Raw genomic sequence first — 144,179 nt, 5'->3', positions numbered from 1 at the left:
TTAATTAATTTTTTTAAAAGTTATATTTTAGGTGTGTTTGTATTTTATGCGTTATGTGTGTGTTTTTTTCTCTTTTTTATTTTTTAAAATTTTTTAATGATTAAAATAGGATATATGATACATGAATATGTTGTGAAGTGTAAGAGTGGGATTTCAACAATCCAACAAGTGTCAACAATGTGTTGTAATTTATCCATGATTTTCCAGCTGATTTTTGGAATTTAAAATGAATTTTCATGAGGTGAAGGATTAAAACTTAGAATTTTGGCTTCAAATAATACTTTAGCCATTTAGGGAAGCATTTCTAATTGAGACATTATTGGCAAAAAGGGCAAGGGGATTTATAAAAAAAATTTAAATTTTTCTAAAAATATTTTTGAATTTTTACCAAATTCTAATGAATTTTGCTCATTTTGCATGTATTTTTTAAAGAAATTTGAAGTTTTGAATTTTTTGCAATTTATTTTCTTGAATTTCCACTTTTGAAAATATTTCAAATGATTTCAACAATGTTGGAAAATTTTAAGGAATTTTTTTGTAATTTTTTTGAATTTTAAATGAATTTTAAAAGTTTATAGGTGTTTTATGTGTATTTTTATGTGTTTTTTATATATTTTTCGGGTGTGAAAATTAAAAGGCGGTACTCGAGCTACGTGTGAATAGCGGAGGATGACTGCGTGTGAACGGCTGACTGCAACACACCACCGCATGAACAAACTAGAAGCACGTCCTCGTGTGTGAACGCCCGTTGCGACCCACACCGGAACACGTGTGCGCGCGACGGAGGAACAAAGGAGGAAGAGGGGCAAAGGGATAGAAACATGGGCTAACATGGGAAAACGATGGTTAGAAAAAGGAAATTAGGTTAAGGTAGTAACCTAAGGTAATTAGGTTAGTGGAGTAACCTAAAGGAATTAGGATAAGGTAGTAAGTTAAGTCAAGTAGATTAAGTTAGTAAGTTAAGTCAATTAGGTTAAGTTAGTAAGTTAAGTCGATTAGGTTAAGTTAGTAAACTAAGTCAATTAGGTTAAGTTAGTAAACTAAGTGAATTAGGTTAAGTTAGTAAACCAAGTCAATTAGGTTAAGTTAGTAAACTAAGTCAGGTAGGTTAGTAGACTAACCTAAGGGAGGAGAAGAGGAGATTTGGTGGTGGTGGAAGTGGAAGAGGAGAGGAGGCGAGGTGTGGGAAGAAGGGTGGCGGACGCGAAAGGGGAGAGGAGCCGAGGCAGTGGCATGGAGAAGGCTCGCCCGAGGAGGGAAGGCGGGAGGTTGGCGGGGAGGAGGACGGCGTTGGAGAAGGGGAGGAGAGGTGGAGGAAAGAGGCGGCGGTTGTTGGCAGTGAGGGGAGGCAGTGGAAGGCTGGTGGGAAGGAGGACGGCGTTGGAGAAGGGGAGGAGAGGTGGAGGAAAGAGGCAGCGGTTGTCGGTAGCGAGAGGAGGAGGTGGAAGGCTGGTAGGGAGGAGGACGACGTTGGAGAAGGAGAGGAGAGGTGGAGGGAAGAGAGGTGGCGGTTGTCGGTAGCGAGGGGAGGAGGCGGGAGGCTGGCGGGGAGGAGGACGGTGTTGGAGAAGGGGAGGAGATGTGGAGGGAAGAGGTGGCGGTTGTCGCTGAGGATAAGCAAAGGGGCGAGGAAGAGGAGAAGGCGAAGAGAGAAGAAAGAGGAGATTGGAGGGAGAGCAGGTTGCAAGAGGTGCGATGGTAGAAGCTGCGAGCGAACGACATGTAAAGTAGTGATTTTTTTAAAATGATTTTGTTTTTATTTAATGTGTGTGGTTTTTCGTTGTTTTTTTTCCTTTTTTTTTGGTTTTTTGTTTGTGTGTTTTTTTTTGGATTTAATGAATGTTGAATTTCTATTTTGTGGGGTTGGGCTTTGTGTTTTTGCCCATCTCTTTTTTTCGGTCGGCTTGGGGTTGTTTTGCTTGTTTTTGTTGTTTTGTAGTTTTTTTAAAGTTGTTTTTTTTCTTCTTGTTTTTTTCTTTTTCTTTCGTGTGTATTATATTGTTTTTGTTAGTTGTAAGTGTTTATGTTTGTGGTTTTTCTTTTTTAATTTTTGTTTTTTGTTGTTGTTAATTTTGTTGTGGTTGTTTCGGTTGTTGGGGTTTTTGTGTTTGTTTGTTGGGTTTTTTTTTTTTTGGTAAATTCATGTTTGTGTGTGTTTGTTTTCTATTCGGTTTGTTCCTATTTGTGTTGTTTGGTTTTCGGTGGTGTTTGTACTTTGCGAAATCCAGTAAAAAGTGAGATGCGCACAGGACAGGAGTAAAAAAAAAAGCATTAGTGGGATCAAACAGGGCGGGGACGGCGACACGTGAGGCACAGAGGCCACGGGGGCATCCCGAGGTGCGTAAAACCAAAAATAGACACGTTCACGTGCGATACAAGAAACACGGGCACACGACAAAAATGAAGAAAAATTAATAAAACCCAAACCGTACGTCGGATCGAAAAACCGCAAAAAGGAAAAATATGTCGGGAGACGAGGGGAAGATGATATAAAAATGTGACACGGGTTCCGGGGAAAAATCTGGATTTTCACATGAAAAAAACACAAGAAATAAGCTCGAAAACACATATGGGTATTAATATTAGAAAATCTGCACATCGGAAAGAAGTGCGAAAAGAAGGAAAAAATGTGCAGAATAATGTGTCCAACAACCCTATCATGGCAAAACACAGTTTCGAGCAAGATAGGACGCATTCACATGGGAAAAACCCCAAATAGAGACTCGAAAATGGACTCGAAAATTAATATGGGAAGAATCGTGCGTCGGAATAGAGGACAGTAAAAAGGAAAAAGGTCCAAAAGAAAGGGATTCACAGGGATAGCACATCAAGGCTCAGTTTGAGGTTAATTAGGAGGGGTTCACATGGAAAAAACACAAAAAAAACCCGAAAACACTCGAAAAAATTAATAACTAAAAATCTGGCATTCGGAAGAGGGGGGAGAAAAAAAGAAAAAGTGGGGAAAATACTGGCATGACATGCTTGTCAAGTTAAACTGGAAGTCTGATAAAAATATGATAGGGTCACATGGAAAAATGTGAAAATAGGCACGAAAAAGGCCCAAAAACCCGCAAAATTTAATAACAGACCCATCATGCATCGGAATGACACGGAGTAAAAAGGAAAAATGTTAGGGGGAATGGGTAGGACAGGGTTGGCACATCATATTAGGGTTCCGAAAACATAAGGATGCATGCACATGGAAAACCATCCATTTTACGGAAATTATTTCAAAAATAATAACTTGAAAACCGTCTATCAGAATAGGGATTGGTAAAAAGGAAAAATGGACAGTTCAAAGGGACAAACATGGCTATAAGGTTGGACGTGATTGTCAGTAAACATAGGGTGTGTTCGTATAAAAGAGCGTAAAAATAAAGGACAAAAGGAAATAGAGAAGGAGCGACCCCAAGGGAGGGGGAAAAGTAGACGGAGGGTGGGTAAGGGACCCCATCAAGGTAAAATGAAGTCATGGCAGAGATGCATGATCGTAACAGGGTATAGGCATGGGAGTATGCAACATAAACGTGCAGGGACGCGTCCCCACACTTAAAACCTTAGCAGGAAGGGTAAACTGAATATCAAGGACCGAATACTACACATCAGACCAACCACGAACGTCCCCACACTTAAGACATGACCGTCACTGAGAAACAGAAGGTGTAGGGTTAGAAAAACTTGGCCCAAATTGCCGAGGAGTAATGTCGACTATTGAGGTTGCGTCTTGTATCGTTGTCGGTTGTAGGAGGTGCCAAGGTGTCTTCACAACTCACGTCCTTCGTGGCAGGGACCATGCGACAGCTCCTAGGGAGGTAGCTGATTCAAGGAATCGCAGGAAATTCGTGGATGATGAGGGATATCTCACTCAACTCACGAGCACTCAAATGGATGAAAGAACAATCACTTGCCCCATTACTAACATCACTCAAGGAAATAATAATGAAACACAGAGCTCAACCCAATTTAGGAATTGACAAGGGGATGGTGTAGAGGGAGTATGCTAGGGTGCACAATGAATGGTGCATCAGTGCGTCCAACCTCGTCTTGTATAAGTGCAAGGAGAAAGGCCAAGGAGCCTTGCAGTGCAGTGTACAAAACAGAGTGACGTATCATGTGCTGATGGTAGAGACCCATCCCGTGGGTGCAGAGGGAAACGGGAACGTACCTGACTCCAATTGTTGTAATGTCCCTCAATCCTCACCTCTCGATCAGTCACACTCAGCCCACCCTCTGTCTCACGCTCTATTGATAGATACAGAGGGCAGCCCATTCCTAAAACCCATTGATGTAATCCTTGCTGTCACTTGTATAGAGGTTGTATGCCTTGTGCGCTTTTAATGGTGCAACTGTGCATCCCACCGTGTGCCGGCATACAGTGCAAGAAAGAAGGCCAATGAGCCTTATGGCGCAGTGCACAGGAACAGATCGTGTGTTGTGCATTGAGAGGCCCACCTGTGTGTACAACACTCCGTTTACACATCGCACCTCTCATTTGATTTGAAGGAAAAGATTGGTCACTCACCCCACCCCCTGTCTCACTCTCTGATAGATACAGAGGGCAGCCCATACTCACATCCCCATCCTGTTAGGATGAAAGCTCACATCACTCAAGGGGTTGGTGATGAAGATCATGTCGGCTGTTGTCATTAGGATCTTGAAGACGAGGCATGCCTAGGGAGGCAGCCTACAAATCTCATACTTCAATGATTGGTAAGAAAGATCGTCTGTTAAGAATGGTAGTGCGCCAAGGGAGGTGGCTTCAAATTACTTGCTGAAAAGGTTCGCTGCTGATGAGTCAGCTATCCTGAACTGCAAGGTGTTACCACCTTTTCCACAATCAACTTCTCGCCCAAGGGTGTTCCCACCTTTTCTTGGAACGAGGCCTGTCATGACAGGGAATTTCTTACTTTTCTTCCATAACAGTTTTATTTTTTTTAAAAAAATATTTATTTATTTTATTTTATTTTATTTATTTTTCTTTGTGAAGAAAGAGAATGGTAGAAATACCATGTGTCAAGACCAACCTCGCCATCATTGTTAGATCAGACGAGAAGAGAACAAGGTCGGGTTGAGATGTTTCTGTGAAGGGTTAGCAGAACGAGACCGCCTCATCAGGAGAATCATAAGGGCTATCAGAAGCACGACGAGAATGACAGTGCGATACCCAAAAGGGGCAGGGTAGGTCGACTGTGATTGTCAAGATTCCCAAGGAGGGAAGTACTTCTTCAGGCGATAGCCATTGATAGGGAAAGGATCATCAGAGGCATCAATGGTCTGCACCTGAACAGAGCCGTTAGGATTGACAGCAAGTACCTTGTACGGGCCCATCCACCGTTGTTGAAGCTTGCCAGGAAACTTGTTAAATCTCGAATCATAGGCCAGAACAAGATCACCTTCTTTGAACTCCTTGTGCTTGATGAAACTATCATGATAGGCTTTGTGTCGCACTTGAGTGGTTTCCATACACTGTAGAGCCATCCGCCGTATCTCATCCAAGCATTCCAAGTGTAGGAGACGGCCTTGTAGTGACTCATCATCTCCCAAGAATTCTTTAACTGCCACTCGCAAAGGGAGGGTAATTCCAGCTCAACAGGGAAGACGGCTTCTGTACCATACACTAGCTGGAAAGGGATCTCTCCTGTAGTTGCCTTATAGGAGGTTCTGTATGCCCAAAGGGCCTCTGTAAGTTTATCGTCCCAGTCGCGACAATGTGCGGCAATCGTTCTTGTCAAGATCGAGCAGAGGATGCGATTGGTGACTTCAACTTGGCCACCATTGGCTTTGGGATAATAGTGAGTGGACTTACGATGGCGGATCTTATACAGCTCTATCAGCTCCTCCATAATTTTGTTAAGGAAATGAGTACCTCGGTCACTTACCAGCTCGAGGGGACTGCCAAAACAGGTGATAATATTCTCGTACATGAATAGGGCTATGCTGTTACCATCGTCCCGCTTCAGGGATTTAGCTTCACACCACTTTGTGACATAATCCGTACATACTAAGATGTATATGTTCTGCTTCCATCTGGTAGGTGGATCAATGGGATCCACAAAATCAATCCCCCACTTCTCGAACGGCTTTAGGAAAAAAATGGGTTGCAGTGGCATGGCACTTGTTTTGGTGGGTTTTTCCATTCGATGACAAGCATCATATCTCTTGCAGCAATCATATGCATCCTTGTGGAGGGTCGACCACCAGTATCCTGCTAACAGAGCCTTCCTGGCTGTCACTTCCCCTGCGAAGTGTCCATCACATGGTTCATCATGGCATGCTTTCAATACTATGCCGATTTCATCCCCTGCAACACATCTCTGCAATACTTCATCTTTGCCTCTCTTGTACAGTGCACCGCCTAGCAAAGTGTAGGGGGCTGATTCTAACAGAAGCTTCTTCTTCTCACGGCTTGAGATGCCAGGAGAATACTGTTGAGTTGCCAAGAGGTTGGCTATGTCTGCATACCAGGGAGTAACTATTTCAACTAGAAATAAGGAAGCATCATGAAGGTCTGGATCATCCTGTTCCTCTGCTTCTGTTTGAGGGATCCGTGATAGATGATCAACTAGGACATGGGAACGACCAAGCTTAGTGACTACTTCAAAGTCGAACTCCTGGAATAGGAGTAACCATCTCATCAATCGTCCTTTAACATCTGCTTTGTTCATTGGGAAGGACAGGGCTTCGTGATCCACGTAGAATTTAAAATGCGTTGACAGTAGATAGTGTCGAAACTTCTCTAGTGCAAACACCATTGCCAAGCACTCAAGCTCTGTCACTGTGTAGTTTTGTTCCCTATCAGTGACCTTTTTTTGCTTGCATAATAAATGGATTAATCTAATTTAGAGGGGCCCTTTTGACATAGGACAGCCCCTAGCCCTTCAACTGATGCATCTGTGTGCATATGGAACTCCTTCGTCCAATCAGGAGGTTGTAAAATAGGTGCTTGGATAAGGCATTGCTTTAGGGTATTAAAGGCCTCTTCACAGTCATTAGTCCAAAGGAAATCTGCATCTTTCCTTAGGAGCTTGTGCAGAGGGGCTATCTTGGTTACAAAATGTGCAATAAATCTTCTGTAGGAGCCCACATGGCCAAGAAATCCTCTCAATTGCTTGAGGTTTGTTGGTGCTGTTAAAGCGGTAGTTTTCTCAATCTTTGCCAGGTCTATTGCAATCCCTTGTGCCGAGACAATATGGCCCAAGAGAACTCCTAAGGAGATGCCAAATACACATTTGTTGGGGTTGAGAAAAATCACGTACTCTCGGCATCTGTCAAAACATTGTTCTAGGTGTCCCCAGTGCTCACAGATTAAGCTATAGACACAAAAGTCATCAAGATACACCTCAACGTAATCATGCAAATGATTCTGAAAGGTAGCCATCATTACTTGTTGGAAGGTGGCAGGAGCATTACAAAGCCCAAATGGCATCACTCTATAGGCATAGGTCCCCCATTCTGTGGTGAAGGTTGTTTTGGATTGGTCCACTTCTGCGATTTGGATTTGGTTATATCCGCTGAATCCATCTAAGAGGGAATAAAGCTCATGGCCTGCCTTGTGTCCAACAGTTGGTCTGTAAAAGGGATAGGAAAATGATCCTTCTTCATCATCGAATTGAGCTTGCGAAAGTCCACACATATTCGAAGTTTCCCGTTCTTCTTGGGTACTACCACAATGGGCGAAACCCATTCACTATTAGCCACAGGATAAATGTTCACCTTCCACTTTGCGGATAAATGTCCCACAGATGGCTTCTAGATAAAGGTCCGACTCTTTCAAGAGAGTAGTGTCCTCGTCTGATGTTCCACTAGAACCAATGTCCTCCTTCTGAACAGATGACTCATTTGCCTGTTGAGATTGCTGAAAGGGTATCAGAGCTTTGCTTGCTTTTGTGTGAGTGGTAATTTCTTCTAGACTTAGGTATTCATCTTCAGAGGATGTGTCCAGGAATGTCACATAGCAGGGACCTTCTAGTAGCTGTGGCTCTGAGGGCTTTGGCTTCTGTTGACAAGGGGCATCATCATCATCCTTTCTCTGGACTGAACGGTCACGGCGATAAGAGCCACTGGTGAACTTAATTTTTATGCTTTTAATCCATTGCTTATACAGATTCTGCATACTTTGTGGTCCATTGGCCAACCCAAATGGAACCATGGTCATTCCATCCAGCATCCTGAGATCTTCGTCTCTGAGGTCTCCGTAAGGACATCAACAAGATCATCCGCTATTAGAGAAAATTCTTCATCTGCACTTTCATAACTTGCTTCGTTTTCTTCCTCATCATTTTCATCATCTTCCTCTGGAGGCTCTGTCTCTACTTTAGTAGAGGCTCTGTAGGAGAAGAACAGATCTTCTGCCTCTGCATCTGCTTCTACTTCTGCTTCTATTTCTGTTACAGTCACTATCTCTATGACTGACTCTGCTTCTGCCTCTGTCTCTGCTCCTACTCTGTCTCTGTCTCTGTGACTGTCTCTGTATCTATGACTGTCTCTATTCTGTCTCTGCGATTATCATGTAACAGGGAGAATAGTACATCCATGCTTCTATTTCACTGTCAGAGGTGATTTCAGAAGTTCATTCTAGTTAAGGCATGAGGTATTCTCCCATGGATAAGGATTTTGCTTTCCTTGGTAGTTGGCTTACAGTGCCCACTGTTAGGGACTGTGCCTCAGTTTTCTTAGGAAAGATCCGTTCGACAACCTCTTCGTCTCCTTATGTACCATCTATTACCTCATTGGAGGAGTCAATTATGACTTCAATGGATGTGGATCCATTGCCTTTTTGCGATCCATACAACTTTAACACCACTTTGTTGGGTCCTCTGCCTAGGGTTAGGGTCCCTTTGAACCAGTCCGTCTTGGCTCTTGCTTCAAAAAGCCAAGGTCTTCCCAACAGCAGAGGGTATGAGATCCCATAAGAATTCGGTTTAACCACCAAATATGTCAGCCAATAATCTTTTCCTGCAAGGGTTCTGATAAGCCACTGTGTAGGTTGAATTCCTTGCAACCCTAAGTCCTTCATTGTCACATCTATCATTATGTTTACTGATGAGCCTCCATCAATCAATGCATCTGAGATGAAGCATCCTTCTATCCACACACTAATCTCTGGGGTTCCAAGATCTAGGAAGGCGTTAGCCACATCTACTTCCTTTACATGCTTCGAGGCCTTATTGGTCTTGGTCGCGCTGTTGAAGGAACAATCCTTAGTCCACGTCTTCTTGTCAAGATGCTTTTGAATTTCTTTCGATAGCTAGAAGACAGCATCAACAACTATCAGAATGTTAAGTTTGGTTTAAAAGTGTCTAGGTCTTTGACCAAGTCATAATCTTTGATAGGATCCACAGGCTTCTCCAGCCTACTGGGAAGTGGGGCTACACCCATTTTCATCTTTCATTTTTCTTCTAATAATGGTAGCATCGGCATTTCCTCTATTTTTGGAAGTGCTTCTGCATCGTCTATCTCCTTGACCTGTGGTCCTATTCCTAGGACTGTCTCTATAACTCTCTGTGGCACTACAGTGCTCTGTACTACACTGTTCTGTTTTGTACTGCTCTGTCCCTTTGTTGGTAGGTTGAACTTCACAGTCTTGGTAGGAGAATTATTTTCATTCCGAACAAATGATTCCTTCTTCTTGGTACGTGTAACAGTGGAAATTTCCAATTCTACCAAATTGGAGGTATGCTCTTGTACCTTTTGTTGGCTATCAGTGCCATTGGCCTTTACAGGGGCTGGGCTTGGACAGTCCTTTGTAGTGTGGCTTTCTCCTTTGCATCGGCTGCATAAGGGTTTGTAATCCACAGATCGTCTAAGGTTTGGACAATTTGGGGAGATATGACCCTTTTCTCCACACCTCTAACATTCCACCTCTGATCTCTGACCACCGCTATACTATTGTCCTCTATAACTTTGAGAGGGAAACTTCCTTGGACCAAAATTAGGACCAAATTCTCTAGGCTTTGGTCCAATATCATGTGTTATCATTTTGGATTCTAGCAAGTTGAATCTTTCATTTTCATCCTTTTGTCTTCGTTCATGCATCTATCCTCTGTATGGTTCTTCCACAAATAGTAGAAACAGAAGGCTCTAGGAATGGTTGGTTTTCGGGTACATTCAGTGGTTAAATGTCCCGCTTGATGACACTTTCCGCACCATGTATTAGAGCACATCACATCTCTTCCAACTCCTACAGGAGTGGATATATTGGCGGTATTTACCTTTAGCGTCTGTAGCTGCTCTGTAATCACATCCATAAGCTCTTTCTTGATACTTGCAACTGAGTTGGATAAGTAGTCCTTCAGATTTTTACCTCCTGAAGTGCTTGTAGTAGGGTTTTGGGAGGCTTCTGTAATTACTGCATACACTGGTTGGGTTGATCCAAAAGGTCCTCTGTTCTGGTTCTAGTTCTGATTCAGAGCTCCTGCTAAGACTTCGGTTATTGATTCTAGTTGGTAGGGTTCCACTGTTGTTGAGTCGCCATTGGAGGAACTGTTTGAGGCCACTGTTGTTGTGGTTAAACCATCATTTGAGGCACTGTCGTCTGTGGCGACCACATTGGATTAGGTGCATTATACTACAGCATTGTTTGCATCTGGGAATAGGGGTAGGGAACTATTCCTGGGACTGCATTTGGTGGGCATACCATTCCTGGCATGGGAGGAGGTAAGACTCCTCTTTCTGAAGTCATTGACAGTCTTGCTTCAACCTCGTCATACAAACTTGCACCTTCCACTGCAACTTGCAAATTGACTAGTCTTCTCAATTCCAACTTCTGGTTGTAGGCCTCTGAGAAACACTCCTTTCTGAATGCCTTCGTCCAAATGATGGTTAGTCCATCTCTTCAGGATGGATTCCATTCGCGAGACATAAGCTTCTACTCTTTCTCCAGAGGACTGACTTAGGTTCATGAACTCCTCTTGTATCCGCTCTTCAAAACCTTCATGCCTGAATTTAGTGAGGAAGGCCAACTTCAAATCATTCCAAGTACCAAAAGTTCATGTTGCTTGTCTCTCATACCACTGAAACGCCGCGCCCTTGAAAGTGGCGAGGAATATTGCTAACCAATGCTTAGGGGTTCTGGCATTGTTAGCCACACATGCTACCATAAATTCTGCTACATGAAGATCATAGTTTTCATTGTACTCTCCCTTAAAAACTAGCAATGGAACTACATTTGATGGCATGTCATCAATATTTCTAGGATGAATCTGACTAGGAAGGGGACCTTGAGCTACCATGGGGACTTCTGTAAAGAGTTCTTTTAGGGCGTCAAAGGAGGCTTCTGCTGCGAGCTCATTCTTAGCTTTGATTTTTGCCTTCTCCCTTCTCACGTACCTCTGGACTCGTTCTAACGCTTGCCTCTTGATTGTGTCATTCATCAGGGAGTTGGCTCCAACTAGTTAGTCTGTACTCAATAAATAGAATCAGAGAGGACTTCAGTCTCTAAGGGATTCGCTGGCTAACTTGCCTCTCGATTGCGTCATTCATCAGGGAGTTGGCTCCAACTAGTTAGTCTATACTTAACAAATAGAATCAGAGAGGGCTTCAGTCTCTAAGGGATTCTCTGGCCAACATCTCTTCTACTTCCTTCTTTTCAACATCTCTGAATTCGGCTTTCAAACCACTACAAAGGGGGAGATATCCCATTCTGAAAGTCTCAAAACTCATTCTTCTTAGAATCATTGTTGTGTCATTATAATAATGCCATCTTCTAAGGGTTTCAACAGTGTATGTTGTGAAAAACACTCCGTCTACCAACTTCCAATGGGTTGCTAATTGAATAAACAGGAGATTGTTAGTGCACCAAGCAACCCACGTATCTTGTTGTTGAGCATCCACGAACAAAGTCCAACTCTTTTCCTTCTTGTTTTTGTGAACCTCCACAGACCATGACTCCTGAAGCTTCTTCATGATCTCCCACTTGATGATGTCTGGAAACTTCTCAATGAATGCCAAATCTTCCATGGATGGTCATTCTCTCTGTTTCTGCTCTTTAGTTTATTTTCAAATAATTTTTCACCAAGTTGCAAGTTTTTGTTGTTTCAACAAGAAGAGGAAACAATCCACCGCATAGAGCTTGCATCATGATGGTAATATGTTTCCGCCATTGTGAGATGAACTTCTTGTGGAAAATGGCTTTGATAATTAGAATCTCCAACTCTTCAGTGGAAGAAGAAACTTTGCAAATATCCATTGAATTCTTCTCTTCTTGGCAATGCAATTTCCTTCATTTTCAACCTCTTTTGATGCTTGTTGATGGAAAGTTTCCCCGGCTGCGCACCAAAAACGTGGAGCCCCAAGAGGAACACCAAGGAAAAAGAGATTCTACTGTAAGAAAATCTATCTTGTAACATCAACAAGCTTTTATTTCATTCTTTTGCTAACCAAAACAAAGAAAATAACAAATCTTCACGCAACATCATAGTAGGTATCTCCCACGGATTTGATAGAATCAATCTTTAACATCTTCATAGAATCCTTCAATAGAATAATAAACATAAAGGAATACACCATTTTTGAATGGAAATCAATCACATAATATTTATATTCAATGTCTTCATAGTTTTCTCTCTCAATCTCTCATATACAGTTACACTGTTGTGATAGAATTGACTATCTTTGGCTCTCTCTCTCTCTCAATAGTACATCATCTTCTCACTATAATACTCTCATAATGACTCTCAATAATTCTTCTTAGGTCATGGATGCACCTCCCAAGAGGTATGTCTGATGTGAAGAGGCACCAAAGCCACTGCAGTATCTCTTCATAGCTCACTACTGTCACTGTCACTCCAGTCTTCTTTTCAGTCTTCAGCACAGCTGCTTCTTCCATTTGTTTTAGCTCTTTTGAACTTAGATTCATCCTTTCCAAAAGCTAGAAAACTTTTCCAAAGTTACACATACATTCTACATAACACTTACAAAATATCTACAGAACAGTATAATACAGGGCCAGAGCAGATACAGAACAATTACAGAGCAGAGACAGAGGCTCTACAGAAGGTTTACAAAGGGTTAAGGTCATCAAAACCTCATAAGTCATACTCAAACCATTCCAAACTATCAAAAACTATTCAATAAGCTTCCAAAATATTTCAACCTTCATCAATCATCAATCCATGCTTCATACAAAAGAAAATCAAAACAAAACAGGAGCTATACAAAAGGTATACAAAACCAATCAGGATCTCAACAGAACCTATAAGAACATTACAGAGCTTCATATCTCCACTAAAAATCATCATGAACTTCCAAAATGTAATCAATATTATCCAAAAAACTCTCAAATACTTCCATTAACAACCATACATCACTCTAAATCCATCAAAAATCAATCATCCAGTCAGCAAAAACAACAAAAATCAGACAAAATTTCAGTCTTTTTCCACTCTCAACACTTCTCCTGCATGAGTAGCTAGGATCTGGAGGTACTCAACAGTAGGAAGGCCTCGATCATTTGTTGCGACGAAGTGCAAGTCTGATGAAAAATGAAGCATCGTGTTTGGCCTATTCGAGTGACGGAAATTCTGGGCCGACTCCCAAAATTGGCCCTCGGTCCACTTGACTTTGACCACCTGACCACTTGGACCACCTGACCACTTAGCCCACTTGACTCGAACGCCCACCCCTCGGCCCGTCCGAATCGACCATTTGAATCAACTTGATATTCAACCCTCAGCCCTGCTGACTCAGCCCAACCCCGCTCAGACAAGTTGACATTCAATCTGATCGAATTCACCATTCGGACTAACCATCTGATCAGATACCCAACTGTCCAATCGGACAACCTTTCCCAACCAGACCACCCATCCAATTGGACACCCCATTTGTCCAGCGTCGGATGTGCACAACAATCGAATCCAGCCCAGTTGGGACCATGCGACTCTAAAAGTTGGACCACCCAGAATCAGACCAACAAATCAGAACAAGATAATACAAATCCAGAGACCATATAGAGCCAAAAGCACATCATAGATCTATCACTAGATTGAAATCCAAAACAAGTAGTTCAAAAATTGGCTACGAACAGTCCTTCAAAATTAGATCCTAGTGTAGTAATGGCTCTACACAAGCATAGACTCTCAATTGTAAAACAACAAACGAAAGCCCATACCCAAACAAAGACAAACACAGACCCTAAAACCTCAATGGGCCAATCTAGCCAACAAGGGCAAAAAGGCCACACCACATGTTGTATTTGACCTACATCTAGTCAAAGCGGAATGCAACAACATTAATGGAGAATCCTCGCGATAGATGCACCTTGAACGACACTGCACAGATAATCTAAGACATCAATGGAGAATCCACATCACGTCGGAGACTCAAAGACATGTATCAGAAGGCTTGAATTTACAAGCCAAGACCCAAAAGATGAAGACATAGTACCGCCTCCTTATCTTAGGGTCAAACTCTCCGCGAAAAGAGAGCACACTGTCAATGCTCTCATTGATGAAGGAGCTGATTTTAATATCTTGACCTATGAAGCATGGACTCTACTAGGCTAACCAGAGCTCATACCGACTAATGCAACTCTTAGTCCTTACAGGGGACACTTGCAAGCACTTATAGGGAAGTGCAAAATCGTTGTAACTATTGAAACGGAAAGCTTACCTATCCTCTTCCATGTTCCTCCAAAAACTACTAATTGTGGAAAAGAAACCCTCTTAGGAAAACCCTTCAAAAGGGCGACAAAGTATGAGGTTGATTACATAGCACAAAGGATACACTTGACACTACCGGGTATGAGGATAATCACAACCTTTGGTAAGGGCGACCTCATCAAACCTTGAGGGAAGGACAAGAAACATTCTAGCATACCAGACAAGTCTAGTGATGAGAGCAAGGACTTGTTAAAAGAGTTGATACAATGGATAGAGAGAACCAGTGAATGAGGCCATGCTTGAAACAAAAAGGTTAGGAGACAATGCCAAGGATAAGCTTTGGACTTACAAATATCATAGAAGACCACAAAAGAAGCCCAAGCCTTATAGACGAAGGTATCGATGGAGAGCCAACATAATGCCGCGATGGATATCCAAAGCATTGCTACATGCTCAAGAGTATTACGCAAGTAACCAATGAATTTGGGTACCAAAACTATAATGCTTAACAAGCAGATATCAAATGTAATCGTTGAGGGTACACAAAAGCCACTGGTGCCCAAGGAGCCATTGATTTCCCAAGAGGATAACGAGCACCACAGGCACAATGTTGCTCATGATAAGCCTATTTGCTGAATAAAGAAAATGGTAGAGTTGTCTAATAGCCATGAGCAAATCTTTCGGCTAGTGCCAAGTCCACCTAGGAGCCCTAGATCTCCTACACCCTCTTTTCCTAAATGGACACAGGAAGCACAACAGCAGCCGTCAAGTGCAGCTGCTCAATCCCAATCTCTAAGGTTCCAAATATCCAAGAAGTGGGACATGACATCACTCGTGGCTCTCAACCTAAGGATATACCTATGCACTCCATTTTGACTAGCTCAACTGATACTCGATCTGCACAAGTAACTGTGCAAAGGAAAATGAAAGACACGGCCACTTTTGATCTACTTAAGGACTTGACACCGCAATCTACTACAGTAGCCAATCCACTGTACTAGTTGCTACTATTTCCAATCAAGAATCACAGCAGTCATAGTAGCCTTTGGCCGTGACGATGCCCCTTGTAGAATGTGTCCTTAACAATTCGCCTGCAGAAGGGATGTCATAACCAACATCCTTGACACCTTTAGCACTTTCGAAGCACCTAAAGCCTAGGCATGAGGAGAATTCCCTCGAAGATTTGGACAAGGAGATGGTGCATCTGACCAATGAACCAAAGATGAAGTGCCTGATGAAGCTTGATCACAAGCTGACAACCATCACACGTGCGTATGTCCATGTGGACATGGGAAGGCCAACACTAGAGCACATGAAGCTCATAGTCAAACCACTGACTTGGGGTGAGCAACAACATGTTTGCTCCTACTATGGAGCTATTACTAAGGAAGTCATAAAGGACATTCCAAAGGCAACAGCTAGAGAATTACACTTGATACTCTCACTCTATATTGCCCAATGTGAGATAAACAAGGAAAAGCTCAAAGCAATCAAGCAAAAAGGGACAGGACAAGGCAACTTTGCGCAAAAAGCGCAAAAATGGTGCTCTAATCAAAGTTTGGCAGCCAAAATTGGCCACTGACTAATGACACTCGCTAAGCAAAGGAAAGCCCTTTGGACATCAATACATGATCCCATGTACATTGCCCCAACCTCATTAAGAGTGTTGGCAATGGTCCATGAGGTCCAGCTTTCTACCATTGTCCAAAAACATCCCTTGTACGATAAATTGCTTCTAGAAGAAGATCTACACGTGGTTAACAGGCTAGGAGTAGGGAGCATGGTACTTGATATTAGCACATATGTCTTCTGTCTCACTCAAAACCCTACAATCCTAGATCTCTATGCTTCCCATCAATACAACCCTGACTTCTTTAGCTGGTTTCGTCCATGCTTACATGACAGGAATCCTAAACTTTCTCCTGGTTCTACACTAGAGTCACCCAGACCTCCTGCAGCAAGCGAAAAATAGCTCTAAACACAACACCTACACTGATAAGAAGCAATGGAGGCATGTTCCAATGGGTAAGGACAAGAGTCTAGAGCAATCACCTGACCAAGAGCAACTGCCAATGCAATCGGATGAGAAGCTAAACGTAGGGGAATTAACTAAAGAGCTAGACTCTCCAAAAAGAGAGATAGTTGTACCCTCACAACCTAATGAGGCTATGTCCCATTAAGCATGTCAACATCTGACCTAGTTTAGGGTCTTGAGTCTTTAAAGGATACACCTCATTTGAGGCCCAATTAAGAATGTTGAGGCCCAGAAACAGAGAATGTTGAGGCCCAATTAAGGATGTCAACATCTGACCTAGTTTAGGGTTTTGAGTCTTTAAAGGATACACCTCATTTACCCAAGAAAAAGAGGAGCAAACAACGAAAACAATGGCAGTTGCTAGTGGATGTAGATACCAAGAAAATTGAGATCAAGAGCGCTGAAGAGCTTAGGAATAAAGCATCGAATCCATCCACCAATGAATCCATTTCCATCTCTCCTAATAGCGATGAAACCTTAGACACATCCGTGTGTTCTGAAAAATCAACGCAACCATTACCATCAATGGTTGCTTGCAACACCCAATCCACCGACCAACAAAGCTCGCATTGACTAACTAAGAGTGGATACAACACTATCACAACAAGGTGACAAGACTATACCAGTCACATCTGAGGAGAACCATGACACTATAGTAGCAAAGCCTTAGGAGAAACATGAAAATCCCAAGGGTATAAGTAATCCTAGAATTGACCAATCTTGCTCATCTAGGCCTGAACCCCCAGCTATGCTAAAGCCTAGAGAAACTCCTAGAACCTTGCATGAGATAGCAACCAAGCAAGCCATTATAGAATATAGAAGTGTCACAGAGTGCTTGACTGAGTTGGACGCTAAACTCAAACTATTCACACATGTCTACGTCCTTGCAGACATGGGCACATTCACTAGGGAGCAACTTGAAGAATACTTGTCGTGTCCCCTATTCTGGAAAGAGCAAGAATATCTTAATGACCACTATGACACACTCCTACATAAGTGCATGCAACTCATCTCTAACGAGGAGGCCGACAAACTACGCTTAATTGTGACATTCAACAAATGCTTTGGCAACTAAATCTCTTAGAGATAGAGCAACTAAAGCGACAATTAGAGGGTTGAAGCCAATTTGAAAAACGTTGGTTTGAAAATTGTGTTACAATGGCCGAACTAGGAGCCCAGATTATGATAGTCTCAAAGGAATGGTTGGCCAAATGGTGGTCTCAAGGAGACCCAACCTATGTGGCACTAACTTTCCTTCGAAAACTAACCACCATTCGGCGCATGGACTTAGCCAGAACTAGCCAAGAAAACTCTATGGTTGATAAGATTCTCACTGAGGAGGAGCTACATGTTGCGAGTAGACTTGGACAAGGTACCATGCTACTCGATGTGGAAAAATATATGTTGTTATTGAGTAAGCTGCCACAAATACTGGATGCGTGCGTCACACTCTAGTACAATCCCGAATTCTACAATTGGTTCTTATCCTCATGAAGTGACATGGGTTCATAAATATGTGCATAAATAAACAATGAATTTTGTAACTATGTATAGATAATGCCAACACACAAGCAATGATAGTCAAGCGCATGGAGAAAAGTTTGGGTTCAACAGGCTGAGCTCCTAGGGTCCTCCTCTCACCACACGTCTAGAAGTCGTGTGATTGTTCCCGTCTCCAGGTAGAAGGCATGTAGTTGTCATGGCCACCATGGGAAGCCTTGACGAACACCTCTGAGGGTGTACATGGGGGACTGTCCCCTTCTACATGCTTTCCCACATTTTCGATCCATCCTTCTAGGGACGAGCCCTGCCACATTTCATTACAACCAGTCTGTGCAACTTGATGTGAGCGAAGATCTGCTACTAGCTAGAATAGGCCCCACAGTCGAGGCAGGATGAACATCATCATGGGGATCATCCCTCTATAACAAACATTGTATGCCTCACCTCACCTCTTCTCGTCATATGCGCTTGATAATCCACTATTTAATCCCTTTCATGCCAATAGTTCTATCCTGCTTCAGGGCCTAACCCTTGGTTCACATTTTGCAGGTTCCCCCACAATAGCCATCATGGAGCACACAATGCAACTAGCCTGCAAGGAGGCTCTCTGTCGTCGAAGGGAGCATACGGCACAAGCTCCTCCACCAAAATGCTACATGCCTACCCTAAAGAGGTATACGCCGAGACAAGGCCCAAAGTGACACCATCTGAGATACAAACCGCAAACTCCCCAGGCCAAGAAGAGGAAGGCTCAAGGGAACACCCTAGGGGTAGTGACCCCTGCCTATGCTGCAGGCCTCCCCAAACGCTCGAGCACCAAGTACTCAAAAGAAGAGAAGGAAGCTAGAAACAAGAGGGAATTTGCTGAATTATTTAAAAGCATTCTTGATACGGCAGTGGCCAGGGACTACACCATTTGGGTCCCAGCCAATATCTCCATTGCCCAGCTTGATAGGAGCCCCCCCACCAGCAATGCCCCCGTCGTCTCACCACTCGGACTCACCCCACTTCATACAAATAGAATAGCCCCTATGTTGTATAAAATGCTTACCAAGTGCTACCTGGCCATGACTTTTTGTCTTTTGATGGTTAAAAGGGGGTAGGTTTCCCAACCATACAAACCTTCCATGTCTATTTTTAATATATTTCACGCCTCTAGCAAAAGAAAAAGATAATCAAGCACATGTGATATGTATCTAAGTCAACAACATGGGATTTAGATAAGTGATGTCTCTGCGTTGCACCTGTTCATTATAGTTGAATCATATGACTTGCATGTACTCTCACAAGTTGTCAAGTGGATACACGACGACACATGTCTCTATGCAAAAGCGTTCAATGTCCAAGTTGCCACAAGACCACCAACCCCACAAAAAGCCATCACAAAAAAAGAAATAGAAATACCAAGAACAAAGAGCCATGACAGAAGCCTCATTGCCGAAAGCAAAAATCACCATTGCAAACTATCCACATCGCATGGCCCAAAGCGTAGTCATTGGCTACTCTCTCTTTTTGGGTCAAACTCTACATTTGGCTCACGACAGTTGTTACCTCAATTGTATGACATTGCATGTCACAAAGACGTTTTGTAAAATCTCAAGTGTATCTCCCCATCTTCACAACTATTCCCCCAGCAACAAGGCTAATAACACAATTATCATTGTAATATCCATTTTCATAGCCTTTGACTCTCTACATTTCCCAGTTGTCCAAATGAAAGGCCGATGGCCTCAACGTATTACAATGGTTGTATTTCCCAAAAACAAAAGGAGAGAGAGAAGTAGAAGAAGAAAAAAGAAAAAGAAAAAACAAAAAGAAAGGACAATAAAAGAAAAGAAAGAAACAACGAAAAAAAAGAAGAAAAAAGCACTCATAATCATAGCACAACACCTAGGGGTCCTCAAATTAGGTGCGTCCAGTGACCTTGGTCGGTTGGCTCCATCCCTAGTCCCCTAACCCTTTTCACATCCCCCACATTTGTTCAGGGCACATCAAGGGAAGGACATACCTAGGGAGCTTGTCTCGCCTATGGTTAGACTTATCACCCTGACCCATTTGCACGGTTCCTTTTTTGCAGTCCTTTTCACTACCATTGCAATCGATCGTGGTAAGCAGCGCACGAACAACCATGGAAAGTACACCGTACTTGTCAAGCAATACAAGTAGCTACCAGCTACCAAAGCTAAGGTGTCGATGAGTTCAATTCTGCTACATTATGTTGCACAGCACAAATGATGTCTCATCCAACTTCATGTGTACTTCTCCTCAACCACATATTGCTATGCAGCACCAGACCAGCAGTCTTCTAACTATGTAATATCTAAGTATGCACAAGCACTTACATACTATCTAAACCACACTCTATACACAATTGGGATCCTCAAGTGCAGGCATTACTCTTGGCTCGCCTAGAGTTCATTGACCTATCTCCCAAACTCATTAAACTATGTCTTGTGCACTATAAGAAGATTAGCACAATCCCCCCCCCCAAGGAGAGACCACATCTGCGAGGTTTCCAATTGCAAGTATTGAAGACTCCAACAAAAGTGTCATAAACTCTTCATCAACACCCAACTCTGAACTCTTGTTCATTTTTCATCATGCAAGCCCACCAAAGAATTGTCCTGTGCAGAATTCCCACACACACACCACCTCTGCCAGCCACCAATGCAATTCCCAATATTGAACATCCCTATCCCCAGCTCCAACAACCCTACCACCAGCCACCCATGCCAACAACGTGCCTCCACCGATCTTCATCCCCACCACCACTATAACTCCTCCAATGCAAACCACCACTGTCCCTTTCACCCACGTCTTCGGTGCATGCCAAAGCTTGCTACCTACGACGGTGAGTGCCATGGGACTGGCACTCATCTAGGAGGGGGGTAATGTTAACTCTCAAATGAACAAGCTGAAAAATCTGGAAAATCTAAAGCACAGGACAAGGCCAAGGCAAAAGTGGAACGGAAGACAAAGGTGTACCAAGAAAAATATGGAAACACAAAAAGTGCAGAAAAGTCCTAAATCAAGGAAAAATGTGCATGGAGGTAAGCTCACTACACTTGTAGAGATGGATAGTGTGTCTGCTATGTGAGAGGTAGTTATTAGTGCTCGGCCTGGAATGCTTGAAGCAATAAGCGGTCCGTGGGTCTTGGCAGTTTATCACCTCTACAGCCACCCGCACCTATTCTAATGAGCCAGGATAGTTTCCCAATGAGCTTCCACGTTGATTTGGCAATCTGGGAACAATAGGAAACTTCAAGAAACCCCTTCGATCTAAGCTTCCAATTCCCCACCAATTTGCACAAGGTTCTATTGATCAAGGTAGTGGAAGAAGTGATCAACATTAGAAGCAAGCTCGGGGAAAAATGGCTAGCGGAGAGAGAGAAAAACCCCACACTCTAGGGCACAGAGGATATAGAATTTTGGTAAAACAATGTTTTTGAGGTCCTGAGATCAGTGCTGAGGTATGAGTGCGAGCCTACATGGAGAAGGCATCTATTAACGTACAAATGGAGGCTTGGGTGGCTTTCTGCAACACCCTTCCATTTGAACGCAACAACTTGACCTTCATGCCCTACCCTCGAAAAATGGGAGTGGATTTTGACCCCAATGTCCACAGCCGGTATGACTTCTCCATAATCTACAATGGGAACTATACTAATCCTGAAGAGGCCCTTATCTTCACCCCAAAAAATCTATATGACTCTACAATCCATTTTGTAGATGAATTCTCCTCGTGCCGCGACTCTGCATTCATTACTACCTATAATTATCTTAGGCTACTTAGAATAGTACTTAGGAAAAATTTCACTCTACAAGAACACAACAACCTTCTGCCCCTCTACCTTGATCCCAATGCCATGGACAGATGCATCATGGCTCGGTTGATAATGTGCACTGCTATTCTCCCTTTGTTTTAGTTATCCCTCCTAGAAGATATGAATGATAGATGTTTTATGTGTTGCAATCATCCATTTCTCTCTGCTACCACTCTACAAGTCTGCTTAAACCTCAAAGGGTACTTGTAGAGTTGGCAATTCCTGAATAAGTCTCTTAGGCCCCCTTCTCCGCCCCACTCAGATGACCAAGCTTAGCTCTCGTCCTACCTATGTAATTAGAAAGAGAAAGAAAAAAAGGCAAAAAGAAAAGAAAAGAAAATGAACAAGAAAGAAAAAGAAAAAAGGAAAGAAAGAAGAAAGTAAAGATGAAAAGAGAAGAAATCACAACGAACAACAATTTACCCCACATAGGCCACAGTCATCTCATCTAGGGGTTTTAAAGTTAGGTGCATCCGATGGCTTCGATTGGTTGGCTCCATCTCTAACCCCCTAGCCTCATTTTGATTCCCCACTTCACACTTAGGGCACATCAAGAATAGGACATACCTAGAGAGGTAACACTCGCATATGGTTAGACCTATCACCCTAAGCTATATGCACCACTGCACCTCCCTTCTCAAGTGGGGGACAACACCCAGGCTTGCCTATGGTTCGACCCAACTCCATGTTGCACTAGCACAAGCACAATGCACCACACGGCAAAGCACACACACCTCTAAGTAGTGTATCTTCTTTTCTTTTCAGGTACAAACAAAGGCTCCAACCCCCCAATGTCGAAGCCCCATCATCCATGCAATGTGCTCCCAGCCTCCACCACCTTAAATGGTTAATTAGCTTCTTCCCAAGACCAATTCCCTCGAGATGCCATCATCATTGATTCACATGACTACCCTTTTAAATCACCAAATCTTCATCAACTCAAAACCACAAGTGTCCTAGAACTAGCACCCATCTAGGAGGGGGACCATCTTATATGATGTGTCACCATGTAGACGAAACAAAGTAGAGACAAACCAAGGCATCCCCAGTCAAAAAGTGAATGAAGAAGCTCATTTGGAACAGTGCAGGAGAAAGCAAGCTCAGAAAAATAGGGAGCTCCAACTACTTTGGCGAGCTCCTCTCAAGGATGAGGGAGGCCATATCAAGGAAAAAGGATCTTCTCTCAAGGACAACAAAAATCACCAACGATTCTAGCAACGTGCTTAGAAAGGATGGAGATAAGCACCAAATATTCTAGCAAGGCTCTCTCAAGGATGAGGGAGAACCCCTGAATGCTATCGTAGGAAAAAGCGCGAGGCCCAATGCAATTCATTTTATAAGGCACGTATGTTTCCTCCGATGCAAGTGGTGAACTCTACACGGATATAGATGAAGGGATAAGGAAACTTGAAGGGAATAGAAGAATACCATCTTAAGATCGCATCATAGCAACTGTGAAGGGAAAGAGAACAAATCTATCCAATATGATATTCAATTTCAAGGACAGATCTGCCCATTAGCCTCTCTCCAAGCAGGGATCCATCCATCCAACATGATATTCAATTTCAAAGGACAGATCCACTCAAGGATAGTGTCAAAAAGGGACCCACCCCAAGTAGATCTTCAAGTTCAAGGGCTTGTATACAAACTCAAAAAATCCATCTGGCTACGCCCACCCTACCTTCCAACTACTACACATCAATGCCATGGGACTGTCACTAAGCTAGGAGGGGGTAATGTTAACCTCAGCATAAGAAGAAAGCGAAAAAAGTGGAAAAGCGTAAGTAGGGACCTAAAAGAGGTGGCCTGGAAGGAAATTAGACACAACGAAAGAGGCAGGATGGAGGATGACTAAAAGCACAAGGATAGCCTCTAAAATCGAGTCAAATGCAAAAGCACATTTTTAAATGCAAGGTGCCACTAAAATTGTTGTAAAAGAGCACCAACCTCCCTCTTGTGCAAATTGTAAAAGGTAGGTGGGCATAAGTAAGAGAGAAAGCAAATAGAATACACTTAGAAGGAAATGGAAAAAAGACCTTGCCACAATGGCTGGTTATGTAAAAAAAAGGGGTGACTACCTAAAAGGGGATTTAGGGTTATAAAAGCCAAAAAGTGAATGGAAAGCTCATTCTTTGGTATGTGTCAAAAGTGGACTCTTCTTCTTCTCTCCTTCTTCTCTTCTCTTTGCTTTCTTGTGAGTGCTTGAGGGAGGAGGGATTGTGAGTGAGTGAGGGAGTGAGCATGTGAGGGTGAGGGATCTTGAAGGTGGACCTCTCCATCATTTACTTTCTTCTTCTTCTCTTCTTTTCTCTTCTCTCGTCTCGCACGTGGCTATGAAGGATGGAGTTTGGAGGAAGAGGCTTGAGGTTGCTTGAGCTTGCATCATGAATCATGGAGCTACCGAAGTGGTTAAGAGGAGGCAACTAATTTGGGCATCAAGGTAAGCTCACTACATCCCGGTAGGATCGAAAAGGAGTGTCGTCTAGGTGAGAGACAACCATAGGTGCTTGCTTGAAATGCTCGAAAGAATAAGTGGTCTGTGGGTCTTGGCAGTTGAGCATGAGCTCCTAATACACCTTCCATGTTGGCCTTGACATATCATGCATTTTGTACTATTGACAAGACATGTGTTGAAGCAAGGAGGAGCTATTTCTCACTTGAGTGTGGCTCAAGGTTGAAGCCTTGGTATAGAGCTTTTGGGTAGTCCTCCAGAGATGGCATCGCACTTGCCACTTTGCACTTCAGATTCTAGAGGAGTTCCAATTTTCGACTCTTGACCACCTGGCACTCTTGACCACTTGGCATTTTTGACTAGTCCGCATCCCCAATGAGTCCACATTTCCAACTAGTCTACCTTCTGGACTAGTATACACTCTCAAGAAGTTTGCACTTGTTTTTTGGTTTTCCCTCCACTCCTCAACATCTACCATGGCATAACTCCACTCTTTTTGGTTAATGTTCTTAGATTCATGAATTCATCAAGATGAAAACATGCGGTGGTTGATGTGTGGCCGATGATTCAAGAGCACATAGGACCAATGGGTGTACAAGGACGTGAAGGCCAATAGATGCTAAAGGGGAGTGACCTTAGCCAATAACACGCCCATGGATCAAGGGTTATACCGGTGCCAAGCTATTGTTCACATTCTTTACCTTTATCTATTTGGGACATTGTACCTAAACATTATATTTGGCTCATTGATGCAGTGTAACTCACTATAAATTTTCATGCACTTGGGGTTTGCACTATAAAATGGATAAGGCATTTGACCTCTATTAAGGGATACCATTGTGAGATTCAAATCCTCCATGCATGCCATGTGTATGAGGCAATGTGAGAATCCCTAATAATTAGGGGTGTGGAATTAGGGTTTTGTGGCTATAAAATGTAAGGTATGGAAAACCCTAAGAATACACATGAATCATCTTTTGTTTTGAGTCTCTTCATGTACTCTCTCTTGCACTTGAGCCCCTCTTTTTGTATTTCCATGTTTGGGCATGGGGAAGGGTAAACCTTCCCTCACCCCTAAATAGAAATGTAGGGACCTTGAGTTGAGGATTTAATGAAGAGGTCATGGATGGGAGAAGAAGCAACAAATGAGATAAGTTTTGTTCATGGTCATAGTCAACAACTTTTCAAACCATTCAACCCATACTACAAGCAAAAGTGTGGTGACTAAGTTTGTGCCTAAGTTGGTTATGTAGCGAGAGTAGGTGAGTGTGTGATTGGGAGATGGGTCTAACACTAGGAAAGTTGAAACTTCCTAAGTATATCTAACATTTGAGGACCCAATCAATGCAAGGGGTTGGTGTAGTGCAATGAGTTCTAGAGTGGCAAGTATATCAAGCAAGCTTGAGATTTCCTGCCCTAAATCTACCTAAATTTGTAAAATGGGGGAAGCCCCCCCCAGGGGGTTAGAGCAAGCCAATGAGGGAACTATGCATCTTTAGTTTGAGTACTTCTAAGCTAACTTGAAATGGAAACCATTTGGAAGGATTTCATTCTTTCATGCAATGTTAGTCAAAACTCACAATCACATTGATCTTGGAGTTTGTGGAAAAATGAATGAGAGCAACATGTAAAGACACTCTTACTCATGTTCACAAAAAAAATCTAGCTAATATATAGGCATAAATGTTATTTTAGAATGAGCTAAGCCATGGAGCTATGGTGAACTCCAACATTGATGTTAAAGAACAACGATAGTAATCTATCTTTGTATAGAGTCTTCTATTTACAAAGCAAGAGAAGAAACAATCTTAGATAGTTACAAGTGGTGATAAACAATTGATTTGGATAACCAATAAAGGATTTAGAAAAATCATTCAATAATGCCAATTAGTTTGGAGGTTGGAACAAGTTATGCTCTTCAAATTCTTGGCATTGAGATTCTAAATTGTTGGGAAATTAACCCTCCCATACTTTTCTAGATCATATGAAAGTCCATGCAACCTTGGGTAGGGTCATCGTGATGGATCCACCCTCTCTTCAATTGAAGTCCTACCTTATACATGTATGGCCATTGGTATTAAGGATGTTATGTTGTTGTGCTAGTTTCTGTTTGCATGCTTCCTTTGGCTTCAATGTATATTTATCTTTCATGCCATCCTATCTTTGTAAGAAGGGGTAAAAGCTCTTTTATCAACTAATCTAACCATCTTGTAGTAGTGGGTATACATGTTTTTGATGAGGCAATTGATAGTAGATCTTGAGAGCACCCTTTGAAGTCTTGGTGGAATCATAAAGTCAATGATACGAATTCGAGGATTTAGCTTGTGAAGCTGCAAACTTGTCAATAAGTAGTTCCAGTCCTTTTTTCTTCTTTTGTTCTAGGTGAATTTACATGGAATCTCAAGAACATGCTTGATGGCCAACTAAAAATCTTGATTTGGTTGACTTTCTCAATGTCTGATTAGGGAAGTGATAATGGTGCTTTTGATGAGGGAGGTTTTTTTCAAGTTGATATTTTAGGCTACTCAAGGGCTTGTATTGTTGGTGGCTCTTTTCCAATGAGAGTCATTGGTGGCTTATCCTCTTGAGTATAATCATAAATAAATTGTGACGAGGCCATTCTTGTGGTACTTTTGCTACTTTCAAGGTTTGCTTAACAAGGTCAGTCGTGTAGAGGAGACCAAAAGTATCAATCCCATCCTCTAATCTCCTAATTGTTGTGGCCTACCTCTTTGTGCATTTGAACTAGATCTTCCTTCAAAGGGTCATAATATAAACTTAAAGATCCATGCCAAAGTTGTAGTTGAGAGGTACCCATATCGTGTAGATGAGACCAAAAGTACTAGTCCCATCCTCTAATCTCCTAATTGTTGTGACCTACCTCTTTGTGCATTTGAACTAGATCTTCCTTCAAAGGGTCATAATATAGACTTAAAGCTCCATGCCAAAGTTGTAGTTGAGAGCTACCTATATCATGTAGATGAGACCAAAAGTATCAGTCCCATCCTCTAATCTCCTAATGGTTGTGACCTACCTCTTTGTGCATTTGAACTAGGTCTTGCTTCAAAGGGTCATAATACAAAATTAGAAGCTCCATGCCAAAGTTGTAGTTGAGAGCTACCTATATGGTGGATAACTTGGTCTCTAGGCTCTCAACGTCTTTCATCTTTCACTAGTTTTGTGACAATTTTTATAACTTTAAATAATCTCTATAGGATTTTTTCTATCTCATCATTCTCTATCTCTATAGGCTTAGCAATCTAGGAATTTTTTATGATAACTAAAAGTCCTTTTGAACTCTAATTCTACTTTTTCTTATGATTGTTATTTTTATGAGTCATGTATGTAGTAGAGTAGTCTTTTATTGATCTTGTGGAAGTAATACATAAACTGTTGCTACTCGCTTGTTAAGGGTGCTTTTGTTTTTATAGAGCTGTGTTGGGGATCCTTATCTATTGTGTTCCTTCCATTAGCCCCTTGGTTGCTTCCTTCTTTCTTACTTGGTGATGTATGTGTCTTTGTCTTCACCTGGAAGCCTTTGAGTTTCTTAGCCTTCCTTAACTGCCTTCTTCTTATCTGATTGAAGCTCTTGGAAGAGGTTTTCATCAATATATGCACTTTCATGTGTTCTACTTAGCTTGTATATGTGGAATTTAGTCTCAACTTCAAGTTTAGATTATTGGTTTATTAGATCTTGGCCAACTCTATTATGAGTTCCTTTGATGTTCTCATCCCTACCTTCTTTATTCTTTTGGACAACTTCTTTACACTTGTTGCTTGATCTTTAAGGAGGGTAAGGACTATAGGTGACAAGTTATAGGTAAGAGATGTCACTACTTTGGGTTCTTTTTCTTTACTTGAGCTATTTTTGTTGCTCTTCAGCAAGTTCTAGCTTTTCTTCAACAATTTCATGCGTGGTTTCCTTCTTTCTCATTTTTTCTTCATAACATAGCCTAACTATTCTCCTATAGGCCTCTCTATTGAACATTATACATCTTGCCATTTTCTCAACATTTCTAGGGCTTCTTAAATCTTTGCCTTAGTTTGGTGGTCAACTCTTTCTTGCTTCTCTATAGATTTTCTAGACTCATGATCTCATTCATTGTACCAATGTTACTTAATTACATTTGCATCCCTTATCATCTGCTGAGCCTCATTGACTCATTCAAAGTCACTTGGTAGATATCCTCTATAGTGGACCCCTCATTCTGGTATCATTTATTTATTTATTCTCCTCATGTTGTGCCTTCTAGGTATCTGTCTCATCATGCTATGTGTTTGAAACAATGTATGGGGATCACTGGGATATCCCTAATAATCATGGTAAGTTCTATGCCGAAGTTGATCATGGTCACTTTTATTTTCGCACCTTTTTTCCTTTAGGGAGATGAGCCGTGTAGATTCTTATGGTAGCTCTTTGCATCATCCTTGATTCTAGAGATTAGTGTTTAATGGAATTTTGCATGCAAGATCTAGAACTCCAAGGGATATTGGTGTTGTAGATTGAATCATATTCAAAGGTTTTGATGGTGCTTTGTTTTTTGTATTGGTCATTACTCAACTTCCAATATGTTCAAGTGAATCTCTAAGAATCTATAACATCCTGAAGAATACGACATATGCATTAGCTTTCTTTTCTAACCCCTAAATCTTCTCTTTACTAGGGTGAATAAGGTTAGTTTTATAGGAGCATGCAAGTCTAGCATTATTAGTTGAAGATTTCAATAGATTTAGACTAAGGTTTAGATAGATTTTGGCTACTCCTCCATTACTATGGGATGGCTACTAAAGATATGTTCTTGTTCTTCCAAAGTCATTAGTATTGTAGCTAGGACTTCATCATTATCCTCTTCTTGCATTCCTATTGTTGGATTTAGGTTTGAAAGAATGCAAATGCATAGCTTAAATAAGAAGAAGCTTCAGAGTTCACAACACAAACAATATTGAGAAGTATCAATGTTGAATATCTACATGGCCAAGATGATAATATAAGGTTTACTTTCAAAGAACTTGCATGGATTATTTTTGTATCAGTGCCATAGGTTATGCAAACGAACCTTGTCTCCTAAAAGGCTTAATTAAGGAAGCTATTTTTAAATGTCATGCATAAATGTGATAGGACCTAATTAGGTAACTAAAGAACACCCATTGAGTGAAGCGGGTGGATGGAACCCCGACGGATCCGTCCTACAGCAGGGTGGCCCTAGAGAATTGGGAGGCTTCTCACAGGTTGTGGCATTTTCAAATACTATTCTAACATATTTGGTAAATCTTCTTCCTAATCTCATGTCATGTAGTAGAGTGAGCATGCATATATTCAAGGATGGGGGAAGAATTCTAGTGAGGAAAGAAAGTGCCCTAGTAGTCTTAATTGTCTTCACACACATCATTACCAAAATATGATAACAAATCAATAAGACCAAAGATTTATTAAAGGCTTTGACCTTATCAGATTGTGAAAAGAGCTGCAAGAGGGTTCTCTTGTGTTGGCATATATTCCAAGCCGATGTTTCTTGCAAAGAGTCTCTCCTTAATATAATCATACTACAGCTCAAAGATCGCAATGTAGATATGGAGCGTTGGGTTGCATGCAAGTGCCAATGGCTCTAACTACCAAAATAAAGGTGATAGTGGAAAATATATATTGAACACCCAAATCATCCAAAAGGTGTTTGAGCCAAAGACACCAACTATAGCTATGAAACACATCCTATACTCAATGTCACACCTAGAAGCATCCATATTGGGTTACTTCTTCCTGACAATACACATGAATTGTCAAGCATGAAGGAAAGACCAAATTTGGATGTATGTGTCTCATAATAAATAGCCTAGCGAGAATTCAGAAAAGCATATAGGTCTAGCAGTAATGGTCCCCCTTTAAGATAAGACAATACAAGGTGTTGAGTAATTCTCAAATAACGAAAGATACTCTACAATAATTACCAATAATTAGTGCCTAGGCCATGCATAAACATGCTCATCTACAAGACCACAAACTAAATGTTAGGCCTCGTAACACATCCCTAAATCAAGCATCCAACACCATTTTGTAGAGAAACACATCAAAGCTATCTCTAGCAGCATGAAGACTAAACTTTAAACATGTCTCCATAGGAGTAGTAATAGGCTTGCAATCCTCAAGGCCAAATCTCTAGAACAATGTTTGAGCATACTTGCTTTGGCACAAGCCAATGCATCTACTATGGTTTTACATTAATTGTGCAAATAATGATGAAATAGGCCCAAATCTCACATGCCAATAGTTGAATTCAAATTAGCCTTAATATCAACAATATGTGTTTCATTAGAACCAACCAATAGCATGTCATCAACGTGAAACCACAATCAATAGAGGTAGATCACCCTCAATTGATAATTATGCACCCTCAAGGTGCTCTCAATTGATAATTATGCATTCTCATACCAAGTGTGAGGTGCTTGCTTTATACCATACCACACCATGAGATTGAAATATAGATGATTTGTTGTGAAAATCATATTTTCTACCTTGCTCTTTCTAAACAAAACCATGAGATTGAAATATACACGATTCATTGTGAAAATCACCATTAAAAATTGTAATTCTAATGTCCAACTAATGTACATTTCAACCATTGTGAGGTGGTAATGCACAAATGTTACAAATAGTTGTCACAAAAAGTCAAAGAAAATTTCTCATCAAAGTTATGGCCTTGTCATGCAAATCTTTATAATATCACACAGGTACTAGGACGTAAGTTAGTCAACCAAAAATTCAAAATTCAATAAGTGTTGCTTTTTGCCATGTCAAGACTCTTGTGGAGTGATAGATCACAATGCTTTGGTGGGATACATGTTTACTACATAAGCTACACGTATAATATCAAGTAAAACACCATGAGGTAAGGCTTGACTTGTGATCTCATATATCATGCCATCTCCAAACCACCAAAATTAGATTCTTAGCTAATGATATGCTAGACATAAGAGAAATTCAAATTATGGATACTAGATCTATATTTTCTCTTAGGCAAACCATTTTGTTGTGGTTTACATGACACCATACATTGGTGATTTATCCCATATTTAGCCAAAAATGCATTTAGATCTCAAACATATACTCCCCCCTTGATCAAAACCAAGGGTGCCCACTTTCGATCATGACAAATTTTCTACCATATATAAAAATTGTTTGGAGCATAACAATAATTTAGACACAGCTTTTAAAGAATACACCCATGCATGCTTGGAGTAATTGTCAATAAATGTCACAAAATATAGGTAATTTCCATAATATGGTGTTTCCATCGAACCATGAACACCAATGATTGAATACAAGTTGTAATTTACAAATAGCTCTCTTTGAACCATCTTTTGGAAAGAAAGTGTGTTGCATTTCACCCAATATTCATCCCTCACCAATGTATTAAGAGTTGTCTCAAGAGTAAGCGATGAAGATACTAAGGAAATTTCTATAGATGTAGCAAACTAGCAATACTCAGATGATGCCAAAGTTTACATTTGAAACAATCCATAAATCTACAATTATACATACCATATCTTCCATACAACCATCTCCCATAATTATTGAGTGTATAACCCATGATATAGTGAGCCCAATGATATAATTATATCATCACATGAAAGATTATGAACAATATATTTGTAATCCACAAATGCACAATCATGTCAATCTTGGCAATTCTACGAACTCTTAACATGTCCTTTCATCTAAAAGTGTGAATATATTACCACTAACAATAATCAACAACATTTTAACATGTCCTATTACAAGATAAGAGGACTTATTTACACATATGATAGTATTGTCCTTAGGGTAGACTCAAGAGAAGTGAACTAGCTATCTTGTGAAGTATTATGCTTAGTCATGTTCTTGTCAAAATACCATGCATCTTAATCCACAATAGACATACAAGAATCATGTAGAAAAGGGCCATAAATAAATTGCATACTAAATGCCTACACTTTATCTTACACAACATTTGCAAATCCTAAATTAGAAGAACCATACTAGTCTATTTTTCCTTAGTATGTTTGATAGCTAGTCTAGGGTAATCCTTAATGGCATGATCTCTTGTCTTATAATGTTACTCTCATTTTTCTTCTCATCCTTAACATTCTTCTTTTTCGGAACAATATTTGCGAATTTCTACCTACTAATAAAACATGTAGCTTTTCCTTTACCTTTTTGAGTACCCATAAAAATTTGATCTATAACATGCATAATGGACTATTATTTTCAGAGTAATCTTTGTACAACAGGAAAAAAATGACTTCTCAAATGACAAAGCACTAGGGTTGCCTTTCATAATCTGGCAAAATCCCACTTGGAGCAATTAACTGCTCTTTCAGATATTTAATCATTGTTAAAGGGCTACCCATAGAGTCACTCTGATCCATTGGTTCATTATTTAATTGCTTAAGTAAGAAAGCAATATGGACCTTATTTCTTCCTTGATATAGATGTGCAAGTGTATGGATACCAAGCCTCTCTACCCATATCTTACATGAATGAATGTGTGGGATCTTAGTAAATTTCATAGATAATGCAATCAAGACATGACCCTCTAGATCTCTGCCATCCTAGAACATCTACTCAGCAATGAGTGGTGGTGCTCTAGGATTGACTCAACATAGTTTTGTCCTCTAACATCCTCAAGAACACATGTTTTTACTATGCTTATGGCTTCTAGAGCCAAAATAGCATGTAAAAAATTCCCATTGACAATGTTGTAGAATCCTTTTTCAATTCATACATAACACATATATAAGCCTAGTAGTATATAGTTTGTTCCATCCAACTTGTTCTCAATAGCCAATGTATAAGCAAAAGTTTCCTTCATAGAGGAAAATCTACCCAAAACCAACATGTGCTATATAATACATCACAAAGTAAACTGTAAAAGTCCTTACTCATAAGAATGATGTAACATACCCGCCTTGATTATGTGATAGATAACATTTTAGTAGTTGCCCAGAGTTTACCTTCCAGCCGTTGCCATCCGTACTCTAACCAGAATGATCGGCATCTAGTTACCCCGCAGGGAAAGCGTCTTGCCATTACCCATAGAGGACAGACCATGAAGGTTCCTAATTGACCTAACAGTCACCTATCAACAACTAGCTCACATCTAGAGGTGTCCCTTGAGAGGCTTCTTGTCCGGAAGGAGAAACTACCATTACCCTTGGTTCATGCAGTACAATGCTTTTTTCAAGTAGCAAACTAAGGATTTATGAAATCCCTCGCAGTGCTCTACGTAGAATCACCATACCTTTTCTCGAAGATAATTTACAGTTCGGGTTCTGAGACCAAATCCTAGGTAAGTCATCGATTCGGTCCTTCTTAGAGTTTCTTCCTAGCGTTTATTTTTAGGGAAACCTCTCGGCTAACCGAGACCACCCTGCTATAGGACTGGATTCGTCGGGAATCCATCCACCCACTTCCCTCTATGGAAGTTCTTAGTTATCTAATTGCCTACCACATTATGTGAAACATATAAAAACAGCTTCATTAATTTAAAAATCCTTTTATGCACAATTGTTCGTTTGCATAATTTACTCACTGACATACAATCATAATAAAACAAATTCATTGATTCTGTTTCATAATGTGTGTTCTCCCACCCATACAGGATAAAAATTACAATGTCATGTGATGCCTCATCCAGCGCATCTGCATGTCACCAAGATCAAATCCACCTATAGCTAGCGTTTTTAGATGTCCTAGGTAGAACTTGGGCCATACAACAAGGGACCAAGTAGTTCCTAGATGCGTAAAGAATTTACTAGCCAAAGCCCCCCTTGGCACCCTAACCACCTCCTACTTAATGCGATCCCTGTTGGGAGACCTCTCGCCATCAGAGTTGGTCCATGCTTCCGCGACAAAAAAAACATCCCCTCTTTGTATGGGGATTCAACACCTATCCTTGGGGGGGTAATGGGGCTCCTCAATTTTTATATGTTCCAATACTTAATTCAATTAGGATCTAATCTAAAAAATCACAAATAAGATTGATGTCTTCAAGTAGTTATGACTTCAATCAATCGTGCAACTTTCACACTTGAATTTCATATAATGAACTCTTCCCCTTGGAATTTAACTAAGGGTATCTAGATTTTGGGGTCTTCAACTTTCCGATTTAAGGTTTATTCTTGTAACCAAGTTTCTTGACCTTAAGTCAATTTTCTTTAACTTAAGAGTTATTTTCGTTTTTTAAAATCTTCTATCAAAGCTTCTAGATTAAAACTATATCTTTGGCTAGTTTCTTCAAGGTTTCATTCTTAGTAAATTCGTCTTGAATTCACTTGTCCTCTTTTCTATGGGGTTAACAATAAAATTCCTCATGATTTCTCTTGGGTTCTAGAATTTTGTAGTTTTCCTAACAGTTTCTAGCCTATAAGATGTTCTAATAATTAACCAAGTGAATACTCTAAGATTGTAGTATTTCTTAAGAGACTTATCTTATTTCTATTAAATTTTGGATAGAAATTTTTAGAATCACATGTGGCATCGAAATTGGTAAAGGGTAGTTATCCGCGCCCATGATTATGTTAGTGACTTCCATGCTCGCAACTCCAATTGTTGCTTCCACATTAGTAGGTCATTTGGGGTTACCCCTTTTGAATTCTTTTTCTTTGGGGCCATGATGGAAATATGATTCGTAGAAGAAGAAGGACATGGTAGTAATACTGGCTAGCAAAGGTGCAAGACTCACAATGATGATGATAATGGTTATTGCGGGATTCGATGACATAGGCCTCACGGATGGTTCTTCTTGCTTCATGAAGAGCAATACTTCTCTCTCTCTCACCTTAGCAAGCAAGGGTAAGAACAAGAGTAGCTCTTTCTCTAGTATAGAGCAAGAGCGAGAGAATTGGTATGATCTCTCTCTCTCTAGGCGACGGAATAGGGACGAGAGTAGAGGTATAACTTCTAACCGGATTGATAGAATACGATAAAATTCTTTAGTGTCTCCTCTCCTCGAATTAGAGTAGAAGAGGATGAGAGACCTTCAGTGTAATCCCTCCTTGGGTTGAATGGAATGATGTCTCCTCATCTTGCGGAATAGAGTCTCCTTCTTCTCGATCGGCATCTCGTCCTCGTCAAGATTGCTCTTGTCTTTACCCCCTGGTCATCCCCAAGCCCTCAAGTTATAGTTTTGCAAGGGGGGGGGGGGGTAAAAGAGAGGACACTTTTTAGCATTTTTTGATGACATCATCGATGTGACAAAGAGAGAACGCTTTCTTTTAGCGCTTCTAATGACATCATTGATAACCTCAGAGAGGAAGATCCATTTTTGTAGCATGAAGATAAAAATTTACCCTGATATCTTGGCCTTGGCATACTTGGCAACAACGGGCTACGAAGGCTTCATTGGCACCGTTGGCTGCGCGTGAGAAGCTCCCACTAGCTTGTAGGAAAATCTTCCCGAGAGGTCACCCATCCCGGCAATGTCATCACCCAAGTACACTTAATTGCCAAGTGATCCATTAGGCTAGTTCTTTTTGTTGTTCTATACTACAAACATTGTTTTAATAAGCTAGTCTTGGGAGGGTCTCCCAAGTCTTTCGTCCATGAATTGACATATAATACCTCATTAATAATTATAATTATCTTCATAATGAGAGTCAATTTCATAACTAGAGCTAGTTTTTTTTTAAATGTGCAACATAAATCAAATTTCTTTGGAATGTTTATGCACATTAAAATAAACTAAGTAATGGGAACATTACACATGAATCTTATCAATTTCACGAAAAAATGCAATATAGCCTACATAGTACTATGTGAAGTCCTATAGCCTATCCCACAATATTTGTTGACCTACGGATGCTCTTCAAATCTCATCTCAATCAAACAAGATGAAGTAGAGGGTGTTGAAAACTCTCTCTAAGAGGTGAAAACCCACTCTAATACCAAATGTTGGATTTAGGGTCGCAAGAATACACACATATAACTTGAAGAACATAAAGCTTGAGAGCTCATAACATAAATTGTATAAAGAAGTATCACAAAGAATATTTATAAGAAATAATTTATCCTAGAGAGAATGGGCATATATAAGGAAAAACAAAAAAGACCTAATGAGAAAAAACATTTTCCCACCAAGAGGTCCTAAGTTTCACAAATATTACTGTCAAAATATGGTAGTACATATGTTTGGTAATTTAGAAAATGGGCACTTGAAAATACCCTTTTGTAAAAGCTACATGATATTGTTGATCCAATAGATGATAATGTCATTTATGGATATTGCATCTTGGCTAATGTGAAGAAAGTCAACATTTAAAAGATCATCCATATTTCATATTGTTGTGATTTGCTCAATTGCAATCCTTGGGCTATGTAACACTGTTTTTCTCTGTGCATGATCCTAGAGAAATCAAATTCAAGCAACGAGATGTATCTATTGCATATGGCTTATTCACTAGATAAGCAAAGTTGGATACTCTACACCCAATGTAAATGGGGTTGCATGCAAATAATCCTAAGACTTTTTGTATTGTTTTCAATCCTTTCCCATTTTCAATCATTCCCTTTCTGTATATATAAAAATTATAACTCAAAGAGGGGTCCCAATGTCCTCTGTATGCAACCCCTTGCTCAACAAATAAAAATATGTGTTATTATCAAATCCTTTTTAATAGTCTCATAAGCATATATTCATTTCTCAATCCATTCAAATATCACAAGCAACATCCAAATAGATGTAGCATTAATTGTATAGAGCAAAACAAGTTTTCTAAAATATCATATATATCCAAGGAAGCATTGAATTTTCTTTAAGTTGGTGTGAGGTGGAAGATTAATAATAGCCTTAATGTGAAAACACTATTACGATTCTAGTCCTCGACACAACATGCCATAGAATACAACCATCTTCAATCCAAGACTAGCATTTGAGGGGATTCAAAGAGAGTCTTTACTATGGCCATATTTGAAAGACTTGCCAGAATTTGTCAAGGCATTTGTCCTAGCTAGATTCTACACTTGAATGTATCCTAAGATTTTTCTATAAGCCTCCTTGCTTACCACGCATTCAAGTATATGCTTTTTGTATGGGAGCGGGTGGTTATCTTCCCTTTGTAGAGGCATTTACTTTTCTATATTTGACACATGGTTGGAATTGCCATTCTTCTTTGAGTAGTTCTACATGTGGGTGATACATGTTTGAGTTCTCAATTTCATATATACACCCTACTTTGAGAAGCCTACCTAGTTCTTCCATAATTACAATTGCAAACCTTAGGTTCACTACAGTATGACCTTTGTTTTACTAGTTTGATGCCATGTACCATTAGTATTGTATGAGTATGGTATGCATTTTCAAATTTGACTATGCCAACACAAAAGCATCATTCAACTCTTATTCCTCCCATCTTGATTGACCAATCCAACACTCGAAAAAATTTAAATTTAGAACCATTAACTAAAATAAGATAAAATACACATTCTCAACAGTCAATTGATACTTCTCAATTCACAATGCTCAATTCTAGTTACATAAGTTTGGTATTAGCAAAACAATGTGCCTTTTAGCTCCTTCACAAAAGATATTCTCACCTAAGGCTCCTAGCGTCTTGTTAGGTGTTAAGTCAGGGATATGCTTGGTTAGAATAGGCTTCTATAAGTTTTTCTTTACAGCTACTTCTCAAGTTCCTACTACCCTTGCCTTAAAGATCTGGAAAATAGCATATTTTTCCAATTAGCATTTGAACATTAGTGGAGGCTTGTGTAGATTTCATTCTTAAGTCCCTCTTCTTGAATCTAATCATCTTGGCACTTTGAGTTAGATACCTTTGTCCTTAATAAGGCATTATAGAGAACTCTTCTTTCATAAGAGGGTGAGATATAGATATTTGAAAATTTCCTCAACCTAATGGTTTTGATAGGGGTGTGATGCTTGATATTCCTAAGCACACTACTCTAACATTGTCCATTAGTCTTGTAACTCCAAAGCACATTGAGATCCAGTATCACTTCATTCGGGAGAAGCTTCTGGATGGGACCATTGATGTGGCGTACTGCAACAATACGGCAGGATGCCACGTGGCACTGGTACAATCGGCCAGATTTACTGCAGTCGACTGCATTTAATGCAGCCGATATCCCCCTTGATCCCATCATTAAAATTTTCAGTTAATTTTAGTTTATGCTTTGGGTCAACATATCCCCAATTTTAGTGCTCTCTAGCTTCTCAACTTTAGGTACTAATGTAGAACTCTCTAGGCTAGACACTAACTTTGCCTAAAGGTATGTTGCCACACTTTCCTTTTTTAAGGTGATTCTTTTGGTTTGCCTCTTTTTCTACTTTCTAGCTTATTTTGTTTCGAATTTGTTACATCCATCATCAAGGTTCCATATTTACCCGACCTTGTTGTCGTTACTTTCATCTCACTTTACACATCTCACTCCTACGTGCGCAAGCTATCTATGATGACAATGAAATCTCTTCTTTTGGTTGAATCATGCCTCCTCCCTAGCCCTTTCCTAACACGATCAACTAAATTTGTATGTCATCCATTAGGAATTTGTTTTCCTCTTCATCTAACTACTGTAAGGATTTATGTACATTTCTTCCCAATGCTTCCACCATGTAGGGGTAAAACATCACTCAATGAGTGACAAATTATCTAGTTAAGCAACCTTAGGATTGTTGTGGGGTTGATCTCTACCTTGGACATTGGAAATGTTTGATCGTTCTATGCATGTAAGCATTGTTGGCAATACAATTTGGTTATGAAAATGTCATTGGAGATCATTGCCATAACAGATCCAATTGTTGTAGATTCTGATCCTAGACTTGAGACATTCTTACAACAAGGTAACAGGACCATGGTGGAAGTATTGAACATTGGTCATATAGGTCTTAGGCTTTAAGCTCTCCTTGATCTTCATCATTCCTTAATATAGATCCACTAATCTTTCACCTTAACTTTACATGTTTCAAGTGTCATGATACCAAAAGTTTGAGCTTTGTCTTCCTTTCTATATTTTAGAAACTCAGGTATTCTTATGGCTTTCTCATCTATACTAAAGTTTTTACCAAGGCTCCATACAACTCATTCTTGATGCAATAAATGATTACCAATGATGCAACCTTCCTTCTTGCTCTTTTTGCAACTAGGATTCTCTTATAAAAGCCTCATATGTTAGTGGCACAAGCTCCAATTGTCTCATTTTCCTTTTCACTTATATTCAAGAGATTTTTGCATAACTCTCACCTTAGAGAATCATTTTATGAACTGGTCTACGGACCATGTTAGCCTTGCCTACATCTAGGCATGTGAACGGAATTTGTCCTTTCCCACATAGCCATAGCTCAAAAGATAATACTTTTTGCGCACACCTCTCAAAGATGTTGGCCTCACAATACAACACAAAGCTACAAGGTCATCACCCAACCTAATTTTTGAGTTGCATGGCCATTATAGCAAATGCGTTCCTTAGTCCCTAAACCTAGTCCTAGGCCACTTAGAAATTGGTTTGCAAGCAATATATTATATTGACTAACTATTGAGTTACTCAAATTTTTTAGGTCTCGTATATTAATTTATGAGTCTCGTACAACTCAAGCAATGCCTATAATCTTCCCAATGACTTCCATCTCGTTATTGACCTTACTTTTGATTGCTTGTTATTGTAAGGTTCACTGTAATGTACCTATAATAAGACTCTCTATTGCTTGCAAACTCCGTATTGGTTGTTACTTAACTTTTCTTTCACCAATCTATCTTAAAAGAGCTACTAACTCCTTAAGCTAAAAGTTTATCAATAATTTCTTTTACTAAAACATAATTTGATTTTTTTAGCTCTCACTTGATAAACCTTTCATATTCTCACTACAAGGTTTATTTCTACCTTTTTTATTCTTGCTATAACATTGATTTCTCTTCAATATTCTTCCTCTAAATAATTTATAAATAATTACATCACCTTGAATTAAAGATGAATAGCAAGGATCTTTGATCTTACGATGTAAGTCACTTCTCTTTTAATAGTTTGCACCTTAGAATTAATGATTATTTTCAAATTTCACCCAAGTAGCTTAAGTTGTAAAGCAAGTGCAATGCTCAAATTTCATTTAGTAAGCAACTCACTGACATTATATATGAAGTAAAGGCATCAATCAATCTTCTCATGTTTACATAGGAAATCTATTAGTTAACACTTCAACTTCATTTACAACAGGTATTCATGTTCTTTTATCTAAATGAAATTAAGACATTGAGATTCACTTATCCTACATTCTCTAAATAACATTGCCACGAAAAAGTGAACTCACAATTTTGTTGCGAAAGATCTCTTATTTTATAAGAAAAACAATACCCAATTACATGAAAATTATACATTATAATTATCAAGGACCAATGCTTTATTAAATTAAGCATAAATACAAACTCATATTTTCATAAGCTTAAAGTAATAATGGTACCTATTAACACTTTAAAGTTTATTAAAGAGCAACATTAAGATGGCAAGTTCATTATGCATCTATGGATTAATTATGCCATAAAGAATCACCCACAAACATAGCTTGGATCATATAAAAGTAAGATTATGGCTCTTATATCTCAAGAACGCATGAATGTCAAGAAAAGTGCAAGCAAGAACCTAACAAAATGCATACAACAATTATTAGAGCAATCACCCTTTGATTTGAAGTATGAATTGAATGTTTATTTATTGTTATTTGTAGTCAAGGTCTGAATTCTCAATTTGATAATGAATTGAACATGTGAATATTAAGATGCAGCACTCGAGCAATGCATGAATAAGACTCAATCCTGCGATAGGAATCTAAAACAATTCGAAAGTAAATTTGCATGTATTACACATTGTTTACACTATACAACATTGTAAAACCAACTTTACACCTCTAATCTCACTTTTGCAAGTCAATTGGACTGAACTTTTATATGTATTATGCAACCTTTTGTAAAAGCCAATGCTTAAAATAATAAAAACAATGAGAACCATAACCTTCGATAGATTTCATGAAACATATAGCCACCACTCTTATAACCTATATTAAGTATTCAAATGAGGGGTGTTTACAATTAATACACACTATATTACAATCAACTTCTCTTGCTTTTTCTATTTTTCTTAAGCACTAAAAAGCATAAGATGAAATCTGATGTAGTCCATCTCTAGTTGACTCATTTTTCTCTACTCGTAATGTTCCATCAAATCAATTGCTTTCAATTTGACCTTTAACCTAACTGTACATGTGTTTTGAAATAGCTATGCCTTCTCAAAGTAAAGAAATCGATCACTCTTCTCATAGTCAAGGAAGTAATCATGGCTTGCTATTCCTACACACAAGTAAAAATACAAGTAGCTAGAAAGTAGAACCCATCTTTGTCTTGATAATGAAACTCAAATTTTGGCATCTACCCAACCTTAACGACTGATACGACTAAAGAGAACAATTGTTCTTTACCCAATGCTTTGAACCAACTAGTGTAACTCCAACTTTCATTTGAGCCATGAAAGCACACAAAAATCGCTCAAAGAGCAAAGATATAATAGACTTGTCCTTTCCTTATTTTATTATAGTCAAGCATCCGAGAGAGAGTAAGGAACGGCTTCCCAAGCTCATCAATAACCGTAGCCTCTTTGATAGCACTAGCATCACCATCACCACCACAAGCAAACAACAATAATAATAACATAACCAAGAAGGGAAGGAAGCTTCTTCAAGGCTCTCTCTCTCTCTCTCTCTCTCTCTCTCTCTAGCATCACCATCACCACCACAAGCAAACAACAACAATAATAACATATCCAAGAAGGGAAGGAAGCTTCTTCAAGGCTCTCTCTCTCTCTCTCTCTCTCTCTCTCTCTCTCTCTCTCTCTCTCTCAATTTCCACCACTAGGGCGAGTGTTATATTTAATTTATTAAACCCTAACAAATAATCCCAATTAACCTCCATTAAGATCCTCTTGAACTCAACCTATAAAATCTGATTTGCACATTATTCCAACAAAAAAAAAGTTGGCGGTACATGTACTGCCGCACCATAGTAATGATTGTTGATGGTTGATTTTCCACCCTCACGTGTCGAAATGGACCGACACAGAGAACTAGTAAAGAGTTCTAGTTTGTGTGTGTGTGTGTGTGTGAGAGAGAGAGAGAGAGAGAGAGAGAGAGAGAGAGAGAGATTCGTCTCTGTTCTAGTTTTTGTCTCTGTGTGTGCGCGCGCATGCGTCTGTGTGTGTGAGACTCTGCAACAGAAGCTGATATAGGAAAGATAAAGGGACACTGTAGTGATGTGCGATAAAGTAAGACATTCTTTAGGGCATGTCAAATGTCAATCTTGGATGAATTTTATACATGGCTCTGATACAATGTCACTGTGATCACAATATTTGATATTTGCCCAGAAACGACCATGAGCTACAACAGAGGAACACAATTTTCTCCCTCTTACTGGGCTCCATGATCAAAATGGGTTTTAGAGGCTACAGAAGTATAGGGAGCTCCTTGGCTTGATCAACACTGCTTGAATTCTTACCAGTCTTAAAGCACTCTCATGAAAGTTTGAAGCGAAAATCACCAATTTTGCCTATTTGTCGTCTGTGGCAGTCTCTGACTTGTTTGCACCTGTAGTTGATTGAGCCCTACTACTAGCACCAGCAGCAGCTTCATCTGCTCCACCTATTTAAATAGAGTAAGTACATCTGAATGTTGCAAAGACAGACTCTATCATCAAAACAATAAACATGAAATATTTAACCTTGTGACTCCCCCTCATTGGGTGTGGCCCGCCCTCGTAATCCTAAAGTTTTCTGGAAGTGGAATAAAAAGGACAAGATTCAGTTGTACACCTGCAATCAATTATGTTTTCAACCAAATAATGGAAATAACAGATATCATACCTTCAGATTTCTAAGGTTCCGTCTGCCAGGTGAAGTGGGTGGAATCCCACTTCTCCTAATTGCACCTCTTTCTATCGCCCTCTCTGACAGATGTATTGTTCTACTCTTACCAGACTGACGAGTATTGGCCTGAGGGCGCAAGCTTCCACCTTGATCTGGTTCAACTTTGGGCTGTGATGGAGAACCTTCTGAGCCACTGGTTTCTTTTGGTTTCTCAGAAGATTCCCCACTTGGAGGAATCTTCTCATCACTCTGAGGTTCTTCAGACTGCTGCAGCTCCACCTCTAGATTCAAAAGGGAGGAGCTTTTAACTTTCACATCCTCATCTGGAATGTCTGCAGAATTCTGCTGAGACATGCTACCCATATTACTGTTCTCTGGCTCCTCAGATTCAATCTCTCCATCTTCAACATCTATCCTCTCACCAAGAAGTCCTTCATTTGCCATACCAGGATCTGTATCTTTCAACACAGGGTCTCCCATAGTTTCAACCACCTCTATCGGTTCTACATCCACTGATAAACCAGATGGAAGACCTGTTTCCACTTGACTTGAAGTTAGCAAATCACCTGAAGCTACAAAACGCTCAGTAGTGTCATTCAGGTCAATAAGTAAGTTGTCGGCTCCTTCGGACTCCAATGAGACGCTCTCTTGAGTTACTGAATGTACCTCTCCTGCAGTAGTCACATGTAGAGAGAGAGGTTGTGAAACACTAGCAGCAGGCTCACCAGAGCTCACAACCTTCTCTAGATCCTCAGGGCCTTGAATGTCTTCTTGCATGACATCAAGAACACCCACCGCTTGCTCCTCATCCCCCGAAGGTGGTTTATCAGCAGCTAAAGCCTCTTGGGCTGCCACGCCCTTCTCATCAGGACTGTCCATAGTCAAATTCTCTCTCTTTAGAATATCAGGCCTTGAGAAACGTGGACGCCGTGCCATTATCTGCTCTGCTTGATTTACATCCAGGTTTCTCTCAATCGCATCATCAGGCTGTTGATTGTCACCCTTGCCCAGAGTCTGTAGATCCTGTACAGCAGCAACTTGCTCTAGATCCATATCTATTACCTTAGCAGGCTCCATTGCCATCACATAGCTTTCAATGGTAGATGGATCAGTCTCTGGAGCGGAGTACTTCAAATCAAGCCCTTTTGCTCTCTTATAAGGCTGTTGTATCGTTTCAATTTTACTGTTCTGTTCCCTGACAGCATCTATGAAATCATTAGCCATCGTTGATGGCCGTTTGCGCACAGTACCGATCATGTCATCTGCCACAAGGCCACTTGGAGTTGAAGACACAGTAACTGCAGAAGATGTCTCACTTGCCATCACTTTTGTGTCATCTTGCACTTCAACATCAGCCTCAGCCAGTTCCACTGCAGCATCATTACTTATTTCACTTGCTTCAGGGTGTTGTGATGCATCTAGCTTTGGCCGAACAATTTTTCGGCTGACCTTCCGCGGCTGGAAATGTCAACAAAAGGTTTAAAAAAGTTCATGTTTGAAGCTATGAGCTCGTCTCTGTATTCTGCAGTCATCACTGTATCCCCCCCTTGAATACATTAGTCTACCTACTACCCCATGCAATTCCCAGAAACTATTTTTGGTGGCGGACTTTTCAATGAAATAATCATAAAATAACAAGAGGTACAGGAATTGCACCTCATTGCTCTTCTCACGCTTCAGAAGACTCAGTTCTTCCAAAAGTTTTTGCTTCTCCTGTGGATGCATTGCATGAATAGCAAAAGTGATGGCCAAATTCATGTGCAAATGAATACATCAGTTCGTGGCTTAAAAATTTAGTGTGTTTGAGTTGAGCTTACCGCCTCCTGTTTGTGTGCAAGGTCGATATACAGTTTTTGATCTTTGTTTCTCCTAGTTTTCTCTTTGCGCAGCTCTTCCCTTTCCTTCTTCAGATCCTCTCTCTCCCTTTCAAGCGTTCTCTCCAATGTCTAACAAAAAAACCAATCATCAACCACTAAAAACCTCCTCCATACATTAAACAAAGAAACCTTGCAGGAGAATATATGCAGATCAACTCACTTGTATTCTGCTATCTTTTTCTTTGATCAGATTTTCCATTTCCTTTTGTGCCTGTTCATGCTGCATTACCATCTCTTGACGAATCTGAGCCTCTGATCGAAATGTATCTCCTAAAGGTCTCTTGCCTTGAAATAAAATCACACAAACATGAGCATGCCAACTCACCACTTCCATATATTTGGACACATTTCTTAGGCTGACCAATACATTGTATACTTTCTCTTTCGAATATGAACAGCTTATCTCATGAAGATTTTCAATATTGAATAATGCATTCTCTGCATTCACACAATCAGGTTGCAGGATGCATCACAATAAGGATAAACTATATGCTGTTACTCTCCAATGCATCTCTAGAGGAGAAATCCAAACTCGCATACAAATTGACAACTAGAAGAGCTTAATATTTCTTTCCTCCTAGATTCCGTCCAACTTTCCTCAAGTGACTCATCCCAAGACTAGTCGTGCCACTTGATCGAAACCATTTTTCAATATCTTCAAATGTCTAGCAAAGCGTCCACATTTCATTAGAGAATATCTCGACTTTTAAGAGCCACCCTCTATGGACAACAAGCAGCAATCAAATTAGAACTCCAATTCATGCTTGTGACTTTGCAAGGAGTGCTCCTTTAAAAAGAACCTTCTTTCACAAGTCACAACTGGCATCCAGAAGCACGAGTCACCTGCAGTTGTTTTTAGCTCTTCTAGCTGCTTGGCAAGAGCCTCCTTCTCTCGCATAATATCATCTCTTTCTTTGGTAAGGCTCTCCACCTTGCGCTGCATTCCAACAGCTTGATTAAATATACAAACACAAAAAGCTGATGGTGACAGAATGCATTCATAAAAAACCCTTTTTAACAGGTTGATTCAGATCATATATAAAGGTAATCCACATAGGGAATGATGATGCCAATGCAATACCTTCATAAAGAGACTATGCTTTTTGAGCTTGATTAAATATACAAACACAAAAAGCTGATGGTGACAGAATGCATTCATAAAAAACCCTTTTTAACAGGTTGATTCAGATCATATATAAAGGTACTCCACATAGGGAATGATGATGCCAATGCAATACCTTCATAAAGAGACTATGCTTTTTGAGCTTGATTAAATATACAAACACAAAAAGCTGATGGTGACAGAATGCATTCATAAAAAACCCTTTTTAACAGGTTGATTCAGATCATATATAAAGGTAATCCACATAGGGAATGATGATGCCAATGCAATACCTTCATAAAGAGACTATGCTTTTTGAGCTTCTCAATTTCAGACTTTAAAGCTCCCTACATATCACCATAGAGCCAATTAGGGAATGTGTAACTTCAGAATCTTGTGCAGTCACAGTGATTTTGTGTGACCTGTCAATCTCTAACAAGGATTTCTACCTCAGCATCTTGCATTCGCTTCTCAAGTTCACCAAATTTTTCTTCTTTTACAATATTGTCTTGCTCCAGTTTTGTAATAACTTCTCGCAACCTTTGGGGTTCCTCTCTTGCTGATTCTAATTCTGCCTGTTGTAACTTATACATCTCCTGCAAAGACCAATACCACACTTCTGTCAGGCAATCCTCATGACAGCTCACCTTTCTGTCCATCTAAATGAAACCATAGTGCCTGACCTGGATTGAAGCTAGCTCTGCCTGTGCCTTTTGAAAATCCTCTATATCAAGAGACTTGTATTTTTCAAGCAGCTGTTCAACAGAGCAAACATTCTTTTTTGAGTATACATTAACAGATTTTAAAACTTAGAAACCTTGTAGCATAAGAAAAGGCTCACATCAATACCTGAGATACTCTGTTCTGCCACCTTGCTAGCTCCGCTTTCTGCATGTCACTGTCCTTTGCTGCTGCCTCTAGTTCAACCTCTCGCTCTCTCAAAGACTTTCTGAGCACCTCCACTTCTAATTGTTCCTGCTGTGCTCGCTCCCGCAAATTCTGTTGAAAAATATGGGACATGTAGAATGTGATAATACTGAAATGTAGTTACCCAAATGCACATACAATAAGAGAGCTCATCATCATTAACACATAGTGAGTGTACCACATGCAATGCTAGTGTAATGTTACTAGAAGTTGAAAACTAATGAGCACTTTTAAAGAAGTAACTTCTATTCACCCTACCTCGTCACAACTACAGAACTGCAGAATGCAATGCTTTTAAATTGTACAGAATTGAAGACAAGCAGCCTTGTACTACAATACATACTCTTACAAGTACAATATCCGTACTAAATTATTTGATGATAAAAGTTAGATTTGATACAGTGCTATGTAAGAATTCCAGGGCAAGGTTGTATACCACCAAAAGGAAAGTCTCAAATAACGAGGCAGTTATAAGTTCCCTTAGCTCTTCAAAACAGAGGTTTACTACAGCATGGGCACAGAAAAGAACCTACTTGTCATTAAGATATTTCATACGACCATAGAAGACACTCCAGTACCTACCTGGCATTCCTGAAAGTTCCTCTTGTTCTCCATTCTTAGCTGAGCATTACTTTCACGCAGTAAATTCATCTCCCTCACCTGCAAATAGGTTCATCTGTCTACCTTTAACATCCATTGGATAATTCTTTTATGACAATGCTCTAAAGCTCATCCAAATATTCCCTGTTGCTCAATACATACTTGAGCCTGCAAGGATTTGAACTCTTCCTCAGAAAATAATGTTGTTTGTGCATTCTGATGCTCACGACGCAAATTGGCTTGAGCCTCCTCTGCTGCATGCAGGGCACTCTCAAGCTGTAGCAATCATGCAAATAAGTTTAAACAAAGAAAGGGTTTAGATCCCTAATTACAACATAGCAGGCATCACATGTAGTCCAGAATATCAAGCCGTTTGGACAAACGTGCCTTTCCAACAAACATCTTAGACATGACACATTAAAGCACCCAATCCTTCTCACATTCCTAACTAACAGCAGTTATGCCACAGAAGCATAACCTGTATACAACTACAAACCTTAAAGCTCTCTATTAAGTTTCATCAGTGTTTCCTGTCTAATCCATAAATTGCAGGGTATACACAAACAACAGTTGTGTGATGCCTTTTGGCATGCACTAATACAAGCCCCATACTTTAGAACCTGAAAACTGGATAGAAAACTTCCAAAATGGATGTTCTCATTAGACAAGAAAATTTCCCTTCCAGCCTTGTTGAATTCTTTCAGGCCACTAAATATAACACTTCCATGAATGCTGTTAGTAGCTAGGCATGCTACAGCATCTATGGCACATTCAGGAGCTTGAAACAGAAAGCAGATGAATTAGGGGTAGAAAGTGTGGCAGATTAACAGTTCAACTTGGCTAGCACCAGGAAAAGGTAGAGCACCCCAAACTCAATACAAAAGAACAGCTGACTACACAGTTAATTTTCAACCTTCGCTTTACAGCACTACAAGCACCCAATAAGGTCATATACCTGTGACTACTCGTTAGTAGAGCTCTATCTAACACACATTTTCTAGATATCTATTAATTACGAACGAAAAAAAAAATTGATACATGATTCGTTTTCTATTGTGTCATGATAGTATCTCTGTGGAAATCCGATCATGAAGACATTGCTATAAATCACAGAAAAAAGGAACAAGAGATGTTGCCACTATATGGGACATGCTTAAACAGTGTCGTCATCCAAAGGAGGCAATCTAGAATCCACGATTCAACATCTAAGATGGCATGCCCAACAAATATTGACCTTTCAAACAATTCCATGGTAGATGTAACATGTCCATTGTGAAAACCACTAAAACCTAGTGTCTTTGTTAGAGCACCCTATAAGTAATGTTGCTACCAACCACTAACAAAAGAGGCTCTCTTCCATGCAGCAAAACAGTACCCACTCCACTAGTACAGCCAGATGTGCACCTGGTTGAGTTTACATTGGATAAGAAATGGCAAGCTCGCTCCATAGGATCACAGCCTTGAGTAGCCCCACTTGGAGCTCCATCATCTTGAATTAAAATGAGTGATGAGGATACTGGATGGACCTCGCTAAGCCTAGTGCAGCAACTAGGTACGAAGATGGTTTAGCATCAAACACAGTTCTTGCACCTCCTAGAGGATGCATTTATCAAACACCTGGCCTACCTCAACATACAGTCATATGGGCTTGGATGCACTATTGGCTAGATCGGCAGCTCCTCACACCAACAAGGATCAAAGGCACAGAGATATGTACGCGTCAGTCTAGAGGATCATATCTGCCAGCGGTGAGGGGCACACCCAAAGGCTGTGTGTTAAATATATGCCGTTGCATGTATCTTAAATGATCAAGGGAAGATATCACTCTCTTCCTTGAGACGCCATGATACCTAGGGCTTCTTTTCTTGGAAGTCAGAGGACACAAACAATCCACTTGAACAAAGGGTTCTCATGGATTTTGTGACCATAATTTCCAGTTGGTTTGTTCATTGATTTCCATTAAGCACTCATTTATTCTTTTTCATTTGGGAATTCATTGTGCTAGTCATGTTCGTACACTCCATGTTTTCTCTGAAGACCCTAGCGTCTTTACAGAAACAACCATTCATCTATGCAACAGAGGAAGAAATCAGAAGAAGTGAAAATGAGAGCATGCAACAAGCTGAACAAGCTCATAAATTGTGGAAGATTCAGTTACTAGGAAACAAGAGAATTCTAGTAATGCTGAATGTTGTCCGATGCCCAAGAAAACTGATGTAAAAATGATGTTTGCCCTGGCTCAAAGCAGAGTAAACCCGCTGAAAACCGAGTAGCCAATGGAGGAGACGGCATGAGGATTGACGACAGGAAAGGAAACCATCTTCAGGGCCCATAGATCCTAAAAACAGGGCGAAACATCACATGCTGGGAGGTCCTCGACGTCGCTCCATATGCCACCAACAAAAGACATCACACGCAGAAACAAACAGACGAAACTATCAAACTTTTCTTGGCAAACTTTACAAACCTGTGGAATGATCCACAGAAATTACATCCAGAATAGTATAAGAGAGTGAAAGATAAAGGTAGTCCCATGACTGAGAGTAACAGTGCAGTAAAATTGTTCATCAAATCAATGATATTCAGGCTATAAACATTTGCTCATGAGAGAGGCTGCCAATCCTCAGAAGATCGACAGCGTATCACAATTTAACCTACTATCCAGGAGCTGGCCCCCAATTGATAGCATGTTGCACATTCAACAAACTCTAGGCTCCCCTCATCTCCATGTAAAGATCGCGAGGCTTAAACCTGATGGGCTGTTCTGGTATGTGACGTATGAAAGTCATTCTTCTTACAAAAGTGTGGAAAATCCAACCTGCACAGCATCAGCCCCCTCACACACAATTTTGGGTGGTGATACAAATACACACCCAATGTTCAGATGAGTGCCATTTTAAAATCCATGCTGTGAACATCCTTGCAACCATCAAAAGCAAGAGAGAACGCTACAGGGTTGCTTTTTTTTTTTTTTTTGGGGGGGGGGGGGGGGGGGGGGGGTTTTGGGGGAGTATACATGATCTTGGAACAAATCTGTATAAAATACATATGCCGAACATTTAGAAGTAAAATAAACTCCAAGAAATGAACACACAGAGTAAGATCAGATTTGCAAACCTGTTTTTGTAAGCGGAGCCGCTCTTGCTTGAGTAGAGATATCTCAGTATCAGACTGTTAATAAAAAACAGTTAGAAGTTCAGCGTTCTTTGACAGGAATATGCAGGCACTTCCTAAAACACTCCAACTTTGAGCTAGTTTCTTACAGCTTCTTTAGACCGGCGAAGGTACCGAACAACATCCTGCATCTCACTCCCTACCTTTACTCCACCTTGCAGATCATGTTCCTGTACTACTATACTTGTTGCCTCAATACGATCTAGCAAGAGTTTATTCTGTGCATCATTTGAAGTTGTGAGGAACACGAACATATAAACATATAAGCAAGCAATGCATCCAAGCATATCAGTGCACCTGTTCATCGAGTTCCTTCAATCTATGGATAAGATCATCTTTTTCTGAAATTAAAGCTTCTTTTTCCATTTCTGAAGTGATTTTTAGTGACGTCTGCAACCAAATAGCTAGTAAGTCCACATATGCATGAGCCTAATAAGCAACTCAACCTGAATTCTGAGTTATTAAACAAAAGCTTCATGCATCGATTCGTACAAGCTCAACACTTGTCTTTTCTGACTTCTCTTGGAGCTCTGCTAACTGTTTTTCCAAAGCACCTTTGCTTTCAGATATACTAGCCAATTCCCGAATAGTCTCTGCTTGTAATAGAACCTGTCGACAGGCGGGACAAGACGTTAGCTGACATAGGACCGATCCTCTGAAGTTTAAAAGATTATTTCCAAACTGACTGCCTAAAGTTTCAGTACTAATTCCAAACTGATCTTCAACAACAATTCCAACTGATCATCTGAAGTTTCCGAGACAGGATCGATGGATAGTGGAGGAGGTGACACGGGTCTCTAGAGAATGAGCCCAGAACTGTCAAGAGAAGGCTCTTGGCACAAGGCAACAGTATTGCAAAGAGGGGAGAGCTTTGCGTGCATCGGGGTCTGGCAGATATCGAGAGGCTGCTATAGGACACTCTTGGAGACCACATCCTATAGACCTGAGAGTTGTGGGTGCTAGCCACTTTAGCGGGCACAGAGGTTGAGCAGAGAGTGCTCTTTCTACACCTCAATTGCCTTCTGGGCATGAAGGGCGACACTACATGACTGGATTTTTTTTCAGGTGTATTGACTCAGCTCTTTTGGCAACTAGATTCACAGTTTTGTAATCAGAATGACAGAATACAGTCCTTCCCTAATGAGGTGGTCGGGCTATCCACTAACTCCTACAGTCATCTCTTTTAGCAGGAGAGTGTTTGGCTCATGCACTCAGCTCCAAGAAGCAAGTGTGGGAGTGCATGCCACAGTGAAAGAGGTAATTGAGCACTCACTACTTCACCCCTTACTAAGTAGGAGTTGCTTCATGACTTCCAATAACACAATTGGCAAAAGTGCCCAACAGGACACTCTCAAGCGGCAGCCTATCTAGTTATAGATGAGTGAAACCTCCCAAATTAGGGTTTGGCATGTGGAACATAGACACTCTGTAAGAAAGCTGTCATTTAATGGTACATCTGGTAATCAGCATGTTTTGGGGCTATGACAAAGGGCTAATCAGTATATAATGCATTTTGAGCTCAACAGAAGCTATATACCAAGTTGTTGCCAACAGAAGTTGGTTGACCTAGAACTTGGAAGTTGGCATAAACTATTGGGATGTTCTGATGTCAAGTCCCACCTAGAACCGGAGGTATCCACATGTGCCCCCTCTGCTCACCCATATGAAATTCCAGTACACTCCCCAATTAGTCACGGAGTCGGGATCTATAAGGAAACTTACTGATTTCTGTGAGTTGATTTTTGCACCTACTACCATCAAGAACACTACTAGTGCCAATCTCAATCTCTCAAGTATAAGCTTATCATTCTCAATATATGCCTCCATCTGCACTCGTAGCATGAGGTCTCTCAACCTAGTGACACTTGCCCACAAGGAACTCTCGACCCTTCCTCCCACCTATAGTCAAGCTCTTGTTAGTTGATCTATACAATGCGAAGGCCCACCCATTGATCCAGTATTATGAGCCTAACTTGACCATGGTACCCTCTAGAAAGTCACAATTAACCCTATTATAAGCCCTAGCAAAATCTAGTAGTAGGAGTGCAATTCTGTGTCCAATGTGTTGGGCCCACTATATAGCCTCAAAGAGCGTGAATATGTTATCTAGGATACTCTTATCTTGGATAAAGCTTATTTGGTTGTCATGGATGATGTTTGGAAAGAGGTGGTGGTCTACTATTGCTCATCTTTGCTATTGCCCTACAGGCTACAAACAACAGGGCGAGCCTGTCATGAGCCTGTCACATCATCATTATTTACCGCTGCATTTTCAGTTTACAGCAGCCTCCCTCATCATTTTGAAACTTTTCCAGCTGCTGCAAACTGGTGGAGCCGTCTCATGCGTGTTTGGCCTGATCTACAGTCTCCAAATCTGTGTTTGCTGATGGTGTACACATTCAGAGGCTGTCTACTGGCTTTCAGGGCCTGTAGAGTACTACATACTCTCCAGCTCATACCCTCTCCGCCTCGATCGTTCAGAGACATATTCCTATGTTAAGGTGGCTTGACAAACCATCATCCAACATCGCTCAAAAGGGAGCTTAGGGATTATAGATCAAGAGTACCAGAGGTATGCCCTCTTGCCCTCCCTTGGCAAGCTTGTGGTCAGAGGACTCCCACAAGGTAACACACCTAGAAGCTTCTCCTTGAGAGGACATCCAAGCATATTGAGCCCAAAAGGTGAGTGGAGATCATCTCTAACATGGATTCTCACCACAATGCTGACTGCTCTAGCCAACTCATCATTCCTTAACAGCTTGGTACGAGTTAGGTAGAGCTTGAGGAAGGTCCTAGAGTAGAGGCCCCTACATTGTTAGATAAAACTAATACTCAGTCACTCATCTAGAACCATGAGGTCCGAAATCAAGACAAGCTACGATTGGGAAAGCATACACACACATGGGTTGATTGGGAAGATGATCATTCCTGCTCCATCAAGGTCCGAATAGAAATCTACAAAGACAAACTTGGCAATCCTCCAACAAGTTGTGCAATATTGTATAGGATACCCGGCCAAATGATACAAAATTGATGCCCCCCCAAAAAACCTTTTTTTTAAAAAGACCACCCAAATCCCCCAACAAAGAAAAAAAAGTGTATATGCAATCGAGCCACAATTGGATAGTGCAATTCTCACTAGTGATATCTCACTACAAGTTGCACATGGAGTCAAAGACTTCCATCCTTAAGGTGAAGCAAAGATGCCCTCTCTCACTTGAACTTTGGACTATACATCAATGAGATAGAGAACCACATCACAATTGGAGGGGACAAGGTCGACATAGCAAGTACATTGGTCTCTATTATGCTTTATGCTAATGACAATGTCTTGGTCTCTAAGTCAGAGAGGGTCTATAGTGACATCTCCATAGCCTACATGACTTCTGCAAAAAGTATGGATTGATAGATAACCTTAAGAAAACCAAGATGCTAATCTTCCACACATCAGCCTTCAACCCAAGAGCCCAACATGTGGAAGTAGTGGACTCGTTTGTCCACTCGGAGGTCACATTAACTACACCTGCTAGTAGACACAAAATGGCATAGGCAACTGCCTGAGATCAACTTCTCCGAGGATATGGAGCATTAGCCATGCTAAGGAGATTGAGCCCTGAGGTGCACTTCCATGAGCTCGCACATGGATGTGGCTATTTCAGACATTAATCACACCAGCCATAATGCATGAAATACCTATTTGAACCCCTGGCTTCTACATGTCTGTGGACACAAATCGGAAGACCAAAGGTCATCATGCTCTCACTAATGATCCAAAACAAACCATCAATACCACAATAAATCATTAGATTAGAGTTTATTGTACCTTCCATGATGATGAACTTCATGCACAGAGCACATGGGATGCGTCTAGACAAATTTCCAAGGAGAGCTCTGGAGGCTTCCAAGCAACTAGCACAACAAGACACAACTCGTGCAATGGCTAACATGATATGGAATCCACATGGACCACCTCCCCTCCTAGTATGACCCTAACTCCCTCTCCATACACCTCTCACATTGAAAGGAGCTTGGTCATACGACAAGATCTCTACCAACAGCAATGTGCATGTACGGCATACATCAATCTCACCCCAGTAAACCCTTCCCCTGAAGATGTCATACTACAACAATCACTTTATGAGGACTATTGGGTGGAAGACCTAGATACCTAAACATATACATGCCACATGAAATGCAAATAGCCATTGGCTAGTTAACGGTCTCCTCTCATGAGCTCAAGATTGAAACAAGGAGAGTAGCCCATGCCCTAGTGCCGAGACGATCTGCAAACTATGCTAGCAGGAGGTGGAGAGAGAGAAGCACTACATTTGCAAGTGCACAGCCTACAATACTGTCTACGCTAGGTATCCCACATTTAGAGAATAACCTTTTAACTTTGTATATGTCCTCTAAGAATCTTTTGCACAAGTTACAATAACCTTTTTACTTGGCATATGTCCTCTCAAGAACCTTTTGTACAAGATACCAATACTTGGATGCAAGCCTGTGTGACCCCATCAGGCACAGATTGATCAAATCCTTGCATAACTTTGTAGAAGCATGAAGGGCAGATGGCAAAATCTGCATCAATGTAGAGTAGATACGAGATCCTTCCTTGCCCATAGCCTGATGTATGATATAATATAGACTGGTGTACCCAACGGAGGAGCTAGTGGTAGACTCACTGATGATGATTGTACTCTTGTAGTTCTTAGACTGACTTTCTTTTCAGTTTTACATGATGTTAGAGCCACAGATTCTTGTTGTATATTGATTTGTCACAAAGGCACATTTCAGCCTTTAGTAGACATTAATCACCTTCCTCCTTCCATTCCTTGAATAAGTATCCGAGCATCTCTGCTGTGTTCCATCTTAACAGTTCTTTGTTTCTTCTTTCTTGGCCTCATCAAAAAGTCTGGAGTACTACTTCCCTGATTGATAAAAGAGATGTTGGCTCTACCTTGCATGCTCAGTAATTTACATTCATGTTTTCACTCATGGCAAACACCCCTGTGAAAGCCTAGTCTATTTGCTTGACCAGTTTTATGAGCAAACCTGTCTTTCATAGTTATTCTGAGCAGTACGCCATAATTGATGCTCTTTTTCAAGCTCGTCCTTCAATGCTTTGATTCGCTCCTCAGCTTGCTCTTGTAGAATCCTGTCATCAACCAAAATAAAAAGTCATGGCAGCATGTGAAACTTAAGGGACTAAAATTTTTTAGGAGAAAGAGTTCTTGTTTTGCCTATATTCAATCTCCAAAGTTCAAACACTAATTCATCAGCAAACTTAACTTCTGTGTGGTGCAGATTGTGCTTTGCAATCTATGAAAGCTCACAAAAACCACTGAACCAATGTATGTGCAAAAAGCATAGCGATGTTTTATTTGTTTCGACAGTTGGATGCTCCTTGACAATTCAGCTTCTCATACAGACATATTAGTTAGAAAGTTGGATTCTCGTTGGCAACTCAGCTTTTCACATGGACATACTTGTAACCTTATATGCTGTCAATCAAAATATGTGCAGAACAGCTCATAGGAAGAGCCAAGTGACTTGCTAGTTAGAAATGTGCATTGTGATAAAATAAAGGGATCCGTATTGCTTTCCAAGTTACAAGAAAAATACAAATGAGGTAGATGTTAAATTTGTGCACAGTGTGTCAAAAGGAGCCAAGAAAACTTTGTTCTGCTTTCATGGCCATATTTTCTAATCGCTCTGTTGAAGAAAAAACTGCCATCTGAACCAAAATACATCAAGCCCTACAAAGAGCTGCCCAATTTCAGAAAAATTGATTAGCTACAGGATCTTAAACAAAACATGGGATGCAAGGTTTTATTGGCTACACACATAATAAGTGCATATAGTGTACCATACATTCACAGCATAGTACGGGGGAGTTTCGGAAACGGGGGAAACGGAAACGGAAAAAACCGGAGTTTCGGAGTTTTGGCCAAATTTTGGAAACAGGGAAACGGCGTTTTGGATTGTACACTAAAATAAATACAGTATTATGTGGGTATGTAAATAAATCAATGCCTACAACAACATGTACCCAAATTTCATACAAAACTTTTCAGCCCATGTCATATGATTGAAATCATGATTCATTACACATGTCCCGACTCAATGGTTGAAACTTAAGACAGCTTAACACAATTAAGACTCAATTTTCAAAACTTAAGGCAACAAATGAATTCTAATTTATGATTCATGAATCCTCTATGATCCAAAGAGCAGTGAAGACTGACATCAAGAACAGTGGAGACTAACATCAAGAACAATGGAACAAGAATCAATATGCATATTAAGTGAAATCAAGATACAATGATACATATAACTACGTCATGTGAATAATCAATTAAAACTCCAAAGTCCAATGAGCACTGAGCACTGTGTACTAGTCTCTAGACTCTAGTAACTACCAAGTAATAAGTATCAACATCAATGAACAATTGGCAACTATAGTCTGGACAACAAGGCCCGATGTCTTTGCTGGGAATGCATGCCAACTTCCAAGTGGTCTTTCATGTGTGTTACACTCCCCGATTTCTCCAATCCAAAATAGTTGCACCGCCACTTCTTTGATCCGTCAGAGCCCTCATATCCCTTGATTGGAGTGACGTGTCTCCAATATGGATCCGGCGCCATAATTAAACTTTAGGTAAAGGGGAGAAGAAGAAGAAGAAGAAGAAGAAGAAGAAGAAGAAGAGAAAGATGAAAAAGAGGAGGAGGAGGAGGAGGAGGAGGAGCAACAACAGCAGAAGAAGAAGAAGAAGAAGAAGAAGAAGAGAACGAAGAAGATGAAGAAGAAGAGGAGGAGGAGGAGACGGCCGTGGCAGCGGGAACTGGAGTGCCCAAAACAGACCGCACGATGCCAAAACGCCGGTCTTCCATTTCCATTTTGGTCCGAAGCGGACGGTCCATTTTGGCAGCCCCGGAACGCTACTTCAAGGTACTATGATTCACAAACAAGTAGGTCAATAGTCCTCAGTTCAGCTACTGAGTCCAGACTCCAATGCAAGAAAGTGATCACTCCACACCTACTAGAAGTATGTGTAGCAAGTTTATTCACTGCATTCTAGAAGGCCTAGACCATCCATACTATCATAACCATCCCTCCATATTATCGCAATTAAACCCAACTCTTGAAGGTCTCTAAATGCATATTCATTTTTACAAATTATTGTGTGTGGAGCTTTTTTTTGCCAACACGTACAAGAGTGACGGCTGGTTCATTTTATTACAAATTAAAAAAGTGTCCACATAGCACATGCAGAATCTGCATCACACACATAATGTGTGCAATGTGAAAGGAGGGTTTATTTTACTTTATTTAAGTGTGGATGGGCTTGAAAAAGGTGATCGGCTGGTTTGTTTTAGCAATTAAATGTGATTTGTGGTACACCAAAAAGAAAAGAAAAGACATATGATACCAGTGTACCAACTTATGTGATGAATCCCCTTTCACAAACCAATGACTCTCATAGGATACCAATGCACCAACTTATTGTGAACGGAACTTTATAATTTAACAAAAACAAACCAGGAAAGTTCAGTGTTTGATCAGGCACCATATTATTAATTTCTGAACCCCAATGTTTCCTAATATCCTGACAACTAGATACGTTAGTCATCCATAGTCTGCCTTACCAATACCATGTACATGTTAGTTTAGTATGTACCATGGATTTTAGGCAACGTGTTTAGCCATTAGTCGGCACCTAACAGAGGCAGCTGGGTGGCCCATGTAGAGTTTCTCTAATTATCTACTGCCTCGTCCTGAGGGTTCTACATATGTTACACTCCTCTCATTCTCATATCATCGGATCATTCTGCATCCTTGAAGAGAGGGAGACAGGAGGTTCCGCTGCTGGTGATCATTGTGCCCGCACCCCACTGGTATTGTACTGTGCATCTCGTGCTTTAGCTATAGATTCCATTGCCCGTATGTTCTAAATCTTCCTGTTCATGTATTGTTTCTTTCAGTCAGTGTTCATGCTTTCTCTTTCTTGCTTTTGATCATCTGCACATTCTTACAGTACAGGCTACTCTATGGCATGATTTCATTTCTGCAATAGTTTTGTTTGAGCTAGCTTATGGGCATTTTATTGCTGATTGAGAATTTTTTCGGCAGACAAGTTTTTTCTAGTTACACCTGGGAAAATAGCTCGGTTGGTTAGAGTGTTGGTTTTTCTTATCATTAGCCGTGGATTCGATTCCTGTTTTTCTCAAATTAATAGGGCATGGGTGGTCTAGTCTTTACAACATGTAAAATATCCATCTTCTAGCTTAAGGGGTCAGCAAAAACTACATAGCTCAAACTGAGGTGCCTTGAGATTGAAGGATGAAGCCTCACAATGGACATATGTTATTATATGGTTCCTCAAAGCATAAACATAGCTAACACTTTCAATGCTTGCTGTAAATGAAATACAGCCACTTTGGCGACACTCCATTCACTGACTTCAAACATACTGAAAAACACTATAAAAACTCACCGTTTAGAAGATTCTACTTCATGAAGTGCCAAGATCTCCCTCTCCATATTGTTTAAGTTGTTCTGCCTCTCTCTCTCTGATGCTGTAAACTCATACTCCCTTTGAAGTGCTTGCTTTTCCAAATCATTGACCTTCTCTCTTAAGGAGGTAATTTCGACTTCCATGGCACTCTTCATTTTCTCTGCCTGTACAACCCTCATTGTTACTATAATTTATTGCAATAACCACAAACAATATAATATTGACCTGATTAACAAAAAGCTTGATACTTCTTCTTTGTAATGATTGTGGGCTTGCTCCATTTGTAACAGTGCCTCTTCATTCATTCGAGCAAGTTGTTTGTACTGACAGTTGCACAACACAAAAGAAAAGGGGCTATAAGTTCAGGATATTAGCAGACCGTTAACCATAAAGAGCTATAGGATACTGCAGACCTGTTCGGTATGGCGTTTGGAGGCGTGGAGTTCTTCTCTAAGATGCTCAACTTCTGCTCTTGTTTCCTCCAACAAAGAAAGAGTCTGTTGATGATTTTGACTCAATTAGGTTATAAACCAAAAGAACTGTACTATACTCAGACCTACAAGCTTAAGCATACATTGCAAAGAAAGTGAAGCATGAAAAGGGGATAATACTATCAAGCTAGCAGAGATATGTGATAAGCTTTCCTGCTCTCAAACGCAAACTAAAACAGACACTCCATCATATTAAATTCGAAAAAGTAGAATCCTCATCCAGGACGCACATGGCCTTCTATCAAACTTGGGGCCAAATAAAATTCAAAAGACCAACTATCCCTCTAGATGATTAGGGCGATGGGATTCGACAATAAAAATACATGTCCTTCGTAAAACATACATAATGCACCTACCTCAGCATCCTGCTCAAAATTCATGTCCTTTTCGTTCTGGCTGGATCTTTTCCCTGATATGATTGCAACAACCTGCATAGAGGACATGGTCAAACAAAGAATCCTGAGACTTTTAGAAGGCCAAACCACCCAGTGCGGCTCTCTCTTTCTTAAATAAGGGAAAGACACCTACTGCTAGTAGTAGTTTGAGTAATCTTTACCACACATACGCTGAATCTCTCAAGTTTTCCAAGCTGTTTAGAGAGAACAAATTGCCTTCCCTCCCTTTTATGACGTTCTTATGCATGATGCTAAGCTTATGAACAAATAATCCAGATTGTAAAAACATGTCAACATGTAACAGCAGAAGATTTGATGACACAAAACTGCATGTCATCTCCCAAAATGGTTGGCGTTCTATAGCCTTTAAATAATAAAAGGAAAAATACTTTTGGTTTCAAAGCAAGCACCTGTACTGTTCATCTGGTTGTGACCACAACAACAAAGGCATCATCATAAATGCAACTATACTACAGATAGCAACCCGAGATTTTCCAGCACTATCAATCCCTCTCTCAGGATGGGCATTACCAGAGAAACGTCATCAAGAAACTCAAAATTGTGGGGCCTCCTTTAGGACACACAACTGCAGGCTTCCAAGACTATCAATCCCTCTCACAGGATTGGCATTACCAGAGAAATATCATCAAGAACCTCAAAATTGTGGGACCTTTAGGACACACAACTACAGGCTTCCCCAATAGCCTATAAGAGACATACATCTACAAGAGGGAATAGCTCTCCTAACAAAACACGCACCCTCGTTTCAGTGCATGAACAAATACAGCACTAAATAAGAGGCATCAATAGAACTGTAAAATATTAGGTCCAAATTGCACAACCCAAGAGAACCTATAGGGTAGAAGAGATCCTCAAATCTTATATTACAGCAAACAAGGATTTATTCAAGGTATAGCCTTTGCAGCCCAAACACAAACCAGCAAAGCTGCCACACTGTCCTATCCACGAAAGTCCTTCAATGCCAGCCATGATCTGCCACAAACCACCCTCACACTTTGTTCAACATCAATCAAGCCACGAACCCTCCAGTCTGCAATAATGAAAATCGCCAGCCCACAGCAATGTCATAAAATCTTCATCATTTTTCGGCCACCAAAGTGCTGCACGCATTGGTTGGTTGGACAAACATTAGTCAAATTGTGCTTGAAGCTCCTTGAGATCCATCTTGTTCATCTGATAAGGTGCCATCAAGGTAGATTCCGACCTTGGAAACAACTCAATCCTGAAATCAGCCAATTGGGATGGGGGCAACTCCCAACTTCCAAGGTGGCTCATCGAAAAAGAGACTTGATCTCTCCAGCAATGGCAACACGATCTCATCAAGATCTCCTTCCTATGAAGAAGAAGAACCAAAAGAAGGATTTGCCTCATGGTCCCATACATAGATCATCATACAATAGCACCCTTTTCAAGCTATCCACTTCACCTAGAGATGAGAGGCTTGCATGAAGACCCCTCACACTGATGATCCCATCATTGTCTATGGCAAGGGCACAGGAGGGCTGATTGCCAACGGACATAGAAACAGGGAACGGCCGTTCCGGCCTGTAGGAACGGCCTAACGCGTTCCAAACCCTCCAAGGAGGTGAAACGGCCAAGGAACGTTCCCTGCCGTTCCCCCTGCTGTTCCCTGCCGTTCCCTGTTTGGAACGACCGTTCCAAGCCTATTGACTGGAAATTGACGTTTTTTCCCACTTTTTTTTTTGCTTGGGTCACACTCTTTCTACCACATATTCACCCATCTCCATTGCCGAATGTGCACACACTAATCTCTCTCTCTCTCTCTCTCTCTCTCTCTCTCTCTCTCTCTCGGGTTGAAAATTCAAAGTGTCAAGACAACCCACAAGCTAATTAGGAGTCCATGCAAAGTTCAAATTTGATGCATTATGAACTCTTGCAAATCAGAATCAAATTTCAGCCGATCCTCAATTCCAAGGTATTCATCCATTTATATTGTCTAATTTCAAGGGAAATTGGGACAATTGGGGCAATTCAAGACAATTTGGAGCTATGGGGGTAATCGAGTCAATTTTGGGACATTTGGGTCAATTTCACGCATTGACGGGTATTAGGGCAATTAGAGGGACATTCTTTGGGGCAATTTGGGTCATGCAGGGCATATTTAGGGCACTTAGGACATGTCCCGTTCCCCGACCTTAGACGTTCCCCCCGTTCCAGGGGGTACCGTTCTCATTCCCGTTCCTCGTTCCATGTAACTATGCCAACGGAGCTCCTATTGTGCAACCTTGCATCTAAACAGAGCATTAGTTGGACTCCCCAATGAGACTAACACCTTTATAGACAGCCATGGATCTTGCAATTGTTTCCATGGATCTGAAAACTATCCGAGTATCTTTGACAACCATACGGAACTCCAATACCCCTACCCAATTACTACAACCTACACAGAAGGATGCCAAAAGGGTAGGGAGAAGAGTGACTGGGTGTTGGGAATATCGATGCTGTTGATGGAAATTCAAATTGTGAAGTTGATATACCAAGGTAATATGTAGATGCTCACTTGTAGAATACCATCAAGAAGAAGTTGACCAACTACATGCCCCCTATGGTCATAGGACAAACCTTGAAAATATCCACCCATTAGTATGGTGTCCACAACATGCCAACATGCCATTGCCAAAATTCGAAGGGTGGAGTATCCTATTGCTGAGTGCAACAGGTCCAAAAAAGAACATGTAAAGCTCATACAGCTCAGCCTCACAACATCTCTTCTAGTCATCAAAGGTTGGGGCCAGCATGCTTTTTCCTCGGAAGCTGGAACACCCTTGCTCAAAGCCACCAGCCTCAACTAAGGGGGTGTAAGTTCAAATCCAGCTTCTGCAATTTAACAAAGAAAATACCATGCAGCATTTGAAGGAGAACAAGTTTAGTGCACTTAAGTGATGCGAGGTCCGAATCCATTCAGGAGACTATGTGAACCATGGAGATTGTGTCGTCACTTGGGATCCTACGTACAAATAAATTGACTCCAAACCTTCTCATATGAAAAAAGCATTCAAGTCCATCACGAAGGGAGAAGTATAAAACCAACTGTCGGACATAAAGGGAGAAGTACAGAACAAGAGCCTATCACAAATATTAGCCACACCTTGGCCACCTCGTGATAATTCAAATTCAATGTGCGTGAATGTTCGAGACAAGTGGACCTGTGGCAGCCTGATGACTCAGTACCAATACAGCTTCGAAGATGCTCCATTATTCATTACACAAACAATCCGACAAATGGATTTTATGTCCAACCTAACGTCAAACAGTTCAATCTACACTTCACATCAGTCATACACTGGTCTGATGGATGCCAACTGTAGCCACACAAAAGTATGTAGGTGGTACACGTCCACAAAAATGTACTCTTTTTTGCTGCAACTTCAGAACTCTTGTAAAAAAAACATGCATGTAATGTACTCTCTCTCAGCACATTGTCCTCTTTATCACTGGTGTGCCCAAGAAGGAAAAGGTGGAAACAAGAACCCAGTACATCACATGCATAACAAAGAGAGCCAAACAAGAACATTACAGAAAGCTGTCTACATTCACTGTGGCCTGTATTCATCACCTGTTCACATGGGCCAATCTGGATAAGACTCAGATTTGGGATTTCTGTGCGATTTAGGCTTTTTTCATTCTAAGGAGCAAGCATTGGGGGCAAGCCTTTTCTAGCGTCAGTTCATTGAGACAAGCAAAGAGAAGTGGGCAGCCTTACAACATACACCAGAGACTAAATTTTCATGCACTTGCAGACAACGCACCAGCCAAACACCCAGAAACAATAATATGGTTTTTATATCTTGTATTAAGTAAGGTCTTACTATGATATGGCCCGTATCCACTCATCTTTCCCAGAACCATCAACTTTCCATAGCTAACCAGTCCACCACTCTAACAGATAAGCTCCGCAAACCGTTGTTCGATTCTGTTAAGTGACTGCTTAAAATGTATGATATTGCTTTCACAACTATACAACATCATTTCCACTCTTGATCTCATGGCACCTCACAAAAGTAGTGACCATTCAAAGCTTCTTTGCCATTATGTTTATACTCCTACATAGGAACTCTAATACTAAAAATACTGAGTGCAATATTAAGAGGCCCCTGTACTACCTCTCTTCTGCCCTACGAGAAAAACATTTGAAATCGTAGTTACTTCCATACCATTTCATACAGCAAATACATACAAGTATGCAAGGATGATTGGCATATATGGTTTAGGCCTTGGGGCTGAATCATACATCCCCCTGGTTTTACAAGAAAATATGACTTATATACATTTGATTGTAAAAGAAAGACTGCACTATACATTAAGTTTCAAAATGATACTAGTAGCAAACTTCAAAATGAAAATTTGTGAATCATAAAAGCGTCCAAACTCCAAGTCCAATCCGCAAGCCAATTGTTAAAACATGCAAGACAATCCCAATACATAGATGAATTATGATAGATCAAAGTGGCACTGCACAGGTTTCAAAGTTCGAAAGTTCAAACGTACCACAAATTTTACCCAAAGAAAACAAGAAAAGGGCAAAATATGCAGCCAAAAGCCCAAAAAAGCAGGCTTATTAAGTTGGGACCCAAATTTTTCTAATCCCGCCTTTTTTTTTTTAAAGTATGTTATGGTTTTGCACAACAGTAAGATATTTTTGTTTCCCAGATGTATGATTCATCAAACCATACATGTCCGGACCCAACTACATTTGAAGGTATGAAATAGGACATATGCGATAGACACATTACAAGACAAATGTATAAAAAGAAACAGCAAATTGGCAATTATCTTGTGGACAAGTATTCATATTTGCTGCAAGAAGGCATGAATAGAACACCGATCAACTAGATACTTAGCAGCATGCTTAGCAATTCTATGCACAATAATCATTAAGTAATTCTGGCATGCTCAGAGGGATTTTTAAGTACCTTTTCATCTGATTTTCTCAAGCTTGACTCCAGCTCCGTACATCGAGCCTGCACAGTGAATGGGTCCATCATAATTTTTGAAATCAATGAATGTTTAGAATGCTATTCCCTCTTCTGACTCCAGAACTAGAAAGTAGAAACACAGTACTTAACCCATATCCAAAACAGCTATGAACCATTTCGTAATTTCTTCTCTTGTATAATCTAATCAAATGTAATCATTTTCACTTCACACAATCAATCCCTGTTGGCATCTTATTGACAAACCCTTGAGAATAAACAGAAATTGAATCTTCCAGATCTACACCAAGCACATGATGCTACTATAATTGATGGCACACCGTTCATTAGCATCCAAAGGTTACTTTAGGTCCAAAGTTCACTAATTGGCTAGACCCCTGGAGTAGCCTCAGATTGAAAAGTTTAACGACCTTGAGCAAGGACTTCCATAAACGTCAAAAGCTGTTATTCTCCATTCATCTTACCTCAGCAACAATCGCACGGGTCTCTGCCACTGATACCTGCCTTAATGCATCTGCAAGTTCTTTGCTTATGGTTTCAACCCGATCCATTGCATGCTTCACCGCTTGCTCATGCTCAATGGTTAGATGCCGACTATGAGCTCGTTCTGCATCTAGTTCATGTTTCATTTCCACCCACTCTTTCTGCAAACACCAAATTATTTTCCGGGTATCAAACCCGATCCTGACTTATACCTCAGTTCTAGATATGAGTGCTTGAAGCACAACCATAAACAAGACTTCATGCAAGCCACACATCCCTGACATTTAAGCATGTTTAAAAAATCCCACAATTTCAAATTCGCAAGCTATAATCGATGGCTTGAACCTGCAGATTCTTTTATTCCTGCATATACTCCTAAATATAGCATCCAGTTGAACTGATCATTCACGCAGTACTGACATCAGTTAGGCTTACTCTAACGTCCCCCAAAAGTGATTTTCTGACTCTTATGTTTATTTGAAAAACCTAGAGAGAACTCTATAGAATAGGATGCTCCCTTTGTGTCAATTAGGAATGTCAATACAGCACTTAAGACAATGGAGATTCCTGCCAATGCATATGCAACCAGACATCCTCTTGAAAATAACAACTAGATTAGGCAGTCAACAAGAAATAATTCTCCATAAATCATAGCATATTTAGCAGTAAGTAACAGGTCACATGTATACAGACTTTTACACACGAAGGATGCATACATACACAACGGCGATGGCATGAAATGACAGGGGAAGAGGTCTACGTCTAGAATAATCTTCTAAAACATTGAAGAACTTGAAAGAGGCATTGTGATCTGGATAGGGGAACCCAATGATGGAAAGGCATCACATCAATATGCATCAGTCAAACATTTTCAAGTGGTATACCAGTTAAGTTTACCTGCATACGATTTATTTCATCTTCCAACTTTTTCTTATCTGCAGCCCTTAGACTCTGCCCAGATACAAGCAGTTAGACATTAAAGCCCTTTGAAAAGACCATCACATATATGTATAAACTGAAAGGTAGCTACACCTCCTTCGCCTCTTCCACTGTATGAATATTGTCAAGTGTTGCCTGCACATAATATTTCTAGTCACACTACAAAGACAGCAAACTAACAAGTATTGTTATCCTTCATAAACCTCTATCCAAATCCAAACCTGAAGCCGATGCACGCGATCAGACAAAGATGAAAGCTCTTGTGAGGCTCTCTTTTCGGCATTCGAAATCAGTTCCTTCTCCTTTTCCAATACAATTACCTACTCAATAACAGCACCAAGAAAAAACATGTAAACAGTACAGTCATTAAAAGGAAAAAACAGACCACTTGAAGAACAAACTCCATCATCACAATGGAAAAGTTAAGCATTAAAATCCGGGCCTTCTTAAAATTTTAATATGGACCAACTGAACCAACTTGGAGACCTCTACAAGTAAAGTCAACAATGCCACGTAGAGTGAGTGAGAGCAGCATGAGACCAGAAGAATTATAGCTTTATTGATAAGCTGGAGCCACTGGTTTAGGCAAATCATCATATACCATTACTCATCCAGAGTTAAGACAACTACCCAGAATCCACCAACAAAAGCACTTGCTACTGAACTAGTTCACCTAACTAGGCTCCTCTTTTACACCACATTAGAGAAAATTCTCAGCTTACTAGCTGCTAATATCTGGGACTTCGATAATTTCAAAAATAAGACACAAGGAATGTTGTTCCCTAATGCTTGAAACATATGAATGGCCATCATGACAAGCTCATTACAAGAATAACAATGCTAGTTTTTGCATTATGGGAGGTTGTATTATCAATGGCAAGAACTCACACGATGCGAAGGTAACTCTCAAAAAAGGCTGACACCCCTTCCTCAGACCGGACAAAAGGAACTAAATCTATCTGGCAAGTTTTGCACACATTGTTGGAGATCGAGCCATGTAGACAAGGGGTGTCCTACCAAGCCACAAGGTCTTCCACCTAAAAAACCACAAAAGAATACAAGAATGGACTAACATGAAAGAGCCTTTTAAAATTGGAAAGAATAAGCCTTTTCAAATTGGAAAGGATCTTAGCCCTACATGAAATTCAAAAACCTTGCAAGACAGATCAAAATCTGCAAAACAAAGGTTGATAGTGAGATGAGTAAAAGTGGAAAAACTAAGGATGTGGCCACTATTGCGTTCTTCCATCAGCAAGTCTCCGCCAATGAAACGCATGCCAAGCGAGAAACTGTGCCCAGGGTGGGGTGTAGGAGAAGACCTTGAATGGCTGTAAATAGTGCAATGGGAGAGAAACCAATAGACCAATCAATTAATCCTTCACAGATAGTGAAAGATATGGGTTCTTGAGGCTAGCCATGTGCCACATGTCCAACGGCAAAAAAGGAGCACATGGGGCAGCAAGGGGAGGTGTAGCCCCAATGGATTGGCTAGTAGGAGTGTAGTCACACTGGGCTAGACTAGAGACATGGGATGTGCACCCTTCCTTTCATGGTTTCATCTTCCTAGGGGATTTGCTCTTCTACAAGCGTGAAGGTTTCCCCTCCAGAGCAAATTATGCAGCATCTCTTTTGGTGCTATCATAGCCATGACTTCTGCCTTGCTATTCTAGTTGAGGTGCTTCATCGTGATCCTCATCTATCATCGTGGTTATCAGCACCACAAGAAGATCGACATTAGGCTCCTCTTCCTCCTTCAACCTCAACATTTAGGGTTGAAAGGGAGTTCCTACCCTTTCTTGGTATTCTAAAAGATTCGACAATTGGTCTTCGACATCGACCTCCATTCCCTATTATACCTCCCCTTTGAATTGTATCATTGTCATCATCATCTTTATAAAAGGGCGCTCGGCAAGTATACAATTCCCTCAAGGGACACTGTCCAAATAGCACCTGAAACCAGTCGTCCTTCTTTGAGATGGTGCTAAAACTTAATCAAGCACTTACTACAACGATTAACAAATAAACATAAACTGAAATGTACACTTTACCATAACATGCTTGGACATTGGACACCCTGTTGGCCCATAGTTGCCAAGGGCTTCAGAAATGGGAGGTATGAACCAGGGTTTCCAAAGTTTCATACAAGTTTCCTAAAGCGTAAAAAATGGGTTTTTTTCAAGATGAAAATTATTGAAATTTTATATACATATAAAAATACTTCTAGCCACATGGACCATAGCAAAACATATTTTGAACATGATTCAATATTGTATACTAAATCTAATTGAACAATCAATAGACCAAAAATTTACCTAATACACATATGGTACACCGTATTGTACAATTCTTTGTTCAAATTTAACATTTCATGAATATAAAATAAGCATGATGCTATAGATTTGCTCAAGCATAGAAACTACAATCAATGTCAAAATAGCAATACCAATCCATGTTTCTAAATGGCATCATAATGAATCCATTGATCATATCTCGAAGTATTGGCAGTGACATTACTCCACAATAGAAAAGGAAAGAAGGAGAAAATAGCAAAAGAAGAATGTGAATAGGAAAATAAAAAACAAAGAATTCATTAATCCTTATCGTATCTATAAGGCTCTCACTGTTAGATTTTGAGAATTGCGAGTTGTGTCACATGTTTTCAGAGTGATTCCTTGAATAGATTGGGTTCACCTATGAGCAAGTAGCAATCACAATTTGAAAATCGAATTGCTTTCAGTGGTGGCTGAAGCCTATTATGGTTCATGGAAAGCAGTTACCCTATTGATGCTTGCAAAGAATACAAGAAGAAAAAAGAGTAATCAGTCATGAGTCAAGTTGACATTTATCACCTGCAAGAGAATACCCAACAACTAACACATGCAGGAGCAAGCCACGATTGGACTCCAGGGCAAATTGTAATCACAAACACAATTGCAACTCCCACGATTCATCAAGAACAAAATCGTCAATTCGTCCAAAGCCTAACTTCTCTTCGCCACGATTAGATCGTCCACACTCCACGATTGGTAATTGGATCGTGATTCATCAAGCCTTTAAAAAGCTTAAGCCTCAGTGATCGTTGCACATTATTAAATTAAAAACGTCAAGTTAAAAAAACGTCTAAAAAAGTATGAATTTTTTCGTGTGGTTGACTATTGCACATTATTAAGTTAAAAACGTCTTTTTTAAATGTCTTTTAAAAATAACGTCTTTAAAAAACCATATTTTTAAAAAACGTATTAAGCAAAATAACTAAACGTCTTATAATAAGAACGACCCATCAGACATTAAGATTTAAAAAACGTTTAAGTCCAAAAAAGAAATGCTTAATAAAGAGACGACTCATGTGATCATCATTTGGTTTCCGAAATTAAAAAACATTAAATAGTAAAACAAAACATTTTTTAAAGACGAATATTTAAAATTTCTAACATTTATGAAACAAGTTGATATTTCCAACATTTCCTAACATTAGGAAACGTGTTTCTTGGCAACCATGGGTAGGTCGCAAAAGTGGGACCCCTTGCGATATTTCTATAACTTGTATAGCTATTGGATGGGGTACAACTAAGATTTGTTGATCTCCTCCACTAATCCAAAAACCCCTTGCTGCCACAACCAATCAGCAAGCAATTCGCTCATTTGAGATATCTGATGATTACTTGAATTTCAGATGCTGATTTTGGTGTACAATGCCTTGATCTGCTGACACGGGTCCCAAGGAGGTGGATGCTAAACCATAATTTTTGCAAAGAATTAGGATTTACAACAAAAATCTCACTATATTGTCCACCAAATTTGGCCGTGAAACTCTTCAATTGGCTAAGAAATGCTGAGACATTAAGAGAATACGCAAAAGGTGAGAGAATGATAAGAAGAGAGAGAAATCAAAGCTTTCTCCTAGAAAGACACCAAATCTGCCTCCTGCTCTAACGTGGACAGCATAAAATGTGGTCACATGCTGTCTCGGGCCAATTTAATGCAACCATCAGCCTCGTGCTGCTGTTGCCATCACATGGGCACTACAAAACTGCTCTTGCCTACTCCTTGGCACCTCCGCATTGATGTTGCTTCCTGCCAATGGACTCCAGTTGGTCCAAAATCTGACCAGCGACTGATTCCTTCTCTCTCACAAGCGAAACACACTCAATGAGCCTCTACAATCCCTAAACAGCCTTCTCCTCCATTGCTTCAACATTTTGGCCAAGTGGCAACCTTCTTAACCCAATTAATTTTTAAAATTTCTAACTTCTGAAAATTAGTTTCAACCCTTCTCACCTTGCCCAAAATTAGTTGTGCATATCCACAATTTAATTAGCTAGGCCACTTGCAACCCCAAGTGCTCCTTAGCCATAATTGACCCTTGGACTCGCATAAATTAAATAATTAATGACTAGTCCCTAGTGTCACCACTAACACTTAATGGCCAACTAACTATCCTAGGGTCAAAACTGACACCAACTGACATCCAAAGCCCTGCTTGCATAACTTGTCACAACTATTGCCGTTAACACCCACTCCTTTCTTGTGATCCTATGCCTACTATGATGAAATAACCACCATGTGCATCACATGTATCTTACAGCATTGCACATCTGATGATTAAATTAATTAAATATTACTAGCACTAGCAAAGCATCTCAAAAATTCCACGTCCCTATCACAGCACCTACTGCATTTGCATTCTCACCATGTAGCACACTACTCTATGCATCTCATTGAGGGGAGCACCTCCGGGCAGATCCTGAGTTGTCTTCACTAGCGGTTTTTTACTACCTTACAGCCACCTCACTATACTTCATCACCATTTCCCTCATCATCAACACCCTCGAGTAGTTAGGTTAGCTTGTTGTTCTGTAATGTGTTGGATCTAATCATCACTTTTCATTCTCCCACGGGCAAAGCTACTTAAAAGGCCGCAAAGTATCTCTATTCTTCCCCCCAAAAAAAGGGTTCAATGTGGTTTCATCAACCATTTGCAAGTCCTAGTAGGCCACTTGGCAACTCACGAGCGCCCTTTATCCAATGCCTTCACCTCTCTAGGTGCTCACTTAGACTCCCTTGGTAAGATAACGATCGCCTCTCTAGTCTTGGTTGTCCACTTGACAACCCATGTGCACCCTATATCCAATGCCCTGGCTACTTTGGGATGGAACACGTTATTTTTAAAAAAATGGGCCTGAGCTTTTCTTCCAATCCCTTCTAGATTCTAAATTTGGGCCTCAAAGGGAATGTTAAGCTAAAAATACATTATATACTGGTTAGGTCTTTAAACAAACCCCAAAACATGTAAATAACCAAAAGTTGCATTTAGCATAGCAGTGCTAGAGAGTTTTTGTATTCCACATGCAAAAGCCTAATTTGGGAGGATCCTTCTCTATCTATAAATAGATAGGCTGCCCACCATTCAACCCCATCCTTATCTTGCACTAGTTGTCCAACACCCAATGACTATTGATATGTGATCTACGTTGTCGCCCACTCTCCCACTATTGCTAGTGATCGGTTGTCGTTATCTTTAACAAGTCATTTTGTGTTTTCAACACTTTTCTTCATCAACCTCTACTCTAACAAGTGGTTTCTACACTTACGATCCGCCTAGGGTCAACAATACACATCAACACCTCCCTCAGCCTCCTCTCACAAGAGCCATTGGCCGTTGGAGAGCTCTTCCCTTGAGCATTAGGTACATCGTCTCATTCATTAATAGCATTCATTCATTTACTTCATAGTTCTCTTCCTTCTTTGTTTATGTTTGTGTTGAGTTTTTGTGTTTTGTATTTTGTGTATTACGTTTAGGGTTTGCATTTATTGCATTACTATTGTAGTTATTGTGTTTTAGTCGCATTGGTACATATTGTGTTTCCTCGATGCAAAACCTATTATATCTTCGCAGGTACTTGGTGTCAATTTCGGCCTAAGCCATTAATTGGGCCATTCAATGTCCAATGGCCAATTAATGTTGAGACATGTCTTAGGGGGGTGACCACATCAGCCAGCTATTGGGCAAGTTCAACTAGACAATTAATAAATTTTCAAAAAAGTAAATTCTGAAAATTAAATGATTAATGCTGGAAAATGCAATTAGAGGGCTGCCACTTATCAAATTTACCCATGCAATTGAAAAAGGACTGTTTGGGAACTGGCTAAGGATGATTTAAGCCAACTGATACATATATGTGTGTATTCCCAACCAACCAAAGGAGCTTCTACAGTGGGCAAGTGCTCCTAGGAGGTGATCACCATCATGCGACTTCAGTTTGGGGTAGGCAACAGCCATTCAGTGCCCATAGATCGGTAAGCAACAGCATTTCCGCTGTCTCGAACCAGGGCAGCAGCTGGCACACACACTCTTTGGTAAGATAGAATCAGGAAATATCTCTCTCTATAATTTTCTGTATCATTTACCATCAACCCCTCAACATTTCTCAGCCATTTCCAGCTTGTCATCTTCAACTGCTGCTGAAACCCTAATTAACAGCAGAAATTAGTGTTTCACAGCCACCCCAAGATCTATGCCCAATTATTGAAGATGCAAGAACACTGTATAACAACTGAAGGCATTAATTTGCAACTGATCCAAGGGGATTCCCTTTCTCAAATTATTGCAGCATGCATGCAAAAGATTGAAGACCCAAATTAAGCCCTAACTGTTCTACAATGAACGGGCAACTTAAGCACAAGAAGTACGGGTCATTTATGACAACCATTTATAGCAATACAAGATTTAAAAAATATCTCAAGGGGCACTAGTTGTTGGGGCCAATTGGGTGTTTGTTGTCCAAGATTGAGTGGTGAAATGTGCATTTCCAAGCATAGTTGCCTGAAACGTCGTTTCATCGGTCCAAAACTAAAGGGTGAAATAGACCAAAACATTTTGGTCCCGAAATGTGTTGAAGGACAGCCATATCAAGCCAACCTGGATAAAGTCATGTTTCGGGCCGCGTATTCACTTTCCAGGCTGTGGTGCTGTTTCCATGTGTTGTCATCAGCTCTTCAACCTCTTTTACCTCCTACTGCAGATCTATTGTTGTCTACAGCCCCAACACTCTAAATCCCTGCTCCTTTAGCTCCCTAATCTTTTTTCTTCTTTTCCCTCAGATTTGAAGCTGCCTACCTCTGTTTCTAGCAAGCTCCTCTCTTCATCCTTCAATGTCCATACTCATTAGAGCTGGTTTTTCGCCCCTTTGCCACTAGTTTTCTCTATTTCCACCAAGTTATAGCCATTTGAAGGACACTATTTGGAGCCACACGTACATCATCAGCAACTATGGAAGCAACGGTAACTATGCTCGTAAAAACTCTTCTGATGTTACATATATACTCTATACGATTGAGAAAATTAAGTGTTTTTGATGCAAAGGTTCAATTTACAAATGGTATTACCCCTTCATATGTGTCTAATATTAAAATATTTGACTGGGCCTTGCATTTAAACAATGTCTTGCTCAATCATTCTTCCATCACGATCATTTTCCACCATATCTTAGATTAATGCATGACCCAAGTTGCATTGGCTTTGGTGATCAGCCGACGATAATCCTTAACCATGAAATAGTACATCTCGTTAGCTGAAGCCTTCTGAACGTTATGGCAGCCAGCAAGATCCCCCACTAGTAGTGATGGTCCCTTAGATAATCAGAAGTAAGCCCTCAATGCCACATAAGATAGTCAAGGCAAAGATGGGAGCACGACCTATCGTGACTGAGGCCCTTCTCCAAACCGTGATCTTTATGCACGCACTTTGGAGCCTCCCAAGATAGAGATACTCTAGACTTTGTCTAGAGTTATCTAGGTAGCTAACAATACAAGGTGACACCAAGTTCCAGTTTGCTCAAACAAGCACATTGTTGTCGCTACATGGGCTACATATGGATCACCTTCCACCCCTAGAGTATAGCTTGGATTCCCCTTTCTTAGAGGTGAGTGGAGAGGAGCTCAATAGCATCAATAGAATGGAAATTATTCAGCTACTGTAACCAACCTTCCTCCTCGGATAGGGTGGTAAATAACCTGATTAAGCACTATTTACAACAATTAACAAATTCACAAAACTGAGATGCACACTTTACCATATAATCTTGGACATTGAACACCCGGTTGGCCCCAAAACTGGCGCCCCTTTCGGTATTTATTTAACTTAATTGAAGAAGAAGTTGATGTACAATGGGATTCTCCCAATCCCTTTCGGTCTTCCAACTCCCCTTGCTATCCAAAATGACCACAAGTCTTCAATCTGATTTGCCCCTTAATTCGGGCAATCAATTGGCCTTCACCTGCTTTGATGGAGATGGAAAATGCCCCAAATTCAATGATTTGCCAGTCCCTCCACTTGAATAGCCTAAAAACAACTTCAACCCTGTCGAATCCAAGTCTTGGAGCTTTCAATTTTTGGCACGCTTCCCGAGGCTGCTGCAAAACCCTAGTTTTTATTGTAAATTAGGGTTTACATGAGAAAAATCTGAAATTTCTCAACCTGTAACGATCTCAATGCTGTAACCTTCACAACAAGGCTGTAGAAAGGTTGGGAGATAAGAGAAAATGTTGAAGAGAGAGAAAATTCAGAATTTCTTCACAAAGAACTGAAGAAAATTTGTCATTTATTGCTGGTGCCCTGTCTCAACAGCCTGTAGATACAAAGAACTAAAGAAAATCAGTCATTTACTATGGTTGCCCTATCTCCACAGCCTGTAGATGCTATCATCTATTGTTGATTGTTCTTCTCTTGCCTCTAGCTGCCACAGAAGGTCCTCCAATGGCTGCAAATCAAACCAGCAACATCTCCTCTCTCTCTCTTGCAGACTGAATCCACTAAAAATTCCTCTCCAGTCTCTAAAGACGTTCTTCAGTCTTGCATGGGGATTTTTTACAAGTGGCAACCTTTCCAAATGGTTTTTCCAGTATTATCCATAATTAAATATTAATTTTTTATCCTTAGATATTGAAAATTAATCTAATAATCTATGGCGTGTGTCACTCCATCCATTTGCTATCAATGTCACTCCATTTCTTGCCCATTGATTGCGAATATTTGATGTTGCAATCTCTATGGCTGCTTTCTCCTTCTAAAGCAATGTAGTCCTAATAGTTTCTGATGAAGGGGGCTTATATGTGGATCCATACTCTGCAATCTTTGTCACTATATTTAAAAAATAAGGTGACCTGGCTGATTTGAATGCAATATGGTCATGGTAAAAAAAGCATGCCACTGCTGCATCTATTTCCTCTTTTTTCTTTGGTTCCCATGAAGTGTGCAATGAAATCCGTCTAACGCCATGACCTGCTACCACGGATGGCCCACGAGAAGGTTGCATAGCCACTAATCCTCGTGGTCTTGTACATAAAGCACCATGCCCTGCTGGCCTTGGAGTCCATGTTGTTGGATCCATTGCTATTTTTGGAGTCCTCCTGGCATGTGAATTCCCCATAGAAGTGGCTATGCGGTCAAGTAACTCCTATCTTTTTTCAATTGATACATTGGTGCAAAAATGCACCTCTTTCCCCTCCTCGTGTAGAAGATGGGCTCTCACTTTATCAGCCTCACTAGTGCGAGCATAAGAGCAAAGTTTGCATTTCCATGGGCGCGCCCCTCCACCTCTCAATGGCACCCCTGCATCTACCTCATCCCACCATGACTAAGTAGTGCTTCGACTTCGTCCAGTTGTTGACGAAGTACCTACTGACGATGATGAAGATCCCATAGATATCAATGCTGCCATCTATATAAAAGTGACAAATAATCAGTAAAGTTCAATGAAATTGGAAACATTTGCAGCCAAAATTTCAACATGCATATGTTGAATGTTTGCTAAAAATGCCAGAACTTTGGTGCTACTTCAGCCTGCATTGCTTTTAATGAAAATGCCACAAATATGGGGCATTCTAGCCTTCATTCCCTTGCTGAAAATGCCCCAAAATTTGGCGTATTTTCAGCTCCCAAATTTGGGGCAATGACTGATTCAAAATGCCACAAATTTGGGGCATTCCAACCTCAATTTCCTTGCTGAAAATGCCCCAAAATTTGGCGCATTTTCAGCTCACAAATTTGGAGCAATGACTGATTTAAAATGCCCCAAATTTGGGGGCTCTTTTAGATCCCGGATGATGGATCCCAATGCCCCAAATTTGGGGACATTGCAGCCAAATTTAGGTCCCGAATTCCAATCCTTGAGAAAAGCCCAAATTTTGGGGCAACTACCAACAACTGAAGTCTCATCCAAAGTGCCCAAAATTTGGGGGAGAATCAAGATAATGATCCTCGAAACCTCACCTGATCGCGGGCAGGAGCCAAGCCAGGCAAGAGAGACGTGCTAGGCAGGCGGGAGAGGTAGGCGGGTCCTGGGAGCACGTGGGAGTAGGCAGTCGGGGCAAGGGAGAGCAGGCGGGAGCAACGAGAGCAGCGAGGCAGGAGTAGCGGGAGCAACGAGACGGGAGAGGGGAGCAGCGAGCAAGGAAGTGTACAAGGCGGGAGAGCGATAGAGGTGGAACAGTCGGGGGGCAACGAGGGCAATGGGGAACGGAGTCACACCGGCTGAAACAGATTGCAAATTTCCTTTTTAAAAAATCCACTGCTGGAACGGCCGTTCCAAACAAGGAACGGTCATGGAACGACTACGGAATGGCCCGAAATGGCAGGGAATGGGTCAAGCAACGGACTGGAACATTCCGCCAACGTTTCCTGGGCTCAGACCTCTCAGAACGCATTAATTTGTTCCTATGTGCCGGAACAGGCATTCTTGTCTCTATGGGAGCATCACTAGACGAAACTAAGCTATTTCCACCGACGGATTAGACAACCATCCTTCCTCACATGATACTCCATCATCTTTTCATTGTCATCACAATCTTCGAGTGGATAGGTAAGCTTATATTGTTTTGTGATATGTTGGATATACCATCCCTACTTCCATTGTCTAGGTCATTGTTACTTAATCGGCCGCAACCCCTAAAAATAAAATAAAATAAAATAATATGGTTTCATTTGCCTTTGTAGAGCTTAGTAGGCCGTTGGGCAACTAACGAGCAACCTCTATTTGATTCTCTATCCTCTCTAACGTAACTACTTGGACTCCCTTGGTAAGATAACTATTGCCTCTGTAGTCTTGGTAGGCCACTGGGCAACCAACATACACCCTTTGTCTAATGCCTTGGTTGCTTTGGGGTGGAACACCTTGGGGTAAACATTGCCGTCCTTTCCTTTTAAGGCTCTGTTTGGGGCCTAAGAGGGAGTATTGACCTAAAACACGCTTTACAACTAATTAGCTTTTTAAACAGCCCCAAAATACGCCTAATTAATGAGACACGTAAATTTCTTGCGCAATTCAAGAGAGTTTTAGTGGTCCCCCAAACCCTAATTTTTGAGGCACCCTTCAACATCTATAAATAAACAAGCTGCCCACCATTCAAGCTCATCCTTTTGTGCAAGTTTCTCACTCTACCTTGCAGATTTCAGCCATCAACCACCTACCATCTACTGTCCAACATCACCAACTGCAGCATATAACTATCCAATCCTAGGCGACCTGTTTTCAACCATCGCCTTGCTGTTTGGAGGTCTCCATCTGCTAGGTTTTACGTTTTTCATTTTGCATTTAGGGTTTGAGTTTTTCTTGTCTCTGCCCGAGTCTTTGTGTTTTAGTCTTGATCGTACATGTTGTGTTTCCTTAGTGCAAACCCTAGCATATCCTCATACATCTATGATCCATTATTGACTTACGTCAAAGTTAGTCTTTGGACAAGCTATCCTACGGTTCAAACATGAAACATTATGACTGGTATATATCACATAAAGAAAAGTGAAATAAACATACAAATAGCCCATGTATAATATGGACTAAGTCAAGCTACAACATCATGATTCTCATTCCAAAACAAATGAATAAAATATCAAAATCCATAATGAATCATAATATATCATAAATAGCTCATAAATGAGACTAAAGTCATATAATAATCCACTCTCAAGACAAGAATAGATAGTAGATTGATAGAGTTCAATAACTAAACAAAATCTCAAAAAGTTGAGCCTTTCAATCTCCCATTCAAAATCTTAAGCCCCCATGAGCCATTCCTCATCCTCATCCTCATGTTTAACGTTGCCCAACAATTTTTGTCCAAAAAGTGATATTTTTTGGTTCATAACCCCACACCACCTTTTTAAAAAAACAATTTTTATTCTCATAAATGTTTTTTACTTCAAGAAACATTTCATAAGCTTTGAACTCAAAGAAACACGTTTCAGAGCGAGTGCTCTATTTTAGGTTGGTGAGATATCTATAAAATCAATGATGACAATGGACATGGAATGATTGATTGACACTCTAGGTTTTCACAGTAAATCCATTTTTTTGCTTTGCTGCAAGCATACTATAGAAAAATAAACTTGCATCCCAAATCAAAATAGGAATGTGACAATACTCTAACACTGCATCCATAGCAGCAAATCTCTAATATAATCTGGACACATGCACATGCTTAGAATACCCTCTTATAAAATCTAATATAATCTGACTACACATATACTATACATGTATTTGGTCATGCTTAGAATGGTGGCCATTGATAGTTTTGATTTTAGGATAATGAATTGCTAGGTTGTGTTACTATACCACAGTCAATAGTACATTTTGTGCACAAGAACTATTCACATACTTGTAATCTTGTATATTGATACACACACGCGTGTCCACACACATACGCACGCATGCATGCACACACACATACACACACACAATACATACATAGATACATGCACTACATATATACATACATCCCACATATGTACTTTACACACATATACATGCATGTATGGATACATACAAACATATATACATACATACACATACAAGTAAGATCATACCTAATTTTTGGCTTGGTTGATAAGATTTATCGCTACATGCCACTATTAGCACCGCTTTTTAATCAAGTTCATTATCATATCTACATTCTTGGTCATTACAAGAAGACTTTTGGCAACAATATTCATATTAGCTATTTGGATGAGTCATGCATCTAGACACATGGTTGCATGGGGCATGGGACATAGAGATCTATTGCCATGGGATTTGTGCACATCAAGCATCCCACAGCATCGATGTCTTGCTACGGTGGGTCATCATTACGAGACTACCTATAGGAAATAAACTATTTATTAATGCATTCCATGAGGTAACCGCATTACCTCCTCCCAAATAAGTAGCAGGTATTATCATAAAGAAAACTTCAACAATCAGCAAAGGTGAATGCTCTGCTTTCTAATTGGGATGCTCTTCAAAGTTCCATATACATCAATAAGATAAGAGCAGTTTCCATGTGATATCCCATTAAGAAGAAAGTATACGTCAGCATCATCTTGGATAACGATCATTCTCAAAAAGCCTATATCAGGGCCCTGTACAAAAGTTACAGATAGACATGGATAATGGGGTAGTTCACATATTCAATACATTTAACTTATTCCTATAACTGACTTTCAATGTCTCAGAGAACAAGTTCCTTTTGATCATATGATGCATATCGCTCATTATTATGCAGAAACATGCTGATTCTCAACAAATAGAGCCTATATCAGGGCCCTGTACATAAGTCACAGATAGACATGGATAATGGGGTAGTTCATATATTCAATACATTTAACTTATTCCAAAAACTGACTATCAATGTCTCAGAACAAAATCCTTTCCAAATTACATGTCATGAACAATGATACATATCGCTCATTAGTATGCAGAAACATGCTGATTCTCAACAACTAGATGAATCTATTAAATCCACTCTATACCCTCTGTGCATCATAATCAAATAACGAATTTTCCAGTACCTGAACAGATAGCCTTCGAGAATTCTCCTCAACAGTACGGACACGGTCAGCATTTTCTCGCAAGCGCTGCTGGTATTCTGTAATCATCTGTGAGAACTCCACATTCCTACCAAGAGCTGCATCCATTTCTTTCCTCTAGACAGGAAGGAACTAATAATATTAGTCAATCAAGCCAATGAGCTTCCATTTTACTTAAGATCCAATACAAGCAAGCTCAACCTGATGTTCAGAATCTTTTATTACTCTTTGCAACTGCTCTCTAGCAAATGCAGCTTCCACAATCAGACGATCTCTCTCAGATCGTGCACCTGTGACCTCTTTCCTGAAGCAATGCCATTACTTAAACTTCTAAACAGATATAACATGGTTACTGATACAGAACATTATCATGATTTACATGTAACTTTCTCCAAATTAATTATCTCCTTTGCACTTATGAAACAGAAATCCTACCCACATAATAAGAGCCAAACGCTTATACATTTAACTTGACTCAACCCTTACAGAGTATCAAAGGATGTGCCATAAAACCCATTATCATGTCCCATTAGCAAGATACAACAACAAGCAGATGAGATACAGATACTAAGTTCGTTTCCAGATATGCCTACAAGAATAAGCATGAAATTATCAGTTTGACCCTGCTTTCTCACATTATCATATCCACACCCTTGTACTCTGTGTATGAACATCCACACCCTTTACTGCTATTCGAAAAAAACTTACCACCAACAATTGTTTAACAAAGCAGAGACATGGGAGAAGTGAAAATATGCCGGTCTACAGGTATCACATGAAGTTTAAAAATATCGGTCTAAGAAGAGGAAGAAGGAAGGGAAGCGGAGCTTTCCTTTTTGTTGTTTTTGTTATGGTGCTTGTTTCGTGGTATTTTTTCAGATTCCTAAGATATCAATTGGTGCCAAAGGCAAATTTTGTAACAAGTTATAGTTGCCCTAGAACATTTTATTAGGCATCAGTGTTAGTGGTGACACTAGGGGATTAAAGAGTGCATTTCAGTTTATGCCTTTATTCACTTGCTATAATTATTGATTAATTAAGTTATTACCACACTCTCAAAGGAGGAAAAGGGGATGAAGCTCAACAAAGAAAGAAGGTGCTATGTGAGTACCAAACTATCCAAGTCTCCAACTTTGCCAAAACTGGTGGCTCTCTACAACATTTGTAGAAAACTAAAATGCAAATCAAGCATACACATCTACATCAGAGCTAACAAGTACCTACAAAATGCAAATCAAGCATACATATCTACATGAGAGCTAACAAGTACCTACAAAATGCAAATCAAGCATACATATCTACATGAGAGCTAACAAGCATAACCTTCAAAAGACCTTAGGTCACGCATACACATTAACTTTAATCAAGATGCTTTAAGTGAAATCATGAAGAGAAATCCTACTACCAATAGATAGGCAAGCTTAAGATGTAAGATGGTTAGAGTAGAAATGTGTAGCAGATCAAGAGAAAACAAGCTTGACCTAACCTTGCAGGATATCCAAATAGTGGCACATAGGAACGGGAATGACATCTCTTCCAGTGTCATACATACTTGAACCATAGTTAGGTGAAATGAGCCCAAACTAGGCCTCAATTGTCAAAACGAGAGGAGAAAAGGTTGAAACGTGTTTTGGTAGATGAAACATTTCTGATCAAATGTTTTAGTGCCATGTAGCATTTCAAGAAAGTCCCGAAATGTTTTAGGCTGCGTTTTGGGTCAAAAAATCCCAAGGTATAACATTTGTTGCAAAATCTTTTTAAAATGGTATTAGATGGCTTAAAAACATTTTCTTAAAAAACATTTCTTTAAAAGCCTTTTTAACAAACCGTTTCATTACCTTAAATGAACCATAACATTTGGTTATTCTCTACGTTGAAGAAAGTAATAATTGCCTCCAGTCCATTGCGCCACACAGACTACCACTGTGCCATGCCCATGACCTATCCCACGAATACCTAGCTCTCACACAAATCATAATCTCTCACTCAACCAAAATAATTGCTCAAGGAATTTTTCGACAAAGAATCAAATCTCTCTCTCAATGATGTGGTAGGAAAACAACAATCACCAGGCTCTCTCTCTCCTCCTATTTCTTTCTCACCCAAGTCGCACCTACAACACAGCTGGTAGCAGAAAATCACTTCTAAAATCTATTAAGTTGCAATAAACCACTACCCTCAAGGAATTTGTCAACAAAGAATAGAAACTCTCTCTCAATGATATGGTAGAAAAAGAAAAATACTGGCTCTCTCTCTCTCTCTCTCTCTCTCTCTCTCTCTCTCTCTCTCTCTCAAGTCGCACCTACCACACAGCTGTAGAAAAAAATCATTTCTAAAATCTATTCAGTTGCAATAAACAACTACAGCAGTGAGTCAACCTATAAATCTCTCACATGGCACCTTAGACCTACCACACGAGCTGCAAAAGAGAATCTCTCTCTCTCTTTTTTTTTTTCGTAAAACTCTCTCTCTCTCTCTCTCTCTCTCTCTCTCTCTCTCTCTCTCTCAAAAGAAAGGTAAAAATATTTTGGGAAAAAATATAAAATTCAACATTTACCATGAATCTTATCCTAATCCTATAAATATGTGCACGTAGCATCCGTCCAACTCACAAAGCCTTTCAGTAAGCCACTTCGCTTCAGCAGTCAGCTTAAATCCCAGCCACACTTGTGCTATGCAAATCAGACAGGAAACTCCAAAAAACTTCAGCCACACTTGTGCTATGCAAAATCAGATTCACATATTGGATGCTTTGAGAGAGTGCTTTCAGAATCGATGAGACATCTTTAAAAGCATTTTTCTATGCGCTATTGACTGCCAAGCCTTCTCAATCAAGGCTCAAGTGTCAATGAAGAGCACCCGAATCTAATAGCATGTAAAAACGTACTAGGGAAAACAAACAGAAACAAAAATTAAACAATGCATGATAAATAGAATTTGATGAATGCTCGATGAAGAAAGAGTTTCTATAGAAATGAAACATGACACAATGGAGCCTCAAACCTTTGCGCATCAAGGATCGAGGCAAAGGTAAGCTAAGAGAGGTGTCAAAAACATCAAGAACAGCTTTGAAAGTGTGTCTTACCAAGATGGCGTTGAGCTAAAAATTCATTACATTGATTAGCTCTTTAAAACAGCCCCAAAATAGTAAATTACCAAAAGTTTCATTAAATAGGGAGTGGTTCTAGAGACTTTCTATGTCCCACATGCAAAACCCTAATTTGAGAGGATCCTTCTACATCTAGAAATAGACATTCTGCCCACTATTCAGGCCCATCCTTGTGTGCAAGTTTCTCACTCCCACGTGCAAACTTTAACCATCAGCCATCTTCCACTAGCTGTCCAAGCCCCAGTCACTACTACCACATGGTGTACATTGTTGCCTGGCCTCCCACTGTTGCATGTGATCAGCTGCCATCACCTTCATCAAGTTGTTTTTGTGTTTTGAGTACCTTTCTGCATCAATCTCCGCGGACCGGTGGTTACTACACTCGCGATCTGTCTCCAATGGACGATACACATCGACACCACCCTCAGCCTTCTCACTCCCACAAAAGCCACTCGCTGTTGGAGAGCTCTACCCTTGAGCATCTTGTACATTCTTTCCTTCATTTACAGCATCCATTCATTCACTTCAGAGTTCTCTCTCTTCTCTGTTTGTGTTTGTGTGTTTTAAGCTTTGCATTTTGGTTTTAGGGCTTGAGTTTTGCACATCATTCCCTGAGTCTTTGTGTTTTCAGTCATGGTCGTACTTTCTATGTTTCCTAGTGCGAATCCACACATATCTTCACAGATGAATCCCAAAATGCACTAGAAATCGTCTATCATGAATGATGATATCGATAGCATTAAAGGGAAACACGAAGACACAAAGGACAAGGTTGTAGCCTACAGAAGTATGATATCATAAGCTAGAGAGAAAATTTTGCACGTAAGTATGATATCATAAGCTAGAGAGAAAAGTTTGCACGTTTTTTTCAAAAGTGTTGCTTGCTGTAATTCATGCTCTTTCTACTCGGAAACATTGTCTGCCTAGCATTGATTTTGTAGTGCACATAATTCATCAAACTCTACAAATCTTCTTACTCCGACAGTTGTCTAAGAAGCATATGCGGCAAGCCGACTTTTTATTGACACTCCACTTTCAAGTTGTTTGTGGCACAATGACAAGTACCAAGGAACAGGGATGTGACAAGAACACAAACCGGGATGGCATTTAAAAACTACCAAATTTTGACCTAAAATTCAAAAGTATATGTGGTCATAGAACTGGCTGAGATGAGAGTAGTCAAACTATAGAGATCATGGGGTTGACACTGATGCTACGGGTTAACCATGGACAAGTGATCTTGAGAAATCATGGACAATCGTGGGGTGAGAAGAAAGGCTAGGCCAAGCTACAAACAAAATTGACAACCTCAAATGACTATGGGGAGAAATTCACACAAAAGATAAGATCTTTGAGATTGACTAATATTATCGATAGAAGTGAAATTACCTCTTCAAAGACTCAAGTGAAATAAAAAGTAGCTAAGAGTCACCACAAAGCTTAAGAGAGAGTGATTGGGTTTGTTACACTTTGAGAAGGCTAGACTAAGAAAAATAAAAGGTAAAGAGCATATTTGTCCTAAACTCAACATGAGCGTATTATGAAAATCTAGTGTTATGGATTATCAATGAGGTTGCTTACACGTCCAAGCAACCTAATCATTGGGAAATTCATAATGCTTTTCATGTGAGTCTTCTCGGCCTTTCCGTCATGATGTATTGGAGGATATCACTTGATGCAACGCAGCTAGAGATTGAGGAAATCAACGAGATCTTGGTTCCCGAACTGATCTTGGCATTTCAAAAAAGCAAGTTCAAGGTTAGAAATTTACTGTCGCTATTCAGTGAAGCTTGAAAACTATCCACAACTTGGTGCCAAATGGATGGAGAAAAATGACTTGTCAAAATCACCTTACTTATACCTTTGCCTTGATGCTTTCATTTAGAGTGGACTTTGATCAAAGCTCAAACAAATTCAGCAAATCACAAATCTGGAGTATTGTCTGAAGCTCAAGAGAGAGGTTGTGAATATACTTCCTAATACACACATACTCAAATATCTAGAGGTTACTTGGAGATCTTTCAAATTTCGTACATGTGTTGTATGCTGACAGTTTTTTAATTTTGAGACTTTTATGATCAATGTGGTAGAACATTGTCTTACTTCAATTATGTTTTTAATTTGCCTTAAAATATGAAAAAGGAACTTTTACCAAGTTGCTTTCACTCTATTATTGAGTTACACAGCTTTCCACAGTTCCTTTGGTTCCAACTTTTAGCCGAAGACCTGTTAATACCTTCTAGTAGCCACTTATCATGCTCCAAGGCACCGGGCTCAAGAACTCAGGGTCCAAGATTTCACATTTTTAATAAAAAAAATTTACATGTCACGAGAAATTTAAGTTCTTTCACATTTGGGTTCACATTGTCCTCTTGAAAACTTAGCAATCTAGCCTGATTGCATTGAGATAGAATCCGGTAAGACCCCAAATAGCGAATAGGACTGAACAATCAAGTGCTCTCACTTTATATATTGCCAACACACTCAAAATATTGATGCGTAATTGTTAAAATTTAAGTTCTTTCACATTTGGGCACATCCTCTCCTCTTGAAAACATAGCAATCTACCCCAATTGCATTGAGATAGAATCCAATAAAACACCAAATAGCAAATACATGGGACTGAATTCCCAAGTTCTCTGGCTACATGTACTGTCAACGAGCAATTGTCAAAATGAGTTTAAGCATTCCCTTCACCATTTAATGCATTAAGCAAGCAGGGACTTCCACATTATATGCAGCTTGTTGGAACCTTATGAAGCTATTTCCCACCTCTTGCTGCCTCATTCTCAACAGTCACAAGTTGAGACAGCATATTTCGAGTGGAGACAGCAGCCTCCTCCAGTGATGGGAATCCAACGGGCAGCTCCAAATCTCCTGGGCATCTCTCTCTTTCTCAAAGATATCAAGCCACATGCTCTTTCTGGACACTTTTGTCACAAAAAAGAGTACTTCTCACAGTTCTCTCATGGGAAAGCTCACCATTTGTGCAACCAGCTGTGTGGGTGTGTGTTTTCCTGTTGCAGGACAGCTTTAATTGGAGATTGCTTAATGTATTCACACCACATTGCCAGCTGTGTTTTCTGGGATTTTGCAGGCTGATGTCTACAGGTGGACTTGGTCTGAAGTCGGTAGGAGTAGACCACTGGAAGTCTCTTGACTCCAGAATACACTGCAAATCCATCCTATTGTAACTACTTTGGAGCTTTCTTCTATAATCTAGACCAATTCTGTAAGGAGCTACATGCATTGGGGCGAAGACATCAGAAGTAGAGCAAGAGCACTCTAGCTCCAATTGAGCCTGTTTTAAGTTCCTGAATTTACTGTTTTCCTAGATTAATAGTTTGCATTACTGTGGTTTACTTCCCTTTGCCTGTCCTCCAAGATCTAATTTCAATAGGCCTCTTGCCATATGCAACTTCAAAGCTAAAGCTCAACATTATCCAATCGTGTATGTATCATTGCATGGTTTGATTTATTGCTACATCTCTTCAAGTGCTGGAATATATGGTTCTAATCGCATTATATATTTCCAACCATAAAGTGTATGTGTGTCCAATTGTCCTCACCTTTTTTCATGCTATCGTCACAGTAGTTGGTGGCAGCCTTTGTTGGTCCAAACTCCTATGGTCAACAAGGGAAACAAACTTGCGATACCACACATGCATGCATCTCTTACAGCCTATAACACATGGTCTATGCTATAAGTGAACAATGTAAACAAACATTGGAGACTACATCTCAATGACTGTTCAGTTAATTGGATAAACAAGAAGCATTCTTGGTATCAGTTGTAAGAATTTAAGGAAGAATTTAGGCAAATGTTGCTAATAGAAACAAATTACGCATTCAAAATACAAAATAGTGAGGTCATTCGAATCAAGATGTCGATTTATATATTTGTAATTTGCTTACTGAGAAATAAGGTTATAATTTCTTCCTTTGTCATATGAATTCTATTCATGCTAATTCAAGAATTATGTGAGGGTTGGACTTCCACATTTCACATTTTCATCTCGCACCTCCTTTTGACTCACCAAACAAGAGGGTACAAAAACAGAAGTTTTCACAGGTTCTGGCAGCCATGCAAACAAAACAAATGAAACCAGTTCAGTCTATAAACTGTGAGTCCTACTTTGATTTGGTAAGCTCTTCCTCAAGAACGGCCAGTCGCTCAGATGCTTCCTTGCGGACCGTTTCTATATCACCCTGTAAGTCAAATTATTGATGCCTTAATTCAATGTAGCAAATTAAGGACACTTACCATTCAATCATACAGTATACTACCTGAGATTTAGCAATTACATTGCGCAAATCCTCTCCACTAGCTTCTGCAGCAATAAGGCAGTTCTAATCAATCCCCAAGTCTAAAATGCTACTGCTGCTTTGTCACTTACAACCACACAAAATAGACTTCAGTAAACAGTAAAATGGGTGCATGGGTGGGGGATCTACGATTACCAGCTATCGCTGGTCCATTATTTAACTGGAATAGACCTCGAGCCTTGATCTCCTCTGCATAAAGTCGTTTGTACATACCAACCTGCATGAAAACAGATATAACTATTTGAATAGCCTTAAATATCATCAACACGCTGAGAATATGACCTAAAGCTGCAAGAAGTTTATCAATCTTACATGATAGAAGAAAGCAAAAGTTTTACAAACACAAGAATGAGGAGAGAGATGTAAAGATCTTACCATCCCTTGAAGTGATGTTATGAGCTCAGTCTGTTCCTCAGACTTTTTTAGAATTGCAGAAACTTTTTGAGCAGCCTCTTCCACTCGCTTTTTAAGTTCTGAATCAAATGCAGCCTGCCACAGATGACACTTGATTTGTTAGATGTTAATACACTTGTAGCCTATACCACTCACAAACTTCCAATTACCAGCTTACCTTTAGCTCCTTCTCACACTCCTCATTTTGACGACTAAGAGACCTGACAAGGGTACGAAGTTGACTGTTTTGCTCAACTAATCCTCGAATATCCTTAAAGGTAAGCTGCATACAGTCAGATGTGGTAAATTATTGGGATTCTTCCTGATCAGATCAGACCTGTAAATAAATATGCACAACTTACAAGATGATCCGATATAACAGCATCTGAAGCTGTAGGCTCTGAAGATAACTCAGCACTAGTAGTTGCAACCTTGCATGAAGTAGTTCCCTCAGCTATAAACCCTTCTTTGACATCTGCACATTCCTTTAGAAGTACAGCAACCTGTGGGCAATAAAAGGTAAGAGTGTATCATATGCATTTGATTAAGTCTGATGATCACGGTACATGGATATAAGGCTTCTATGTAATGATCGGTCTGATTACACAAACAGCCTCTCTTTCCCCCTCCCCCCGGGCCCCCTTCCTGCTCATAGTTGTCTCCATACTTACTATGATACAATCCGTACAGTACATATTAGTACTTTTTTGTACAAAAAAAATAGGGTGCTTTTGGCCACACCTCCCCAACCTCTTTTTTTCCAACCATTAACCCTCTCTAACCTCTTTTTTCCCAACCATTAACCCTCTCTCTCTCTCTCTCTCTCTCTCTCTCTCTCTCTCTCTCTCCCCCCAAGCCTACACATTTATGTATGATGTTTTCAGATTCCAATCCCATCTATGTACTTGTATGTTGTAGCGCATGAGGCACATACCATAGAGGATTTGGCATGTTACCCTCAAGCAATCATCTTGTATATTCTAATAGCATTGCTGTTTAAACTTTACACAATTATTCTATCATCTTTAGTCCAAAATGCCCAAGATGTTTTTTTGTCCATACTAATACCGTACCACACCTTGTAAAATCTCGAGGAACCATTTAGTACCATATTATATCGTACCATACAGTATCGTACCTTTCATACCTAACAACTATGTTCCTACTATAACGCTTACATGTGATGATGAAAGAAAAAGCCTCCCTCTATGTGTCTGTCAATGTGTCATGTGTCCACGTGTGCACATAAGTTTGCATGTGTGATCTCATGAAGTCTCTTTGATTGTACACTTAGGAGATTATGAACACTGGTTCCATAAAAACATATCCATGTAAGCCTATGTACACACACAAGACGTGGAGTAACCACTAGTGAGAGCAAATATTGATAAAGAAAAGTGCTGAAAACAAAAACGACCTGCTATAGATGCAAATGCACATAGGCTAGACAGCTAGTGGAAGAGGGTTGATGGCTAAAACCAGCAACACAAGGATAGGTTGAATGGTGAGCAGCCTATCTGTTTATAGATGTAAAAGTATACTCCCAAATTAGTTTTGCTTATGGGACACATAAACTCTCTGGGATGGCACACCATTTAAAATTCCTCGTGATTTACATGTTTTAGGGCTATTTGAAAGAGCTAATAAGCTTGTAATATATTTTTGGCTCAACAACCCTTCTCAAGCCCAAAACTAGAACCAAGAAGGGACTGGAAGAAAAGCTCAAGCCCATTTCTACCCCAAGGTATCCCACTCCAAAAGCACCCAGGGCATCAAACAAAGGGTGCACATCGCTTGCCGCATGGCTTGCAAAGACTACAAAGACAATGGTTATATTACCAAGGGAATCCAAGTGATCACCCCAAAGAGACCAAGGTATCAAAATGAAAAGGAATGCTAAGATTTACCACATCACAAAATAGACAAGCTATCCCGACCACTCAATGGCATGGATAATGAGGGAAACGGGGGAGAAGAACCACGAGTGGAAACAGCTCAAGATCCCATCAAGGGTGCTATGCACATAGTTGCACTAATATTACATATGAAAAGCTCCGACCCACATTTAGTGCAATCATCGATTGCCAAGCACCACCAAAATGTTGTCACTTGATCAGCAATGTTGTTACTGGCCCCCAAAAGGTGACTCCATGTTGTCCCCTACCTCTTCAGGTCCCCAGATGGCTATCTTCTGCAACAAATTTATGTTCTCCGATCAAAAAATTGACCAACAGCTCTCTCTCTCTCTCTCTCTCTCTCTCTCTCTCTCTCTCTCTCTCTCAAACTGTGAACTGACTGAATGGTTGAGATCCAACCCCCAAAAATGTCTTCTTAGTTTGCATGGGCATTTTTGCCAAGCGACAACCTTCTAAACCCATTTCTCAGTATTATCAAGTCATTTAAATAATTTTTAAAATAAAATAATCCTGAAATTTAATTTCAGCCCTTCTAACCCTGCTCGAAATTAAACATACCCATCCATAATTGAATTTGGTAGGCCATTTGCAACCTGAAGTGGTGCCCAATCTCCGTAGACCCTTAGACTGACATTAATTAATTAATTAATGCTAATCCCTAGTATCACCACCGACATTCATTGGCCAAACCATTGCCCTAGGGTCCAATCTGATACTAATTGACCAACAAAACCCAGTGGCCATAACTTATCACAACTTTTACCTTTGACACCCACTACATCCTTGGGATCCTTGCCCTCTTACTATGGAATATCTGCCATGTGCATCACATGTACTTAAACAACCTTGTACATTTTATAAAAAACTTAATAAAATGTTATCAACAAGATTAAAGCATCTCAAGCCTTTCTACAGCCTTACTCCGAAGATTATAACATTGAGATTACCAGAGGCTAAGAAATTTCAGATTTCTCTACTACAAAGCAATAGCCTTAATAAGCATGCTAGAAATTGAAAGCTCCAAGACCTAGATTCAACACAACTGAAGCTACTTTCAGTCAAATTCAAGTGGAGGAACCACAAATCAATGAATTTGGGGCATTTTCGATCTCCATCAAACCTAGTGAAGGCCAATGGACCGCCTAAATCAAGGGGCAAATCAGATTGAAGACTTGTTGGTCATTTCGGATAGCAAGGGGAGTTGGAATACTGAAACGGATTGGGAAAATCTCGTTGTACATCAACTTCTTCTTCAACTAAGTTAAAGAAATACTGAAAGGAGCACCAATTTTGGAGCCAACAAGGTATCCATTGTCCAAGATTATGAGTTAATTTGCATTTCTAAGTTTTGTAATAAATGTTGTTGTTGTAACTAAGTTGTAATCAAAAAATTATCACCCATCCACGAAAGAAAGGCTGGTTTGCATCGCCAAGATACCATCAAATCCTTTAAATCAGTGGGACTGTGCTAATTGATTGCAGCTTGGGACTATTGCATTAGTACTGAAATTGTTCTCTGTAGTGAATCACAGCAAGTATGTCTTCACATGGTGATATGGGATCAAGTGGAAAGGATGCATCACTCCTTGATCAATCACATGGTGAAGGGGGAAATCCAATGACTAATGTTGAGCATGGTTCTCAACATGGACAGAAAGCTGAAAATGTGAGAAATGACCCAAATGTTGGCACTTCAATGCATAAAGAGGCTAATGACTAGCAAGGGCCTAAAGAATTTAATGATAGCTTCAAGGATCGAATGCGTACAACAGCAAATCTTTTTGCTCATTTGGCGAAGGATCTCCAATTTTCCTCATTCATGAATGCCACAAGGAAGGACAACAAAGGTAAAGAGAAAAAGGCACATTATACAACTTCACGACAGCCACAAGAACCGAAGGAAATGCCTAAGCCTTCTTTGGAAGATCCCAAAATGCCTAATGAGCACAAGAAGTTGGTACTCGCGGGCCAGCAAGTGCAAATGCATGGCCAACTTGGTAGTGCCAATCCATGGGAACATGGGCTTACATGCAAGCACAGAACAACAAGGATACTTTGCTGGTGGTACCATTTGTCATGCTATGGTTGGACAGACACTGCATACGGGAACGTATGGCTCAAATCCCTATGGTATATAGCAGCCAATGCATGATTGACAACACCCAACGTATTTGGGTAATGCACGTGGAATGCTTAATCCCATGTATGGCAGCATAGGCATGATGCCTGGGCCACAAAGCGGACCATATGTATATGTATACGCACCCCCAGGGGCTCTTAGAGCTCAAGTATTTGGTGCTGGTCATGTAGGCGCATCTGATAGTGTTGGTTATCATGTAAATACAGCAAATGAACCCTATTTGCAACAGCCTATTTATGATAATTTGACTCCCATAGAACCACCAAAGGACTATGATAAAGGTGGCAAAAGTGTGAAGTTTGAGCCTTTTAGTGGTGCACAAGGTAGGCTAAAAGCACTAGTTCTTATTCAACAGTTTGATGCAACCTACTCAAGAGGCACCTTCGCAAAAGCATCTAAGATACATAAGGCAACTGCATTTTTTAAGGGAAATGCACTGCCGTGATGGTCTGCACTTCTTATTCAAGGGAAGTCACCTACTATAACCAGTCTTCCTTCCATGGATGGGTAGTAATTCCCTGATTACAGCTTAATTACAATAGCAAACAATTAATGCAAATCTGAAAATACAAATTTACCTACAAATCTTGGACAATGCACATCCGATTGGCCCCAAAATTGATGCCCCTTTCGGTATTTCTTTAGCTTTATTATTGAAGAAGTTGATTTACAATGGGATTCTCCCGATCCCCTTCGCAATCCAAACTCCCCTTGCTGTCCAGAGTGACCAGCAAGTCTTCAATCTGATTTGCCCCTTGATTCACACACTTAATTGGCCATCACCCGCTTTGATGGAGATGGAAAATGCCCCAAATTCAATTATTTGCTGGTCCCTCCACTTGAATAGGCTAAAAACAGCTTCAGTCCGATTGAATCTAAGCCTTGACGCTTCCAATTTCCTGCACGCTTCCTAAGGCTGCTGCTAAACCCTAATTTCTTCTGTAAATTAGGGTTTACAGCATAGTTTTGCACTTTCTCAATCTCCAAGGGTCCAAATGCTGAGATCTTCAGAGCAAGGCTGTGAAATGGCTGGGAGATGAGAGAGAAAGCTATATAGAGAGAAAATTCAGAGTTTTGTCGCAAAAAATGACTGAAAATCGGTCAAATGCAGCTGCTGCCCTGCCATAACAGCTTGTAGATGCAAAGAACTGAAGAAAATCAAACATTTACTGCTGCTGCCATGTCTCAACAACCTGTAAATGCTGTCACCTACGGTTGATCGGTCTTCTCCTACCCCTGGCTGCCTCAAAAGGTCCTCCAATGGCTACAAATCAAACCAATAGCATCTCCTCCCTCTCTCTTGCAAGCTAAATGTACTAAAAATGCCTCTCTCCAGTCTCTTGACGTTTTTCAATCTTGCATGGGCATTTTTTACAAGGGGCATCCTTCCCAAATGGTTTTTCCGGTATTATCCATAATTAAATATTAATTTTCAGTTTTTAAATACTGAAAATTAATCTAAAATTTATTTCGACGTCCTAAAAAATAATCTGACTAGCCAATAATTAAATTGGCTAAGCATCTTCCACTCCTAAGTGTCTCTGCGCCATCTTTGACCATCACATTGACATTACGTACCATTAAACACCACTTCTCTAATATCACCAACTAACACTTATGGCCAAATAAATGACCTAGACCAACAACTGACACTAGATACCACCAAGTACGTAAGCCGCATAACTCATAGCAACTTTTGCCTTTGACATTTCGTAATTTTCTTAGGTCCCGAGCTCGTAAATATACTCCAACCCCAATTGCACCTCACATATGCAACATTTACTTAATCATGTGATTAAAAATTAATCCACGTGTTAGGTGAGGTTTCAAAAATACATGTCCCCATGACACCTACCACTTGGGTCCACTTCAAGCAAATGTTTGCTTCAAATTGGTTGACAAGTACCTTAATTAAGTAAACATTATGACAACTTGGAATCCGTTGAATTCCAAAGATTGCAAGAACTTGGATTAGTATAATAAGAATTTTAGGCATGCATTGCTGCCAGTTACCTCTTATCACACAGGATCCCTCCATGAGCAAGTGGAGAAGTAAATTTGTGGTTTACCAAAGGGTATTCGAGATTTTTGCATTAAGTCCAGTTTTTCCAACATGTCTCAGCTTATAGCAACTGCGACTACAGCCCACATATTGTTGTGTGGAAAGAATGCAGGATTGCAAGATAGTGATGCCACATGTCACTGAGGCCAAGACTCAAAAAAAGTGTAAATCTGAAATTAAAGTTGAAAATCAGCACAGATCTAAAAATGGGACTAGAAAGAGGAACAAATTGCAAAGAAAGAGTAAAAAGCATGGATACAATTTATCAGAAGATTAAGTATGCGCTTCAAAGATCTCAAGATATACAAAAGAGAGCAACTGATTGTCATAGGTATGCTTTGAACTTTGTAGAGGGCAATTATGTATTGCTGCATTTTGGAAAGGCGCGGCTGAAAAAGATGAAGGCCAAAGAGTAATCATATCCAAAGATGTCAATGAGATACTATGGACCATTTCAACTATTGGAGAGGATCACTGATGCATGCTATAGGCTGAAATTGTCTCCACACCGGTACATGCACAATCAACATAGATCTAAAAATAGGGCTAGAAAGAGGAACAGATCGCAAAGAAAGAGTGAAAAGCATCGATACAATTTATTCAGAAGATTAAGTATGCGCTTCAAAGATCTCGAGATAGGCAAAAGAGGGCAGCTGATTGTCATAGGCATGCTTTTAACTTTGTAAAAGGCAATTATGTATTGCTGCATTTTGGAAAGGCGCGGCTGAAAAAGATGAAGGGCAAAGAGTGATCATATCCAAAGATGTCAATGAGATACTATGGACCATTTCAACTATTGGAGAGGATCACTGATGCATGCTATAGGCTGAAATTGCCTCGACACCAATCAAGAAGAGGAGTATGCAAAATACAAACTCTTAGCTAGAGCCGAAGCTTTACATGATAATAACAATCAAACTCATCAATTTTCTGCTCGTCTGCATCAAAAATATGCCTAGGAAAATTTTGTGCGCTTAAAGGATGGGCAAGGTGATATGGTGACTGATCCTGCCTCCATTATTTGGATTCCTATTGATTTTTATAAGGCCTTGTTAGGTCCACAAGAGATCCTTTCAGATGTTGTTCTCTCTGCTCGAACATACATTTGTGACCTTGTTAGTAATCCATGTGAGCTTGCTTAGGCCTTGTCATGGTGATGGGCCAGAGGATGTATCTGCTGAAATTCAGTCTAAGGTTGAAGAGCTCGATGAAATACTAGTACCAGAGCAGATTTTAGCACGCAAATAGTGGAAAATCAGCGGTAAGGTTTCTAGAAGGTACTCGATAAAGCCTCGCAATTATTCAACAATGGATACCAAATGGATGCAGAAGGATGACTTGGCAGACCATCCTCAATTGTTGCGGCTTTACCTTGATGCTTTCTAGTTAGAGCCGACTTTAGTCCGGACTCAATCAGGCTCAATAGAGCCAGGGTCCATAGTATATACTCGTGAGGGAGCTAGCACCTCTGCTCCTCAGCAATGGACAGCTCTAGATCTACTGGATCTCGGATGTATTCAACATATATTTAGAGTATTGTAGCTAATAGTATGTTTCCCAGGAGATCACTATTCAGTGAACTCGTCACTATGTTTGGTATGCAAGTGGATATGGTTTTCACTGCAGCTCTAAAATTGTACATTTGCATTGATTAATGCTCATCGTGGACTTATTAACAAATGCTGGTTTTGAGTATATGATCATTAATATTAAGTGGTATTCGGCTGGTTTTGTGTACAGCAGCATTTATAATCATGCTATTGATGTTAAAGCCATGGTTTATGCTTGGTTTGTGCTATACTATGGTTTGGTTTTGCTAGATGAGTTGAGCTCATGAGAAATAGACATGTCACGTGATAATCTAGCAATGTTTGTGAGATTCTTTGCAAGTCTTATGTTATGTTATGTTGGCAACAATGTGCAATGTTGTGTTAACTCTGATCTCTTGTGGAAATTCCAATCCAGTATTTTGCTTTCGATGCATCTGGCAGTGCAATCGAGAACGACAGCAAGCATTTTAAGGGGGGAGGGCTATCATGTGGACATCTACTTTTGAAACCTCACTTAACATGTGGATTAATATTTAATCACATGGTTAAGTAAATGTTGCACATGTGAAGTGTAACTGGAGTTCGAATAACTGGAGTTCGAATAACTGGAGTTCGAATAAATGGTACTTGGTGGTATCTAGTGTCAATTGTTGGCCTATGTCATTCATTTGGCCATAAGTGTCAATTGATAACACTAGAGCAGTAGTCTTTAATGGTACCTAACGCCAATCTGATGGTCAAAGATCGCGCAGAGACACTTGGGAATGGAAGTTGCCTAGCCAACTCAATTATTAACCAATAAGATTATTTTTCTAGGCACCAAAATAATTATTAGATTAATTTTTAGTATTTAAACACTAATAATTAATATTTATTTATTGATAATGCTGAGGAAACCATATGAGAAGGCTGCTACTTGTCAGAAATACCCATGCAAGACTAAACATCTTTAGAGATTGAAGAGAGGCATTTTAGTGCATTTAGCCTACAAGAGAGAGAGAGAGAGAGAGAGAGAGAGGAGATTCTGTTGGTCTAATCTACAACCATTTGACGACCTTCTGAGGAAGCCAAGAACACGAGAAGACTCGCAAATAATACAACTTAAGGCTTGCCTCATACACATGTGCTGGTGTGACCAAAGTGTCAAAGAGCCAGAGCTTCATTCTTGAGGCTCCTAAAACTATATGTGTGTGCACTAGCTCTCCATCAATCCTACAGTCCGATAGTCTCGTGTCAAGCTATTCTCTATTGCTTTTCTCAAAAAGAATCTCTGGACGACCTCCACTATCTCCTCTCCAAATATAAAATGGAGTACTAATTGATGAGTCCATTGGGAAGAGGTGTTAAACACCATAATCTTGTCTTTCCCGAGCATCACTATGAGATCCCTCGATAGAAGGCCGATTATGCACCTAGATGGTGCTGCAATCCCTCCACTGGCACTGCAAATGGTCAACCATGATTGTCTTATAGTTCATAGGAACCATGGGGTCTCCAACTTTCAAGATTGTTACTATAGTATTAGCTGACCAACTAGTAGGAAAGCCTTCACACAAGGCGCTATTGAATAGGGGGACTAGTAGGGGTGCTAGGATATCTCTAGCATGTGATAGGTGCTCTCCTACTAGTCCATCATGGTCACAAGCCAAGTCGTCTCCGATTCTATCAAAGGCATTGCAACCCCTCGCTATGGTGAAGAAGATGGAAGATATATGTTTGTCCTCTGGTGGTCGAGGTGATGGGGGCTACCCATATACCTAACATAGTAAGATAGCAAATGCCTGCCATCTATCTGGAGAGGTGATGGGTATGTGGGCTCGAGACTCCAAGAATACCTTTCACATCTCCTTCCTAACCCAAGAATAGCAAGTAAAACTTGTGTTCCAATCTAGATAGAAATGCCCCTTTCTTCCACCACACTAGGTGGCAAAAGATCAAGCATGTCTAGTTGTGTGTACGTCCCACGTACTTCGCCCTACTGAGAGAGAGAGAGAGAGAAAGAGTTAAATTAATGTCTACAAAAGTCCAAATTGGCCTATGAGACATTCCATGTCCCAAAAAAGCTGTCGTCTAATGCTTCGACTAACTACATGGAGAATAAACATGGAACATTGCATAGCTAATGAGTATAAAATGATGTCTAAGCCAGATACAATGTGGAACTGCTCAAGAGGCACTCATCCTAGGATGTCTCTCATAGATCTATCTAGCATAGAGAGGCTGAAGCGGCTAGGGTCCCCCCATGGCAGTATTATCCTCTATATCTGCAAATGATGCCTTCTGCGAGGGCATGGACCAATTGGGCATGGGTGGCATGCTCTACATCCCCCCTGTCAATCATAGTTGTTAGCTCCATATGCCTTATGTATAGGCATACATATGTGTACACACACCTACACATACACACACACATATATACATATAATATAACACACAAAATTCTGTAAAGATATGTAACACTAAATATAGAAGCTAGAATCCAGAATGCAACAATTTCATTCAAAAGAAACACATGTATGTGTGTGTGTGCGCGTGCGTGCATAAATTGTCCCCATCAATCATAGTTGTTGTCTTAACATCCATATGCCTCTGTGTGTCTGTGTGTGTGTGTGTGTGTGTGTGTGTGTGTGGAGAGAGAGAGAGAGAGAGAGAGAGAAGCAGCACTTGAAATTTGAAATTTGAATGACACACAGAGAGAGAGAATCTATTGTGATAAAGAGAGGATGTGTCTCTATCGTGTCTATAGCAAGAAATGAGACCTACAACTACTTGCCAAAACACTTAAGAAACCACCCACAAAAGGCTAGAATAGTCATCCAAACATCTAGTTCAACTGTCACTTCTCTCTTTTTTTTTTTTTTTAAGGGTTGTTTTTGGGGGGTCTTTAGGGTATGTTCCATCTAGGGAGCCCTCATAACAAGAGTTTTTAGTGGTGGTTAGGGGATGTTCCATCTAGGAAGCCCTTGTTATGAGGGTGACAAGGACAAAAATTGTCACCTCACAACTTACAAGCAAGCAACCTGAAGAAAAAGAAAAACTTATTTCTTAATGACAAAAGGATGAAATACAACGATATATTTCATTATACAAGATTGATACCACGCAAGACCTTGATAGACTACAAGATCTTGATAGAAGACTAGATCAAATACAAGACAAGACAAGAACTAGAGATACGTGGCTTGAATTGAAACTAGAGCATACTTAGTCACAAGAGCCTCACAAATAGTGTTGGCAAGACTGAAGTGCTTGTAGCCTAAGACCCCTATTTATAGAAGAGTTGAGGAGGTTAAGCAAAAGTTTCTAGATGATGACATCATTGATGACATAAGCATCACTGACATAAATGACAATATACACAATGTTGATGTAAGTGCTCTTCTAAAACCTTTTCGCAATCTTCTAGAATTCTCTTGAATCTCTTTTAACTACAACCTTCATTGCCCTACACTTTCTCTCAATTGATCTTCTCAAAGTTTCTCAAAGATACTAGGTTCCGTGGTATCCATGACATTACCTCCTCCTTTAGCAACAAGTTCTACAAGGAGAAATGGGGTTTCCTGGTAAGACTTTCGGCTTCCTTTACTTTATCAAGATCTCAGCAAAGGTAAAAGGCTAGTTCCCATGTTCGCTCAATAGCATTACACTCCTTCTAATGACGGAAGATATTCAAGCCTTTCGTGAGAGATTCTGAAATCAAGTGTGGCAAGGCTCCAAGACTAAGCCATGGAATACTAGGTGGATTCTCATGGATTGTGGTAATTGGAGATGATAAGTGATTAGATTCACTTGGCTAATTATCTTGAATAGCCTAAGCCTTTGATAATCTAGCTTTTGGGAATGGCAAGAAGAACATAAATCTTATTGTATAAGCCAAAGGTAATCTCCAATGTTGTAAGTTGAATGTTGCATCAGTTGTCGATCAACAATATCTTTATATCTTTCCTTGGCTTGTTGAATATGTGACTTTAACTCCTTATGATCTTTGACAAGTATTTTGCTAGATTCATAGCTGTTGGATTCTTTTTACTGGATGACTCGTACAAATGTCCATTTTATAGTGCCTTCCATAGTTGACAAATAATGGAGTTTTCCTAGTAGAGGTATGTCTAATATTATTGTAGGCAAATTCAGCCAAGCAAAATAAATCCACCTAATTATCTTAACAATAATTGATTGTATATCAAAGATGTTGTTCTAAGACTTGATTTACTCTATTCATTTTCCCATTACTTTGAGGGTAGTTAGTCAAAGAGAGGTTAAACTAGACCCTTGGAAGCTTTAGGAGACTTCACCAAAAACTTGGCACAAGCTGTGGTCCTCAGTTTGAAAGAATATCATATAGTAACCCATGATAATGACACAAACTATGATCCTTAGCTTGAAACAATATCATATAGTAACCCATGATAATGATAGATATGTTCAAGGAAAAGCCGAGCCGTGCCTTTGCTAGTAGTTGTCTTATGAATGGGGATAAACTATGCCATCTTGGTAAATCTATCAACCACCACAAGAATGGAATCAAACACCTTTGAGGAAGATAGATCAGTGATGAAGTCCCTTGACACAAATGACCAAAGGTGATTAGGCATAGGCAAGGGGTAGCGCAACCCATGAGGTCAATGGTAAAGAACTTTGGCTCTAGTGCACATACCACAGGTGCATACAAATTTTTTGACTAATTTTCACATTTGAGACCACCAATAGACTTGAGAGATTAGCTCTATTGTTTAATTGACCCCAAATGTCCTGTACTTGCACGGTCATGCCTTGAAGTGGTATATGCAATAGCCCTGATAATAGAGCAAGCCTTCAACTTCCTAGAAGCCTTTAACGCTTGTACACTTTTCTGAAATTTTCTGCTTAATATTTTGGGCAAAGCAATCCTTTGAGAGTTCTTTCTTTACTTATACAAGAAAACTTCGATCTTCTACAACTTTGCTTTTGTTACTATGCAAACTTGAAATTGTTTTTAGGAGCAATGACACAATCAAACCCATTTTCCTTGTTGGTTGCCAAATCGATATAATATAACAAAATCAAATCTAGAAAGAAAAGTATTCCATCTTGCTTGTTGTCAATTCGAAACCTAAGAACTCATGAAGTACTCCAGATTTTTATCGTCTACAAAGACTAATTTTGTAGAGTGCCACCTCTAAAAGATGCCTCCATGTTTCAAAAGAGTTAATAATAGCCAAAAGTTTTTTTATCATAAATTTCATAATGTATTTCAGCTACTAAAAAATATATAGAATGAAAAACAACTAGATATACTCGATCATCATTACCAGCTTGGGAAAGGATAGCACCAAGAGCAAAATCCAATGCATCAGTCTACAAGAAGAAAGGCTTGGATGAATCTACATGTATCAATATGAGGGCTATAGTAAAGGCTTGCTATAAGTACTTGAAAAGTATTATTTGCATCAGAGTTCCACATAAATTTATCATTTTCAACTAATCGTGTGAGAGACACAGTGATCTTAGAATAATTCTTAATGAAGATTTGATAAAAGTTTTTGAATCCCAAGAAGCATTGTACATTTCAAACTGATCTTGGTGTCTCCCATTCAAGAATACTCTTCGCCTTCTTCCCGTCCACTAAGATTGCATTTCGAGAGACAATATATCCAAGCACTTCCACTTCTAGTTGCTGAAAATAGCACTTTTCCAATTTAGCATTCAACCCTTTTCATGTAGCTTATCAAGAACCAACCTCACATGATGCTTCTGCTCTTTCTGATTCTTGGAAAATATTAGAATGCCATCTAAATATATTACCATAGAGTCATCTAGGTACTTGCGGAATATGTCATTCATTATTTGTAGGACCAACCAACATGACGACATATTCAAAGTGGCCATACCTTGTGCAAAAAGTTGTCTTCCATTTATTACCCTCCCTTATTCTAGCAAGATTATAAGCCCCACAAAGATCAATCTTTGTGAACATCTTTGCTCTTTCACGTCACTACAAGAGCTCTAGGATCAAGGGAAGTGGATAATGATTCTTAATGGTTATCTTGTTGAGTCCTCCGTCGTTAACACACATGCGGAGAGAGCCATCATTCTTCTCGACAAAAAATATTAGAGCTCTTGCAATTGACTTCAAGTGGCGTATATAAAGGATCGAATTAATTGGGCACGACAAGATAGATCAATCTAGAGGTCCCATGTATCAACCATGGACAACCCTAGTCCAAGAGAGAGCGGAGACAGAAGCCCATATTCAAACATTATCCTATTTATGAAATGAATGTTGAGATCTATTTGTTGCTACAATTTCCATTTGACTTTTAGAATATGTGAATGTACTTTGAATCGTGTAGGTTCTTTGATGCGATGAGGTCATTGCCTATCAAAGATCTAGAACAGCAATTGCCTCTTAGAGAGAATCTTTTTTCTTAGAGATGTATATTTGAAGTTACCCCTAGGGCTCATTGCTTACGGGCTCATTGCTTACGGCTCATAAGTTTGCTTTGGTTACTTGTCATTAACTCAGAGCTTCGCATGAGTCCTCTCCACACATTTGTTGATCCTGCCCTCACTCTTGGGACGTTATTTGGAGAGTATGTATCACCAGATGGTGATACTTTTTTTAGTTGCTTTCCTTATTTACTTATATAAATATTTTATTTTTCTTCTCTTCAATTGTTATTGCTTTTTACTCCCAAAGTTCTCTTGGATTAAGCTGGGATCTTTGCATGGCCAGAAGAGACAACCATTAGGACAAATTGGACTAATGGTTTGTGTGAGCCTTACCATTGGTTCCATATTGAATGGGCATTGAAGAATAGAATGCCAATGGTTTGGGACTGTGTGCTTAGCCATTGGAGATGGTGCAAGACAATCAGCCTGGCCAAGACAAAAGATGCACATGTAAGAATACCCACGGAATAAAAGTCACCATAACTAAGCCACATTACACTTTTTGATGTGGTTGCAGTGATAAAAGTTGCTGAGAACAACTTGAGAAATGCAAGGGTCACCATCCCTAAAATTTAGGAAGTTACTATTTTTGGACCCCGAAATCTATTCGCGTTATTTTCTTCGTTTTTGCAAGAGGATTAATTCTCTGGTCTGTGCCGAGGTCAAATTTTGCATCGATCATGGAGAATTTTAGACTGGAAGGTCTAAACGGGAAAATTGTTACATGTATGCCATGTGGCACAAATTCCCAAAAGAGAGAGTGTGAGAGAGAGCGTTAAAAAAAACGTAATAGGTATGAGGGGTAGATCGGAGAATGAAGTTTTCAGGAGCTGAGCGCAGATTGCTGCAAGTACATCAGCTATGGAGAGTACTTCTTCGTCTCTGACTCATGTACAGAGGTAGAGCTCGCTCCCTCTGGTTAACTCTCTCTCTATTCGCAAAGGAAATGCTTTGCATGATGGGTTGATTCCATCGAAGGTATCAGTTTTGTGTTTTCTTTGCACTTGTGCTGAGGCAAGAGCCTCACTGTCCAGGTTCAGGAGCAGCTGTTGGCTTGTCCAATGCAGGAACTAAAGAAAGTCATGACCATGCCACACAAGAACAGGATTTTTCAGCTCTGATTTAGTGTTGTTTGTGGAACTGTTCTACTACTGGAATGATGCCAGCCTAAAAGGGATGTTGTTCTGGATATGTTGGACAGTAAGAACAATAAATACAAAGTTCTTCAGACTTCAATTCCTATTGAGGCAGTGAACCCACTTTATGCTAGTAATGGTCTACAGCCTAGTTATCAGACTTTGCAGAGTCCTTATTTGATGCCTGGAGTACAAAATGCAACAGCTGGTTTTTTTCAGCCTAGTGGGCATATGGCAACTAAGACAAGTGAAATGAATGCTGATAATGCGCCTAAGGGACTCCCCTTTTTTCAACCATCTATCTATGACAACCTGACACCAAAAAGTACAAGGCCTAAAGACTATAAAGAGGGTGGTCAGGCATTAAAGTTTGAAACCTTCAGTGGTATGCAAGATAAGCTAAAAGCTTTGACATTTATACAGCAGTTTGATGCAGCTTACACTGGAGGGAATTTTACTAAGACTTCTAAGGTGCGGAAGGCTGCAACTTTTTTGAAAGGTAATGCTTTGCAGTGGTGGAACAAATTGTTGATGCAAGGATATGTACCTGCCACTTGGGTCCATTTTAAACAGTTGTTTGCAGCCTCATGCTTAACTTACACGTTTGAAGTGGATGTCATGACCGCATGGCATAAATTGGACACGGCAAATTGTGCAGATTTAGAAGAGTATAATAAAACAATTTGGTAAGCACCTTTGCCCATGAGTTCTTACAATACAGTGCCCCTGTCAGAACAAATTGAAAAGTACTACTGGAGTTTGCCCAAAGCCATCAAGGATTATTGTACCAAGACTAGGGTTACAAATATGGTACAGTTAATTGAAAATGCTCGTGTGGCAAATGCATCGTTGAAAGAAAAAGCTGACAGCTTTAAAGGCACTGAAAAGAAGGATTCTCAGTTTAACTAGGATCTTGGCAAGAAGAAGAAGCAATTTCCAAAAAGGACCAGCTTTACAAAGAAGTCTTTTTGGAAGAAAAGTTTTCAACAACAGCCTCTAACTTCTTTTAAACAAGGCAAAGGACAGAAAAGGCCACTTTTTGGCAAATTATTTGAAGAAAGAAAGGCTTTAATGATGGCTGGGAAATGCTTTATATGTGAACAAAAAGGCCATATTGCTTCTGAGTGCCCACAGCAATCTTCTAAAGGTGCAGAGGATAAAGATGCACCAAGTAAAAAGAAGCCCAGCATTGGCTTAGTGCCTGATATGGTGGGAGATCAATCAACTGATGATGCTGCAGAATTGTGCAAAGCTTGGGGAAAGATCAGAGATTCCACAGTGCTTATTTTCTTTGATCCTGAAGCTCGTGTAAACTTTATCTAACCGGCATTGGCAGCTAAGCTGGGTATACGTCCCGAGGAAATGGGACCAGTTAGACAAACTGATTCGGCATGCCCAAGACATACTGAACCTATCACCCCCATTCTTGGCAAACTCTGTATGCACATTCAAAGCTATGTGGACACAGAGGAGTTCCATATTATGCCTTTAGAGGGTTGTGATGTTCTGTTGGGTATTCCATGGTGCCACAAGAAGCATGTTATCTTGGATACTTACAACAGAACGATTACTCTTGTATATAGGGACCAGACTCATGTGTTAGATGTGAAGCTTAAAGGAGAGGCTGTCCCAGTTGTTTCTGCTTCTGTAATTACTTCTGTAATGAAAAATCATATTTCTGCTTAATTAGCATTTAGAGAAAGGACTAATTCACCCCAATAGTTTCCCGTTTTGTTCACCTGTGTTGCTAGTTTAAAATAAGGACGGCTTTTGGCGAATGTGTATTGACTACAGAGCCTTGAATAAGAACACGATCAAGAATAGGTTTCGGATTCCGAGGATAGATGGAATTCTTGATCGATTACAGGGAGCATGAATGTTTAGCGAGATAGATTTGAAAAGTGGATACCATCAGATCAAAATCAGGCTAGAGGATATCCATAAGACTGCTAATAGAACAACATTTGGTCTCTATGAGTTTTTAGTCATGTCGTTTGGATTGACCAATGCTCCTGCCACGTTTAACAGGTGATGGATTGAATTTTCCGTCCTATCGAAGTTTCGTTTGGCACATTCTTTGATGATATGATTATCTTTTCAAAGAATAAAGGGGAGCATAGAAAACACTTAGTTACAGTCTTTAATGAGCTTAAGTATAACAGATTGCTCATTAATGGCAAGAAGAGTGAATTCTTTTTGGAAGAGATTCACTTTCTTGGGCACATAGTTTCTAAAGATGGTGTGAAGATGGATCCTGCACAGATAGAAGCAATTGTCTCTTGGCCAAACGTGAAAACCGTTCATGATGTCCGCAATTTCCTTGGCCTATGCTCTTACTACAAAAGATTTGTAAGACACTTTGCAGAGATTGCTTCTCTTTTCCATGCACTTGAAAAGAAGGATGTCAAATGGCAATGGACTGACAAAGAGAAATCAGCATTTAGATGTTTGAAGGGAAAAATGACTACAAATCCAGTACTTATTTTGCTATGTCTGTCTAAGCCATTTGTAGTGCAATGTGATGCATGTGGAAATAGCATTGGTGTTGTATTAATGCAGAATGATCGAGTTGTGGCATACGAGAGTAGAGTACTCTCTGTCCGTTGAAAGAACTTACCAAATTTATGAGAAAGAGTTATCGGTTGTGATCCATACACTTTCTCGTTGGAAGCAATATTTGCTTGGTGCTGATTTTGTAGTGCAAACAGATCATCAAACACTTAGATTCACACAGGCTAAATTGTCAGAGAAACACATGCATTGGGCAAATTTCCTATCTATGTTTCATCTTCAGATAGTGCATGTGGAAGGCAAGAAGAATGTAGTTGCAAATGCTTTATCTCGCAAACCACAGCTGTCAGCTATTTCAATTTCTTATCACCATGAATTGGATGATATGAAAGAGCAGTATGCAAATGACAAAGATTTCTCTGAAATCTATGAACAGTTGATCAATGGCCAACATCATGATCATTATGTGTTCAAAGAAGACTTTATCATGATGCATGGAAGACTATGCATTACAAAACAGCTAAGGCCAAAAATTTTATTAGAAATTCATGCTTCACCGTATGCAGGACATCGTGGTATAGATGCTACAATCAAAGCAGTAGACACTTTCTTCTATTGGCCAGCCATGAGATCTAATGTTAATGCATTCGTCAGATCTTGCCTTGTATGTCAAAAGGTCAAATTTGATAGACAAAATGCACCAAGGTTATTGCAACCACTGCCTATTCCAGAAAGGCCATGGGAAAGTATTGCCATGGATTTCATTTTTGATCTTCCAAGAACCTCTTTAGGGAATGATGGAATTTGGACCATCATTTGCAGATTTAGCAAACAAGCACATTTCATTCCTATAAGGAAAAAGGTTGAGTTAGAACGCATGGTAAAGTTATTTATGTATAATATCTTCAAGTACCATGCAATGTCACGGTCAATTGTTAGTGATAAAGACCCAATAATGACTAGCTTGTTTTGGAAAGCATTATTTGAAAACATGGGCACTACACTGAAATTTTCATCTTTTTTCCATCCACAAACTGATGGGCAGTCTGAAGAAGAAAATTCGACTCTTTTAGATCTACTGAAGTGCTATGTTTCAAATCATAAGACTTCTTGGGAACACTACTTGCCATTGGTTGAGTATGCATACAATAATACAGTGCACTCATCTATGGCAAAGCACCTTTTGAGATTGTGGAAGGTGGAAAGAAATTGCCTCCCATTTTGCAGACAAAAGATAACATTTTTGAAGCAGATCTTTATGTAAAAGATTGGGAAGAAGAATATAAAAAGGTCAAGTATGCCTTAGAAAAGTCAAGCTAAACAGAAAAGAGCTGCTGATAGTCATCGTCGAGAACTCTTGTTCAAAAAGGATGATTAGGCCTTATTGCGTTTTGAAAAGGCACGGTTGAGAAAACAGAAGGGCAAGGAACATTTGTTTGCAAAGCTAAGTATTGTTAGATAGTCATTTCGTGGATAGTTGGTGGACAGCGGAGTACGGCAGTGCCACATCAGCAGACTGCACAGGTGCACATGGCAGCCTGCAGTCGGATAGTTTTACTGCAGTCGACTGCATTTAATGCAGCCGACCTGGTGCTGTTATTTCCTATTTTTTCTGGCTATTTATAGCCAGTTTGTGGCACACTCCAGCAGTCATTCATTTCAAATTCTGATCTTGAGATCTGTTGGCTGAGACAGATTGTGCTCGGGCTGATGGAGATCCAGGTCATCAAGTCGAAGACATACGCAGATATTTCCTCTGCCCCCGTGTATATTTCTGCACTCTTATACAGCATGCTACACTGCAGATTTTGTGTTTACACTGTCTCCTTTTCTCTCTCTCTCCTCTCTGTGTTCACTCTCTCTCAGTCTATGTCCTACGCTTCCGCATCGCTGCACTCTGACATGGTATCAAAACGGTGAAGATGGACTGACTGAGGGCTGAACCTATCTGAAGAGGAGATTTAAGCGCAACACAAGGCTGCATTTCCAGGATTCAAGGGCGAGCGGGAGGGCTGCGCATCGGATCAAGTTTGAAGCAAGCATGGGCATGCGGGAAAGGGGTCTAATCGGTGAATTTGTTGCAGGTTATTGCTGTTCGAAGGGGAGGAAGGCTGCGTTTGAGGCCTTCCATTGCAGATTTACTTTTTCATCACCTCCGGTGGGTGAAAAAGGTTTGGGAAGCGGAGGGACCAGCCCTAGAAGGCTGCGTTTACACAATCAAAGGGGGCTGATTTTGAATTTGTGCAAGTATTGCAAGTTAACATGTCTACAAAGACTGATTTGGAATTCCAAGCAATAATGGACAAGAAGGTGCCTATCCTACCAGCTCTTCCATCAGATCAAAAGCTTGGTGACAATTACCACATCTGGCGGGTGATGATGTTGGCCATTTCGGAGTCTTATGATTTGGCAAAACTGGTGATGGAGGAGATTAACAGACCCTCGGTGAGGGATGAGTCCAAACTCTCTTCCAATGCTCATACGGAGTTGACCAAGGCCCAGTCTCATTGGGACAAACTAAATGCCAGGATTCGATCTTTTCTATTTCTGTCTTGCACCACAGTCGTGATAGCTCACATCGAGCACTTGACAGTGACTCGTGAGATATGGCTGGAGCTCGACCAAATGTACAACCGGATGACCCTGATCAAGGGGGTTTCTTTGGAGGTATAGATGCGGACCTTGTCCGTGAATAAGTCTTCTTCGCCTTGGGAACACATCAACAAGCTTCGGCAGCTTCAGATGCAAGTTCAAAATGCGGGCAAGCCTATTTCCTCCGAAGACATGGTGATCACATTACTGTCCCAATTGCCGCCACGATTCGATATTTTTTATTCCGCCCTTATTGCATCAGGGCGGGAGTCGACTCTTCGGTGGGAAGAGTTGATTCCTATGGTCTTGGACCAAGAGGAACAGTTGAAGGGACAGAATGCTTCCAAATCGGAGGCATTAGTTGGTCAAGCCTCTCAAAAGAAGGGGAAGGACCAAAAGAAGAAGAAGGAGGACAACAAATCCAAGAAGGACAAGGAAAAGGAATAGACTTGCCATATTTGTGGTAAGATAGGTCACTGGAAGAAGGATTGCCCCGACAAAGACAAGGACACCAAGGAGAAGGACACAAAGGATTTTCGAGCGGTGGCTGCACCCTCATCAGCTGCTTTTCTACACTTAGTAGTCATTGAGGACTCTACATCGAAGACTTCTGATGCTGCGATGACAGCTCCCCAAGCTCGAGAGTGGATTGTGGACAGTGGTGCCTCACACCACATGACTCCTTCTTTCGATGGTGTTGCCCATTTGCGACCTTCTCGTGGGCAGATTCTCATTGAAGATAGCTCTTCTATGTCTATTGCTACGTGGCGTGAGATGCGGCTTATTTCAGATGGATATGGTGGTACCCACACTTCCGAGGTGTTGCATGTGCCAGGCTTGGGATATGGTGGTACCCACACTTCCGAGGTGTTGCACCCTCATCAGCTGCTTTTCTACACTTAGTAGTCATTGAGGACTCTACATCGAAGACTTCTAATGCTGCAATGACAGCTCCCCAGACTCGAGAGTGGATTGTGGACAGTGGTGCCTCACGCCACATGACTCCTTCCTCCGATGGTGTTTCCCATTTGCGACCTTCGCGTGGGCAGATTCTCATTAGAGATAGCTCTTCTGAGTCTATTGCTACACAGGGTGAGATACAGCTTATTCCAGATGGATATGGTGGTACCCACACTTCCGAGGTGTTGCACGTGCCAAGCTTGGGATATCATTTGCTTTCGGTCCATAAGATTTGTGCTCTTGGTCTCTTGGTGGAGTTTGACAGTGATACTGTTCGCGTGCTTGATCGTGGATCGAGGAAGGTTCTCTTTGCAAGGTATGAGGAGGATGGCATCTACAAGTTGAAGTCTTTCCCAGCTCTTACCTCTCTTCTTCTTACTTCTCAGACACAGTTCGAGCTTTGGCATGCTCGGTTTGGCCACCTAAACTACGAGTACCTTCGGAAGGCATCACGAGGGTCGTTTGTCCGAGGATTGCCGGACATAGTGGTGAACCATCAGCCATGTGTCTCCTGCATTCGTGGAAAGCTGCATCAGGATGCGATTCCCAAAAAAGCTTCTAGACAGTCTACTTCACCCTTGAAGCTTGTATCTACGGATCTTTGTGACCCAATGAGGACCGAGTCCCTCAAGGGGAGCTTGTACTTCATGTTGATCGTAGATGACTACACCAGGATAACTTGGGCCTATTTCTTGACTTTAAAGTCGAAGGCTTTCTCTCACTTCAAGGATTGGCTTCTCTTTGAAGAGAACCGTTTTGGCTGGCGACTAAAGACCTTGAGTTCAGACAAGGGAGGTGAATTTATGTCTAATGAGTTTGCTCGTTTTTGTGCAGATAGGGGCATTGGACACCAACACTCCCCAAAAGAATGGCAGTTTGGAGCGGAAGAACCGAAGTGTAATCGAGATGGCATGCACCATGATGGAGCACCGACAGACACCTCAGTTTCTGTGAGCCGAGGCAGTGGCTACCACAGTTCACATCTTCAATCAATCTCCCACTTCTGTCATTGAATAGATGACACCTTTTGAGGCTTACTTCGGGACTAAGCCTGATGTCTCTTATTTCAGGATCTTTGGGTGTGACGCTTATGTGCACATTCCGAAGACGCAGCGTGATAAGTTCAACACAGCTTCCCGACGACAGGTTTTTGTTGGCTATAGCTCCCAGTCCCAAGGTTATCGCATGTTTAATCCCGTCAAACGGAATGTCTACACGAGCCGAGATGTGCGGTTCGTGGCAGTTCCGACCACAGAGAGAGGTGGGGAGCACCCTCTCCTTGGAGATCCAGGGGAGAGTTGGGCTCTTGAGATAGTTGCTTTGGAGCCAGAGTCTTTTGGTGGAGATTCTTCTTCTGATTCAAAGTCTTCTCTTTCACTGCCGCCTCCCCCCACGAGCTTCCGCCGGTGGATGTACCCAAGTCTTCAGCAGATGAAGAGCAACGGGGAGAGGTTCGTCCTCCTCCTTCTTGGGCCCGTGACACACTCCGAGATTCAGGGATTGAGGGGCTCCCTGAGGAGTGGGAACCGCAGGATGGACCGCGGAGGTCACGAAGGAACCAGACACGTTCTTCGGAGCTTGTTTGCTCCAACTATTGTTTGCTGACCCGTGTTATACAAGATCGTGAGCCCACTTCCGTGAAGGAGGCTTTGCAGTCTAATCATTGGCAGAAGGCCATGGAAGCCGAGTTGGAGGCTATTGAGAGAAATGGCACTTGGTCTTGTGCCTCGTCCTTCTCACAAGAAGGTGATTAGTGTCAAGTGGGTCTTCAAGACCAAGTACCTTAGCAATGGTTCCTTGGATAAGCACAAGGCTCGCCTTGTTGCTAAAGATTTTGCTTAGCGCCCAAGCATTGATTTCCATGATACTTTTGTCCCCACTGCTCGTATGGCGACTATTCGAGCTGTTCTTGCCTTGGCTGGCCATAGGAGATGGCATGTCTATCAGTTGGATGTGAAGTCCGCCTTTCTGAATGGTGACTTGCAGGAGGAGATCTATGTTGAGGAGCCTCCTGGCTTTGGATCCCCGGATGGGAAAGTTTGCAAGTTGAAGAAGGCCTTGTATGGCCTCAAGCAAGCTCCCCGTGCATGGAACGAGAAGATTGACTCGTTTCTTCAGCGGAAGTTGGGATATCGGCGCTCCAAGGCTGATCTGCAGCTTTATGTGCACACTTCCGAGGTTGGTCGTGTATTGTTTGTGTTGTATGTTGATGATTTGATTCTGACAGGGGATCATGCACAAAAGGTCTGAAAGACCAAGACAACTTTACATCAGACATTCGAGATGACGGATTTGGGGCTTCTTTATTTCTTCTTGTGTCACGAGATCTATCAATCTCAAAGGGCGATTTTTATCTCTCAACAGAGGTACATTGAAGAGCTCTTGGTGACTTTTGAGATGGAGACTTATTGGCCCATTACTACTCCTATGGATCCGAATTGGAAGGCCACTTCACACTCAGATTCTCTCGTGATGGATGCTTCATGCTACCATCAGTTGATTGGATCCTTGATTTGGCTTCTCAACACTCGTGTTGATCTTTGTTTTGCTATGGATCTTTTGGCAGGGTTCATGGCTGAACCCAAACAGGTGCATTGACAAGCTGCCCTGAGGATTCTTCAGTATTTGAGGGGGACCTCTAACTTAGGGATTCCTTATCACGTAGGTACAGAGGCTTTCGATCTGGTTCTTGCCGATTGGAGTGACTCGGATTGGGCTCGCGATGTCGACCATCGACGGTCTACTACAAGCTATTGTTTTACCTTGGTTACAGGTGTTATCTCTTGGAGTAGCAAGAAGCAACCCACGGTAGCCCTTTCTTTTACTAAGGCGGAGTATCGGGCTGCGTCTTCCACCACATGTGAGGTTGTATGGCTTTGAAGATTGTTGGAGGAGCTTGGCTGCCCCCAAACTTGTCCTACTCTTTTGCAGTGTGACAATGAGAGTTACATTGCCTTGGTACAGAATCTTGTATTCCATGCCCGGACAAAGCACATTGAGATCCAATATCACTTCATTCGAGAGAAGCTTCTGGATGGGACCATTGATATGGAGTATTGCAAGACGAAGGATAATCTTGCAGATTTGTTTACGAAGGCGCTTCTCCAAGCTCTTCTTCGGCAGTATTCCAGATCCCTCAGTCTTTTGACCAGTCCAGGATCTGAGAGGGGAAGCAACCCACGGTAGCCCTTTCTTCTACTGAGGCGGAGTATTGGGCTGCATCTTCCACCACAAGTGAGGTTGTGTGGCTTCGGAGATTGTTGGAGGAGCTTGGCTGCCCCCAGACTCGTCCTACTCTTTTGCGGTGCGACAATGAGAGTTGCATTGCCTTGGTACGGAATCTTGTATTCCATGCCCAAACGAAGCACATTGAGATCCAGTATCACTTTACTCAAGAGAAGCTTCTGGATGGGACCATTGATATGGAGTATTGCAAGACGAAGGATAATCTTGCAGATTTGTTTACGAAGGCGCTTCCCCAGGCTCTTCTTCGGCAGTATTCGAGATCCCTCAATCTTTTGACCAGTCCAAGATCTGAGAGGAGGTGTTAGACAGTGATTTCCTAGACAGTTGGTGGACAACGGAGTATGGCAATGCCACGTCAGCAACCACGTCAGCAGCAAAGTACGGAAGTGCCACGTCAGCAAACTGCACAAGTGCCACGTGGCAGCCTACAATCGGACAGTTTTATTACAATCAGCTGCATTTGATGCAGCCGACCTAGTGCTGTTATTTCCCATTTTTTCTGCCTATTTATAACCGGTTTGTGGCATACTCCAACAGTCATTCATTTCAGATTTTCATCTTGAGATCTGTTGGCTGAGACAGATTGTGCTTGGGCTGACGGAGATCGAAGTCATCAAGTCAAAGACATACGCAGATATTTCCTCTGCCCCCGTGTATATTTCTACACTCTTATACAGCATACTACACTGCAGATTTTCTACGTTTACATTGTCTCCTTTCATCTCTCTCTCTTCTCTGCGTTCACTTTCTCTCAATCTATGTTCTACGCTTCCGCATCGTTGCACTCTGACAAGTATGCGTTACTATGGCCCTTTTCAAGTCTCAAAGAATATCAATGACGTGGCATATAGGCTGAAATTGCCAGACAATTGGAAAATTCATAATGCATTCCATGTAAGCCTATTGAGGCCTTTTATTGGTGAAGTGCCAGAAGATATGGTTCAAGAGAAACAGCCTGAAGTAGAGGAATTATATGAGATTCTAGTTCCTAAGCAAATCCTAGCACATAAGAATAGGAAAGTGAAAGGTAGAGTTATAAGAATATTTTTTGTGAAGTTCAAAAACTATTCACCAATGGAAGCCAAATGGATGGAAGAGGTTGAATTGATAGATTCACCTCAGTTATTGTAACTTTACTAAGAAGCTTTCTTACTGGAATCTACAGTGACTTAGAATGCTTTTTGAAGCAATGTACATTCTCTATTGTACAATTGAATACCACACCTCAGTAAATAATGCACAATGTATGGTTTACACTTAGCATTAACGTGTGTATCCTTGAATGAAATCTCAATGCTTTAAGGTTGTATTTATTACACTTCACTTGAATGATTATACATGTTGTGACACTAATAGTTCAGGGATTCGTGCTATCGCCATGTGTTGCATTCGGAAACATGTATATTAAAAAGGTTCCTAGTAATCATAGTTGGATATAGGATGTGATTCTCCACCTATGTGAGACTTGAACTTGCAATTACACAAATGGTAGTGGAAAAACTCCTACCATCGCCCTGTGTCATCTTTTAGCAAGTGATACATGCGATGGCACTAATAACATAGAGAATCTTGTTATCATCATGTATCATCCATTAGCATGTGTGGCATGCAATCGAGGTCACTTGCTTCTTTCAAGAGAGGGGTATATCACTAGGTGATAATACTTTTTACAATTGCTTTCCTTATTTACTTATATAAATATTTTATTTTTCTTTTCTTTAGTTCTTGTTGCTATTTACCCCCAGAGTTCGTTTGGATTAAGCCGAGATCTTTGCATGGCCAGAAAGGCAACCATTAGGACGAATTGGACTAATGGTTTGTCGAACTGCTTCCATATTAAATGGACACTGATGAATAGAATGCCAATGGTTTGGGACTGTATGCTTAGCCACTGGAGATGGTGTAGGATAATCAGCCTGGCCAAGACAAAAGATACACATGTGAGAATTCCCACAGAATAAAAGTCACTGTAACTAAGCCACATTACACTTTTTGATGTGGTTGCAATGATAAAAGTTGCTCAGAACAAGTTGAGGAATGCTGGGGTCACCATCCCTAAAATTTAGGGAGTTACTATTTTTTCACCTCAGAATCTGTTCACGTCATTATCTTCTTTTTTGCACGATAATTTATTCTCTGGTTTGTACCGAGGTCAAATTTTGCACCGATCATGGAGAATTTTAGACTGGAAGGTCTAAACGGGAAAATTGTTACATGTATACCATGTGGTACAAATTCCCAAAAGAGAGTGTGTGTGAGAGAACGTTAAAAAAAAGGTAATAGGCATGAGGGGTAGATCGGAGAATGAAGTTTTGAGAAGCTGAGGGCAGATTGCTACAAGTACATCAGCTATGGAGAGTACTTCGTCTCTGGCTCATGTACAAAGGTAGAGCTCACTCCCTCTGGTCAACTCTCTCTCTCTATTCGCAAAGGAGCAGCTGTTGGCTTGTCCAATGCAAGAACTAAAAAAAGTGATGACCATGCCACACAAGAACAGGATCTTTCAACTCTGATTTAGTGTTGTTTGTGGAACTGTTCTACTGCTGGAATGATGCCAGCCTAAAAGGGATGTTGTTCTGGAAATGCTGGACAGTAAGAACAGTAAATACAAAGTTCTTCAGACTTCCATTCTGCACATGAATCATTGGGTTATGGTCACAGAAAATGCTTTCCTAAAAGGGTGGTTGTTCTGGATATGTTGGACAGTAAGAACAGTAAATATAGAGTTTTGCAAACTGCAATTCTACACATGAATCATTGGGTTATGGTCACAAAAAATGCTTTCCTAAAAGGGATGTTGCTCTAGATTTGCCGGACAGTAAAAACAGTAAATACAAAGTTCAGCAGATTGCAATTCTACGCATGAATCATTGAGTTATGATCACAGAAAGTGCTATCCTAAAAGGGATGTTGTTCTGGTCATGCTGTACTGTCCTTATGCAGCTGGGATTTACTCAGAAAAGACGAAACCAACTCTTAACAAGTTATGTATTTTGGAACATTTCATTTTTGTAACTTTCCATCTTTTAATTGACAAAGAAATACCAAGAGGGGCGCCCGTCTTCGGGGCCAATTTGGTGTTGAGCGAGGCAGTGAGGTCTCTGTTTGTGTATGTGTGTGTGAAAAGACCAGGTGTTAATTGAAGGAACTACCGCTTTATGTGAGTCATAAACCAATTTCAATATGTGATTCTCTCACAAGCTTGATCCCCTCATTTCACATATCACAAGCTTTTTTATCTTTTTGGTTCCTTTCCATCTACATAACAGCCCTCTGTAACCTTTTCCCTTTGGGTTCTCCTTTGGGCTTTATGAACTATTTGGAAACTCCACAATGTGCTGGCATTTAAGCGCATCATTGTAAATGGCTACCCCTACTTTAGAATATCTTTGCACCAATCTCTATGGTAGTGTAGCTACTAGAGATTTACGTCTATCTTGGTTACATCTTTTTAACAAGTGTTTCTGATCCCTATTGCCTGCAATATTACAGTATTGGCGACTTTGTATATTGCACATTGATATATAAATTTGGTATTTTACCCAAAAAAGGGTGTGTTAAATATAAGTATTTCACAGCACACCTGCATTTGGAGATCAGAAGACTCTTTGTTTGTAATTGCCAGATCACGCTCTCTTTTCCTCAGCTCAGCCTGCGAAGAAAACTAACTATTAATCAGTATGCATTTCATAGAAAGCAAATAAAGAATCACGCATGGCATATAGCTAGTTTAATGACTGACCTTCAATTCTGTGAGTGTATTTTCTAACAAGCTCTGCTCTTCGATAGATGAATGCAGTCTGTCCTCCATAATGGCATATGCCTCTACCATTCGAGCATGCTTAGCTGGTTTTTAAATCCCACATTAGTATCTGCCTTGACAGTCAGTAAGACCTATGTAGAGGACGCAAGAACAAGCACAATGTAATCATAAACATATGAGGAATTATAGTCTAGTCAAAACCTCGTTCATCCATGATAAGATCTGCCCTCTGTTCTATTTCATGGAGCACCTGACAGAAAATATGAAAGTGCATATAGTATCAATATAATGTCATTACAAATGCCTCAAGAAGCAGGCATGTTAGTACACTGTGACACTATCTTACATCTAGAAGAGCTGCCTATCCAAACAACAAAACTATAAGCAAAACGAACGTTCTTGAATAAGAATCACAAGTAGATCATTCACTCTGAACCATCAACTCACAATAGCACCACATTTCTAATCGAACCAACATGTGATAAATAATAAGAAGCCCAATGGAAGCATCCAAACCCAACATTCCATGTGGAAAACATAAGAAGACCCAAAACTTTCAGCAAATTGAAGAGCATCATCTTTCCTTAGTGGCAACTCACAATAGCACCACATTTCTAATGGAACCAACATGTGATAAATAATAAGAAACCCAATGGAAGCATCCAAACCCAACATTCCATGTGGAAAACATAAGAAGACCCAAAACCTTGGGCAAATTGAAGAGCATCATCTTTCCTTCGTGGCAATTGTGGACACCAGTCATGGCCTGTTGCCCTGCATGCAACCTGAGATGGTTTGCAGTCAGCCAACATGTACATGAACTGGTGCACATACTTTAGCTCATGTGTAGTCTATATGTAATTAGAAGGCTGTAACATCCAGCCAATTCTATAATCCCACACACCACACCAACTATGCCCAATTTTGTATGATTCTATAATCCCACACAACTATGTCCAATTTTGTTCTCATGGCTGAGACTACCAGTAACCTAAAAGATGGTGACTGGCCTCCAGCAATTTCTTCAATGACATACCTTTTTAACCCGCTACTGCATTAATATTGCCATATCATTATTTTGTGGTGCCGAATCACTATTGTAGTGGTCCCACAACACTTTTCAGGAGTGCCTCAAGTTACTTTTTATGTTATACTAGTTTATAGGTAAAACATTTCTAATGAATTTGGCTATTAGGGGTGCTCATTTGTAAAGAAGGGATCTTCTAAGTGAATCAAATTTGCCTAATCTAATGGAATCAACAAGGAATTGACATGGAAAAGAAACTGAAATGTATTAACCTAAAGAAACATGAAAGAAATGCTTAAACCAGCTAGTGCCATGGAAACTTACCTCCATGTAGGTGAAAGACATGAACTAATGAAACTGCCAAGAAAACTTACATGTTTTCCAAGTTCATAATGACAAAAGGCCCCTAACTTTAGCTAGGGCTGCCTATTTATAGCAAACCTTAAGCCCTAGTCCTCTAATCTTATTACAAAGGCTTTTAGCCTATCATTGGCCTTATTTACTTCATTACAAACCCTCCCTGTTTCAATTAGCTTTATCCTCAAAGCTGCAAATGGGAAGATACTACAATGGATGTAGCACAAAAGCTCAAAGGCACAAGTTGAAGAAGAATGCATGGCCCAAGAAATTCATGACTCCTCATGCTGCTCATGCTGTCCAAGAAAGGGCTGTCATAGTAAAAGAGTCATAACTTCTGAAATATAGCTCCGAATCAAACAAACGAGGTGTCATTTCGAAGAATAGACCTAGGAGCATCACATTCGAGCATAAAATATTGACTTTGTTGATGTCAGACCATTTATTTTTATGACATGAATTTTAATACAGCAAGCTGTATTAATCAAAGAGCTTGTGCTTCTTCAACTATTTCTCCCATAAACCCAAAAAAATAAATCAATGCATACAAGCTGTCAATCATATTTGCAGGTCAAGGGATCAAAAAGTCCAGCCATTCTTCCATAGCAATCCTCCCGGATCAAAAGTGAATCCATCAAAGTGATCATCATCATGAAAACAATTGCCAAAATTGTCGATGATGATGCCCAGGTCAAATGGGAAAGAAGAATCGTCCCAATGATTCCCCAGATCGAAAGGGTAATGAACATTCTCATAATCGGCCTCATAGTCATCATGGTCAAATGGATGTAAAGGATCTTCATTATCCAACATGTACATATCCCAGTCACCTATGGGCTTATATGCATCATCAATAAAAATCACCATAGAAACCAAAATTTACATAACCATGTCCCTCTTGAAGGATAGAGGTCTCATGAAAGTTCTCCTTATGTTGCATGCTGCCCTTAGTGAGGTTCCCATGAAGGTCCTCCTTACTGTCCTCGTATTCTTTAGCATTATTCTCCATTTGCTCTTCTTCATTATCGTCATTACCATCTTAAACTTTTGGTTCTTCATCAATATTGCATGCAAGATATCTTATTCAAGAACCCTAAAGGCTTTCCCCTCTGGAGTCCATTCGAGTCTATGTTCATCTTTCTCATTTCCAAACACCCAAAAGGAATCAACAGAAATGAGAATAGACAAGAAGCATGTGAAAACACAAGTTCAAGTATTCAGTGGGCAAACATACACCATGACCGGTGCGCCTGATGCGACTTTCTTATCTTGTCATAGACAGCTCGCAATTTAGGATACTCTGAGACAGTATGAGCAGACAATGTAGCCCGACGATATGACCATAGGTTACATGTTTTGTTGTTCTGATATGGCATATCACATAGTTGAATTTTGTATTTAGATGCAGACTTGCACCAAAACAGATTTCCTCTTAGTAGAACTTCCATACACTCAATGTGCAACCTCAAGTAAACTTAATCATGCAAAAGAATATATACAGATCTTAGAAATCAGTTAAAAACAACACATCTGGCATTTACAGCAGACATCCAATGATGCGCTGCTTGAACAGGGAAAATAAAGCATGTGCAAAGCAATGATACAGAAAAATTGAGACTTGTATTCTACCCGCTGAAGAAGAACTTGTGCTTGCTTTCTTTCCTGTCTTTCATGGCGCCATGCATCAACAGCCTCCTGATATTTTACATAAACTTTTGTGATCTGTCACAACAACAATATAAATTTAAGTACAATCCCTTGAAAGGGCAATCCAAAAATTCTCAAAGAGCTTCATGCTTACACTCCAACCATCTCGCAGTAAAGTTGCAGCAAGAGTGGTTCCAGAAACTCCAGAGGGAACCAAAGGAAGCATTGCTCCTTCACCATGTAGCTCCAAAGACATTTGCTCATCACTAGCATTAGAAACAGTAAAATCTCAATATTAAAGCGCACAAACCAGTCTTTGTGGCCAGGCAGCAAGCAGAACAAGGTACTGCTTACTTTTTATCCATACCTTGCATCAAGCTGTTTTGGTAGGGCATTGGGAAAGGTGCTGATCATTAAAAATGAATCCTGCTCTCTCTCCTTTTTATAGGACTCTACCTCTTTTTCAAGCTCCACCAATTTTTCTTTCAATTCTGTAGCACTCTGGAAAACAAACAAGCAGGCAACTTATTCCTGTCCTCAAATGAAGGAATGGAAATCAAATCCAAAAATTGAACTGAGAAATTATTCCTCTCCTCAAATAGAAAAATGTTTGTGACAAAATTGATGGAAGTACCAACCAGAAAACTCATCCAACTCTTTTTGTTCAGATAGAAATTTGCACTAACCTTCTCAGAAGCTTTGCAGGCTTCTCTCTCTCGCTCCAGTCTTTCTTTTGATTCAGCCTCAACTTGGTTTAAGTGAACCTGTACAAAGAGATACACATACAGTTTAAATGAGCTTGTACAAAGATATAGATATCAACTTCCATGTATTCCAAGACATTGCCAGATAATGATTCAGTTGCTTACTTCAAGTGCCTTTATAACCCCTTCAAGGTCAGCAGACTTCTTTGACCACTCCTCTGCGCTTTGTTTGTATAGCTCGGCCAGCTTTGTAGCCTTCGAATATTCAATAACTTCATAGATTACTTACATAGATCAATAAATATAACAGAGCATTAAAACACAACTATTCTCATAAGCACATCACACACATAACCCACTAAACAATAAACAATTGAAGACAAACGTAGCAACACGGACCAAATGCCACCCTCTCTACCATTTCTTTTTAAATATTTGATTATGGGTGCAGTGGAGGGGCAACAAGAGTCTCAAGTGCAAAGTGCAAAGTACAAAGTATAACCCTTAGACTTTAGGGTTGTGAAAGTGGCTTAAAGTGTGTTCACACACAGATGTGTGTATTGTGCGGTAAGTGACCAAAATGTGTAATGTAAATACACAAATGAAAATAAATGTGACTCTAGGAAAAAAACTCTCTTATGGAGAGTAAAAAGTGTCCCAATGTCCTAGGAACATGCGGATCACTGACACTCGTGTGAGCGTAGACATGAGTAAAACCCAACAAACCCCCCTGGAGTGATAGGTGATTAGCATACAAGGATCATCCACCAAAGGAGATCAAATTTAAAGCATTGTGGAATGCTTCAAATTTATCGCGAGGAAGAGCTTTGGTGAAGATGTCTGCCACATTCTTGTTGGTAGGATAGTAGACAAGGCTAATATCCCTACATGTAGCCTCCCTCTGATAAAGTGATATTGAATCTAAATGTGTTTCGCCCATGCATGAAACACTAGGTTCCATGCCACTACAATGGCACTCTAACTGTCAATAAACAAAGGAGTAGGCTCCGTGACAAATACATCAAGGTCAGCCAACAAGCGTCTCAGCTATACACATTCAACTGAAGTAGTGAAAGCTGCCTTGTACTCAGCTTTACAAGACAATGTGACATTAGTGGATTGTTTCTTGCTAAGCCAAGAATTGCAAGAAGAGCCAAGAAAGAAACAATTACCACTGGTAGAGTGATGAGAATCAAAATCAGCAGACCAATCTGAATCACTGTAAGTATTTAATTCCAATAGACCCCCTCCCTTCACATAAAGAAATTCAAGATCCCTGATACCTTGCAAATAACCGAAAACACGCTTCACCGCTTGCCAATGTGACATGTGTGGGCTATGTATATATTTGCTAAAGGCTAAAATTGCAAACTGAATATCTGGCCTTGTGTTGCATAAATAAATGAGATAGCCAACCGTTGGAGCATATGTATGGATGTCAAACATATCACCGTCATCATGCAAAGACACCTTAAGTCCAATCTCCATTAGTGTGCTTACTAGCTTGCAATCTTGGAAGCCAAATCTCGTAAGGAGTTTACCAATATACCTACACTGAAACAATCCAATACCTCTAGCATCATGAATAAACTAAATGCCCAAATAGTAATGCAAAGGCCCCAAATCTAACATATCAAAAGTTTACTGCAAAATTTTCTTAAACACTGAAATTTGATCAGCATGTGCCCCTATGAGCAAAAGATCGTCCATATAAAGACTAATGACTAGCAAGGATCCCCCCTCTTTGCATACGTAAAGAAAAGACTCTAATGGGCTGTTTATGAAACCTTGGCTGAGTAAGAAGACATCGGTTTTTGCGTACCAAGCTTGTGGAGCTTGTTTCAAACCATACAAGGCCTTTTTTTGCTTGCATACTAGGTGTTCGGATCGTTTAACTGCAAAACCAATGGGTTGCTGTACATACACTTCTCCTTGGAGTTCCCTATGTAAAAATGCAGTTTTAATGTCAAGTTGGCACAATCCAACCATAATGGGCAACCAATGCAACCATACACCCGATAGTGGTCATACAAGATGTAGGAGCAAATGTCTCGTCATAATCAATGTCTTTCTTTTGTGTATAGCCTTTTGCCACAAGCCTGGCTTTGTGCTTATCAATGGATCAATCCTCATTTCAATTCGTCTTATAAACCCATTTAGTGCCAATGGCTTTCTTCCCAACAGGCAATATAACTAAATCCCATGTTTGATTTTTCATTATAGAATCATATTCAGCTTGCATTGCTGCAAATCCAATGCACACTCTATTGTGCATCCCCAAAAGAATCAAGCTCATCATCATCATCATGCATGTTTGCTGCCATAACAAACTCAATAGCATTAGCATAATCATACAGACATGTTTATCTTCAAGAACGAATACCAAGAGTAGCATTCAAATGACTATCTTGCATAGTCTGCAAATAACATCTAGGTATGTGCATAGCTTTCTTATTATGTACATGCCCAACCTGTTGTTCAACATCTTGCTGAATATTTTGATCAGCCATAGGCTAAATTTCTGCATTATTTGATAAAGCGGTTGGTTGAACATTTTGTTCATTTAAAGAAGGTCCAATTGTATCATCAAAAGAAATGGACAGCAACCCTTCCAACACATCTGTTGCAATTTGATATGTGTCATAACCAACGAGAGAGAATTTTGATTTTTCATCAAACAGCACATTTTTTTTTCTATTGACAAAAACTTTCTTGGAAACAAAATTGCACAATCTATACCCTTTGCTTTCACTACTATACCCCACAAATATACATTTGACAACCTTATTATCCAACTTTTTTTCCAACGCTTTGGAAATATGAGCGTATACAAGATACCCAAAGGTACAAAAGTAACCAACTAAAAGTTTACAGTTGTTCCAAGCCTCATAAGGCATAATATTTTCAATGCTTTAGTAGGGCACCTATTCAAAACATGCCAAGCATACATAATTGCTTCCATCCAAAAAATATGTAACAATTTCTTAGCTTTTAGCATACATCTGGCTATCTCCATGAGTGACCGATTCTTCCTTTCTATAATCCCATTCTGTTATGGAGTATATGTAGTAGTAAATTGATGTGCAATACCTTTTTGCTTTATGAAGAAATTCAACAATAAAGACATATATTGCCCCCCTCAGTTTAAACATAGAGTCTTAAACTTAGAGCCAAATTGATTTTTCACAAGTGCAATAAACACCAAAGATGCATCTTACACTTATTGCTTTTTAATCAATGAAAAAACCCAACAAAAACGTGTAAAATCATCAATTAAGGTAACACAGCAAAAACGTCCACCCAATAACTTTGTCTACATGGATCCACATATATCTGAATGTACAATCTGCAACCTGGCCTTAGCTCTGAAAGCAACATCACGAGGGAAAGAAAATTGATACATTTTTTTCAAAATATATCCCTCACAAATGTACTCAAGTGGTCTTTCCAAGAGAGGTAAACCTTCCACCATCTAAGTATGCTACATAAACTCAAATTGCCATAATTTATATACCCCATAAGAGCATGCCATAACTTTGCCTATGACATAGCAAAAGTAAGGATAGATGCCAAATAAACTGACTGATTAACAGAGTGAGCATCTAAATCATAAAGTCCATGACATAATGTGCCACTGCACACCAAAGTCAAGAATTCCTTATCTTTAACCATGCATTTGTCATCATCAAAAGTGACCTGCATTCCACATTTTGCAAAAGAAGAAATGAACAACAAATTCTTCTCTATCCCTGGTCCATATAAAGCATCGCCCAAACAAAGAGTAGAGCCATCAATGGCTTTCAAAACAATCTCTCCAAAACCTCTAACAAGATAAGATGCATTGTTGGCACATTGCACTGATTTGCCAACAAGAGTTGCAACAACAGCGTCCCAAGCCCTCTGAGCAAATGTTCTTTGGGGTGGTGGCTGTGCGGCAACTTCTTGCCTTTATTCATGTCCTGCTACTTCTTGAGAGGTTACTGCTGCACCCTCTTGCCTTTGTCCACGACATCCTACTTGTGGAGGGGTTGCAACAGCCAAATTACCAGGACATACTTCTTCCCCACTAACATAATCTCAAAGACCTTTTGCAACAAGGACATTTTTCATCATAAAGGACCACAAAGAATAGTTGTTGCCATCCAATCTATCCTCTTTTGAAGCATAAGTGAAGACATCATTCTATCCATGAGCTGCAATGATAAATGTCACTTATCAAATTCAAAAAAAACAATTACAAAAGCTGGTTGATCTTGGAATCTTCAAATTCCCAAAAACTACAGCAAATGCCAAGCTGTAATTGACCAAATTTAGTCAAAAGAACTACCAAATCATGTCACATTTAATCAATACTGCCTCAATGTGCTGAAATTTTCCAGATTTCAGTAAAAAACACGCTGTCCAAGGCAACAAGAGTACTCAGCAGCACTAAAAACGCAAAAGCCCCAAAAATTTGATTGTCCAGTGTGCATAGCTTTACTCAATTTCAGACTAAAAACACATTACATGTGCCAATGTCTACCAAAAATACAAAAACCCCAAATTTTCTGACCCAAATATCTGCCAATTTCTTCAATTCATGCACTGAAGCACTTGCTGAAGAAAAAATTGACTTGTTCTTGCAAATGCCCTTTGCTTTGGCTCTGAAATTCTGATTAAAATAATAAAATATACATGTAGCAACTGCGCAAATCTGAAAACATGCTGATGTGGCAACTCGAGAGCAAGCTGAACCATTTCTCAGCTGCATGGCTGCTGATGTGGCAGGCTGGAACAGAGCTGGAGCATTCTGGACTGTGCAGGTGCTGATGTGGCAGCAGTGGACTGCTCTTGCAAGATTAGGGTTTCTTGGACTGTGCTTGTAAAATTAGCGTTTTCTGGACTGCGCATGTAAAATCACGGTTTCTAGCTGTACTGAACAGCCATGACAGCTTGCGAGGTCGAGGAAAACAGAGAAGGCACATTGAAAACAAAGATCCCCACAGGAAAGAGCAGCACATGGGCCGAGCTGAGAGTGAAGAGAGCAGAGAGACAGCTGGCTAAACAGCATTGATACTAAATGTAAGATCAAAGTACAGCAATGGAGTAAAAAGAAGTAAACACGACTGACAGAGAAACGGAGTGGTTAGAGCACGACAGTTTGCATAATAGAATATCAAGTGCAAAGTACAAAGCACAACCCTTAGACTTTAGGGTTGTGAAAGTGACTTAAAGTGCATTCACACACAAATGTGTGTATTATGCAGTAAGTGACTAAAATGTGTAACATAAATACACAGATGAAAATAAAAGTGACTGGGGGAAAAAACCTCTCTTACAAAAAGTAAAAAGTGCCCCAATGCCCTACGTGTGGATCATTGATACTCTCGTGTGAGCGTAGGCGTGAGTAAAACCCAACAAGGATGAGCTAAATGCTCCTTATACTAATATGATTCTCACATGGCATTATGTTATTTGAGATTCAAACAACTTCTTTGAATTATTTTGTCAAAACAGAATTATGTTTTAGATTGATTTTAGGATAGAGGAATGTATTTTTATCATACCATACCTTCAAAGATATTAAGGTACCATTTAGTACCGTATTTTATCATATCGTACCATATTGTACTTTCCACAACCACCATGCACTTAAGACACACGCACAAGTACTTAACGCACTCTTTTTCCTCAAATAACTAGAAATATAACTAGAATTTTATGTCAAATGAAAAATCAAAAAAATTTGTGGTACTAATTTCATAATGCTCTTCACATGTTGCTATGCATACAACTATCCAACATTCCCCGTGTGACTAGCTTATTATGTGCCACATGCCAAAATCTAGTAACCTCATGGTAGTTTGGCCTCAACTTCTTTTTTTTGCCCGAAGTCTAGACAATTCTTTAGTTTCTTCATTCAAGTAAGAAATGGCCATGAAAAAGATGGACTCAGCTTTGACTCCATACATTTGTGCTGCCATTTTATCTTTCATATTTTGATATCTTGACTTCTATCCTTGTGTCATAGATTTGTGCTTTGATTTCAAAATACTACATATCTTCAATGGTTCATTGTAAGATGATTGCAAAACATTCCACCCGTCAAACATTTCATACCTAAAACTTTGCGTTTCAGAATGAAATGTTTCACCTTTGGATTATACCAAATACTCAAGCAAGGACAGCCCTTAGTTGGTATATAAGCTGGTATAGCCCTTGGTTTCATAAAGTTTCTAGAAGATTCCAATACATTCTAGAAGATTCTAGAAATTAGTAGACGATTCTAGAAGATTCAAGAAAGTAGCAAACAATTCTAAGAGGCTTCTAGATAATTCTTTGGAAAGTTTTAGAAGAGCCTTAAGTTTTAGAAGAGCCTTACATCAACATAAACATGTCGTCACTTACATCAATGATACTTATGTCATCAAGGATGTCATCATCTAGAAACCTCCTTGTATTAATAATAGGGGTCTTTGGCTACAAGCCCTTCAATCTTGCCAACACTAGTTGTAAAGCTCCTGCAAGGTAAGTCCTCTTCAATTCTTGTCATATTCTAATCTTGTCTTGTATCGAGTCTTGTCTTGTAATCAAGCCACACTCTTGTGAACATTCTCTTGTAATCAAATTATCTTGCAATCAAGTTCTAGTTCCATTTCTCTTTCAAGTTCTTCTCTTGTAAGTTGTGAGAGCAATCTCCTTGCTCTTGAAGAGCACTTGTTGTGCTCATAATAGGGTAGGCCCCAAGTGAACACCACATAAGATAGTAATAATAGCACACTCAGCAATATTTTGATAGAAATTGTTTTTTCCTTGGACTAAAATGGATAACTGAAACGCTGTATACCGAAATATTTCATTAGCAAAATGTATTTTGTCATTCATCCTTGGTGAAACATGTTTCATGATTACCATGATTTGTTATCATGACACATGCCATACATGTATGTGCACATTCACATATACAATGTATCTATATACATATGAAGTAATTATGGACAAAAATATCACACACGTGCATACACACATCAACCACACATAGAAACAGTTATTTTCAGCCTTAGGGATAGTGAGAATGCCAACTCCTTCCCACTCCTACTACCATTCCATGTCCTTGGGGCCTGTAATGTACATGATCACAAGGAACCCCCACTCTCAACCTCCTTGTACCTATTTTGCATTTCTAGTCACTATGGTATGCACCTATTATATCTCTGCAAGTACATATGTATGTGTGTATTATAGCACCAATGTATACATATGCATGTATCCTATATATTCTATTTATGTACATGTGTGGTGCATGTATGTACATACTATGCACACACCTATTATGTATACATGTATGCCCTTGTACGCAATGTACATTTGTGCGTACGACACACACACACACCTACTATATACATACAATACAAATGTGTGCACTTGTATCCATGTACATCTATGTGTATGTAGTACCCATGTACTACACACCCCCCCATATAGATATCTATGTACACGTGCATACTTTCCTACATACATATAGCATGTATGAATGTATGTATAAATGTGTGTGTGTGGTTGCTTGTATACTTGTATGTATGTATATACTTGACATGCAAACATGTACATACATGTACATATGTATGTTTTTATGCATGTGCTTACATATGCAAGCAGGCAGACATGCATGTGTATGCATGGATGTAAGTATGCATGCCAGGATGCAAGCATGCATGTGTCTATGTTGCAATCAAAACTACCCCCGCCCCCCCCCTTTTCCTGTGATATTACATATTACAGGCAGGTACAACATAGAAACCCACAGCAATTCCATCCAATAAAAGGTGCATAGCATACAATCAATCAACACATCTCCATATGCATGAGCACTAAGCATGAAGAACTTACTGTTTCCACTTCAAGAAGAAGGTGATCCACTTTTGTTGCAGAATCCTCTTTAGTGAATTTAAGATCCTACAAGAGAAAATTGAATAAGCGTACCTTTTAAAGGTATGATTACCAACATCTACAAAGCACTTGAAATTAGCAAAAGCTAATTGAGTTAGGAAAGTCATCTGGTCTTTCTGATAGGGATCATCAGAGCAAGTAGCCAGTACTATATTCATCTTAAGGCTAATTATCATCATCAAGAATTCATAAAATAAGACAGATTTTTTTGTCTGTTCTCTTCCTTCAACATTTTCAATAAATGATGGCTGCAACACAGAATGACTTAAAAAACCATTTGCAGATCATCTGTCGTTGAAACATTAACTGTAAATTGATGAATTAAAACACACAAGAGATATTAACCTCCCATAGTTGACTTTGTTTGGAGTCCAACTCCTTGATTTGTTCTTTTCTTCTCTGAAGCGACTCTTCCATTTCCTTACACGACTGTTCAGCCTGTATGCAAGATTGATTCATAACATGGAATATTTAAATAAAGGATTTAAATTTAATGCCAGAAAACTAAAGCATACCTTTGAAAGCTTCGATTGCAGTTCCATTTCCAAGTTTGCAGAAGCATGCCTTTCTTGCAGTAGGGTATTGACCTTCTCTGTCAGCTCATCATTTACCCATGAATTATGTTGCTCCAAAAGTTCTTTTTCCTGTTTGCCAGGCAAACTTCTAAAGTAAGACGAAAGTGTGGTATAATTTGCAAGACTCAGATGGAAATTTGCATATCTGAGAATATTTAGCCACCTGTAAGAGGCGAGCTTGAAGTGTCTGAGACCGAGACATTTCTGCTTCCAACTCCCTAACTTTAGCTTCTAGTTTACCCCGCTCATCTGTCAAAAACACCTGCAGCTTCCTATGTAAAAATCACCATTGCAATGTGTCTGAAATGGGAAAGGGACGTTGTCCTAGTTTGAGTGAGTGCATATATATAAAAGCAAAGTTAAAATTCATTTTGAGGGACAAAAAAAGATTTTATTCCATCCACAGTAGGCCTACTTTTCACCATAGCAACTTATTTAAAAACTGTAAACCTAAACAGCTACCACCTGTATGAGACCAGCCTCCAAGAAAGGCTATACGATAAAGAGATGGACTCATGCAGGACAATTCTAGGGACTCTTCAAAACTTCACTTATTTCAGACTAAAGGATTTAACATATAATCATGAAATCCAAGTATAATATTCATTTCCAGAAATGTCATTATCCTTTACGCCTGTCAAAGTACACCAATTCGCCTTTATTCTCAGAGATTGAGCCAACTCCGTCTCACGTCATAGACTTGACCATCCACAGCAAAGGCATCTCACCTCCAGTCAAAGAAATCATGTGTATGGACCAGCATGGAACATGTTGCTCAATGAACCAATAACTAAGCCTCTATTCCTTCTCCTAACATTTCCTGTCACTATGGCACAGCTGCAAAGAGCATCTTCTGATCCACTAGTAACGGTGAAACCCAGGCGAAATTTATAGTCAGCATTTAGAAACTTACTAATAAATATTTGCACAAACTAGTAAGAAGTAATACCTGAAACCCCCAGAAGCTCAAAACAGTTTACGCACAAGTTACAGAGGAATAAAAGTAGCATATCAAATTTGAAGACAATCAAATAAATCATAAACAAATGAAGCTTGGGCCTTAATAAAGTAGGACACCTCAGCTTTGGGATGGACTATTATGATTTTAAGAAATTTTAAAAGAACACTTACAATCTTATCCAAGGATGTCTTTATGTATGAATTTTTTTCACTCAACTCAGCATTCTTTTGTTCCACAAGATCTAATAACTCCCGCCTTGACTTCCGCACTTCATTCAACTCACATAAGAGGTGTTCCCTATTAGTATCGTTCTTCATCTGCAAACCAAGAAAGCATAAGCATTAACAAAACAACCAAGCTGAAAAATCATTCTACACAGCTTCACAAGAAAGCTTGTGCAAGTAACATTCCCAGGTCCAACAGTTTCCAAATGCTAAATTAGAACCAAAAATCAAGGAAGGGAAAACAATTCCAATTCCATTCAATTATGAGATCAACAAAATCCCCACAAACTTATACAGATCACAGAAGAGATCTTCTTTTCTGTTGGTAATAACTTGATCAATACAGATTGGATCAGGGCCACAAGTTTATAGCAGAAGTCTATGGTAGATAGAAAAAGTACGAAGTTAGGTAGTAAAGGGTTAGTGGATAAAGACTTGGACGACAGTTTCCCTGAACTTGGACACAAAGCCTGTTATGTAACTTGGCATAACATATGGTCATGTAAGGCTATGCCAGTGCTTAGAACACCTTACCATCACTTTAGGAATATGGAATGAGATAAGATCCAAGAAGGCAAAAGGTGTAGAAAGACTTCGATAGTGTGAGCACCAGCAAACCTTACAAATTATCTTGAAGGTATTGCAAACCATTCAATCGAAGAGCTTATCATCAATCCTAGAGCTCCCATCAACTCCTTACCTCATATTCACCATCTTACAACCCATGAATTCTCTTTGCGGCACCTAAAACACCATGGAAAATGGAAAGAAGCTTGTAGAGGACGTCCCTACCAGTGAGCCTGTTAATAACAAGTCTCTCAATACTCTAGAATCGAGTAATCAAGATCAAGATTGAGAGGTTGAATTTTTTAAACATGAAATGCCGAATAACTACAATATGGGCCTGTTTATTTAAGTGAAAAGGTTGATTCATGTTAAAGAATGTAAGATAAGGATCTGAGGGAAGTCTTTTTGGTCCAAAGTGTTGTAGCCATAGTGACACAGAATAAAGAGGACTGACCCTCAGGATGCTAGCACACCATCCTGAAATGCAATGGCATGTCCCAAATTGAAGAGACATTCCCTATCTTGTCCTTGACAAAGAGAAAGCCAAGGGAGAGCAAGGGACACATCCCCCTATTCATGACACAAGAGAAATATGTCCATGGGATAGCTGAGTGGTAATCATGTGCACATTTTCTCTTGCACGTATACACATTTATACACACATTTCTCTTTTTACATACACGAAATATAGATGTTTAAAGGTCCAAAATGCTCTTCCTTGTCAATAGCTTTAAGAAGATATGACAAATTGTAAATTTTGCTTTTTTATAGTTTTATATCTATCATCTCATCTCCCATCCCCATTCCTTGCATTTGGCCATTCCCCATCTCTAAATCCAAACTTGACCCCCTCCCATATTTCTATCACCATAGCCCTTGTCTTCATCATGGATTTCCTCAAAGAAGCTGCCTAAGGCTTTAGCATAATGAAGCATGATTGTGGTAAGACATGACACACACTTAGGACTTTACACCAAGAAGACAAGTAGTCTATCTTATTAGATGGATTTACCTCTAAACAGTTCATCCTAAGTTCCCTCCAAGTTGTCTAAACAAACATTTAGAACAAAGTAAAGCGATAGTCTCAAATTGACAAAGTTTCACATTCACAACTTGAAGATACCGCTCAATACATTTCACTCAAACCCAAATTGGTCTTTTATTATAGGAAAGATGACTTATAGGACCGTTTATCCCATGTATTTAGTCAAATGGGAAAAAAACATCCGAAGGCAAAAGTCAACACAAGATTCGATTTGCTCACAAAGGAGTCGTTTCCCTGACTCTGCACCCCAAGATATAAAGCACAACAATCATTCATACAGGAGAAAAGTGTTACATCCCTTAACACAAAATGAAATGGATTTGCTTGCTAAACCTGCAAATAATATTGAGAATGCCATCATTTCCCCTTTGTGTTCTTCAAAGGTCAAAAACAAAATCCATAACAATGATCTCCTACAGTTTATTTGAATTAAGCAAAGGGTGCAACAAACCTAATGCCTTTTGTTGGTTCAACTTGACTTTTTTTGGCATGCTATGTATATCATCACAAATGTATCTACATCACGTCTCAAGCTAGCCAATAGAAAGAAGTCTCTATTGCTACCACTATAGCATCAATGCCTCAATGCCTAGCCTATGGTGGTGCATGGATTTCTACAATTAACTTAAACCTCAAATTGCATTGTACAATATAAATAACCATCCATCATATGAAAGTCATCATTAAGAGTATTAGTGCTTACGTCACTAGCCATCAAACCACCGATCATCAACATAGGCCTCAGAAAGATCCTCATCCTCTATATACTTCGTCTTCATATCATCTAGCTCATGTTGACAGAATGTAGATATCACTGCTACTATTAGCAAAATGTTGTAGGTTGTCATCTTCTCTGTACATCTCCTGTGAGCCTCAATTTGAGCCGAACAAGGACTTTGGGAGCTCTATCATTGTCTCAGTCTTTCATTTGATTTCATGTGTCAATTTTCTTCATTTCAGGCACACTAGGTGGAGTTAGAGTGCATTTGCCATTACCCACTTGAGCCAGTTCACACTGCACACGTGCATTTGTTTTTGGCCAAGTGGATAGCTGGACAGCCAATTTCAGCCATTGCCATCCTTTTGGCATCAAGTTCGCATGTTCATGCATTTTATGCCTATTTGAAGGCATTCTATGCCCATGCCTCCATCATCCAGATAATTCATCACTCCAGCCATCATCGTTCTCTCATCATCCTTAGTCAAATCTTTTTCATCAATCTATTGCCCTCACTAATCCACCTCCACAGTTTGCAAGGGCAGCAAGCTTACTGTACTCAGCCTTGTATCAGTGCTTTCATATTTGTATTCCTCTTGTTCTTTCTTTTGCTTTTTCTCTCTTTTTCCATTTTGTTTATTGCCTTATCAAAGAAGGCTGTTGTTTCTCCTCTCTCCATTCCTCTTCCATTATGCACTCCTACACGGTATCATTAAAAGACAGATCCCATATACTGCAGTGTTTTCAACCTAATCTGCTGTATACAAACCCCTGTAGCAAGGACCAAGGTGACCTGTTTTGGACCCTTATTCTATTGTTTTCAGCCTTCCATCACTGTTGGTAGCATCATCAAAGTGCAGGTATTCTCCATTTTTACACATCAGTTTTTCAGTAACATCAGGCAGCACACTCCAAAATGCAATCAACAATGGGCTTCTATCCTCAAAGTGCAAGCTTTCTACCCCTTGTTAGTTATCCTACTTCTCATCTAATAGGTCATCTCATTGAAGCACACCTATCTGACCTCAAAACACAGCAATTGGAGCAAAATAGCATGTCATTTTCACCTTTTTACAGGTCATTTTTACCTCCCCAGGTTGCTGAAGTCAAAATGCAGCCTGGAACAAGTGTCATTCCATCTAGAGAATGTCCCCATCAAAATGCAACACATATTCGTGATTTTTTTGCAATTTGCTTGAAGGATAAACATGGCGAACTGGTACAATTGGTAAGGTCAGATGCAGAGGATCTCCCAAAGAGACCATGAGGACTGCAAAAGAGATGATGAAGACCATGTAACCTAGCATTTGGACTTTCTCGACTAGGAGCATCTCCACAAAAACCGCCAAGATTGGAAGGATCAACACGAAGACCGCGATCGTGTAGATCACGAGGATCATCACTCACATAGTACAAAGGAGTTTCAAAAACAGGGGAAACGGAAACAGGGGCCAATATCTCCTCATACAGCATGGGGTAGATATCCCGCTCCTCTTGTGGTATCTCTGGGATATCACATACCTCTCTATATCAATCTTATCAACATTCCAACTTCCAAGCAATGTCAAGGTTAAAAAGTTAATTACACATAATACTATTCATTACCAATTTATCCGTCAAGGCTCTGGGGACAAAGTAGTTATCTCAAGAAGTTGGAGATTGCAATGGCAAAACACTAAACGCTCCAGCTAGGCAATTGTGAGCTTGTTTCTCTTTTTGATGTGGAAGAGGACCCATGTGCTCCAGTTCCTCTGAAAAGGCCTTGAACTTCAATTTTGTGAGAGGACAAGAATAGCAATGTGTTTCTATTCAAATTTGAGAGATTAGGGTTAGATAATTGGCAATTGCTTATAGGCAAGCCACAACATCAACATTTAAGTGGGCAATAGATTACAAAAACTCTAACCTATTACCTAGGTTGCATAATGCATTAGATTATCAAGATTCAACACCTAAAAGTCATTAGTCATATACCAAAGTAGGAGCACAATTGTCGTATTTCTTCCACCAAGAGACTGGCTAAAGTTGTCTCTCTCGAAGCCTAGCTATTGGTCAGCCAAAATGAAAAGAATGATTGCGGAATGCCAACAAATCATCCTCTACTCTCCTCATCGCATCTAGATCATCTCTTGTGAGGGGCTCATGTACTCCATGAAGCTCTCCTTCAACTGGTCGCTAGTATATTGCTCCTCATTGCGCCAAAAGATATGTAAGTTAACTACGACAGCATGGATTGGTTTATGGAACCAATCCCATAGTGCATTCCATACTGCACGAATCTCATTAACCCTTGAGAGTGTAAGATGATGGATCGTAAATAAAATAAGTTAGAAACTTAGAAGTTAGAACAATCATCAATGAGTCGTTAGCACTAACTAATTACATATGTAAAAGTTAAACAGTAACTTACTTGTCTTAGAACAAAAAGCTATTGCGAAGCAAGGCCTCCCTAATTTTATCCATATACTCATATAGAAGGCCCAAAGTACTCTTCTCCATATCAATGATGCACAATACAGTGTAAACAGAAGTGAGACTTTTCAACAATGTCTTTGCCTCAACACACCAACTCGCATTTAAAATATTGTGCCTAAAAGCAAGTCCCTTTCGAGTCTCTCTCTAACTCCATGTAAGCCACTCTTGGCATACAATGATCTGTATCAAATTTGAAAGGGCTTCGATAGCTCGTGTGATATTAGCTCAAAAATCTTACCATGCTTGTTCCCATCTTGAAAATGTCACCTACCCAAGATATTTGCCCAAGATGTTCAATAAGCAAGTCAAGGCAATGGGATGCGCATGCGGTCTATACTATACTAAGAAACTCCTCCTTAAGCATGCGTCCCATAGATACACAATTGCTTCCATTATCTGTTACCACCTGCACCACATTTTGGACTCCTATGTCCATGATGATATCTTACATGTGCTTCCCAATGAAAGCTCATGTGATGGTAAGACCTGAGGCAGAGATATCAATGACCTAAATGAACATGGCGCATTTACATGAAGACACCAAAACATTGTAAACACTAGTGTTCTGTGTGCACTTCGCACACACAGAACACCGAAGCTGCAAGCGAAGTTGTCATGTGAACTTCGCTCAACAATCTATTTCTCCTCTTTCTCTCCTCTTTTCTGTCTCTATTTCTAATTTTTTCCTTCAAACCCTCTCTCTCTCTCTATCTCTCTCTCTGTCTCTCTCTCTCTCTCTCTCTCTCTCTCTCTCCCCCAAGTCTCTCTTAAAGTATGTAAATTTCACATTTTCCCTATATATAATTCTCTCTATTTTTGTTCATATTTTCTTTTCTTCTTCTTCTTCTTCTTCTTCTTCTCTCTCTCTCTCTCTCTCTCTCTCTCTCTCTCTCTCTCTCTCTCTCTCTCTCTATATATTTATTTATTTATTTATTTATTTATTTATTTATTTATTTATTTATTTATTTATTTATTTTCTTCTCTATTTTTCTATTTTCTCTCTTTCTCTTTCTCTCCCCCTATTTTCTCTCTCTTTCAAAGTATATATTTTCTCTCAGTCTCTCTTTCTAAGTTAAAAAACTATATCAAAACATGTTTAACTTAAAAAAGGCTATTCTCTTTTCTCTTTCCCCCTATCTTTATCTTTCTCTTTCTTCTTTTTTTATCCTCCTCTTTCTTCTTCTTTTCTCTCTCTCTCCCCTTCTTCTTTTATCTCCCTCTCAAAGTGTGCAAAAAACTATGTTCAAAAAACTTTAAATTTTAAAAAAACTTTTAAAATTATTTAATTAAAAAAATATAAAGGAGAGGGAAAAGAGAGAGAGACAGAGCCTAGACTCTACACATGGAAAAGAGGGGAGGGGGAAGAGAAAAGGAGAGATTACACGTGAGAGAGAGGGGAGGGGAGGAGGCTTTAATTAAAAAATGGAGGTTTGGAAAAGGGGGTAGAATCGGAAAGCCCTCTTATTTGAAGGTTTGTGGCTTTCCAAACCTACAACCAAAATAATATAGTAGTAAAATAAGATTCCTTCATGATCCATATCCAACTATCCATTGCATAATATTATACATCCATATTTCACCCATGTCTCCTTTAAGGGCTCCAATTGAGCCTCTATGGATACTTTTTCCTTTCAAGCTCTTGTGTGCATAATGCATCTACGGATGGGCCTCCCCACTCACACCGTATGCAACTCATTGCCCTAGTTGTCTTTTTCCATTGATATGTAGTGGCTATACTGAAAGGGATAGCACATCGCATAAATAAGCGTACGAGTTCCCTAGTTGCATCCACAATTGCTTACTTTTGAAGTCCTGCATGGACACCTGCACCGTGCAAAGAGCCCCTTTACCCACCACACTAGAAGATGGCAACAAGGTTCTTTTTGTACTTAGATCCAATACAGATATGGATGGACTTCTATTTTATGGGCCATTAGCATTTCTAATTTGGCTAGCGCCACTAGACCCACTAGCCTCTCCTTGCCCCACTTATACTTCATTAACCTGATGTGGTGTTGCATAAGAGGATTCATGCTCTTCTAACTCAATATCCATACACTTTCCACACCAAAGATAGAGACTTACCATTACTTCCATCGACACATTTGTGCAAGGCTCAATGTCTTTGTTGGGAACGCATGCCAAGTGGTCTTTCACACACGTTACGCTCCCTAATTTCTCCTATCCACAATAGTTACACTGTCACTTCTTCGATCCATCGGAGCCCTTGTATCCCTTGACTGGAGTGACGTGCCTCCAAAATGGATCCAATGCCATGATTAGGTGATGGGAAATTGAAATGTGGAACAAGGATAAGTAAGAAGACGAGGAGGAGGAGGAGAAGGAGGAACTTGGAAGAAGAGTAAAGAAAAATAAAGATGGAAAAAAAAGAAGGAATGAAGGAACTTGGAAGGAGAGTCTAGAAAGAGGAAAGAAGAACAAAAAGAAGAAAAGTAAGGAGGGAGGGAGGGAGGGTGTCCCAAGAGAGAGGTATGTCACAAGACTGTGACAACTATTACCTTTTTTGTTGATTTCTTTATTATATATATATATATTTTTTATTTTATTTTTGGAAGGATCCCTCTTGAAATCTAAACGCCTGAGTTGCATGGCCAGTATGTGAAATGGACAGGAATGTCTAGTGAGTCAAGACTGGACAGTTAAGGTCCAGTACAAGTCTGGAAGAGACTAATGGCACTATAGATTGAGAAGCCTGGAAGAGACTTGTTAAAGTGTATATGGACAAGTGTGTTGAAGAACTAACCTGGAATAGACTAGTTCAAAGTGAAGATGCACAAATCTGCATGAGATTAGTTCGTGTGGGGTCATCAGTGGAAATTCACTTTTAGTTGAGCTACATTACAAATTTGATAGTTATAGTCTGCAAAGATGGTCAGAAGACTAGTGGGGATGCAATGGAAGCAACTCCTAAAATTTAGGGAGTTACTATTTTTGGACCCCAGAATCTGTTCGCGTTATTATCTTCGTTTTTACACGAGGATCAATCCTCTGGTCTGTGCTGAGGTCAAATTCTGCACCGAGCATGGAGAATTTTAGACCGGAAGGCTCGAACGGGAAATATCTTCCAATGCTGCCACTTGGCACAAAGTTGTGTACTTATCTCTTTAAAGAGGACTGGCGTGCAGTTTTTGGGCTAAAAGGGGCTCATTTGTGATGAACAGCTGCAGATGGAGAGCTCTTGAGAGCTGGCCTACCTTGTCTATGATGCACAGAGGCTTGAGCTTGCCTTCTACTCTCTCTCTCTCCCCCTGACAGTATGGTTATGCTGCAGAATCAAGGGCCTTTCTTCTGATTCATGTACAGCTGTGTGGAATATGCTGTTTTTGCATGAGGCAAGAGCCTCTTTTCTCCAAGAACAGGAGCAGTTGTTTACTGCCCACAAGCAGGAACAGGTGAGGGTGGTAACCTCACCAAGCAAGTGTCTGAAACAGCATTAAATCAGTTCTGATTCTGGACTGTTCAGAGGTTATTTCAGAGCACATTTGATGTCCGAATCAAGGGGCACTTGGCCCAGATGATGCAGGACAGTGCAAGGAGCAATATGAGCTGAAAACAGGTGTCAAAACAGGTCTGAACCAGTAATTACAGTGGACTGAACAGTACAGGGAACAGTATGAGTTGTAAACCGGTCTCAGAACAGGTCTGAACCAATAATTACAGCAGACTGAAATGGTCGATTCTGCACTCCAACCAGAAGTTTCAGACTTGGGCAGAGTTTCCTCTCCTGGTCAACTTGTTTTGGATCAGTAATTGTACTGTTATGCTGCCAAATTTCACCCAGAATAGGTGAAAGACAGCCCATTGTACTTTCCCTCTTTTTAAAAATAAAGAAACACCGCAAGAGGCACCTAACTTAGGGGCCAACAGGGTGTCTGTGTGGCAACAAGAGCATTCTAGCTTCCTGTATTTCTTCTTGATTCTGTGTCTTTAAGTTCAGGCAAAGTGGGCGACTGTTAATTGGGTGAAAGCATTTATGTATTTTGGTTGTACACTACCGCCCTTTCCAGTGAACAAGCCGGTTCCAGAGGGAGGGAGGGAGGCTAGAGAGCAAGCTACACAAGATAGAGAGCTGGAGCGCAAGAGTCTGGAGGCGAATATGCGAAATGAGGCACGTAATCCATTTTTCGTATGCATAACCCATTGTCCATTTTCTCGTAGAACCCCAAAACCGTGTTTCTACATTCAGAAAGCTGGGGATTAGGTACCCTCTCCCCTTTTTTTAAACATGCTGGATTAACCATCCAATAGGCTGCCTGTTTAGCCACAGTGCATAAAGATGTTAGCAGATATCAGTCAGCTCATGGTGTGAGTCTGTGTGCAGAGGCTGGGCATTTTATGTAGCATTTTATGCAGTATTTTATGGCACATTTTAGTGGCCATTTATGATGTATTATTTAGCATTTGTTGCTGGCCGACCAGCATTAAATGCTGGCCAACCTGCATTTTATGCTCCCCACTTTTGTGGCTATTTATAGGGCTCCTCCTCCACAGTCTTCAGTGCTTCAGTCATCAGTGGAGATCCTTCTGGGAGAGAGGAGCCGGTGCTGAGGAGCCCACGCAGCCAGTGACTCACCGTTGTATGTTGCTGTCTCGTGTTCGATATGGATTCCATTTCCCGAGCATACATCTGAGTTCTCATCTGTCTACTGTGTTCATTCTTTCTTCTGTCTTGTGTTTCAGCATTTATTTCAGCATATTCTTTACGCTTCCATTGCTGCACCACTTCTGACATGGTATCAGATTTCAGGCTGCAACCTATTTGTGCTGTGTTTTCTTGCTGATTTCAGGATTTACACCCTTCTTGCTGATCAGCCAGCTGTCCTTCCTGCTGGCGACTGCCGATTTGCTACTGGCGACAGTGTTTCAGCATTTGCGTTTTGCGTTTTTCTGGACAGATTTGCGTTTACTGCTGTTCCACTCTTTGCTGCCCGTGTTTCCTTCATCCAACTACTGGCAACAGTCTTTAGCCCCTGTTTCTTCAGTTTGCAGCCTGCGTTTTGCTGTTTACAGCATTATTTTTGTCTGTTTTTCTGATTATTCAGGCCGTTTTTGCTGTTTTTGGCAGTTTTTGACTGATTTTTTCACTTTGTGCAGCAGCTTTTGGCTTATTGTGGTCAGCCTTTGGGTTATATTGCATGTGAACTCACTATTTTTGGTGTTTTTGGTTGCGTTTTGGCTGTGCTCACTCTCCAAACGACCTTCTTTTCTTCTACTTCTTTTTTCTACCTCCTCCTTATGGCCCCTCCGTGCACCTCACGTGAAGATAAGTTACATGGCCCTGATTACCTCACCTGGAGTGCTGTCATGAAAGCTTGGTTTGTGCAGAAGCGGCTATGGTACATCGTCTGTGGAGCTCTTGCTCGACCTCTCCGTCCTTTTCCTCTTCCTGAAGACTTTGATGAGGACAACCATGAGGAAGCGGTGCTCACATGGGACTCGGACGATGCCCGTGCTTACTCGGCTTTGCTTCGGTGTATTTCTAAAGCGGTCTTACCGGCGGTTACCTCCTGTAGGACATCTCCTGAAGTATGGCAGAAGTTGCAGCAGATGTACGAGGCACCTTCCACCATGCGGGCCGTCACACTTTATGGCCAGCTCCAGCGGATGAAGTTTGAGCCGAAAGATACTATTCAGTCTTTTCTTCTTCGTGTTACGCAGGTACAGGACCAGCTTCGGCACATGCAATCTGCTCTTCCCGAGGTGCATCTTGTCGGGACGGTCCTCTACAAGCTCCCCCCCGGAGTTTGATGGAGTGGCCAATGCTTTGCGGGCGCAGACATCATCGACTCCTGTCAGTTTTACACATATGACCTCGACGCTTCTTGAGCATGAGGCATCCTTGAGATTACAGGGGCGGCTTCCGGCACATTATGGAGGTGAGGCTTATGTAGCTTTAGAGAGGGGTGACGGGAAGAAGAAGTCGAAGGCCCAGTGTTACCACTGTGGCAAGAAGGGACATTTGCGGAAGGACTGCAAGAAGTTAGCGGCTTCCAAGAAGAAGGAGCAGACGACGAAGCGGGATGCTGACTCTACCGATGAGTCCTCTCCTTCATCAGACTCCGACTCCGATCCTCCGACCAAGGAGAAGTCCAAGGCGCGGAAGGGATCCTCTTCTTCGGATCGCGGGAAGGGCTTGGTGGCCCCTTCCTCGGCTGCTTTCTAGTGGTGGTGATGCGGTCATCCCTCACGACTCCTCGGTGCCAGAGAGGGAGTGTGAGCGGGTGTTGATGGGGCTGCAGTGCCTCATCTATATTTTGATACAGGTGCACAGGTTCCAGAGAGGGACGTCCCTGACGCATCGACGGTATCTGGCAGTGAAATCCTAGAGACTGGTGTTGATTTCTGGGTTCATGATGAGCTGTTCTTCTTGACAGAGAGCGAGAGGCTTTCGTCTAGAGCTCACATGAGGGGACACTTTGGTGGTTTGGCCAAAGGCGGGAACTCCATGGTCACATGTTCAGAGACATGTTTGGCAGATTGGCTTTGTATGTCCTGAGTGACATAGGTGACATTACACAGAGAGCTGCTATGAGTCTTCTCTATTTTCCGGTGTTGTTGGTACGATCGACATCGACATCAGATACTCTCCGAGGCATCTTGGTGGTGGGCTGGCCACTCACCGCTTGGACATCCATGGTCCTTCTGGTGTTTATTTGTTGTGTAGTTTATGATTCTCCATCATTGTACTATTTAATTGTATCCGATCACACATGATCTGAGAGAGGGTGTTAGCAGATATCAGTCAGCTCATGGTGTGAGTCTGTGTGCAGAGGCTGGGCATTTTATGCAGTATTTTATGGCACATTTTAGTGGCCATTTATGATGTATTATTTAGCATTTGTTGCTGGCCGACCAGCATTAAATGCTGGCCAACCTGCATTTTATGCTCCCCACTTTTGTGGCTATTTATAGGGCTCCTCCTCCACAGTCTTCAGTGCTTCAGCCATCAGTGGAGATCCTTCTGGGAGAGAGGAGCCGGTGCTGAGGAGCCCACGCAGCCAATGACTCGCCGTTGTATGCTGCTGTCTCATGTTCGATATGGATTCCATTTCCCGAGCATACATCTGAGTTCTCATCTGTCTACTGTGTTCATTCTTTCTTCTGTCTTGTGTTTCAGCATTTATTTCAGCATATTCTTTACGCTTCCATTGCTGCACCACTTCTGACAAAAGAGCCTAGCTGCTGCTCTTTCGGGACTGCAGCCGCTGCCCTGAAGCAGCCTGCACTGGACATCCTGATAACTACAACAGTCACCCTGTAAGGACTTGGCTCAACCCCCAGATGGACTGAAGGAAAGCACCCTCAGAAGCCTGCCTCAATTGCCCACAGTTGGCCACCTTGCAGAAGGTGCTGGAACTGCCCTAATGAGCCAGTCAAAGACTGCCCTTACGCATAAGCCCTACCCTACCTGGCACCCTGCTGATTACTGCCCTTGGGTATGTAGTCAGCTCGGACTGGACTTTGGTAATGGACAGGCAGATGAGAGGCTCTGTCCAGGCCCAGCTAGGGCAGCCTATTGCCATATCATGGCTATCAAATAGGAGTATTGTACTCTTACGTCAGTTCCAATTGTTGCTACTTCTCATATCAGGTCCAAGCTCTCATGTCAGGTCATTAACATGACCTTTTCATTTTAATGGCTTAAGAGGCAAAATCCATTACATCAATAAGAACATGAGAAATGTAGTCCAATCTTCCTAATCCACAATCAAATCCCCAAAGTACTCACATACTTGTCAAGCAACTACAACTAAAGGAAAAGGATCCCCATCTATATGCTTAATGACCCATCGTCTTGACATTTGAGATTGCTCAAAGGGACACTGCATTTGCAGACATCTGTCATTCAAAATTTGGCAGGTTAGGCTGCACAATCATGTTTCACTACAGCAATGAGATAAAGAGCAGAATTGGTTTCAGGCCAAGGATGATTTGTAGCAACTTGCACAAATGTCCAAATTTAAAATTTGACATTCTAACAAAAGCAAGCCCATAAAAACTATTAACTACTTTACTTATACGGTTTCATTATTGGAGGTTGGAAAGACCCCTCCAGAAAGAACAATGTCAACGCTGCATCACTCCATTCTTTATAAAAGCTGCGAGCTTTAATTAACTTAGAGCCCTCCAACTCCTTAAGGTTATTTCAACAACCACCATGACGATTACTTCCACCAGTTTTCAGTCCCCCAATCACAAAAACATTATTCTCCCGATATCAATAGCCACTCCATTCACGCCATGTAATTAAAAACAGAGGAATTCAGGCTTACCGATTCAAGTTCGAGTTTATGCACTTGAGCTTGTGCCTGCGCAAGCTCTCCAGAGCGCCTCTCCAAGGCAATCTCCATCTGCGCCTTTTCATGCTCCATCCGCTTGAACTGTGAAGACATGGCAAGGAACTTCTGCTCCACCACGGAGCACCTCTGCTCGGTGGTGATGGTGGCTGCATCTGTGCGCGCTTTGTGAGCCTCGAGCTGCTGCAGAAGCCCCTGAATGTGAGCGTCCGCACGTTCCACGACGCTGGCTATATCACTCGCGGCCTCGAGCTCGGACTCTGACATAAAAAGCGACATGACTGTGATGATTCTATCATTTAAAGACTGATGCAGAATGGCAGCGTGGACTGACGATCCCCTTCTTTTCTTTGTGTTCGTTTAGGGCAAACTTCAGAGTGAATGGATATGGAGTACCAAACTTCTTTCTTCACTTCCACAGCCAAGTCTCCTAGAACGCGCAAATTTGCCTTTTATAAACGCTTCGCTAACATTTCACCGACGTAATGGCTTTTATAATTATACTTTTTTTAATGCGGAATGTGTTGATTGTATTATCAAAAATCAAAAAGAAAGTAATGTAATTACTAGCAGCACCTAATTACATGCAACACCTGAATGACATCCAAGAGCAATGGGCATAAAACTTCGCTATGTAAAAGCTTGTTGTCCATTGTATTGCTGCAGTGAAATACCCTACATAAATTGAGCAATGGAAGCTCAAATCAAGAGCACCTCAAGACATTTGCTAAACATCTTAACATGAATGCATATGCATAGGAGCATCAATAGAGACAAAAGCGAGCTCCAATGACTAGCAAAACCCTATTCAGACCTATATTATAGTAGGTTAGTTGTATATTATAGCAAGTAATAGAGGTTGGGAGTTTCAAAACT

At 40.3% G+C, this 144,179-nt stretch overlaps 1 protein-coding gene across 4 annotated transcripts; it reads right to left on the bottom strand.

Moving 5' to 3' along the window:
• Positions 1-42,518: 42,518 nt before the first annotated feature.
• NUA (nuclear pore anchor) lies at positions 42,519-143,746 on the bottom strand. 4 transcript variants are annotated; one of them, XM_087669327.1, is made up of 49 exons: positions 143,280-143,746; positions 130,127-130,273; positions 129,159-129,257; positions 128,936-129,064; positions 128,766-128,858; positions 128,361-128,426; positions 120,657-120,746; positions 120,474-120,551; positions 120,155-120,288; positions 119,942-120,053; positions 119,770-119,862; positions 116,958-117,006; positions 116,736-116,839; positions 116,577-116,645; positions 88,811-88,951; positions 88,627-88,731; positions 88,431-88,544; positions 88,191-88,272; positions 88,017-88,060; positions 87,865-87,938; positions 80,822-80,924; positions 80,603-80,737; positions 67,005-67,103; positions 66,877-66,918; positions 66,742-66,795; positions 65,826-66,005; positions 65,341-65,388; positions 60,347-60,418; positions 59,913-59,996; positions 59,748-59,822; positions 59,479-59,663; positions 56,036-56,138; positions 51,473-51,589; positions 51,278-51,370; positions 51,070-51,198; positions 50,924-50,977; positions 47,969-48,082; positions 47,789-47,866; positions 47,129-47,278; positions 46,963-47,034; positions 46,729-46,875; positions 46,573-46,626; positions 46,021-46,114; positions 45,338-45,462; positions 45,118-45,246; positions 44,957-45,013; positions 43,298-44,758; positions 43,156-43,207; positions 42,519-43,076 (listed from the first exon to the last, which is right to left on the bottom strand). In XM_087669327.1, exons 1-49 carry the CDS (start codon positions 143,580-143,582, stop codon positions 42,985-42,987), a joined length of 6,324 nt encoding a protein of 2,107 aa, XP_087525453.1. In that variant the 5' UTR covers positions 143,583-143,746; the 3' UTR covers positions 42,519-42,984. The 4 variants fall into 4 exon arrangements, with proteins under 4 accessions (XP_087525453.1, XP_087525455.1, XP_087525454.1 ...); XM_087669329.1 differs by having other exon boundaries at positions 42,519-43,067; XM_087669328.1 differs by having other exon boundaries at positions 88,017-88,057.
• Between the last annotated feature and the right edge of the window lie 433 nt (positions 143,747-144,179).

Source organism: Lygodium microphyllum, chromosome 27, assembly GCF_053477565.2.
Source record: "Lygodium microphyllum isolate KBCC chromosome 27, Lygodium_microphyllum_v1.1.10, whole genome shotgun sequence".
Lineage (NCBI taxonomy): Eukaryota > Viridiplantae > Streptophyta > Polypodiopsida > Schizaeales > Lygodiaceae > Lygodium > Lygodium microphyllum.
This window is presented reverse-complemented; position numbering and strand designations above follow the sequence as displayed.

Excerpts from the sequence above, each read along its gene's own strand:
- NUA (XM_087669327.1), bottom strand. The coding sequence starts at position 143,582 with ATGTCGCTTTTTATGTCAGAGTCCGAGCTCGAGGCCGCGAGTGATATA. Across the intron at positions 128,427-128,765 it reads AACAAAGTCAACTATGGGAG|GATCTTAAATTCACTAAAGA; the intron begins GTTAATATCTCT and ends TTTCTCTTGTAG. Across the intron at positions 43,208-43,297 it reads GGAACCTTAGAAATCTGAAG|AAAACTTTAGGATTACGAGG; the intron begins GTATGATATCTG and ends TTCCACTTCCAG.